This window comes from Dreissena polymorpha, chromosome 15 (assembly GCF_020536995.1).
Source record: "Dreissena polymorpha isolate Duluth1 chromosome 15, UMN_Dpol_1.0, whole genome shotgun sequence".
Lineage (NCBI taxonomy): Eukaryota > Metazoa > Mollusca > Bivalvia > Myida > Dreissenidae > Dreissena > Dreissena polymorpha.
The window spans coordinates 64,288,010-64,432,188 of NC_068369.1; the positions used below are offsets into that span (position 1 = coordinate 64,288,010).

A 144,179-nucleotide genomic window follows, 5' to 3' on the forward strand; every position below is an offset into this window, starting at 1 on the left:
AATTTGTTCAAATTATGCCCCTGGGGTCAAGTTTGACCCTGCTCCGAGGGTCACAAAATTGAACATATGCTTATATAAGGCCTATTTTGTGAAAACTTCAAAAATATTCTTGTCAATAACAATCCGGCCTAGGGCTATCAAATTTGGTATAAAGTGACATCTAATAGTCCTCTGCCAAATTTGTTCAAATTTAATCCCTAGGGTCAAATTTGACCCTGCCCCGGGGGTCACAAAATTGAACATATGCTTATATAATGCCTATTTTGTGATAACTTAAAAAAATCTTGTCCATAACCATTAGGCCTAGGGCTACACAATTTGGTATGTAGTGACATTGTATAGTCCTCTACTTAGTTTGTTCAAATTATGCCCCAGGGGTCAAATTTGACCCTGCCCTGGGGGCCACAAAATCAATTATATGCTTATATAGTGCCTATTTTGTGAAAATTTTAAAACTCTTCTTGTCCTTAACCATAAGGCATAGGGCTACCAAATTTGGTATGTAGTGACATGTTATAGTTCTCCACCAAGTTTGTTCAAATTATGCCCCTTGGGTCAAATTTGACCCTGCCCGGGGTCACAAAACTGAACATACGCTTATATGGGGCCTATTTTGTGAAAACTTTAAAAATCTTGTTGTCCATAACCATTGGGCCTAGGGCTACCAAATTTGGTATGTAGTGACATCTAATAAACCTCTACCAAATTTGTTCAAATAATGCCTCTGGGGTCAACTTTGACCCTGCCCCGGGGGGTCACAAAATTGAATAAACGCTTTGAAAGCGCCTATTTTGTGAAATCTTTAAAAATCTTCTTGTCGAAAACCATTTGGACTATGGCTACCAAATTTGGTATGCAGTAACATCTTATAGTCCTCTACCAAGTTTGTTCAAATTATGTCCTTTGGGTCAAATTTGATCCTGACACGCATGTCACAAAATTGAACATTATATACGCTTATATCTTGCTTATTTTGTGAAACTTTAAAAATATTCTTGTCCTAAACTCTAGGGCTACCACATTTTGTATGTAGTGAGATATAGTAGTCCTCTACAAAGTTTTCTCAAATTATACCCCTGGGGTTAAATTTGACCCAGCTCAGAAGGTCACAAAAGTGTACATGTGCTTAAATAGGGCCTATATTTAAGTATTTGCACATGCAGAGAAATTTGTTTCAGCCTTTTTTCAGCAGTGGAGTGATACAGGGCCATCATGGCCCTCTTGTTTAAATACTCAAAAAATGAAACCGTGTTCATGCTTGCATGAACACAGTTTATAAATGCTGTCAGAATTATAAAATATGCAATTACTATAAATACAAATGCCAGGGAAAAGTGCTTTTTGTACTAAAAAATTCGAATGAATATTACAATAATACATTTTGAATACTTTAGTATGTAATTAACAGTTTTTGTCTGAGAAAATCACTAAATTTTATATATTTATTCAAATTCACATAAATCATATTTCAAAAACACATCATTACTTCAAATCCTTTCACACAATACTGAAAAAAATGCACAGTTTCTGATTGTTATTGATTCTTTATTAATTTATACATGTACCATTTTTTAATCTTGATGCATCCTCAATTGTATAATGCACATCTTAATCTGTTTTAACAATTATAATATAAAGATTAAGGCTGACTCAGTAAAATAATAAACCATGATTTCTGCAGTACCTGCAGACAAAATAGGAATACTGCTGTGATATTATCTATCTATCTAATGGGATATTAATTTGGCTTTAATAGAAAAAAATCAAAGCATACACATGTATAATATGTGTATGTATATATTAGTTAAACTTAAATTGATTGACCATCGATAAAAGATATTATAATATATGTATGTATATATATATATCCTTGTAAAACTAAAAATTAAATATGTATGTTTCTATTACATCATTTAGGACTTTTATTTTCAGACAAAGTAGAGTGAAGCTTAAAACAGTATCCAATTGTAACAGTCAATTTTGGGAAAATCAACCTTATAATTATTTTCTCTGTTGGCCAATGTCATAATTGGTATAAAATGTATATTGAACTGGAAGTTTTCTTTATTTTAAATGATAACATTTTCTTGGTCAGCCATAATTGTCACAATCAAGTGGTCTTTTTACACTGTAGTTTTCTCACTGACTATGGGTTTGTTCTGAGAATGAGCCACACAAAGTATCGTTGGGGAGATGAGTTGTCAATTTTATGTTTATCAGTCTTTCATAATCCAGTATACCTGTAAAAAGGGAATTTGTAACTAATAATCACACAATATACACAATTAAAATTGTATGCATTTAGATTTATTTAGTACTGCACATTAATCATTTTCCAAAAATATGTAGCAACATTACATTATATAATGCTGCAATACTAAAGTAATTTACTAATTAAAGGTCGCTGATGTGTAATGGATGTGGTGTCCACCTAATGATCTGGAGGTCACTGGTTTGATCCCCAGTGTGGGAGCATTCTTAAGAAATCTCCAAGAGACACCCAAGTACTGGTTCTAGGCCCAGGAAACGAACTCAAGAGCATTTCAAATACATGTACGTAGTTAGTACTTTAAATTTAATCGAAATAAAAAAGGGTTAAAACTAACAACTGAAACCCTTATTAATACATTTTATTTTGAATCAAGCAAATGTGCAAATTCATTTAAAGGGATCTTTTCACGCTTTGGTAAATTGACAAAATTGAAAAAAGTTGTTTCAGATTCGCACATTTTCGTTTTAGTTATGATATTTGTGAGGAAACAGTAATACTGAACATTTACCATGGTCTAATATAGCCATTATATGCATCTTTTGACGATTTTAAAACCTAAAAATTATAAAGCGTTGCAACGCGAAACGATTGAATAATTTGGAGAGTTCTGTTTTTGTCGTTAAATTTTGTGAAACTACGAAGATTGCTTATATAAGGTATAAAATACGACTAGCATGTGTACTCGGCGGAATAGCTCAGTAGGCTAAAGCGTTTTTACTTCAGGACTCTGGCAGGACTCCAGGGGTCACTGGTTCGAAACCTGCTCCGGGCAATGTTCTTTTCCTTTTTTTAATTTTATTCTTGATTTTTTACTGGAGCTTTTACGATCCAATGTTTACATTTATCAATATAAAGCATTTAATGAATAAGTTAAAAAATGCCAAAATCTGTGAAAAGGCCCCTTTAAAATAATGAGTAAAATTTAAAAATTCTACTTTAAAGTAATCATGATAATTTAGATCATTTTCAGAATATTTAATGATGATAATGATACAATTATATATTCCCTAAATGATAAAAATAAAACATGTAATGTTAATTTATGAAAAAAAAACGTTTTAATTTTATCAATATCATGGTAATTACAACTAGATACAGGCAATTAGATCAGAAACGTGCATTAATTATATTAACCCATTCATGCCTAGCGTCCTGAAAAAAAGGACATTGCAAACAGCGTAGACCCAGATGAGACGCCGCATAATGCGGCGTCTCATCTGGGTCTGCGCTGTTTGCTTAAAGAAATTTCTGTAAGAAATATTCTAAATATAGAAATAAATATACCAGACACCCCTACTTTTGGAAATAAATTGATCCAATTTAGAAGGATGGGAGAGTCCACTGGGCATAAATGGGTTAATGAACAACCCAGAGATTTGTAGTGATTTATGGTCACTATTTGATTAACGTTCTATACATGACCTGTCATAAAAGGTATTTTTTAGCCAGTACTACAATCGGCAATGATAGTCTGTATTGCATACATATTCCAACGTCTATTATCGATTCGCTTCCTCAAACTGAACAAATATTTAATGTTTACATCGCGAAACGTAATGCATCCAGTTTCACTTTCGGTTTGGTTGGTTTTGTAAACACCGTAATTTCATCTTAAAAATTGGATGATAGGGTGATTAAATAATAATGGAAAAGTAAATCACTTGGATTATAGGTCAAAATGCAACACAAATGAACGTTAATAGTGCTCTTAATATCAAAGTTTCGGTAAAAAGGTTGGCGCTAGTTCAACGCGCACGTATACAGCCTCATAACAATAGACTGACAACCTTTTGGGTAGTAAAGTAGTAATACAAGGCAATATGGCGACCGTTAGCCACGAGGCCTATCTTACGGAGGAATCCGAGATAGCCGATGTATCACGATTGAATATGTACGTCACTATCGGCTCGGGGCGCTAATTTGTCTTTGCTGCATTTTATGAAATTCAGCTTTAATGTATAATTTTTATACGCCCGTATAAAATACGGGACGTATTATGTGAAACCCCTTGGCGGGCGGGCGGGCGGGCGGCGGGCGGAAGGCATCACTTTGTCCGGACTCTAATTCAAATTGTATTCATCCGATCTTCACCAAACTTGGTCAGCAGTTGCATCTAGTTGATATCTAGGCCAAGTTCGAATATGGGTCATGCCGGGTCAAAAACTAGGTCATATTGTCAATAAGTGCATTTTCAAAGGGGCCACTTTGTCCGGACTCTATTTCAAATTGTATTCATCCGATCTTCACCAAACTTGGTCAGCAGTTGCATCTAGTTGATATATAGGCCAAGTTCGAATATGGGTCATGCCGGGTCAAAAACTAGGTCATAGGGTCAATTAGTGCATTTTCAACGGCGCCACTTTGTCCGGACTCTAATTCAAATTGTATTCATCCGATCTTCACCAAACTTGGTCAGTAGTTGCATCTAGTTGATATCTAGGTCAAGTCCGAATATGGGTCATGCTGGGTCAAAAACTAGGTCAAAGGGTCAATTAGTGCATTTTACTTTGTCCGGACTCTAATTCAAAACAAAAACAAATACATCAATCATCAGTGTATCATCTCCAATGGCACACGAATCGGGCGTATATTGCTCCGTCATGCGGCGCTCTTGTTCTTGCCTATTTTGTGTTATTGTGACATATTTTATCAATACATTACAATTAAACACATAAAAAATATCGTATATACCCGCTTTAAGTCTACGGATCGTCCCGGATTTTGATCTGGTGGATCCTGGACTGCCGTGCCCATCCGTGCTTATATGGGACCGGGGCCTGTGGGGACACGGACTACATCAATATACCAATAAGCAATATAATTTTTGTATGGAAAAGCACGTTTGCATTTTATACATTTTGTAACTCAATTTTCCACTCTATCAAACATTTTACCGGAACCAACGAACTATTCCCAAACCCCCATGAAAGCTAAACAAACAATAAGATGTGTATTGGCTTGTTTCAAAACGGGACAACCTTAGGGGAAATACTGTACAAATTCCTTTTAACGGTGAAATGGGGCTTTTATATATTTATCTTAATAAAAATATTTCAATTGTGAAAGGCATACTGTAACCTTCATATATGTATAACTTAGACTTTATATAAAGTGTTATCAGGTCTTTTAAAAGAGATAATCTGCATATATTTGGACAAAACCACCATTTCCCAGTTAAGAGAGAAGGCATTCGTTAACCAGTACTTTTATCTTAAATTAAGTGTCAACAATAGACATGAAAAATTCATGACCAATTATCAATTGGAGTTCAACTGTGATTAAGTGATAATGCATGAACATTTTACAAAGAAAAGTATAAACGTTGATTCCTAAACTTTACACCAGCTTTCAAACAATATGTGATTCCAGTTCCAAACCACATACTGCATGAGTTCAGTGAGAAGATGATATCATGTATGCCAGTTGTACACACAATAATTAGTATTTGCCTTTTTTGTGGTTGTGTACACGCTCTTAGCAGTAATATTTGTAAACAAGTATACAGCCTTAATTAATAAATGTTGTCATGAATAAAAATACGGAATTTTACACAATATCGTCAATCATTTTATAGTTGTAAGCGTGGTTAAATGACATTTATAAAGTGCTTGAAATTACATTATAAATAAATAAAATATATGAGTATCGCCAGTGATTATTTGCTATTTAGTGCTATTTTATTAATAGATCCTTAAAAAAAAATACAATCCGAGGCATTATGTTATGTAGATATTTCTAATATTGTACATGTATATATGTGTCTGGAGTACTTTGATGAATTCAAAAGGAGGCTTATTTAATGATCCATAAACACTCAAAATCAACGAATTCCTCGTAAAATAATGTTAACCAATATACAAATCAGAGTTCCTTATAGGAATAGCGAAAATGTCAACGCCAGATGTGATCTGGTAACATTAATTCAACGAGATACAAGAGGTTTTATTTTTGTGTGGGACACTATACTCCATTTGAATTTCCCGCGACGATATCCGAACTTTGACTAGCGAGCGCGAGATTGGCTTCGGGACCGTCGGAAACATGACGTAATTCGCATGAATACGGTTATCACGGTTATCAGTATGCAATTTATGTGCATATCTCAAGCGAGGACGTCCAGCTCTTAGCGATTCAGCAAGAAAGGAAATTAAGAAAAGAGCGTGTGCAAATGTTTATTTGGCGAAATACATAACTGAATGAAACTGTGTCAAGAAAAGGACGGGGGGGGGGGGGGGGGTCGGATCCCATGATTTTTAAGTTGCCCGTTATATATAACAACAGCGCGCGGACCTAATGAAAAGCAAATGCAAGTGCGCTACGGCTCCAAATTATATGAATTAATGTCAACCGATTGAATCAGATTAGGAGATGCTTATAGATGCAGAACGTATTTAAACGTTTGTGCACCAATGTTTCTTGTATCAGGGCCTTCCTTTTGTAATAAACATTGATATGACATGTTTTTGTTGGAAGTTTTTATATAGCATAATAGTATTGGGCAGTGGATCTTTAAAGGATGATCTTTTTCCGGGGGAGGGCTGCATGTTGTGCGGGGCGTTTATCGAAATAAGGCTGACGAAATACTATTTCCACGGTGTCTGCATTCATGAACGCTTTTCTTCCTCAAAAGCATATTCATTTCTTAAATAATATCAGGAAAGCAAAATTATATATAGATAAAAGCCAATAAAAATGCTTCGAATAATGGCAGTTTTAATATGGGACCATGTGGGTATTAGAATTAGTGTAATCTAACCTGCTGAGGCATGGGACGACAACCCTGCTTCACAACAATAATAAACAAGTGTAAACAACATGGCGACTTACATTTAGCCAAGCAGGATAACGAGTTCAAATATTTTCAGTGGTAAACAATTGTGCCATGTTATTAGAAATCTGCTAAAACATGCATATTAATAAGTCACTATTCTGTGATAATCGTATTTAATTCGCCTAACAGGGTTATTTATGGCTTGCTAATTAGCCAATTAGCAATGGCTTTGCTTAGATGTCTATTAGAATTGCGAAATGTTAGAGCATTTAAAATATGCAAAATGTTATAACAGCTAAAAAAAATTATGCAGATGAGTTAATCTACACAATTAGCATGACTAGTCCGGGTTTCGTTATCCCCCCAAGAAAGAGGCCCTTTCACCTGAGAGACTTTCTTTAAAATGATTTTCTCCAAATTTTAATGTTTTCTTAGGGAAATGTATTCCCCTTTTTAAGTTCTGTTGATCATTTCTTCCCCAAAATAGAAGACCAGGTCCTGTCCCCAAATCAAGAAATAAAGCGGTGCTGGTTGAATTGTGGTCGCCAATATAAATATACTTTCTATATTTCTATAAGATTGTCTCTTGAGCCCTAGCATGCCTATGGCAAAATATTGGAACCAATATTTGAATGTTGTCCTTCAATACACACATTGTTGCTCTCAAGATTTGACTGCTACGATTAAGCCCCAATGATGCAAGTTTAACGTTACGTATTTCTAATCAAAGCTGCATGCCTCTCAGGGCCCTCAATCTATCAAGTCTGCCGCCAAATTTCGGCGGCAGTCCCCCGCCTGAAAAGTATTAAAAAAATCCCCCGAAACTGATTTTTTTCCCCTCGGAAAATGAAAAAACAAAAATCACTGATTTATTGTTGAAAATTGACTCCAATATATCACGTTCTGTTATATCGCGTTTTCCAATATATTGCGAATCGGCTATGGCTCCCAAAAATCTGACGAGCATAATCCCCAAATAACATTTTTTAATCTGAGAATTTGTTGAGATAAAATCAGTTTCAATCTAGTATTTTATCCTATTTTTCACCCACTTTAATTTTCTGTTTAATCCGACATTCATAATCCAGTTTTGACCAGATTGTTTGCTTTCATTGTACATCACTTTAACACCTGTGTACTGCGATAAACAATAACCCCACTTGCCAAACGTCATTAAGGGTGTTACCATTCTCTCTTGAATTTGCTTTGAACTGCCGAAACACACCACACATGAAGGTGTATACAATTATAACTGTAAATGTCACGAGTCAATACTGACCTATCTCAACAATCCTTGCGCCTACGATACAGTGTTAACAACTTGCTTTTAATTTAGAGGTAAAGATCCCTGAGTTTGTCCAGATGCACTACTATTAAAGCCATGCTTTCATTTTTCATTTTGTACATGGGTCTAATTTGTGGATGCTTTCTTTAACAATAAAATTCGGCAATTGTTTTTGGATTGCAAATTTAATTATACATTGTACCAATTTTTGAAAATACTTACATGGAATAATGTTTTGTGTTAAACCAATGAATAACATATGGATATAACACATACTTCAATAAGGTAGGTAAATAGCGTGTTTTGAGATTGCCAAACTATGCTATTAATGCATACAAAAACATGCATGAATAACCTGACAATTTTTATCCCCGGCCCTATATATATCGGTCGCCGCGATCTTTGGACCCCTTCAACCACGATATATTGGAGTTGCAGTGTGAAGACAAGTTTAAGACAAATTATGCATGCAACTGAACACAGCACTAGCTTGTTTTAGGAACAAAAAGGACAAAAAGACCCCTTCCCCCAAAGTAGTGTGAGGGTGCTGCCTTCACAGATACTTCATGTTCCATAAACATTTTAAACATAATACTTCCCTTTTTGATGCATCAACAACTTAAACCAACACATAAATGCATGTTTGGTCCGATCACAATATACTCTCAATTGAATCCTTTTATATATTCTTGACATTGATTCATTTCAGTTGGTCAGTTTGAAAATATTATTTGTGTTAATAAACTCATTCTTCCTTCGGCTGGTTGAGGCATTTACCAGTTGAGGAAAACAGGACAAAATAATGAGTTCTCAAGTAACATTAGTGTATTTACAATGATAGACACTTCTGATGTGACACTTGCATATTTCATAATGTCTTGAAAATTTATCATCAGATTCCGTACAAAATTTGGTATATGAACACATTTATAATATCTTAATATTGTCTGAAACATTTCATTTAAATTGATTCACGATTTGATAAGATATCATTGAACAAGCAATAGAACTAAAAAATAAAAAGTTACATAGTGACACAATAATAAAATATTCATTTTCAGTAAAAACTATTTAATAGTTAAGCTCAATCAAACATGTTTTAAATAAATATCCATTCTGGATGATTGTGGTTGCATAGTATCACTTATGTCTACTCATTGCTCTGATGACAAATTGACACATTAATCTCTGACTTGGAGAACCCATAACTTATGAATTATATCAGCTGAATGAAGATGGAATGTTCATCCATTCCCAATACATGGCCATTGGAGTTCCAGTAGGATACACAGAGTTGATGGTCGGATCTTAACACACATTTTCAATTGAACACATAAATGTTTTATAATATTTTGATGGTGTAATTTTTCTGGTGGAGCAAATGTTAGTTATGTGTGTCTACTGTGATGTGATATTTGTGCAATTAATGTGTTGCAAGTGTGTTACAAGATTGTGGTCACCTATATTGCTGCTATAGCGAATGTCTGCAATTGTCTTATTGCATCCACACACTTTAATATTAAAAAAAAAAAAAATTGTCCTAAAAATAGAAATATGCAAAATAAAATAAATGTGTTTGCATACATCCATTTGCCTGTGCGCCGCGTGGAAACCACACCGTCAAGTGGTCCAGCAGCTTCAGATGGTCTTGGATGAATGATTTTAATGCAACTATATAGAACCTGTTATGAAAAAAAAAAAGGAAAATTGATACACACAGTAATTATATTTTCCAGATGAATATCAAACACACCAGCGCAATGTTATACTTTTACTGTTGTATATCAAACACACCAGCGCAATGTTTTACTTTTACTGTTGTATTTTTCATTTCAGTATATCATCGGTCCCTCAAACATAAATAATGGCAGCATTCAATTATAAAGACCTCTGCTTGCAAACATCCTGGGTAGAGAAGATTACAGATTTTACAATTGACAAGGGCTGGGTTGCAGGGGCTTTCTTTTTGGGCCTGTTCATTGGTGGTCTTATCACATTCTTCATTGTACCACCTTGTATTCGAGATTGGGAGAAAAAGAAGGTAAGATTCATTGCTCACTGCCTTTACCTTAGCTGTTTTGAGGTGTAATAGTGTTTTATTTTTGCAATATCGGAGGCACAGAATAATATTACTCAAATTTCCAGCGCTGTCTTAGAACAGACAAGTTTCAAAAGGAATTTTCAAAACTGCTCTTATCAATTTTGGATTCGTGAATATTTTAACACTTATTTAGAGAAGATGTAACCAATATGAACAATTTATAGAAAACCTTGAATTGAATAATGTAAGGTTCTTAACTGTTATCATCAACCACATTGTCCCACAATCCCAATCCAAGTGAACCTTGTGAAAGATTATCAATGTTATTACATGTAATGCCTGGATACCAGTAGTTGGAGCATGAATGAAAATGGCTATGAGTAGGAAAATGTAATGTGAACAGTACTCATTTTCACATACACATTTCTTTTCAGAATGCTGACCTATTTAAGGTATCAGTATATGTACACATGCCATTAGACAGCATATCCTAGCTAATAACTATTATTCTACTAAACAATGAAATGTGAGGCTATATTAAGTTTTGCTTTATCAGCTCCTTTCATCCTTGCCGTTGAGTCGATCATTAAATTCCTAATCATTGCTGCGCTATTTTGACCATTTCTTTCTCCTTTGATGATATTTTTTTTCAGTCTGTCAAAACAAGACTCTGTATTGCATATTTATTTAAAAAAAATTTAGGTATTAAATGTTCCATAAAAAAGCAACAAGACATTCCATTGTTTATAAACATTATTGAGTTTAGTGTATAAGTACCCGGTAAGTGTTTGCTGGACACACATGATAATTAACAAAGTGCTATTTGAATGTACTGAGGAGCTTGAAATCTTGGTGGTCGTAAGTCGATAATTGAATTGCCACAAAACCATAGTTCTAGAAGCACTTCACTAATGACCCAATAATAGCCACATAATATATATGTAGATCAATATTGTTGTATAATCTCCCTTGTTGTAAGTCTTCTACCTTTGAAGTGTTTAGCTTTGTTTCCCCATTTTAGGTTTATAAGTGTGTGCATTTGTTGGTGGAAGTTGACTGCAAAAGCAATTTTCCCACAGCTTTCTCTGTCTGTAATTTTCTTATTGTCCCCTACCGGTTTCACTGGAGGGGACTTATGGTTTGCGCTCTGTCTGTCTGTCAGTCTGTCTGTCTGTCAGTCACACTCTTCTGGATCCTGCGAGAAGTTAAAAAGTATTTAATATTTTTTCATGAAACTTGAAACATGGATAGATGGCAATATGGACATTATGCACCTCATTTCATTTCGTTTCTACGTCAAAAATTCTGGTTGCTATGGCAACAAATAGACTAGAAATGCTGCTGAAAATGGTGGTTTTCTTGATCATGCGATAACTTAAAAAGTTCTTCATATTTTTTCATGAAACTTCAAACATGGATAAATGGCAATATGGACATTATGCACATCATTTGTTCCTACGTCAAAAATTCTGGTTGCTATGGCAACAAATAAAAAAAAAATCTGACAATGGTGGAATTTCTGACAATGGTGGAACCGGTAGGGGACATATATTGCTTGGCAATAGTCTTGTTTAACATGTTGGCATTTTATCATTGCAGTGTTTCACTTATCAAAATTATACAAATTGTATGCTTAAACATGCATATAGGCTTTCTGAAGCAAAATATGAGTGTGATAAAAACAATTTTTGAGAAAGGTTTGCATTTCTTAAAAGCTATTTTCATCATTAGACACAAAATATTTTTGAAAGACAGTTTGTACTTTGATAATATTTGGATAGTCTGTAACGCTTTCACCCATTTTAATTTTTATAAATATAACTAAAATGTTCTGTGTCTTGTTGTTTTTCAAATTTAAAGTTAATTTAAGTTCTTTATAGATTATGTTTAATAGCCATTTATTAACACAACATGCGAGGGGTTTATTTAAAATGCTTGATGATAATGATAAACTATGTGTGTATTTCAGAGGCAAGATGAAGAAGAACTGATTGCAAATGAAGAAGCTGCTACTAAAGCTGACCTGGTAAGTGAGACAAGCACATGATATAAGATATTGAATTCAAAAATGGTTCTTTTACATATGCGGCGTGCGTAATTCAAGACGACTCTGCGCTTATGCGCAGTCTGTTTAGGATCTGCACTGTCTGCTATAATGTCGCGCAGGCTTTTGGGATCTCATTAGCGGGCAAGGTACCTCTTGACCAGACTGGGCTGACATAAACTTGATTAAATCAATTGAATAAACCTAGATAACTTGACTTGTTTATATAATGTATCATTGAATTGCACAGAAAAAGGAAGAAGTAAAGGAAGCCAAAGCTGATGGGAAGCCATCAGATGGGAAGCCATCTAAATTGTCAGCCGCTGCTGCATTCTTCCAACGCAAGAAGAAATCTGGGAAAGATACGGGAACAACACCAGCTAAAAGTTGGGTGGAACCTGAGGGTGACTCAAAAAATGTGTCTACCAGTACTGCATCTGTGGGAATGGTGACTGTGCTTACAATGACAAACAGGTAGGTCTAACGTTACTGCATCTGTGGGCATGGTGACAGTGCTTACAATGACAAACAGGTAGGTCTAACGATACTGCATCTTTGGACATGTAGACAGTTCTTACAATGACAAACAGGTAGGTCTACTGGTACTGCATCTGTGGGCATGGTGACAGTGCTTACACTGACAAACAGGTAGGTCTAACGATACTGCATCTTTGGACATGGTGACAGTTCTTACAATGACAAACAGGTAGGTCTACTGGTACTGCATCTGTGGGCATGGTGACAGTGCTTACAATGACAAACAGGTAGGTCTACCAGTACTGCATCTGTGGGCCTGGTGACAGTGCTTACAATGACAAACAGGTAGGTCTACCAGTACTGCATCTGTGGGCATGGTGACAGTGCTTACAATGACAAACAGGTAGGTCTACTGGTACTGCATCTGTGGGCATGGTGACAGTGCTTACAATGACAAACAGGTAGGTCTACCAGTACTGCATCTGTGGGCATGGTGACAGTGCTTACAATGACAAACATGTAGGTCTACCAGTACTACATCTGTGGGCATGGTGACAGTGCTTACAATGACAAACAGGTAGGTTTACTGGTACTGCATCTGTGGGCCTGGTGACAGTGCTTCCAATGATAAACAGGTAGGTCTACCAGTTCTACATCTGTGGGCATGGTGACAGTGCTTACAATGACAAACAGGTAGGTCTACTGGTACTGCATCTAAGGGCATGGTGACAGTGCTTACAATGACAAACAGGTAGGTCTTCTGGTACTGCATCTGAGGGCATGGTGACAGTGCTTCCAATGATAAACAGGTAGGTCTACCAGTTCTACATCTGAGGGCATGGTGACAGTGCTTACAATGACAAACAGGTAGGTCTACTGGTACTGAATCTGTGGGCATGGTGACAGTGCCCACAATGGCAAACAGGTAGGTCTACTGGTACTGCATCTGTGGGCATGGTGACAGTGCTTACAATGACAAACAGGTAGGTCTACTGGTACTGAATCAGAGGGCATGGTGACAGTTCTTACAATGACAAACAGTTAGGTCTACTGGTACTGCATCTGTGGGCATGGTGACAGTGCTTACAATGACAAACAGGTAGGTCTACTGGTACTGCATCTGTGGGCATGGTGACAGTTCTTACAATGACAAACAGGTAGGTCTACTGGTACTGAATCTGTGGGAATGGTGACAGTGCTTACAATGACAAACAGGTAGGTCTACTGGTACTGCATCTGTGGGCATGGTGACTGTGCTTACAATGACAAACAGTTAGGTCTACTGGTACTGAATCTGAGGGCATGGTGACAGTTCTTACAATGACAAACAGTTAGGTCTACTGGAACTGCATCTGTGGGCATGGTGACAGTGCTTACAATGACAAACAGGTAGGTCTACTGGTACTGCATCTGTGGGCCTGGTGACAGTGCTTACAATGACAAACAGGTAGGTTTACTGGTACTGCATCTGTGGGCATGGTGACAGTGCTTCCAATGACAAACAGTTAGGTCTACTGGTACTGAATCTGAGGGCATGGTGACAGTTCTTACAATGACAAACAGTTAGGTCTACTGGTACTGCATCTGTGGGCATGGTGACAGTGCTTACAATGACAAACAGTTAGGTCTACTGGCTTGCATCTGTGGGCATGGTGACAGTTCTTACAATGACAAACAGGTAGGTCTACTGGTACTGCATCTGTGGGCATGGTGACAGTGCTTACAATGACAAACAGGTAGGTCTGCTGGTACTGCATCTGAGGGCATGGGGAGTGCTTACAATGACAAACAGGTAGGTCTACTGGTACTGCATCTGTGGGCATGGTGACAGTGCTTACAATGACAAACAGTTAGGTCTACTGGTACTGCATCTGTGGGCATGGTGACAGTGCTTACAATGACAAACAGGTAGGTCTACCAGTACTGCATCTGTGGGCCTGGTGACAGTTCTTACAATGACAAACAGGTAGGTCTACTGGTAATGAATCTAAGGGCATGGTGACAGTGCTTACAATGACAAACAGGTAGGTCTACCAGTACTGCATCTGTGGGCATGGTGACAGTGCTTACAATGACAAACAGGTAGGTCTACCGGTACTACATCTGTGGGCATGGTGACAGTGCTTACAATGACAAACAGGTAGGTTTACTGGTACTGCATCTGTGGGCATGGTGACAGTACTTCCAATGATAAACAGGTAGGTCTACCAGTACTACATCTGTTGGCATGGTGACAGTGCTTACAATGACAAACAGGTAGGTCAACTGGTACTGCATCTGTTGGCATGATGACAGTGCTTACAATGACAAACAGGTAGGTCAACTGGTACTGCATCTGAGGGCATGATGACAGTGCTTACAATGACAAACAGGTAGGTCAACTGGTACTGCATCTGAGGGCATGGTGACAGTGCTTACATTGAAAAACAGGTAGGTCTACTGGTACTGCATCTGTGGGCATGGTGACAGTGCTTACAATGACAAACAGGTAGGTCTACCAGTACTACATCTGTGGGCATGGTGACAGTGCTTACAATGACAAACAGGTAGGCATGCGGTGTTGCTTAATTTGGAAAATCACTCACATGTTTGTATATATATTTTAACTTCTTTGCCATTAAGTTGGAAACCAATATTTTTTGTGCATCTATGATGTTGAACCAATATTTAATATCTGTTCAGATTGATGTTATACGCTTAAATATAACTTCATACATTTTGCAACTGAACATTTCACCACTTTTTTACACGGTATCTGGAAAGATGATGGCTGCTGTAAATGCACACAAAATTCTGTTTCAATTTGTCCTATTTTTTAGTTGCTCTTGGAATTCTTAAGCTTCTTTAATTAAATATTATTTTTAAACTAACAAATTGATGTGGAAAATCACTACTCTTTCTTTAAATCATAAATGCAGTTAGTTATAGCGTGAATCTTCTATATGTGTGATTGCAAGTATTTCTGCATGTATCTTCTTGCATGGGTGGTACATTATGTATGTTGTTTCATGTTCAAAGTGGTCAGGCGGATACTGAAATGGTGAAGCAAGATTTGTCTGATATCCAAAAGATGGACACAGATCAGAAGAAAGTGAAGGACGATGTAAGTGGGCTTTGAAGGTTCATGTTTTAAATAAATTGAATGTATAGATTTTGTTATGTATGCTGCTGGATGGTTGAAACATAAGAACATTAATACAATGTTTTTGTTAGTTTTCCAATTTTTTATTGCATGAGTGAGTGTGTTTGGGACGAAGCATTAAGTGGGGAAAAGAGGGAGGGGTGAGTGAGGGTGTTTGGGACGAAGCATTAAGCGGGGAAAAGAGGGAGGGGTGAGTGAGGGTGTTTGGGACGAAGCATTAAGCGGGGAAAAGAGGGAGGGGTGAGTGAGGGTGTTTGGGAAGAAGCATTAAGCTGGGGAATGAGGGAGGGGTGAGTGAGGGTGCGAGACAAAATGTGCAAATTTAGCCTTGCGCAAAGTGACTATTACTGGTATTCAAATGGTTACTTTCTGTACAAAATGAATATAACACATTTCCTGAAAAAAGCTATAGTTTGTCAATTTTATTATCATCTTCACGGAAGCAAAAGCTAAATGTGTCAAAATGACAACATTTCATGCATTATCCCTGCCGTTCTTTATTGAACTTCCCAGACAGCTATTTGAAAGGTAAATCCTGTTATGATATACTTTGTAATAACAGCAATTGGTATCCAGTAGTGCAGGAAGTAAGTTTGTCTTTTAGTCTAATGATATAAGAAATGATGTGAGTTAGATCAATTGGCACACAACTACTAGAGTGAAAATATATCCCAAATTTATAATTGTCATTGACAACGTTGATCTACCAGTGTTCTTCTCTTTATAACTGTAAATGCATGAACAATATTGACAAACCTGTTTTTTTAAACCAAAAACCCATAAATATTCAGCAAAACTATCATTTATCTACATCAATGCAAAGTAATATGCTCCCCCCCTCACCCCAAACTATATGAAAATGAGTGTTTATATCATGTATGACATCATTTTTATCAAGTCCAATATGCACAAACCAGTGATGTTTAAGCTTCTACCCTAGAGTCATTTCATTATTTTACTCAAGCATAAAATGTAAAAAGGTTGTTGATCAAATATTTATTTCACTTGTGATCATAGACATAATGCATATTTTTTCAATAACCACTCGTAAAAATAAAATTTTAGCATACACCGAATAAAACAAATATCCCACATTTATTATGTTTTAATGTTTTAACGGTTGCCTTGGCGTAGTGGATATGGTGTTATAGGATATGGCATAGAGACCATTGGGTCACTGGTTCGATCTTTAGATCCCCCCAATAGACACCAAGTATTGGTTTTATCCAGAAAACTTACTCAAGAGCGTTTCAATAAGCCTTAAGCTTTGTAAGCAATTGAGCTACAATAAATAGTTTAAAAGTAATGGTTATTTAATGCCCTTGCTGCATCAGATGAAGATGAAGATGTTGAAGATGAGCTTGCGCAAGATGAAGGGCAAAGGTCAGATAGGGGACCCCTACCTTGCAGACTTCGCACAGAAGATCATTGACCAGCGTCATGGCAACGAGGAGATGATCACCTTGGAGACCAAGGAACAAGAGCAGGTGACATTCTACTGATTGGATTTAGTTAGGCCAAAATGACCCACAGTTTTGTATATCTCATGAAGTTGTCTCTAAATTTTGGGACTTTGTCCCCAAATATTCTTCAGCATTTAATATAAAGAGAAATATTACATTACTACATGGTAGTGGTGTTTGTATGAATTTTATTGCATGAGTTGTTTGTGTGACTTTGTATTTTACTAGACCATCAGGAAACCACAACAAAATTAACCCATCATACAATATGGCACATAATCGGGGAGCATCCATGAGAATATCAGATATGCCTCAGTAAACATGCAACTAGTATGAACATATGCACGTGTAACGCAACTATCAGTACCTAGTAGCCAGTTACAAAATCCAACAACAGTTTGCTATTGTATAAGGTTGTTCGTCTATAGATTTAACATAACTTGATTAGATTGTGTAAAATTGTGTGCTTAAATTTATCATTGAAACTTAATAAACTCAGAGCTTGAGTGACACATTTCAGCTCTTAAATTATTTTATCTAATGTGAAATTTTGAACCTCATTCTCGGAAAAACAATTCTTAATGAATGTGCATAAACTTTCATCCGAGATTACTGATAGCCTATGTGGACGACACTTTCTGCTTAAACTAGATTTTCTGTACAAAGAGATTTTCTTTGAACAAAAACCACAATAAATGCGGAAAGAAATGTCTCAGATAAGCCTGTGTTGACTGCATAGGCTAATCTGGACAGAGACTTTACGCACATGCATTAAGCCCCTGTTTCTCAGAATGATGTTCATTTATGTCCAGTTTGTGGATATGCCATGTCAAGGTCAGCTGGTTCATTCTCACAGGAGCTGAACCTGAAGCACAAGAAGAACCCAGCACATCTACAGCAGGAGCTTGACCTGCTCAACATACGCATGAACGCTAAGCGGGTACGGTCTTGTTTGCTTTTCTTGTTAACACTTTCTCAAGAGACTTTCTGTAAACAAAAAATAACATAAAAGCGGACAGTGTTGTCCCTGATTAGCCTGTGCAGACTGCACAGGCTAATCTGGGAGGGCACTTTACGCACATTCATTAAACCCCCATTTTAAGAGCATGACCCATATTTATTGTATGAACATTGTTAATTTACGTCAACAGAATCAGCTTGACAAGGATGAAGATGGATGGATCAGATCAGAACTAATACGCACCTCCGGGCTCTCAGAATCTGAGGTAAATAAAGATGAGTATCGCTTTGGGATCAGTGGTTCGCTGCATGTGCATAAAGTGTTGTCCCAGATTAGCCTGTGCAGTCTGCACAGGCTAATCAAGAACGATACTTTACCTTTATGGCATTTCAAGTTAAAAGCTTTCTGCTTAGCTAAAATTGAGTTTAATCTGAAACTGTCATCCTTATTAGCCTGTGCAGACTGCACAGGCTAATCTGGGATAACACTTAATGCACATGCATCAAAGCTCGCTGTGCCATAATGAGGCTCATATGGGAGCTGATTTGGGCTCTGATTAAAAGAGTCAGTATACATTGTAGTTTAAGTGCATTTCGGTAATGCACGTCTCTGTGCATTTTATGTATAATTTTTTTTTCTTAAAAAGGTTTGTTAGTGGTGATTATTGTGTTGGTGATTATTTTGATATTTTGTAATAATTGTGTAAACAAATAATTGCAAGAAAAAATCCAGCTTGGCAAAAACCAGACGGGTTTGTGGGTGGTCAGTCTAGTTTGCAGGCATTACAATATTGTTAACAATTTGTGTAATAGTTTTGTATTCCTGTCTTATTGTATAAATTTCTTGATTCATCTTCATGAAAATTGACATAAATGTACCTTGGAGGGTCCTCTAACAAATACATGGACATGGTTTTGCCTCTCTGCCCAAGATGACCCTTATAGTTAAACAAGATATGTGTTCGTCAGAAACAAAATTGCCCCCTACTGCGCCACTTTGAAATAAAATTTATATAGTACAGGAAAGAAATGATAATTACATCATTTAAAAAAAAACTTTGACAAATCAATCATGATTTGAGTTATAAATAATCAAAATAAAAAATCTGTACAGTAACTGTGAAAAGAACTTAAATTCTTGGTAAGGAAATATATAATCTGAGATTTATAATTATATAAATTACTTCCCTTGAAAATAATTATCTCTAACAAATCTCTATTTTTAGTAGCAAATAATTAAAAGCCACTACTGTGACTGTAGATCCACCACTCAAAATTTGCAGCTCCATGAGATACACATACATGCCAAATATCAAGTTGCGATGTTTAATATTGAATAATTATCTCCCTTTAAAGCTTATTACTTCCTTTGGATTTGTATTTTTGACCTTAGACCTTGAAGGATGACCTTGACCTTTTACCAGGATGTGTTTGTCAGAAACACAATGCCGCCTACTGCGCCTCTTTGATTTATTTAACAAAAATATATAATTTGGCAGGTCAGATAATTACGTCCATTTAAAGCCTATTACTTCCCTTGGATTTGTTTTTTTGACCCTGTGACCTAGTTTTTGACCCGGCATGACCCATATTCGAACTTGACCTAGATATTGTCTAGATACAACGTCTGACCAAGTTTCATAAAGATGGGATGAAAACTATTTGAATAAGAGAGCGGACACAAAAAGTGTGACAGACAGACTGACAGACAAACTTACAGACAGACAGACAGTGCGAAAACTATATACCCCCTTTTCTTCGAAAGGGGGCATAAAAATAGAAATATGTATCAAGCCATTTTCTTTAATGAAAATTGTTTCACACAAATTTTTATTAGATGAAAATGTTCTGCTACATTTCACAAAAAACTAGCTTAAGCTAAAAAGTAAAGTGTTGTCTCGCAAAAAAACAACATTAAAATATTTTCTTATACGCTTCTTTTCAAAAAATTGATCTTGACTATTAAATAAGCATAATTTAAATTGTCAGTTTCACATTTACAAGTTATTGTTCATGCAATTAAAAATTAATGAATATTGTCATTCATCTTACTTTTTTGTTATCTATAGATTATAACATGTCAAGTGAAGAAAACTTCATTAGATACATAATTCAAAAAAATGCTTATATGCCGAATCGAATCATACCTGATATATGATGTCATATATCTGGTTTGTTTTCTTCAGACCGAATATTTATATAGACTTTCAAAACTTGACTTAACTTATACAGTGCAGAATTCTGCTACTGTCCTAAATCCATCACACCATTCGCATAAGCATTTTAAAAACATCCATAATTTTTATGTTGACAGTGATATATAAAGATAATTTTGTTAGTCTTTACCGCCACTGTACATAAATACTTGGGGATGTGGGGAATCTAATATCATATTGGTCATGGCTAATTTTGACGTACTGCACTGTGGCCATAATAAAATCGAATGTCATTTGCCATGCACCTTTATTGTCATTTAAAATTTGTTATGCCCCCCTTCGAAGAAGAGGGGGTATATTGCTTTGCTCATGTCGGTCTGTCGGTCGGTCTGTCTGTCGGTCGGTCGGTCCGTCTACCAGGTGGTTGTCAGACGATAACTCAAGAACGCTTGGACCTAGGATCATGAAACTTCATAGGTACATTGATCATGACTCGCAGATGACCCCTATTGATTTTGAGGTCACTAGGTCAAAGGTCAAGGTCACGGTGACCAGAAATAGTAAAATGGTTTTTGAATGATAACTCAAGAACGCATAGGCCTAGGATCATGAAACTTCATGGGTAGATTGACCATGACTCGCAGATGACCCCTATTGATTTTGAGGTCACTAGGTCAAAGGTCAAAGTCACGGTGACCCGAAATAGTAAAATGGTTTTCGGATGATAACTCAAGAACGCATATGCCTAGGATCATGAAACTTCATAGGTAGATTGATCATGACTTGCAGATTACCCCTATTGATTTTAAGGTCACAAGGTCAAAGGTCAAGGTCACGGTGACCCGAAATAGTAAAATGATTTTCGGATGATAACTCAAGAACGCTTTTGCCTAGGATCATGACACTTCATAGGTACATTGATCGTGACCTGCAGATGACCCCTATTGATTTTCAGGTCACTAGGTCAAAGGTCAAGGTCACAGTGACAAAAATCGTATTCACACAATGGCTGCCACTACAACGGACAGCCCATATGGGGGGCATGCATGTTTTACAAACAGCCCTTGTTATTATTACATTTTAATAAGGAAAACTTTAAATTAAGCTTTATAAAGTCAACTAACGCAAATCAGGGATGTCACTTTCCGCTTTATTTAAATTTTTGGTTTAAAGGAGATTTCTTGGAAATGACAATCCAGTCTAGGGGGTAAGTGTTGTCACTATGATTAGCCTGTGCGTAATGCTAATCTTGGACAACACTTTACTCACATCCATTAAGCACCATTTTTCTTGAACTTGGCTCTGATGAATTATCAGGTGGATGAACTGCTGGAGAAATTGAAGGCAGACATGGCGGAGCTGGAGAGACGTCAGGGACTAGAGCAGCTGAGGCAGGCTCGGGTAAGATTGAATAATCGTATCTGTTGATACATGTAATGCGGCTCTGGTAAGATTAAATAATTGTATTTGTTGATACATGTTATGAGGCTGTGGTAAGATTAAATAATTGTATTTGTTGATACATGTAATGAGGCTCTGGTCAGATTGAATAATCGTATTTGTTGATACATGTAATGAGGCTCTGGTCAGATTGAATAATCGTATCTGTTGATACATGTAATGAGGCTCTGGTAAGATTAATTAATCGTATCTGTTGATACATGTAATGAGGCTCGGGTAAGATTGAATATTCCTATTTGTTGATACATGTAATGAGGCTCTGGTCAGATTGAATTATTGTATTTGTTGATACATGTAATGAGGCTTGGGTAAGATTGAATAATCGTATTTGTTGATACATGTAATGAGGCTTGGGTAAGATTGAATATTCGTATCTGTTGATACACGTAATGAGGCTTGGGTAAGATTGAATTATCGTATCTGTTGATACATGTAATGAGGCTTGGGTAAGATTGAATATTCGTATTTGTTGATACATGTAATGAGGCTCGGGTAAGATTGAATATTCGTATTTGTTGATACATGTAATGAGGCTCTGGTCAGATTGAATAATTGTATCTGTTGATACATTTAATGAGGCTCTGGTCAGATTGAATAATTGTATCTGTTGATACATGTAATGAGGCTCTGGTAAGATTGAATAATCGTATTTGTTGATACATGTAATGAGGCTTGGGTAAGATTGAATATTTGTATTTGTTGATACATGTAATGAGGCTCGGGTAAGATTGAATATTCGTATTTGTTGATACATGTAATGAGGCTCGGGTAAGATTGAATATTCGTATTTGTTGATACATGTAATTAGCCTTGGGTAAGATTGAATAATCGTATCTGTTGATACATGTAATGAGGCTCTGGTCAGATTGAATAATTGTATCTGTTGATACATTTAATGAGGCTCGGGTAAGATTGAATAATCGTATCTGTTGATACATGTAATGAGGCTCTGGTCAGATTGAATAATTGTATCTGTTGATACATGTAATGAGGCTCGGGTAAGATTGAATAATCGTATCTGTTGATACATGTAATGAGGCTTGGGTAAGATTGAATAATCGTATTTGTTGATACATGTAATGAGGCTTGGGTAAGATTGAATAATCATATCTGTTGATACATGTAATGAGGCTCTGGTAAGATTGAATAATCGTATCTGTTGATACATGTAATGAGGCTTGGGTAAGATTGAATAATCGTATTTGTTGATACATGTAATGAGGCTTGGGTAAGATTGAATAATCGTATTTGTTGATACATGTAATGAGGCTTGGGTAAGATTGAATATTCCTATTTGTTGATACATGTAATGAGGCTTGGGTCAGATTGAATAATCGTATTTGTTGATACATGTAATGAGGCTTGGGTAAGATTGAATAATCGTATTTGTTGATACATGTAATGAGGCTCTGGTAAGATTGAATAATCGTATCTGTTGATACATGTAATGAGGCTTGGGTAAGATTGAATAATCGTATCTGTTGATACATGTAATGAGGCTTGGGTAAGATTGAATAATTGTATTTGATGATACATGTAATGAGGCTCTGGTAAGATTGAATAATCGTATCTGTTGATACATGTAATGAGGCTTGGGTAAGATTGAATAATCGTATCTGTTGATACATGTAATGAGGCTTGGGTAAGATTGAATAATCGTATTTGTTGATACATGTAATGAGGCTTGGGTAAGATTGAATAATCATATCTGTTGATACATGTAATGAGGCTCTGGTAAGATTGAATAATCGTATCTGTTGATACATGTAATGAGGCTTGGGTAAGATTGAATAATCGTATTTGTTGATACATGTAATGAGGCTTGGGTAAGATTGAATAATCGTATTTGTTGATACATGTAATGAGGCTCTGGTAAGATTGAATAATCGTATCTGTTGATACATGTAATGAGGCTTGGGTAAGATTGAATTATCGTATTTGTTGATACATGTAATGAGGCTTGGGTAAGATTGAATAATCGTATCTGTTCATACATGTAATGAGGCTCTGGTAAGATTGAATATTCCTATCTGTTGATACATGTAATGAGACTCGGTAAGATTGAATAATCGTATCTGTTGATACATGTAATGAGGCTCTGGTAAGATTGAATAATCGTATCTGTTGATACATGTAATGAGGCTCTGGTAAGATTGAATATTCCTATCTGTTGATACATGTAATGAGGCTCGGTAAGATTGAATAATCGTATCTGTTGATACATGTAATGAGGCTCTGGTAAGATTGAATAATCGTATCTGTTGATACATGTAATGAGGCTTGGGTAAGATTGAATAATCATATCTGTTGATACATGTAATGAGGCTCGGGTAAGATTGAATATTCCTATTTGTTGATACATGTAATGAGGCTCGGGTAAGATTGAATAATCGTATTTGATGATACATGTAATGAGGCTTGGGTAAGATTGAATAATTGTATTTGATGATACATGTAATGAGGCTTGGGTAAGATTGAATAATTGTATCTGTTGATACATGCAATGAGGCTCGGGTAAGATTGAATAATTGTATTTGATGATACATGTAATGAGGCTTGGGTAAGATTGAATAATTGTATTTGATGATACATGTAATGAGGCTCTGGTAAGATTGAATAATTGTATTTGTTGATTCATGTAATGAGGCTCGGGTAAGATTGAATAATTGTATTTGATGATACATGTAATGAGGCTTGGGTAAGATTGAATAATTGTATCTGTTGATACATGTAATGAGGCTCGGGTAAGATTGAATAATTGTATTTGATGATACATGTAATGAGGCTTGGGTAAGATTGAATAATTGTATTTGATGATACATGTAATGAGGCTCTGGTAAGATTGAATAATTGTATTTGTTGATTCATGTAATGAGGCTCGGGTAAGATTGAATAATTGTATTTGATGATACATGTAATGAGGCTTGGGTAAGATTGAATAATTGTATTTGATGATACATGTAATGAGGCTCGGGTAAGATTGAATATTCGTATTTGTTGATACATGTAATGAGGCTTGGGTAAGATTGAATATTCGTATTTGTTGATACATGTAATGAGGCTCGGGTAAGATTGAATAATCGTATTTGTTGATACATGTAATGAGGCTTGGGTAAGATTGAATAATCGTATCTGTTGATACATGTAATGAGGCTCTGGTAAGATTGAATAATTGTATTTGTTGATACATGTAATGAGGCTCGGGTAAGATTGAATAATCGTATTTGTTGATACATGTATTGAGGCTCTGGTAAGAATTAATAATTGTATTTGTTGATACATGTAATGAGGCTCGGGTAAGATTGAATATTCGTATTTGTTGATACATGTAATGAGGCTCTGGTAAGATTGAATAATCGTATTTGTTGATACATGTAATGAGGCTCTGGTAAGATTGAAAAATTTTATTTGTTGATACATGTAATGAGGCTTGGGTAAGATTGAATATTCGTATCTGTTGATACATGTAATGAGGCTCGATTAAGATTGAATATTTGTATTTGTTGATACATGTAATGAGGCTCTGGTAAGATTGAATAATTGTATTTGATGATACATGTAATGAGGCTTGGGTAAGATTGAATAATTGTATTTGTTGATACATGTAATGAGGCTCGATTAAGATTGAATATTTGTATTTGTTGATACATGTAATGAGGCTCGATTAAGATTGAATAATTGTATCTGTTGATACATGTAATGAGGCTCGATTAAGATTGAATATTTGTATTTGTTGATACATGTAATGAGGCTCTGGTAAGATTGAATAATTGTATTTGATGATACATGTAATGAGGCTTGGGTAAGATTGAATAATCGTATCTGTTGATACATGTAATGAGGCTTGGGTAAGATTGAATAATCGTATCTGTTGATACATGTAATGAGGCTTGGGTAAGATTGAATAATCGTATCTGTTGATACATTTAATGAGGCTCGCGTAAGATTGAATAATCGTATTTGTTGATACACATAATGAGGCTTGGGTAAGATTGAATAATCGTATCTGTTGATACATTTAATGAGGCTCGCGTAAGATTGAATATTCGTATTTGTTGATACATTTAATGAGGCTCGGGTAATATTGAATAATCGTATCTGTTGATACATGTAATGAGGCTTGGGTAAGATTGAATAATCGTATCTGTTGATACATGTAATGAGGCTTGGGTAAGATTGAATAATCGTATCTGTTGATACATGTAATGAGGCTCGGGTAAGATTGAATAATTGTATTTGATGATACATGTAATGAGGCTCTGGTAAGATTAAATCATCGTATCTGTTGATACATGTAATGAGGCTTGGGTAAGATTGAATAATTGTATCTGTTGATACATGTAATGAGGCTTGGGTAAGATTGAATAATCATATCTGTTGATACATGTAATGAGGCTTGGTAAAGATTGAATAATCATATCTGTTGATACATGTAATGAGGCTCGGGTAAGATTGAATAATTGTATCTGTTGATACATGTAATGAGCCTTGGGTCAGATTGAATAATTGTATTTGATGATACATGTAATGAGGCTTGGGTAAGATTGAATAATTGTATCTGTTGATACATGTAATGAGGCTTGGGTAAGATTGAATAATTGTATTTGATGATACATGTAATGAGGCTTGGGTAAGATTGAATAATTGTATCTGTTGATACATGTAATGAGGCTTGGGTAAGATTGAATAATCGTATCTGTTGATACATGTAATTAGGCTTGGGTAAGATTGAATAATCGTATCTGTTGATACATGTAATGAGGCTTGGGTAAGATTGAATAATCATATCTGTTGATACATGTAATGAGGCTTGGGTAAGATTGAATAATCGTATTTGTTGATACATGTAATGAGGCTTGGGTAAGATTGAATAATTGTATTTGATGATACATGTAATGAGGCTTGGGTAAGATTGAATAATTGTATCTGTTGATACATGTAATGAGGCTTGGGTAAGATTGAATATTCGTATCTGTTGATACATGTAATGAGCCTTGGGTAAGATTGAATAATCGTATTTGTTGATACATGTAATGAGCCTTGGGTCAGATTGAATAATTGTATTTGATGATACATGTAATGAGGCTCGGGTAAGATTAAATAATTGTATTTGTTGATACATGTAATGAGGCTCTGGTAAGATTGAATAATTGTATTTGTTAACCAGGTTTTTAACCAGGTTTTCCGAAGGAAAAAACTGGTTATTAGATTGGCGAATGCGGGCGGGCTGGCTTGCTGGCTGGCTGGCTGGCTGGCGGGCTGGCTGGCGGGCTGGCGGGCGGGCGGAACAAGCTTGTCCGGGCCATAACTATGTCGTTCATTGTCATATTTTAAAATCATTTGGCACATTTGTTCACCATCATTGGACGGTGTGTCGCGCGAAATAATTACGTCGATATCTCCAAGGTCAAGGTCACACTTTGAGTTCAAAGGTCAAAATTGGCAACAAATGAGCTTGTCTGGGCCATATTATAGTGTTTTATCCAGGCCGTTTTAGCGTGGCGCGGCGCCACGCCGCTTTTTTGAAGCGCCTCGCTGCCCCTTTCAAAGCATATCAGCGCCACGCTGCCCTTTTCAAAGGCCGCCGCCCTGTTTTCCGCCGTGCGCGACCTTATTGATAACATCTTAATTGCCTCTTAACCAAGCTTCTAAGCCAACTATTATCAGCGAAGATTCGCGCGGTTGTGAATACGTCATGCGTGAATAACCATGTGTCAATATCAATCGATAATTTCAGTGGCTTTGTAACACTAATCGGTCCGGATACAATCGTGCACAGTTACTTAGGAGACTTGATGAAAACCTCGATGTTATTCACGTGGAAATTGTGCATTTCATGCATAATTCAGTTATATCAAAACATTAATTTTTACGCGTAATTAAATTTAAAAAAAACACCAGTTGTATCTGTAAAATATTGATTTGATTTCAATTTAATGCAAAACAGTTTTAAGTTAATAAAAATTAATTTACAGGGCTTGCACTAAGCGGCGTACGGCCGTATATTACGCCCGATAATTGTTTCCATACGCCGATTACAAAACCCCATGACGTCCACTGTACTTCCTGAAAATTGGTCATACGCCGAAAATAGCAACCCGTGACATATTAAAGCTGTCGATTAAAATAACGCTCCGCCTCCTATCCAATACAATTGGCGCAGGCTCATATTAAAGCTGTCGATTAAAATAACGCTCCGCCTCCTATCCAATACAATTGGCGCAGGCTCACAGTAGATGTGTGTTGATGAATTGTAGCAGACGACAATCTTAACACGTTTGCTGTTCACGGTTAGGCAGAACGCGCTTAATTGGAGCACGTGCTTGTTTATTGTCATGATGTTTTGATTACAATAACGTGTGAATGTCGGCAAAGAAGTTGATACCCCGTCTTGGACCCTGTTTGGCCAAAAGTTGTTAATTGTTGTAACAGTAGTAGGCCTGCACCATTGGTTCAATTAAGAACATTATGACCCGTTTGTAACTTGTCAAAATATGTTAATGGGCAAAAACAGATATGAATTTTACAAAAATATTGAACTTGTACCACTTATCATTCGTGTTTAGAATGTCGCAACGTACGCTTTCCGATTTTGGCATTCCACTTTCGTCGAAACGTAAATTAGAAATTGATGCAAATTGCTTTGTAAGCAAAACAAGTTTATATCGGAGACCAATTAACGTGTATTGAATTAATTGACAATGAACAAAAGACAGTACGGCGCCGTTCCTAGTTACACTTTTAGCGAAATAAAATGTACACAATACAACACGTGGTCATGAAAACAATGTCATTACGCTGAACTTTCTGACTATTCAACAAAGTGTTAGTGTTTGTGAATCTCCATTTAAATTGCATATAAAGGACTTGTTTGTGCAATGTGTGTAACGTTTTAAATATAAATGATTGTTTAAGAGGGTAACTCATTTAACAGTATTCTAAGACTTCTTTGAAAAGCTATAGTTTGTATAAGATATATATCCTATGGTGTTTAATCTTGTTTTTTGTTACTACATGAAAATATAATACACATAATAAAATATACATTCTGGATTTTGTTGGTTTAATTATTCAACAATAAATCTCAAAACTATACATACAATGTTTGTGTGTAACAAAGCTTGTTATTAAGTCACTATACAGATATATTTGTGCCCTTTTTATGGATGTCGCGCGCTAAAGTGCCCTTTTTTGAAATTTTGCACCACGCCCTTTTTCCTTCCTGTATAAAACACTAGGTAAGAGTGAATATTTGTATATGTTGATACATGTAATGAGGCTCGTTTAAGATTGAATATTCGTATTTGTTGATTCATGTAATGAGGCTCGTTTAAGATTGAATATTCGTATTTGTTGATTCATGTAATGAGGCTCGGGTAAGATTGAATAATCATATTTTTTTATACATGTAATGAAGCTTGGGTGAGATTGAATATTTGTATCTGTTGATACATGTAATGAGGCTCGATAATGATTGAATAATCATATTTGTTGATACATGTAATGAGGCTTGGGTAAGATTGAATATTTGTATATGTTGATACATGTAATGAGGCTTGGGTAAGATTGAATCATCGTATTTGTTGATGCAAGTAATTAGGCTCGGGTAAGATTGAATATTCGTATTTGTTGATTCATGTAATGAGGCTTGGGTAAGATTGAATATTTGTATATGTTGATACATGTAATGAGGCTTGGGTAAGATTGAATCATCGTATTTGTTGATGCAAGTAATGAGCCTTGGGTCAGATTGAATAATTGTATCTGTTGATACATGTAATGAGGCTCGGGTAAGATTGAATATTCATATATGTTGATACATGTAATGAGGCTTGGGTAAGATTGAATCATCGTATTTGTTGATGCAAGTAATGAGCCTTGGGTCAGATTGAATCATCGTATCTGTTGATACATGTAATGAGGCTCGGGTAAGATTGAATCATCGTATTTGTTGATACATGTAATGAGGCTCAGGTAAAATTAAATCATCGTATTTGTTGATTCATGTTATGAGGCTCGGGTAAGAATGAATAATTGTATTTGTTGATACATGTAATGATCCTTTTCTTACTTAATTAATGCACAGCTATGATGGAAAGAAAATTAAATTTTGTATTCTGTAATTTGTTTTACAAAAACATAAATTAATAATGCAACTTTGTTTCTAGAGGAATGGTTTTACAGATATGCACAAGACAAATTTATCAGTAATTATTACATGTACATTATTTAATTGAGAAGATTGAAATAAAATACAATAAAACCATGTTTTTTTCTGAAAATTTTATATCCAAAATATGTATTTGGACCATCCAAGTTATATAAAAAATATTTAAGTTTTAAAATGATCGAAATGTACCAAAATATGGAGCCTATGCAGGATTGTAATAAAATTTAAAATTGGTTTGATACACTTCTACAGCATCAGTTTTATTACAAAAAATTAAAACCAAATAATTAACGAAAACCTCAAAATAAAAATGTAATTTTGCAGCACTTAGCAGAGAGGCTTGAAAAGCGTCGTCAGCTGCTGGAATTCCACCGTCTCCAGGAGCAACAAGGCGCCCAGGAAACCATTGACGACGTGCAGGCTTTTGAGGAACCCCTCAGCAAGCTGGTCGAGGAGGGAAAGCTGATTGACAGGCAGAAACAGGAGATCCTGGAGGAGCACGATCAGAACTTGAAGAATCTCCTGAAGTCACAACAACTAGGTGAATACATGATTTGATTGTTGTAATCCTAAGGTCGAGGTGGTGTAGTGGATGAGGTGTCCGCCTAGCAGGATTTTGTGGGTTTGATTCCTACTTTAGGAGCATTCTCATTATCTCCACCATAGACACCAAGTACTGGTTCTTCCCAGGAAACGGACTCGACACTGTCCATATCTGCCAGTAATAGGCGCAAGGAGGAGTTTGGGAGTATTGGAAGATAGATAGATAATATGTGTCTTGTTCTGACAAAACTGGGCATAATGCATGTGCGTAAAAAGCCGTCCCAGATTAGCCTGTGCAGTCCGCACAGGCTAATCAGGGACGACACTTTTCTCTTAAACTTGATTTTCGGTAAGAAGGGACTTCCTTCAAACTAAAAATACCATAAAAGCGGAAAGTGAGTTCCCTGATTAGCCTGTGTGGACTGCGCAGACTAATCTGGGCGACACTTTAAGCACATGAATTAAGCCCAGTTTTCTCAGAACAAGACACATGTTTGAGTGTCACTCTGGGAAAACTGGGCTAAATGCATGTGCCCAAAGTGTTGTCCCGGAGTAGTTTGAACAGGCTAATCAGAAACGAAACTTTCTGCTTTATTTTATTTTTTTATTAAAAGGAAGTTATTTATTAACAAAAATCTAGTGTAGGCAGAAAATGTCGTCCCTGTTTAGCCTGTGTAGACATTATTAAATTATTGACCTATTCATTCAGACTTTATTACTGATCATTAAACTACCATAAAGTACTAACGTAAAAACAATTAGATCTAATTCATAAATAAATATTCAGTTATATTTTTTATCACATGCTTTTAAATGAGCAAATTAAATAAATATTAACACAAACATAATGATAAATCCTGAATGTTGTTTACATTTCATGACATCATTTGACGTTGCAACGTCATTTCAGCAAAATAACATAATGCGATTGGTCAATAAAAGAAAACTAAGCCAATGAAAACGCTTAAAAAGTATATTACACTTGTGTAAGATAAAAATATATGTAATGGTTATATTACATGGGAAACAGGGTATGGCATGTGATAAATAAATATTCAGTTAAACACCATCACACACATGTATATTATTCTGGGTTACTGCTGACAAAGGTGTGATATACTTTCAACTTTTTCAAAAGTGTGAAAAACTTTTTTTGAAGAATGTAACTGAATTCCTTAATTACAATTAGCTAAGACCCAACTAGGCATTGACACACATGTACAAGATTGGTTTAAGTAGTTTGGTGCCAAACGCAAAGCTGAAGTCCCATCAAAGCAGGCTCTGGGATTGTCACACCTCCTGTCATGGGCTTCAACAAGTGTGTATTTATAATGGTTACTGTGCATGGGTGGTCTACATGCTTTATTGCAATATGGGAACAGCAAGTTCATGCAGAATGGGTAAATATCCAATATATTTAGTAAAGAATATGGAAAACAGATACACACACACGATGTGATAATACAGTTTAAACTGCTGAACGTAGACGTCATCAGCCAAGCTCCACCTGTCATAGGTTGTTTCGCCCCATAATGCTCGGTACAACCTCAAGGTGGCGGGGCAGGTAGTGATGGCCAATCACTACCTCGTCTACGATGGCTGCCAATTTGGTTCGCTGCGTCTTAACCAGAGCCAACTTGATGCTCGTTCAGCTGCCTTGCCCAGGGCGTGGATTGTAGTCTTCCTGACTCTTCCTTCAGCGTCCAGTGCTCCAAACATCTTCCACACCGACTGTGATAGAAATCCTCTGCATCCAACTTCCACTGGAAAGATCCATGTCTTCCAGCCTCTATCTCTGCATACATCTGCCAGATCCTGGTATTTGGCTTTCTTCAGCTCATAGGCCTCCTCGATCCTCTCCTCCCATGGCACAGTTAGCTCTACAAGGATCACCCGCTTCGCCGCCTTTGACCATAGCACTATGTCGGGTCTGAGAGTTGTATGGGCTACTTCCTCGGGAAAAACTAGTTTCTTCCTTAGGTCTGCATGCATCTCCCAGTCTTTTGCTTCTTGCAGAATACAAGATCTGGAACTGATTGTGGCGGTGGGCTTTGCTGTACCCTCCTTGACGAAGCTGATGAATTGGGGTCCTAATTTCTTCCGGGGTCTATCCTTCTTCCGCTCTCTTTCTAGGGCGTCGGCCAACATTCTCAGTACTTGGTCATGGCGCCACCTGTAGCGCCCTTGTGCAAGGGCTGTTGGACACGATGACAGAATGTGCAGCAACGTTCCTATACTCCCACACAAAGAACAAGTGGGGTCTTCTGTCAGCTTCCATCGCTGAAGATTTGCGGGGGTTGGAAGCATGTTGTATACTGCCCGCAGGAGGAAACTTAGCTGAAGTGGTTCATATGTCCACAGTTCTTGCCACGTGAGCTTCCTCTCTGGTGTACTCCACTTCGTCCAATCCCCTTGCGGTCCAAGCTGGACCGACCTGGCTGACCTAGCTTGCTCTTCTGCGTTTCTGATTTCTCTCTGCACCAGGTCTCTCCTTTGTCTTTTCCCTGCTTTTTCCCACCTTTGAGTCTGTTTGGTGCCAAGTCCTTCTCTTCCCACGTTGATAGATCCAACAACATCCTTGTGCTTTAGACTGCTCTCAGCAGAGTCTACAGCCTTGCTCACTGACCACTTTCTCCCTGTCCTAACCTGAATTCCTGCATTGCTGACTTTCCCATCTTCAGAGTCTCTGAGGGTTAGCATAAGACGTGCTTTTGCTACTTTAAACTCCTCTACTAGAGAGCTGATTGGCATCTGGAGCTTTGTTGATCGGCCATACAGTCCAATGTTGGTGAAGGATGGCGGTAGGCCTAACCACTTTCTCAGGTGCTTGCTGATCTTCTGCTCTAGCTTCTTGACGGTGCTGATAGGGACATCATTGACCATGAGTGGCCACATCACTCTTGGCAGGAGACCGTGTTGAAAGACCCATGCTTTGAACTTCCCTGGGAGTTCCGACTTGTCTATTCTCTGCAAACCCTCAGCTACCTGCTGTTTGAGCATGTCCTGGCAATGCGTGTCTCTCAGTGAGGAATCAAACCATTTCCCTAGGCATTTAATGGGTTTGTCCTCTAGGGAGGGAATCTCTTCTCCCTGGATACACAGTTTGAACTGGCTTGTCACCTTTCCCTTCCTCACCACTAAGCTTCTCGACTTCCCCGGCTTGAACCTCATTCTTGCCCACGTTGCTGTTTCATCAAGGGCCGCCAGAATCCATCTAGCCTGTACGTGGGTTTCAGTGGTGACAGTCATGTCATCCATAAATCCCCTGTTGGATGGTAGACGAATTCCTGTGTTTGTTTTGGGCCCTCTTGACTCTCTCTCCGCTGCCTTGATGATCATATTCATGCCCATCACGAACAGTATCACCGAGATAGTACATCCCGTAACAATCCCCTTCTCCAGTTGTAACCAATTTGTAGTGAACGTGTTGCTAGAGAATCTCAAGTTGATAATGTTGAAGTAGTTCATAATGAGATTTCTTGCACTGTCTGGAATGTGGTAGTGTCGAAGAGCTGTCTCAATAAGCTTGTGTGGAATTGAGCCGTATGCGTTGGCAAGGTCTAGCCATACCACTGTGAGGTTTTTGTGGTCGATTTTAGCTTCATGGAGTAGCTGAGTGAGTGCGCTGGTGTGCTCAACACACCCTGAGAATCCTGGGATCCCACCTTTCTGCACAGAGATATCCACATACTCATTCTCCAACATGTATGTCGTCAATCGCTTAGCTAGGATTGAAAAGAAAATCTTCCCTTCCACACTCAACAACGAGATGGTGCGAAACTGGTTGATGGTCTTGGAGTTCTTCTCCTTCGGTGCCAGACATCCTTCTGCACTTTGCCAACATGACGGAACAGTACCTTTTCGCCAAACAGTTCGCAGGAGTGACCACAGTCTTTGGAGAAGTTTTGGACATTTCTTGTAAACCTTGTATGGTATGCCACTTGGGCCTGGTGCAGAGCAAGAGCGAGCTTTCTTGACCACTTCGTTGATCTCCTTCCAAGTGGGTTCTTTCACACAAATAATATTAAAGAACAACAATATTAAAAAAGTTAAAAAAAATCCTATATGCGTGTCATAGGATACTCGAAATATAATTTCATTTTGTTCCATAATAAAAAATATGGTTGCTATGGCAACAAATATATATATAAAAAAAAATATTGAATTTCTTACAATGGTGGAGCCGGTAGGGGACTTAATATATTTCTTGACAATAGTCTTGTTTAAATGAAAATTTGCATAAAATAATGTGGAACTTGGCCAGACCCAGACAGGATCAAAAGAAGATAAGTTGGCGGTGAGAACGAGTTATTAAAAATTAAAGTATTGTCAAACCCTTTAGAAGTGGTATGGTCTAGTGGTGACCTTAGATTATTCAAACATCACACCTTTTATTTGCAAATTATCCCATCTTCAGATGCCATGAGGCTCCAGAGGGATCTTGCAGAGAAACTGAAGCAGCGGCGTGAGGCCCGCATGAGGAAACTGGACGAGAAGCAGGAGAAGGAGCAAGCAGTCTTCCTGTCAAAGGCAGAGAAATCAACCAGCACCACTGAGTTTGTGAATGTGAGTGATTGTAGTTCATAGTGTGGACGTAGGGTGATGAAATTGGATTGTTATAAATAGTTTTAGTTCAAAGAAGCCTTTGATGTTAAAATACAGAACTCTAAAGAATATCTATAATGTAATATTTCTGTGCAATGATTTTATAAGATTTGTTTGCAGCTGAAAAGTATGATTTACAATCACACTGCTTTAGAAACATAAGGTATTGTGGCATCTATTTGAACATGGCAGTTAGTACTAAATTAAGTACCTTTTGTAGGCTAAAGAATATCCTCTATAGCATTTTTTGTTATAACATACACTAGAATGTCTTTATTTGTCATATTGATTCCTATGAGTTTTCTAGAAATGAAACATCCTTTGAGAAAAATGGATTTACCGGTAATGCATGTGCGTTAAGTGTTGTCCCAGATTAACCAGTCCAAACAGACTAATCAGGGACAACACTTACTGCCTAATCTAAACCTCAAAAAAATTCCCTCAAAGAGGAAAGTGTTGTCCCTGATTAGCCTGTGCAGACTGCACAGTCTTATCTGGGATTACACTTCATTGCACAGATTGGGCTCAGAAACTTGTGATTATCCATTTGGTCAACTCATGTGTTTCCATGGCTTACTCACATGTTACCATGGATACTGTTGCCCAGGGTTACCAGAATCTGCTGGAGCAGCAACAGCTGGAGGTGGAGGCTGCAGAGACGGAAGTGGATCAGACAGAGTTAGAAGAGCTGGAGAAACTTGCACAGGTTTGTGCTATTATATTATAATATGCAAATATGCCAATCACATACGGGAGATCAGGTTAAAAATTGTTCACACTCAAGGCGAAACTTCTCATTGATTACATTCAATGACCATCATATGAAGACAAGGTGTTGCATGCAAAACCATGTCGCTCATTTTAAGGTTAATGTCAGATTGTTAAGATTATTTGAATATTGCTAATATTCATTAAGTGAAAGAACATGTTTGTGTCTAGTATCATCATATGAAGGTTACAGTTCACATGCAACAACAATGTTGCTTGCTTCAAGGTCAAGGTCAAAATGGACACTTGGCACGTTCATGTTCATGTTGAGCCATTAACTTTGTTATGCATGATGGCATTTCAAAAAATAAATTGGCTCAAATGGCCATCATATTTAAACAATATTTCATGTGCAACAACCATATAACTTGCTTCAAGATCAAGGCCACATGGGACATTCAAAGTTGTTGCATATTACTTATATGTATATATCACAGTACATGTTTGTTTGTGGGTCATTATTTTGTTGTGAATGCTGGGATTTTGAAATAAATTGGCACAAATGACCCTCATATATGGTGTCACGTGAAATAACCATGTCAGTCTCTTCAAGGTCAAGGTCACAGTGGACACTTGAAGTTTATGCCTTGGCCTTATTGGTGATAATAGATGTGATTGTGACTGTAAGGTCTCTTTCTTTATTGTGTATCAGCATTTTTGTCATCATTTCAAGGCCACAAGTTGTAGGAACAAAAATATGATGCTTGCTTTAAGGTCAATGTCACGTATGTGAAAAAGGCTTCATGTATAGCAATAGTTACAAAGAACTGGTACATATATGCCTTGTTAACTGTTCATATTATGTGTGGCAAATAGCACTTGTTTCTGTGTCTGGTGAAATATAGCGGGAACATCTGTGTTCTTCTGACACATTTCTAGTTAAATATTGTTTGATGCTACGTTGGTTTGGTTCATGATGCAAAACTCCATTTGTATGGGTAACCTTGTAGTTAAACACCCACCCACATATTTAAGCAGATTGATTGAGATGATGTTATGTTAATTTTATAAAAGTATTAAAACTTGTTTTGCATGCTATGTATTGTTAGCATTTTTCCCACAGTTGTGTTTATTTAATCTACATAAAAAGATTTTTAAGTGCAGCTTCTAAACTCTTTTCTGCTGAGATGCAGAGTTTAAATGCCTATATTCAACCAGCATAAAACCATAACAGCCTTGGAGTAACTTGCTGTCTGTTGATGTTATATGCTGTTTGCTGCTCATCAGTACCTTATGTTTGGAAATTAAGCCTTTGAAAGTTGAATCTTGTAAAAAAGATATGAAATTAAAGTTGATTTTCCAAGGGACTGCAAACATGTCAGAGTTTGTATCCGAGTGGTGAAGTGTTTGAAGTACATATTTGCAACTGTAGAAAAGGTTTTGTATAATATTTTGGTACCCAATTACAAAACAACCCACAAGCCCTAAACAAGGAATCCAATTACTTTACTACCCAAAAGCATTAAAAAAGAACCCAAGTACAATACAACCCATTAGCGTTAAACAAACAATCCAATTATACAACACAAAAGAATTAAACAAAGAACACACCCATTTCAGGACCTGGATGCCAAAAGGGCCAATCAGATCAAGGAGTTGGCGGACAAGATGGTTCAGTCTGTGACGCGGATAGGACAGCTGGGGGAGGGCGACGCCAAGCGTATCATCAAGCTGCACAACATGCGCATGGACGCGCTCAATAACAGACGCAAGGAGGAGCAGCAGTTGATGAGGGCCAGGTTGCAGGAACGCTGGCAGCAGAGACTCAAGGTTAACTTACACTGAATCATGCTGGGACACTACACTTAATCAGGGCTTATTTTTATGCTGATGCATTAGTTATTGAACAATTTGCAGTTTATTTTGTTTGGGAAAATGGATTCAAAATATAAAGGTATTTATTGAAAGCTGAAAGGCCCTTTTTGAATATGTATATGTTAACAATGCGGAGTAATTGGCGATTCATGATATAATTGATTCCCAGTGCAGCCATAATTTATTTGTTAAAGTGATTGAGTAAGAAGTTGCCATTTCAAGCAAATGAACCGCACTAATTAGCATAAGGAGTTTTTAGTTGTATTGAATGCATATGCTTTTGTGTATAAATAAAAAGGAGACACAAAATGTATAAAATCAAAAACAATATAATAAGCAGAAAATTATCATAATATCTCCTTTTAAAAACAGAAAATTGAGTTGGATGAAGTTGCGAGTCAGAACGAGCGAGAGGCTATCATTGAGCAACAGGACAACACAGTGAAACGTGTCCTCAACAGTAACCTTGACCTTACTGAAGAGTGAGTATTCCACATTCAGGCAATCAAGTGGGGCTTTAAGCTCTTAGCTTACATGGTGTATTTTTAGTTCCAATACACATTGTAAGAAAAAAATTATTGCCTGCATTTTCTTGTTCCCATATATTAATTGTTTACTGGGTAATGTGTGGTATCTGAAAGTAACTTTTGGATTGGACCAAATTATATGCTAAGATGACCCATAACTGATACAATATTATAGAATTTTAAATTTTTACTATCATCCAGAGGCATTTTGCAAAGGCACATGAAGAATGTTCTTACCGTTTCCAGACATGGCACAAATATTGTAAAACATGCACAACCTACTTTATTTTCACTATTTTGGACTATTTTCTGTGCCAATTTCTTTTCAGTGCCAAAGAAAAAATTCTGAAAGAACATGAAAGGAACATGGTGGCCCTTAATAATCAGCTCTCCCGTAGCAAACTGAGGCAGAAGATGAGGTAGGCTAAAATACTAACAAGTGTCTTGAAATTGCCCTTTATTAAACCCATTTATGCCTAGTTAACTCTCCCATCCTTCAAAATTGGATCAATTTATTTCCAAAATTAGGGATGTCTAGTATATTTATTTCTATATTTTGAATATTTCTTAGTGAAATTCCTTTAAGCTATCAGCGCAGACCCTGATGAGACGCCGCATCAAGTGGCGTCTCATCTGGGTCTAGGCTGTTTGCCAAGGCCTTTTTTCTAGACGCTAGGCATAAATGGGCTAATAAAAGTATACATAGCAAGTTAATGTAGCTAAATAAATAACTACATATAATAGAGGATATTTGTGATTTTTGTTTATGATCAAATTAAATTTAAACATTGGTAATGGAAAAAAAAAAATCACGAGTGGTGCAGCCATTAGTGTAAGTATATACATTTTATATAACCCCGAGTGATATAAATATTAAATAACTCACTGACAACAACAAATTGTATTGTTATTTTATGCTTAAGTACATTACATAAATAAAAATATGCCAAAAAAGCTTTATTATTGTACGGATGGTGAGAAAAAAGTGTCAATATATGTGCTTCTTTGTAGCAAGATAATTGTGTTGCTATTTTTCATGGATTTATTGTAAAAATAGATTTTGCCTTGTCTTGGAAGATTTGCCTTCAATATATCGATTTTGAATAATTATACTTGAGCTTAATGCATGTGCAGTTTGCACAGGCTAATCTGGGACGACGCTTTCCTCTTAATATAGATTTTTGCAAAAGAGAGACTTCCTTTAAAAACAGAAGTTCCTTCAAAGCGGACAGTGTTGTCCCGGACTGCACAGGCTAATCTGGGACGCACAGGCTAATCTGGGACGACGCTTTCCTCTTAATATGGATTTTTGCAAAAGAGAGACTTCCTTTAAAAACAAAAGTTCCTTCAAAGCAGACAGTGTTGTCCCAGACTGCACAGGCCAATCTGGGCAATACTTTACTCACATGTTTGAAGCCCAATTTTTCCAAAACAAGGCTTTTAAAAAAATTAAAAGGCATGTTTTGTCATAGCATTATTCTAAATCAATGCATTAAAGGCACCACTCTTTCAACAACATAGCCCCATCTATTTTTGTCCAATCAATCCATGAAAAATATCAAGAAAAGATTTTGACTAAATCTTTTCCATTCAGTCTGGAACAGAAGCTGAGCCAGCGCCGGGCCAGACTGGTTGAGATCCAGGCCAAACAGGAGGCTCTGAAGGCAGAGAAGAAAGGCCTGTCAGACAAGGAGATGCAGAAACTCCAGGAACAACTGGTATTGATGGCTGTGGTAGATGTGTTACCATGGTAACTAGATGTGTTACCATGGTAACTGGGAAAATAGCAAGTCAATTGCTCGTAGGAAAATACTGATTGTAGGGAAAACAAAGACAGTGGCGCATGGACAAACCCTCATGGTAGCAAATTCAAAGTCATTATTTCACAGATACATACTCATGGTAGGGAAACAAAAGTCAGAAAGCAGGGACTTTCTAGTCAATTACTATAGGAAAATGCTCATGGTAGCGATTACAAAAGTGTTGGTTCATACTTAAAGGAAGGAATATAGACATTTATTTTGGCTCTAAACATTTTTCTGAGGAGAAGGTACTGTATTTTATCCTTTTCCCACTCTGAAGCGAACTGTAAATGTCTACATGCAATAAGCGTAATAACAGAACAGCCTGCAAGTAATTTGTCGTTGTAAGTAGGTTTCATGCTGTTTGCTGCTCATAAGTATCTTAGGGTTGAAAATGAAGCCTTTAAAGATTGAATCTATTAGCAAAGGCTTTAAATAAAATTTGATTTTCTGAGGCACTACAAATGCTTCAAAGAACGTATCTGAGTTGTAAAGGGTTATACCAGTTTGTTTGTATTCAGGATCAGGAAGTGCTGCTCTTTGAGAAGGAAAGGAAAGAGGCTGAAAACAACTTAAGGAAACAGCTGGCTGCGGAAACTGAGGCAGCTCTGTCCCAGCAAGAGAAGGGACTAGCGGCTCTCATTGGACGATTAGAGGTAGCATATGAGTCGTGTTCAGAGAAAACTGGGCACAATGCATGTGCGTAAAGTGTTGTCCCAGATTAGCCTGTGCAGTATGCACAAGCTAATCAGGGATGACACTTTCCGTCTAAATTGGATTTTTGCTAAGAAGAGACTTCATTTAAACGAAAAATGTCATAAAAGCGGAAAGTGTTGTCCCTGATTAGCCTGTGCGGACTGCACAGGCAAATCTGGGACGACACTTTACACACATGCATTATACCCAATTTTCTCAGAATGCGACTCATATTGTGTTATTTGTTAAATAGGATACTCAGGGAATATAACAAGACTGCTTCTGTTGTATAGGAATGTGACCTGGTGACTTGTTATGTTGATTTTCATCATAAGAAGATATAAAATAAATGAAGTATTTAAAGGTTGTGTTGTTCTGATAGTGTGCATCGTGTAAGTAGATTACGGTCTCATGGATGATAATTTCACACAATCAACAAGTGCATTATAACCCATCTGAACATCACAACCATCTAGTATTTCAGTTATTACATACGTTCTTACCTTTCACAAACAACAAAACAAGTCACCAACGCAACAAATGATGTAAACATTTCAAAAATAAAAATTGAATTAAATATGGAGCTTAAAGAATATTTTCATGTTATTATGATTTCACAATGATGTGCACATTAATGACGTTTTTTTTAAAGTCCAGCTGTCGAATATTGTGAGATATGAAATTTCTTTCCTGTATTTTGTTGTGGACATACCCCATTATTTATTCAGATGATCTATAGGAATTTGAGAAAATGAGATACAACAATACTGGTGCGATGCCAATACAAAAGCAAGAAAGTTGAGGACCATTTTTTTTATATAATAATTTGTAAAATAAAAACAGACTATGGAATATCAAACGTGCACAATTAATGAAATAAAACTACAGTCTACTCTTGTTATCTCGAAGTCGGCGGGAATAAGAAAAAATATAGGGCTAACGAGAGCTCGAGATATCCGATTCGGCGTTTTCAAAGAAATAACAGATACAAATTAATATCATAGAATACACTTCTTTTTCGCGAGTAGAGCTAATCTTAATCAAGGTAATTAATGCGAAAATTACAGACAATTGTATGTTTTTAATAATAAAATATATAATTTGTAATAAAATAAGTACATACCAAATGAATGACACCGATGATTCCTTTATTTGTGTTAGTTTATGAGGAAAGCGAGCCCTTTTATCGCGTCAGAACATAGCATATTTGACATGACCGCCATTTTGGAATTTTTCGGCACGTGCATGTAGGGTGCGATGTATTAATCCTTTGTTCCAAAAAATGATTTTGGTATCATAATAAAGATGAAAGATTGAATTTTATGTTAATATTTGCACACTTTTTCAATTAGTCTTTCGGCCTTCGGCAAGCTGTGTATTAATTGCCGTTAAAGTGACAGGCCTTACTCAAGTGTTAATGACTAACGACATTAGACACTCGTAATAATTGATGCAATTTACGGATAAATTATCCACCACACAGTATCGGGAGCAGCTGCACGAAGCGGGACTGTGAAGTATCAAATAATTGTTTGTCACTTTTGACGACACAGGGACAGTGATGCGCACTTCGAGATAAACCACAGTATATACATGTAAAATCGGGACTCTGGGAAAAAAAATTATATTGAGATATCAAATTATAACAAAAGAAGAGATATGCGATGTTTATTAATATAGATAAAGAAGGAAAAAAGTTGGGACATTGAGTTTAACTCGACATATGAAGAATATCGAGATATGTAATCTCGAGATAACAAGAGTAGACTGTAATCAGTTCATGCTATTGAAGTTTGTTGTGCCTAGAACATGGATCCATTTAGTTTCCTTTAACAGTCCTTACAAATTATATAGAACTTTGTCTATTGGGATACATGAAAATTCTTTAAGACTATAAATAGGAAGATAACTCACATGTTTAAGATGAGCAGTGCAATTGGAAAACGGGGCTGAATTCATGTGCATGAAGTGTTGTAGCAGATTAGCCTGTGAAGTCCGCACAGTTTCATAAGGGATGAGACTTTCCAATTTAATGGTAGTTTTTGTTTAAAGGAAGTCTTTTCTCAGCAAAAATCAAGTGCAGACGGAAAGTGTTATCTGTGCTGAGCCTTTGCAGACTGCACAGGCTGATAATGAGTGACTCTTAACGCACATTTATTAATTTCTCTTTTCCCAGAGCTAGACTCAAATTCAAATGTTTTGTCTACAGGTGGGACAGGCTAGGAGAATGGCAGTTTTACAGAAGCAGGATCAGACTCTAAAAGACTTACAGGTACATATGTAACTGTTGTGCTGTTGTCGTCTTGGCCTCATCATATCAAAGAACTTACTACAAACTTGAGTTATGACTTAATTTCAGCTCACAAATTTGAATTATAAACTGAATTTTTACATGTAGCTCACAAATTTGAGTTAAGACTGAATTTTTTAGCTCACGAATGTGAGTTATGACTGGATTTTCAGCCCACAAATTTGAGTATGGAAAGAATTTTCAGTAAAGAATATAACTGAAATTTACTTATCAAGGAGGTTGATGCTTAGCAATTATACTTCTTAAAAATATGCAGTCTTACTTAAATTTCGTAAACAAATTTTTATTAGAAAGTACTTTATGGTGAAATTGTTATGCCCTAGTGATTTAGGAAACGTGTTATTTGAGGTATTTAACGTTACTTCTCAGACTTCAAAGTACTGGTACTTATACATATTCTGTGTTTGAACAATTGTTAGCTTAATTGAAACATTAAGGTCAGTGTAAAGAAGCTTTTTTTTATAATTATTTATTTGATGGTAATTGGATTGAATACCAGTATGTTAATACATATTGCTTCTCCTGGTTAACTTTTTGCAACATTATTTACCTTTTATCACATTTAATTATCGATATGAGCTTGTCATATTTTTTAACTTAATTGCAATAAGAAAAGAGTAAGGATAAAACAACCTTGTTAACATTTTTACACATATAAAAAATCAGGGCCTGAAGTTTAATAACAATATCAGAATGTGTGGGTTCATGTACCCCATGAGAATATTTATGGATCAAACAATGTTGCCATGTTTGTTGTTAAACTGTATTGGAATTTTCAGCCTGAAACTTTGAAGGTAATTCAATGCATTTTGAGCTAGTCACAGACAGACTTGAGGTGTTGTGTGTGCATGTTTGCTTTCTTTGTTGATGGCATGAATTTACATGGACTATCTGAGAAAGAAAGAATGGCATTATAAATTAACATTGAAATATACATGATATTTTCTGATTAATACATTTTTTATCATTCTCTGCAAGGTAAAGTTGTTGACAATTGGTCTACTGTGAACTCAGTAAAGCGCATCAGGGCTATCATTTACCTCTTGTTTGTTCTGGTTCCTGTACTCTTTTCCTGGTCATGTATTTATACTTCTTGTTGAAGATCAGGATTAATAATAAAATTCTAAAATGCTATGATTGTAATTTTAAAGACGAGCAGTTGAATGATTTTAACACAAAATTGTATTACAATTTATTTTATATTATTTATGCCACATTTAGATTGGCTATTTATTTAACAGATACTTGTAATAAATGATTGTTTTTGATAAGAAATTCTACTTTTGACTTATTTAGTATGTTAGGTGAGAATACTAAGAGGCTTTATAAATGTGGGTTTTGGCGAATGTTTACCGATTCTTTTGATTCCTTTTACCTGTGGAACTGGAAGGAACTGTGGCTTACTTTTGGTCCGTCTGTCTTGTCATTCATTTAGTCAGTCCATATGTCCGTCCAACAAATCTGAATTCTTAAATAACTCAAACATTTATCAAGCTAGGTTCATGAAATTTTATATGAGAACACAATGCTGGACTATGAATGCTGCATGTGCATGTTATATAATTTTTCTCCTCAGATAATAATTTGCGGCTGCTATGGTTACACAAATAATTACAAACTAAAATCTGGACTTGATGAAAATATGAAAACTATGTTGATAAAAATTATAACATGTATGTTGTTTTTTTTCAGACAAAAATTTGGTTGCATAATTCATTGAAGACTAAAGGCTGCGTCCTACCATAACTAAAAAGTACTTAGCTAGGTTAACTCTTTCAGTGCTGGAACCAAATTTTGAAGGCCTTTGCTAACAGAACATGGCGTCTTATCAGGATCCAAATTGTTTGCTATTCTGATAGTATTCTTTGAAAAAAAAACGAAGAAAATGCTAATTTTAGAAATTCAGCAGACACCATTTTAGCAGAAGACAAATTTCCCAGCATGCAAAGGGTTAATTTAACTAATGGAGATCCTGGTCTTACTTGGACAACATTAATCGTTAGGGGACATCTTTTTTCAGTGACAAAGGTCTTGGTTATTATGGTTCATTCTTATGATTCACTTACAACTATTTGTGGATGATATATTGATAAAACATTGAAATGTGTGCCAGCTTAGGTTTGCAGTGTTGAAACTCTCAGATGAAATATAACAATTTAACCACTTCCAATGCTTCAATTTAGATTGTGGACATATTTAATGTTAAAACTATGCTGTAATATAGTGGTAGAAATAATTGAACCATACCTAATATGGTAATAGTTTCTTGACCTTGTGAAAAGATAATGTTATCACTGCAAGCTTATATTTCAGGAAAATCTTCAGAACAGCATTGACAGTGGCCGACTGTCGGCCAACAAAGCAGACCAAATCATTCAGCAACACTATAACCAGGTAAGCAGCAAGCAAATCATTCAGCAACACTATATCCAGGTAAGCAGCAAGTGTGCGCATGTGTAAAAGTTATAGCAATGCTATAACCTAGCCCAAGAGTAGCATACTATGATCTCAATATCATATGATTAAAATCCAATACTAAATGCATGAATAGATCACAAAGTCAATAGCTACATGTATGTGTTCATAACGTGATCAATGAAATCATTTTAAAAGTTTAAATGGTTAACAAATATTGCAAGTTTCAAATGGTCAATGAAATAAATTATGATCAAAGGACTATTGTGATACAGTATGATCACATGACTATTGTGATACCATGTGATCACATGACTATTGTGATACCATGTGATCACATGACTATTGTGATACCATGTGATCACATGACTATTGTGATACCATGTGATCACATGACTATTGTGATACCATGTGATCACATGACTATTGTGATACCATGTGATCACATGACTATTGTGATACCATGTGATCACATGACTATTGTGATACCATATGATCACATGACTATTGTGATACCATGTGATCACATGACTATTGTGATACCATGTGATCACATGACTATTGTGATACCATATGATCACATGACTATTGTGATACCATGTGATCACATGACTATTGTGATACCATGTGATCACATGACTATTGTGATACCACGTGATCACATGACTATTGTGATACCATGTGATCACATGACTATTGTGATACCATATGATCACATGACTATTGTGATACCATATGATCACATGACTATTGTGATACCATATGATCACATGACTATTGTGATATCATATGATCACATGACTATTGTGATATCATATGATCACATGACTATTGTGATACCATATGATCACATGACTATTGTGATACCATATGATCACATGACTATTGTGATACCATATGATCACATGACTATTGTGATACCATATGATCACATGACTATTGTGATACCATATGATCACATGACTATTGTGATATCATATGATCACATGACTATTGTGATACCCTATGATCACATGACTATTGTGATACCACGTGATCACATGACTATTGTGATACCCTATGATCACATGACTATTGTGATACCACGTGATCACATGACTATTGTGATACCATTATGATCACATGACTATTGTGATACCATATGATCACATGACTATTGTGATACCATTATGATCACATGACTATTGTGATACCATATGATCACATGACTATTGTGATACCATATGATCACATGACTATTGTGATACCCTATGATCACATGACTTTTGTGATATCATATGATCACATGACTATTGTGATACCACGTGATCACATGACTATTGTGATACCATATGATCACATGACTATTGTGATACCATATGATCACATGACTATTGTGATACCCTATGATCACATGACTATTGTGATACCCTATGATCACATGACTTTTGTGATATCATATGATCACATGACTATTGTGATACCACGTGATCACATGACTATTGTGATACCATATGATCACATGACTATTGTGATACCATATGATCACATGACTATTGTGATACCATATGATCACATGACTATTGTGATACCATGTGATCGCATGACTATTGTGATACCATGTGATCACATGACTATTGTGATATCATATGATCACATGACTATTGTGATACCATGTGATCACATGACTATTGTGATATCATATGATTACATGACTATTGTGATACCATGTGATCACATGACTATTGTGATACCATATGATCCCATGACTATTGTGATACCATATGATCACATGACTATTGTGATATCATATGATCACATGACTATTGTGATACCATGTGATCACATGACTATTGTGATATCATATGATCACATGACTATTGTTTTACCACGTGATCACATGACTATTGTGATATTATATGATCACATGACTATTGTGATACCATGTGATCACATGACTATTGTGATATCATATGATCACATGACTATTATGATACCATATGATCACATGACTATTGTGATACCATATGATCGCATGACTATTGTGAAACCATATGATCACATGACTATTGTGATACCATATGATCACATAACTATTGTGATACCATGTGATCCCATGACTATTGTGATACCATATGATCACATTACTATTATGATACCATATGATCACATAACTATTGTGATACCATATAATCACATGACTATTATGATACCATATGATCGTATGACTATTGTGAAACCATATGATCACATGACTATTGTGATACCATATGATCACATAACTATTGTGATACCATGTGATCACATGACTATTGTGATACCATGTGATCACATGACTATTGTGATACCATGTGATCACATGACTTTTGTGATACCATATCATCACATGATGATTGTGATACCATATGATCACATGACTATTGTGATACCATCTGCAGGTGGAGCATGTCAATGAAAGGTTACAGCGCAACAGAGAGCAACAAGAGGCCGTCATACAGGAGAAGATTCAGGCAAAACGATTCATGAAGGAGAGGTGGGTTATCACACAACATGACTAGGGTATCTTGTGGTCCTGCAGAGCTATATACCCGATATTTAATTCAGTAGTTTGCCTTGAGAAAGATTTTGTGCCGCAAGCATCTATTAATGAGGGAGTCATGTTGTAATTCGCCTGTCCCTCTGTCCGTCCATCTTGTCTGTCTGTTGGTTTGTAAGTCTGTCTGTCCATCTTTCCGTTCGTCTGTTCGTAAGTCTGTCAGTCTGTCCATCTGAGGTTTACCCAAAAGGAGACTTTCATACCTCATAAATAGAGCTCTTTACAAAATTTTGAACATTCATGACACCTACATCACTTGACTGATTCAGAAGATTCTAATGCTTGGTTTACACAGAAAGACTTGTGTCATCTAATATAAATTATGCTTCCTTCAAAGATTTGATAGTTGCATGGATTATGTCTATTCCTGCAAGTAACTGGCAGTCTGTTTAGGTTTTATGCTGTTTTCTGCTCATCAGTATCTAAAGGTTAGAAATTAAGCCTTTAAAACTTGAATCTAGTAAGAAAGGTATTTAATTAAATGTAATTTTCTTAAGGACTACAAATGTGTCAATACATATCTAAGTGGGAAAGGGTTACAAGTATTTTTCCTTCCTTCATTCTTTAGCTGACTCACATCATCTTACCTTATTTTGACATTTTGACCTTTTCATCATCCTACTTTTTATCCTGCGCCAAAGGCGGGGGGATATGAAATTGGCGTTTTCCGTCCGTCTGTCAGTACCTCCTTCCGTCTGTATGTCCGGCTGTCAGTCCGTCTGTCTGTCACAAAATTGATTTTTGGTCGGGGATATCAATTCAACTAATTTGCTTGTTTTCTTAGACTTATGCAAATTGATCAATTAATCAATGCTTACAATAAATGCAGTATCTTGTTTGGTCAAATTCATTGGCCTGGACAAAATGAAGCAGTATGAATAAAATTTACTTTGGGAACTATGCTTTGTAAATCTTCTGTTAATTATTCAAAGTTAAAACTTGAAAAAGAAGTATGATAACATGTGACCTACACAATGTCTTGTGATAATTTTAATACACAGAAAAGCATCAGCATATGCTATATTCAAGTATGATGAGGTTATTTGTATTACTGACAAAATTTATCATATAATTGAAATAATGTATATTTTGCAACTTAATGGTTTACAATAGCCGATGTAACATGGTTTAAGAAGGGATAATAAAGGCCTTTTAATGTGGTGGAGGCCATAAATAAGGATCAATTAACTCTTTCAGTGCTGGAACCGAATTTTGAAGGCCTTTGCAAACAGTTTGGATCCAGATGAGACGCCACAGAACGTGGCGTCTCATCAGGATCCAAACTGTTTGCTATTCTTATAGTATTCTTTGAAAAAAATCAAAGAAAATGCTAAATTTAGAAATTCAGTAGACGACATTTTGCAGACGACAAATTTCCCAGCATGCAAAGAGTTAACTATCTGTGTGTTCCAGGGAACTTCAAGATCAGCTGCGAAGAGAAAAAGAGGAACTGATGATGACACGTAAGAAAGCAGGAACTGGGTAGGTTACAAGTTACTAACATTCAGCATAGATGATGAGTCAAGAAATATTGAAAAAACTGGTGATTAATGTTACAGTGGCAAGTTTCTCAGTGGGATATGACTACTCCCCATTGGTGCAAAAAGGTACCATGTGCCTTCTATTTTCAATATGTCACGTGGTACCTTTTTGCACAAAGGGGACAACTAGTATTTGTATTATGATTAAGATATTTGAATGTAAATCACATGCATTTATGAAACTTGTCTGCTGTAATAGGTGCCATGTATTAATTAATTTATTTAAGGAAAAAAAACATGTATAAATTATGTTTTTGTATGTTGAACACCGTTCTAATAAGTAGTTTATATTCTCTCACAGATATAATGTGGCGTAAGTTTCCATGTACTTAGCATAGTTGTTGATAGTTGCTACTTTAGAAGACATGTGGCACCATTTTTTCCCTAAATAACATATTATTTTTTTATTCATTGTTTAGAAAAGCATTCTTTTAACACTTTAGCTTTTGCAAATAGCAACTATTTGTGTGTGTTGTTGTTGTTGTTGTTTACATACACAAGGCATATTATACTCGCTAAATTAAAATAGGCTGTATTTGTGTAGATGCTTGTTTTGATTTTTTCTGTTTAAATTGAGTCCTCAGCATCTTGCATAAATATTTAATGTTTTATTGGAACATTGGCAAAATGCCTTTGACCATTTACATACAAGTTAAAAAATTATAGTCAAAGTGCATCAGTGCAATACAAAAAACATACATAATTATATACATAAATTACTATGTAAAGTGTTCAAACGACAAGTGACATGCAAAATTTGCCATTTTCCTCATGCAGCCAGCATTGCCCCAGACAAGTCTGCGCATCCGCTCAGTCTGGTCAGGAAGTACCCTGTTCCCTAATGAGACCACACCATCGTGCGAGACTATTAAGCGGACAGTGTAGCTCCTTATGAGACTGCATGAATTGGCAGGATTGTCTGGAGCTACGCTGGCCACATAAGAGATCAGACCACATAAAGCGACTCAAATATAACATGGCTTGAATTTAATCTACTTAATGTAAGACTTATACTAGTCTTAGATCATATATTTTATTGGATGATGTTTCTTTTAAGTTTGTTTATCATCAATATAACTTGTTTCGTCTAATGCATACATATTTTGATCTTTTTTGTATACATACAAGTTTTTGTTGTAAATGTGAATGTTCATAATAAACATTACATGTAATAAATGAATGAACATTTTCTATGTAATGCAGACATATATTTATTTATACCGTTCATTCATATTTCATCAAATAAGAACAACACATGTCACTTAATCTGTTGATTTGAAAGCAATATCAGTCTTAAGTTTCTTAGGAAAGCTCAGTGCTTTTTCCTGTATGATCGACTTAGCCCTTACAATACAGAACCAGTCCCATACAATTAAGTTTGTTTATCTTTTCAAATTTAATCTTATTGTTAGACCAACTTTTGTTGGGTTAAGAGTTGTTTTCCCAATGAGACATGTAAACAGACTATTCACAATATATCCCTGATCTTACACTTTCCTACCCCACATTTCCCTGACAGCATATTGTGTAGGTTTAGGCAACATCTCATACTCTTTGATCAGTTTTTTTCTTTCTTCTAGAGACAATTCCAAGCCCCTTCGCTTAGAAGGAGGTTCGGACATTTTTCGTCTTAGTTATCTTAATTGCCAATTTGAAAATCTAAATGAATATCTAAATGCAACTGCATCAACAACACTACAAATCACCATTTTATACTCTAAATTAGCAATTGTATTAAACAATTCAGTATTTAATAGCATTAAGCTTATTATAATTGAGTAGGCTTCCTACTGTACATCAAAAATAAAACACATTGAAGAACCCTATGTTTGTTATCAGTATTATCACTTCAATTGATCGATATGTACATGACAGGCCAAGTCTCTTTAATTGTTTTGCGATGTGTACAGTTTGCAAAATCTTCGACCACCTTTATTAATTTAACGCATCTTTAATCTGCTATTCACAAGTTGTTGACTCTAGGTTTGAGGTGCAATAAACCGGTCCTGACCGATTAGAGAGGTACAATTACGTATGGAATGACAGAATTTTGATCCAAAGAATGACTGGTATTTGGAATTTAGGGGATTCTGGTCTTTAGGAGATATTTTACGCATGGTTTTATATGGGAACAAAATGGAACCAGAAAGTTTGTCCAGTTTAGGGAGGGTTCTAGTATAGAGTGGATCCGCTTTAGAGTGTTTCCACTGTATTATATATTTATTATGTGTGATATTAATTTTGTTTTACATTTATTCAGTGTGCTATGAACTCTATGTGATATTTGCATATGGAACAACCTTAAAAGACTATACTGCAAATAATTATTATTGGTAATTCACTCCCACATCTTGCATTTGTTTTGCAGTCCAGATAAATACAGATGCTATCTGCACAATGGATGAGTTTATAGACATATTATAAAAGGGCTGGTTACTATTACTTCATAATAATGGACTAGATCATGGGATAAACAGGACTCACCCCCTGAAAATTACCCCCCTTTGCAATTGAACGTGGTGATGTGTATTAAACACAGCAGCAAATGACAATTCCTATGTATTTTTATTCCCCTGAAGGAGGGCATATAGTGATCGCACTTTCCGTCCATCTGTCCATCACACTTTGCGTTTGGGTTTTGAAAATGCTCATAACTTCTATGTTGCTTCAGATGTAACATTCATATTTGGTATGAATGTGTATATGGACCAGGCCTTTCCATACCCACACAAAATTTGACTTCTTTGACCTTGACCTTGAACTTAGGGTCCGTGTTTAGATTTTTAAAAATGGGTTTAGGTTTTGAAAAATGCTCATAACTTCTATCAAAGCGTTTACTAGGGGCATGTCATCCTATGAAGACAGCTCTTTTTAATGCGAAATCTGATATCGAATACAACATTGTATTCCCAGGATGGCCAGTCAGATCCTGTGATATTCATTCCTTGTCATATTCCCAGGATGGCCAGTCAGATCCTGTGATATTCATTCCTTGTCATATTCCCAGGATGGCCAGTCAGATCCTGTGATATTCATTCCTTGTCATATTCCCAGGATGGCCAGTCAGATCCTGAATGCAGCCCTGATGGAGCAGCGTCACAAGAAGGCGATGGAGGACTTGGAGAAAGAGATGCAGGTGGAGCTTGAGAGGTGCAGGGATGAACTGAACAACCAACTGCAGGTGAGTGGAGAGGTGCTGGAATGAACTGAACAACCAACTGCAGGTGAGTGGAGAGGTGTATGGATGAACTGAACAACCAACTGCAGGTGAGTGGAGAGGTGCAGGGATGAACTGAACAACCAACTGCAGGTGAGTGGAGACGTGCAGGGATGAACTGAACAACCAAATGCATGTGAATGGAGAGGTGGCAGGATGAACTGAACAACCAACTGCAGGTGAGTGAAGATGTGCAGGGATGAACTGAACAACCAACTGCAGGTGAATGGAGAGGTGCCTGGGTAAACTGAACAACCAACTGCAGGTGAGTGGAGATGTGCAGAGATGAAGTGAACAACCAACTGCAGGTGAGTGGAGATGTGCAGGGATGAACTGAACAACCAACTGCAAGTGAGTGGAGATGTGCTGGGATGAACCGAACAACCAACTGCAGGTGAGTGGAGATGTGCAGAGATGAAGTGAACAACCAACTGCAGGTGATTGGAGATGTGTAGGGATGAAGTGAACAACCAACTGCAGGTGAGTGGAGAGATGCAAGGATGAAGTGAACAACCAACTGCAGGTGAGTGGAGAGATACAGGGATGAACTGAACAACCAACTGCAGGTGTGTGGAGAGATGCAGGGTTGAACTGAACAACCAACTGCAGATGAGTGGAGAGTTGCCGTGATAAACTGAACAACCAACTTCAGGTGAGTGGAGAGATGCAGGTATGAACTGAACAACCAACTGCAGGTGAGTGGAGAGTTGCCATGATAAACTGAACAACCAACTGCAGGTGAGTGGAGAGATGCAGGGATGAACTGAACAACCAACTGCAGGTGAGTGGTGAGTTGCCTTGATAAACTGAACAACCAATTGCAGGTGAATGTAGAGGTACCAGGCTGAACTGAACAACCAACTGCAGGTGAGTGAAGAGATGCTGAAATGAACTGAACAACCAACTGCAGGTGAGTGGAGGTCAGGATGAACTGAACAACCAACTGCAGGTGAGTGGAGAGTAGACAGAATTAACTTAAAACCAAGGCAAGTGGAGAGATGCTGTGATGAACTAGACAACCAGCTGCAGGTGAGGGGAGAGGTGTCAGGACGAACTGAACAACGGCGATTTTCATTGTGGCAACTTGAAATGTGTTTGTTGAAATTTCAAACATTTATAGCTTATTTTCATTTGAATATGAAAATTATTGAACATTTCTGCCAACACTCAGGCACTAGCTTGGCCCAGTAAATAAATGGGTGTGGTATATTGAAAACATGACCGCTAGAGAGCTGGGCAGTTTTCCGTAAATGGGTATAGTGAAACCTTGTTGTCCCCTACCGGGGGGGACTTATAGTTTTTGCTCTGTGCATCTGTGAGTCTGTCTGTCTGTCACACTTTTCTGGATCCTGCGATAACTTTAAAAGTTCTTCATATTTTTCATGAAACTTAAAACATGGATAGATGGCAATATGGACATTATGCACGTCATTTCATTTTGTTCCTACGTCAAAAATTCTGGTTGCTATGGAAACAAATAGAGTAGAAATACTGCTGAAAATGGTTGTTTTTTGGATCCTGCGATAACTTTAAAAGTTCTTCATATTTTTTCATGAAACTTGAAACATGGATAGATGGCAATATGGACATTATGCACGTCATTTCATTTTGTTCCTACGTGAAAAATTCTGGTTGCTATGGAAACAAATATATAAAAAAACAAGGTGGAATTTATGACAATGGTGGAGCCGGTAGGGGACATATATTGCTTGGCAATAGTCTTGTTAACAATCTAATAGTGACATTTCTAATGACATCAAGGCGGATTTCAAAAGGGTTCTGGTCAGTTGAAAAACATTACCACCAGGGAGCAGGGCAGTTTTCCTTACGGTTATATTGAAACCTTGTAAATGCTTTATTTGCCACATTAATTGGTGAATCTTCATGAAACATGGTTGGAACTTAATTGTGTCCAAATAAAATCTCGGCTGAGTTTGAAACTGGGTCATTTGAGCTTAAAAAAAAATAGATCACTAGGTCAAATATAAAAAAGGTATGTTAACACTAGATTTCACTTTTTGTGTCCAGTCTTCATGAACCTCAGTCCAAACATTTGTTTAACTTATTTCTAAGACAGGTTTGTTAATACAAATGTGCCTAGAAGTCAAATATTGATGTTTCATGGAGTACTTTCATAATTTTGAACTCCACCTTCTCAGAATAGATTTGAGTCCTGTTCTGACAAAACTGGGCTTTATGCATGTGGGTAAGGTGTCGTCCCAGATTAGCCTGTGCAGTCCGCACAGGCTAATCAGGGAGGACACTTTCCGCTTTTATGGTATTTTTAGTTTGAAGGAAGTCTCTCCTTACCGAAAATCAAGTTTAGGCGGAAAGTGTGGTCCCTGCAGTCCGCACAGGCTAATCAGGGAGGACACTTTCCGCACATGCATTAAGCCAAGTTTTCTCAGAACAAAGCTCATTTTTTTCTTCATGTCTCAGGTGAAGACCTTTGGGATTATGACCCTGGTATTTACCGCTACTACAGTAACATTTATTTGGAGAGTTTAACAAAACATAATATGTCAAAAGACAGAATTCTGTCCTTTGTTTAGTCTACAGCTTGGATAAATCATATTGTGAAATAGTTGCCCCACATATGCATTGCTAAAATACACCTAGGGAACACGTTGTTTATAGTGCAACCAACATGCATTGTTCCATTTCAGTCGTCCTTGGAGAAAGAGCTTGAAAGTCACAAGGGTCAGTTCTTGAATGAGTTGGCGGCGGCCACAAAGACATCTGCCCAAGAATTACGCCAGGCCAATACTCCGTCTGCTATGGGTTAGAACTATTTACTTTACTTCAAACCTATTTATTATGCCTCGATTGTATCGCAAACCTACGGCTTATTGGAAAGTTCTCACGTCCATTATTTGGGTAGAGCTAGTACTTATTGTCTTTAGAGAGATCTAAGGAAAGCTGGCACAATTTGGGATCAAATCCATGATCTCCCGAATGCTAGGATGACACTATGTCCACTAAGCCACAGTGGCCTTTTAGGCGCTACTTAAACTCCAGATTTTGTGTAGCCTGACTTACATGTATAATTGTTATAGACAGTCATTGAGGTGGAATTTTTATTTCATCGTCCATATATTTAAAAATGTGAAAAAAAGATTTGTGTTAAAGAGAAAATAGCAAAATGAAATAAAACGTGACTTCAAAACATGTGACTTGGATAGGCTTTCTTATTAATTTTAATAAATGCCTTACATTAATTAGAATACTGCCATTGCCAGAAACTACTGGTCATCAGTTTTACTCATGGCTTTGTTAGAGACATACGAAGCCCCTTACTTGACCTCATATGTTTTTCATATTCAGATTTTTCATAAGACAATTATGGTTTTTATTAGGTTTTTATCTAATTGCACAACAGTTTTACCCGTAGCACTATAATGATCAAAAATTTCCTGTGGTATATAGGACGCCCCGGTTCAGCCACCAGACTGGGTCAGCTCGAGAAATCCCGGTCCACCCTGGGCACAATGGAGGAAGACTCAGATGGTAGGGCAACTTGTTCATAGAGCTTGGGCCAAGATGTGAGTCTTGTTCTGAGAAAACTGTGCATAATGCATGTGCGAAAAGTTTGTCCCAGGCTAATCAGGGACAACACTTTCCGCCTAAACTGGATTTTCGGTAAGGAGGGACTTCCTTAAAACTAAAAATACAATAAAAGCGGAGAGTGTCTTCCCTGATTAGCCTGTGCGGACTGCACAGGCTAATCTGGGATTACACTGAACGCGCATGAATTAAGCTCAATTTTCTCAGAACAAGACACATATATACATAGCATCATAAGTTAATTTATAGCTGGGCTGTTTTCAGAGAAAACCAGAGGTATTGTTATAGCCAGCTCATCGTCCACTGTCCGCCGTGCTTAAACCTTAACATTGACTCTAAAATTTAAGTGCTTTAACCTACAACATTGAAACTTCAAATGTAGCTGCACCTTGATGAGTTCTACACGCCACACCCATTTTTGGGTCACTAGGTCAAAGGTCAAGGTCACTGTGACCTCTAATATTCTTCTGACAAGCTTTCATTTATTACAAACTGCACCCGCAGCGGAGCGTTGGCACAGGCTATGCGGTGCTCTTGTTACTGTTACTAGTACCTGTAACTTAAAAATGTCATTTAAAGTATCCTCCACACGGAAAAGGTTTTGCACTTATTTGTGTCTTGTTCTGTGAAAGCTGGTCATAATGCATGTGCGTAAAGTGTTGTCCCAGATTAGCCTGTGCAGTCCGCACAGGCTAATCAGGGATGACACTTTCCGCTTAAATGGTATTTTCCGTTTAAAGGAAGTCACTTTTTACCGAAAATCTAGTTTAAGCGGAAAGTGTCGTCCCTGATAGCCTGTGCGGACTGCACAGGCTAATCTGGGATGACACTCTACGCACATGCATTATGCCCAGTTTTCACAGAACAAGACACATTTGAACTTACCATCGATATGCTTCTTTAAAAAGCAAAACAATGGAAAATAAACTATTTCTGTATAAACACTTTGTTTTAGCTCACCTGAGCAAAAATTTGGGAATGGTAAGCTATATTGATCACTTTTCGTCCGTCTTGCATTGTGCGTCACATTTATTGCCCAATCTTCATGAATATTGGTCAGAAGATTTGGCCATATGATATCTAGGACGAATTTAAAAATGTTCCAGTTGGTTAAAAAACATGGCAGCCAGGGGGCAGGGCATTTTTTATGCTTCCCCAAAAAATTTTGGAGGGAGCATATAGTCGCCGCTTCCTCTGTCCGTGTGTCCGTGCACAATTTTTGTCCGGGCTATTTCTCAGCAATTTATGACCGGAATTCAATGAAACTTTATGGGAAGCTTCACTACCAAGAGGTGATGTGCATATTATCAGCCGGATCTAATCAGATGATTTTTCACGCAGTTATGGCCCTTTAAATTTTTCCACTAACTATACATATAGTGCAATTCTTGTCCGGGCTATTTCTCAGCAACTAATGACCGGAATTCAATGAAACTTTATGGGAAGCTTCACTACCAAGAGGAGATGTGCATATTATCAGCGGCTTCTGGTCGGATGATTTTTCACAGAGTTATGGCCCTTCGAAATTTTCTATCAAAAAATTATTGTACCCCCAACTTCTGTGCCCTCAAGATGTTTCCTTTTATCTGAATATATAGTGCAATATTGTGACAAAAAAACCTTTGGGGAGCATCACCCATCTCCGACGGTTCCTTGTCTTTTTATGGCTATAGAAAAACCTTGTTAACAGTCTAGAAGTCACATTTATTGTCCAATCGTCATGAAACTTGGTCAGAACATGAATGATATCTTGGATGAGTTTTAAAATGGTTCCCGTCTGTTGCTGAACTTGGCCACTAGGGGGTAGGGCATTTTTCCTTATATGGCTATAGTGAAACCTTGTTAACACACTAAAAGTCAGATTTATAGTCCAATCTTCTTGAAACTAGGTCAGAACATTTTATGTAATTATATCTCGGATGAGTTTGATGATGGTTCCGGTCTGTTGCTTAACAGGGCTGCTAGAGTGTGTGGCATTTTTTCTTATATGGCTATAGTACAACCTTGTTACCTCTCTAGCAGTCACATTTATAGTCCAATCTTGATGGAACTTGGTCAGGACAGTTTTTCTAATGATAGCTCAACTGAGTGCAAACATGGTTATGGTGCGTTGAAAAATATGGCCACCAGGTGGCTGGGCATTTTTTTCTTATATGGCAAAAGCAAAACCTTGTTAACCCTGTAGAAGTCACACTTTTAGTCCAATGTTTGTGAAACCTTGTCAGAATTTATTTTCTAATAATATCTGGGCTGAGTTTGAAAATAGTTTTAATCTGTCTGTTGAAAACCATGGCCGCAATGGAGCTGGGCATTTTTCATTAAATGGCTAAGTAAAACCTTTTTAAGTCTCAAGTTGATATTTTGCCAAGTTTGAAAAAGGTTTCAGAAACATCTCAAAAATTGCTGAGAGCAGCTTAGTTCTTCGAAGTCTCAGTTGAGCGACCATGGGGCTCAGGTCTTCTTGTTTTACTGCATGTTGTGACCTAGCTGCTATTTCTCGACATCTTATATTGGTTTGCATTTTGTTTTAGAAGATGCCTAGAACAGTAAGTTTATGTTTGAAATTGCATTTGAGCACCCATATCCCTGTTGATGTATGATAACTGTGTGGATTTATATTCAAAATGTTATAGCATTGCAGAACGCATGATGAAGTGGAGTTTTCAGCTTTATACGGCATTTTGGGGGCTTTGGTTTTCTGTGTTGCAATAATAATAATCCCCCGCTATAGGCGGAGGGATATTGTTTTGGCGTTGTCCGTCCTTCCGTCCGTCCATCCTTCTCTCCGTCCTTCCATCTGTCCGTTCGGCACTTTTGTGTCCGGACCCATATCATAGAAGTACTTTGGCGGATTTCATCGAAACTTGGTATGAGTATATATATGGATAAGAGGATGATGCACGCCAAATGCCATTGTACACTGTCTGTTAATAACGGAGTTATGGCCCTTTGTATCTTGAAAAAATGCTTGTTTGTGTGTCAGGAGCCATATCTTGAAAGTGCTTTGGCTGATTTCATTGAAACTTGGTATGAGTATATATATGGATAAGAGGATGATGCAGGCCAAATGGCGTTGTACACCATCTGTTAATAACGGAGTTATGGCCCTTTGTATCTTGAAAAAATGCTTTTTTGAGTGTCAAATATAACACTATTGTGTCCAGAAGCATATTGGCAGGGGATATAAATTCAACGAATTTGCTTGTTTTCTGGCATTCTGCTGTTTGCATTTTCTTCAAGACATATTGTACCATCAAATACAGTCAAACATAAGTAACCAGTATTTCCCAATATAATAAAAAATGATTTCAAACTTATGGTTTTACTTTTAACATAAAAATATGATTATTCTTCAATTTCATCAGTTATGCTGATTGTGCTTTAACAGTTTTTGCACAATAACTAGGTGGTGTTAGATTTAACAGCAGTACTTGACCCTTTATTAAATATTTTCTAAGTTTATGTTGCCTGGTCTGTTTGCACGTTGCCCCATCAGCAGTGTTTGAAATACAAACTTTTCTGAACTGCAAGACCCTATGCAAGCAAGTAAGAAATTGTGACGTCTGTGCCAGAAAGTGTAAGAATGTAAACTTGTGAAATTAATCAAATCGATTGTCCTTTAATAAAAAAATATATATTCAGAATGTTTTGGCTTAATAAAGTGATGAAGTGCATTTAGTCTAAGTAGAATTAGAATTAGACATGTTCAGATTACATTGGTAACCGGGATTACTTGTATCAAATCATAAAAAAATATCGCACCAGTGGTATATATAAATAGATTTTAAAACTTTCTGTTTCTATTTTCTCTGGAAGGGGAGTTTGCATGGGCATGACATGAATTTTAATCATAATTGTTGCAGTCCTGTTTGATGTCTGTCCTACTTTCCTTCTTTCCGTCTTTCTGTCCGTTACACTTTTCATTCCAGCACAATATCTCAGACAAAAATTATCAGAATTTTATGAAACTTCATGTACAGCATTCCTAAAGGATGTTTGTTTTTCATTGTTAATAAGTCGTTCTGTCCAATTGTTTAGTACGTTAAATTGCCCTTTTAGAATTAATATGTCATTTTCTAAATGATTTTTTATTTAAGTGCAAGATCTCAAACAACTATGATTTGAATTTGATGGAATTTTGTATGCACTACATTATTCTTTAACCCATTGATGCCTAGCGTCTAGAAAAAAGGCTTAAAGATATTTCTGTTACAAATATTCTTAATATAGAAATAAATATACTAGACATCCCTAATTTTGGAAATAAATTGATCAAATTAAGAAGGATGGGAGAGTCCACTAGGCATAAATGGGTTAAGAGCAGACACGTACATTTTGTCAGGTCCTTCTTCTCCATTGATGTTCATGGAGCTATTGCCCTTTAAAGGAGCCTTTTCACATTTTGGGAAATTGACAGCATTTTAAAAAATTGTTTCAGATTCACACATTTTTATACGCCCGTCTATGACGGGACGTATTATGGTATACCCCGCGTCCGTCTGTCCGTCCGTCCGTCTGTTAATGTCGTACGCTACGTCAAATATCCTTTGACAGATTTTCTTCAAATTTTAACACAATCTTAATATTGATAAACCCTGATCCCCTTTCGTTTTTGACGGAATTCTGAATTGTCGTTCCAGAGTTATGGGACTTTGTTCGTCAAAATTTCGTGATTTCATTGAATGTCCTACTGTACCTCAAATATCCTTTGATGGATTTTTTTCAAATTTCAACACAATCTTAATATTGATAAACCCTGATCCCCTTTCGTTTTTGACGGAATTCTGAATTGTCGTTCCAGAGTTATGGGACTTTGTTCGTCAAAATTTCGTGATTTCATTGAATGTCCTACTGTACCTCAAATATCCTTCGATGGATTTTTTTTTTTTTTTTTTTAGTATCCCTGAAAAATTGAACAAGGTGAGCTTTTTTCTATTCCGATTGTACACTACCACTTACCCATCTACATTTCTCTTTTATTATTGGTCAAAATATCTATAACAGGTTTACTTCAACTCCATATCCTCTAAAGAAATGCATACATATAAAAGATATGGTATGAATGTCAAGGAGACGGCGCTCCATGCTCATGTACTTATAAAATAAACCATGTATTCAAATACAAATAAACTGAAGTAAAAAAATGATTCAAAGGGTTATTTATTACCTTACTACTTCATTGGCGAACGACGGGCGTATCATGCGCTCATGGCGCAGCTGTTTATTGTTGTAGTTATGATATTTGTGAGAAAACAGCAATACATGTGCTGAACATTTACATGCTCCCAAATATCCATTATATGGTTAAATAATAATGCCTTTGTACGTTTGAAGATGATGGATATGATCCTAAATTGTATTAAACTTTATATTCATTATCCTTACTACGTGGACATGCACATATTTTCAGGTCATTCTCGTCAAGGGATTTTTTAGGGAACTATTGCCCCTTGAATTGTCATTAGTTTCCTTACAAGATCTCAAACTTGAATGATCCCATTTTTCATGGATGTATTGCCATTGCATTACAAATAAATATTTTTAATGTTGTTTTATGTTTTTGAGGGAAGTTCAAGGAACTAATTATGAAAATTTTAGGCCAATTAATATTTGGCATTCTTAAAAGCTTGAAGTCTGCTTAATGTCAGGTAATTTTGCAGAAGTACTTTTTGAGGGTTGTAAAAAATCCAAATGTTAAAACTTACTAGTATATGCAGATTAGTCTTGCCATGCAAGTATTGTCAAATCGCTCCACTTTAATGTCATTGTTTATGGTCTGTTGATCTTTCAGAGAGATTGGCACAATTTGTTGTTCCCATGCTTTATTTTAACTTATACATTTACAAAGCACATCATTGGAAAGCATTCGTCAATGTTACTAATATTTTTGTTGTTAAAAATTATTTTTTTCCCAAAATTGGGTAGGGGTTGCACGTTTGTATTGCTCCCCCACACCTTTGGAAGAAGGGATATGTTGGTTTGTTATTGTCTAAAGGTTCAGTTGGTCGGTGGACCTTTTGTTTTTTAGGGATATCCTCAGAAGGCTTGATGCTTCCAAAATGCAAATTGGTTTGGTGGCAACTTAAGAGGACAGGAAAATGCCCTATTGGTTTTAAGGTCAAAAGGTGATGGTCATAGGGGCTTGTTGCAGTGAATTTGTTTCTAATTGATATTTTAAGAATGCTTTGACCAATGGTTAAAAGGAGATTCTTGTTGATTTTAGGTCACAAGGTCAATGGTATAGGTCACAGTGTCTTGCAGCAGGAAGTATTTTTTAGGCTGGAAAAGAAGACTTTATTTTGAGGTCACAAGGTCAAAGTTGAAGGTCACTTTTGTTTGTATCAAGAGAACGATCAGAATCTTGAGAACACTTCTAACTACAATCATGAAAATTGATGCAATTGCTTCTTGGATGGAAAATAAGCCGCCTATTAAGATTGAGTTCATAAGGTTAAGGGCAAAGGGGCTTGTATCCTGAAATTGATTTCCTAAAAAAATCCTGAGAATCATTAGGAGCATGTCAATTAGTATGCTGTCAAGTCTTGATTAAGAATAATTTTCAAATCATGATCGAGATTTAAGGTCACAGCCGCAACTTTGCTGAAAATCAGGGGGAGGCATAAATGTTTTACAAACAAGCCGTGTCATTACCTTTTTGTGCATGACACAGGATGCACAGGGATTTAGGGGTTTTCCCATTGAATGCCTCAAATGAAAGGTCCAGGTCTCTTTTATTGCAACTGTCTGAAATTCATTGGAGTGGTTTGCAGTGTTTATTCATCATAATTGTATTGAAAACTGCGATGTTATATTTCATGTTATTTAATTTGACCCCACAAGGATAATAATACATATTTGTGTGTAATGTTTTTTGGTATGTTTTGAGTTTACTTAATAAAAGAAACAATACTGTTGCTCTCTAAATTATAGTGATGAACATTTTCATAGTATAATACTTCTACATTCTGTCGTTTCTCTTTTTTACAGATGATAATTACCCGAAACCATCATACCCTCGACCAAAATCTTCCGTTGGATCAAAAGCTGAAAGCAGATTGGCGAACTTGGACACATCAAAACAAAAGAAGAAAAATACATTTGGTCCTCAGCCACCTCGTCAAGCTTTTGGAACATCAACTGGGGAACAGGTCCATGGAATGTGGGATTTTGACGATGAAATGCTCTAGGTCAATGAAATGCTCTAGGTCACAATTACTACGCTTAAGGTCACTTTTGGAGCATTTTTATGTTCCCCACCACTATAGTGGGGGACATATTGTTTTTGCCCTGTCTGTTGGTTTGTTGGTTTGTTTGTTTGCGTCAAACTTTAACATTTGCAATAACTTTTGCAATATTGAAGATAGCAACTTGATATTTGGCATGCATGTGTATCTCATGGAGCTGCACATTTTGAGTGGTGAAAGGTCAAGGTCAATGTCATCCTTCAAGGTCAAAGGTCAAATATATAGCTTCAAAGCGGCACTGAAGGGGACTAGTGTTTCTGACAAACACATTTCTTGTTTTTCCATATTTTTCTAGAAGAACCCATATAGATGCCTGTATTGTGTTTTCGAAAGAACATTAACACAAATTTGTGACTTGCTGTTATGTCCAATGTTGTATCATGTCTTCTTAATCAGGCTTCATGTTCAAACCTCATATGATCTTATGTTTGATTTGTGCAAACAGTGAAATGTTCTGCAGTAAAAATGAAGTCTGTAAAAAGACTGTTTGGTCACTGATTTTTTTTTAGTTATTCCTATTGTTTACAATGCTGCAAAAATATCCTGAATGTAATCCAATGTTTTATATTTGCATTTTTACTTTATGTATTTCACCTATGAACCCCTTTGTTTTTGTTCACATGACATACATGTATACATTATCATTTTATGATAAATGATTTTTTTTTTACAAAATCTGTGATATTCAATGTTTTGAAGAGTTTAAATTGTCACATACTTTTGTATGTACATGATGTCTTAACTTTTGTATTTATTGTTTTAGTAAGTTATAAAATATGTTGTTTTTAAATTTCTTTCCTTACTAGGGAGAATTTTTCTTTTCTTCATGTTATTTCAAGATTATTAATTTCCTTGTAAAGTTAAGAAAAACACACAAACTTTATAAGTACATTTACAAGCTTTAAATGTGGTTTTGCGGTTGTTTTCTTGTTCGAATTTAAATATTTTAATTGCCCTACAAATATTTTGTTCACATAAAAATAAGTGTGAGTTGCAAATGTGTTAAGTTGTTCAATGTGTTATGTAAGATATAACATAAAAATTTATTTTTTGACGATTATTTTATTTATGTTTAAACATTTTTCTAACCTTTTTTTAGTTGTAACTGAATTGTCAGTAGTGTGAAACAGATAAAAATGGCCAATATTTTACTTTCTTAATTAACCCTTACAGTGCGGGAACCGAGTTGTGAAGGCCTTTGCAAACAGTTTGGATCCAGATGAGACGCCACAGAACGTTTGCCAAACTGTTTGCTATTCTGATAGTATTCTTTGAAAAAAAATCGTAGAAAATGCTAATTTTAGAAATTCAGCAGACGACATTTTAGCAGACGACAAATTTCCCAGCATGCAAAGGGTTAAAATCATGATCTCATAGACCAATACAAAACATGTTTTATTATAAATTTGTTGTCATAATAATGTAATCATGGTGCAGGATCAACAGGGTTTTCAGGGGTTTACACACGGGCTGGAAAGAATGAACTCACCGTTAAGAACTTTATTTTTGCAAATATTTCAAGTTACTGTAATACATTTGCAAAATATCTTTAGTGAATAAGACAGTTTTTCTTGCACTTTGTGACGATATCTTAAGATTTAAGAATTAATCCTAGAAACGTCTGAAATCGGTGGCAAAATTTCACGTTGCTTGCTGCATAACCTTTGAAATGAATTCTGTATATTTTTAATTTAAGAACACAAGCTTATTTAATAAATTAATTCGGATGTATTTCACATTGCCATAAGCAACATAAAACTGTTTTTTATGCACTAGTTGAAATTCTTAAGAAAAATTGTTTTGAAAAGTTATTTGAAATAAAGCACCTCTTACCGTGGTGTTTACATCCATCAAAGTTAAAAGGGGGAACCCCACAAAGTCACGTGATCCTGCACCCGGGTATTCAATGTTAGTCCAGTGCTCAAACAAAGTGTTCTGCTTTGGTACTTTTTAGCTATTTGCAATTATTTTATATAAAAACCATTAAAAAAACCATGACTGTGTGACATAAGCTAATCAATACAAGGCCTCCTTTCATGTGCAGGTCTGTCAACATACCCATTTTTATCTGAATCTCGTGTTATTGTAATAGTTGTTACTGACATGTTAGTAAATTGATTATCAGCATGGTGTTCTCTACAAATGTTACACAAATTGAAAATCTGCTTGTATTTTAATTAACCCTTTCCCACTCAGAAGCAAAGTGAAAATGGCTATGTGCAAACAGCATAAAACCAGAACAGCCTTCGAGTAATTGGCAGTCTGTTCAGGTTTTATGCTGTTTGGTGCTTTCAGTATCTAAGGGTTGGAAATGAAGCATTTAAAACCTGAATCTAGTAAGAAAGGTCTTTAATTAAATTTAACTTCTAAATGGACTACAAGTGCGTCAAAGCATGTATCTAAGTTGCTAAGGGTTAAACACCACCTGCTATGGTGTAGAGGGTGTTATAGTTTAATTACCACGGACATCTGTCTGTAAACATGAACTTGTCTCACATTTAGCACTCTAATCTTTTCAGCGTGCAAACTTGCATGCCTCGTACCTTGATAAATGAAGTTGTGGATATAGCATAGAGCATGAAGTTCTAGTGACTTATACATTACGCATCACTTGTTTTATGTAGCATGTACACATATACGTTAGTATTATTTATTTATCTTTACTAAATTTGTTTCCTAGTTTCTGCTTTCTACCATATGTTACGCTATTTTAATGACGAGATAAATGCTGATAATTACATGTAGTATATTTAAATTATTTATTACTTGTTATAAATGTAATACGTCTTTTTACTTCCGTCTTGCTCACTGCAATAAAAGAAAATAAACTATGGAGATTACTGTCATCAATATTTGTTGTAAAGAACTATGCACAAGTGAACACTACACATTGTATTGTGATAAATCCATTAAAAACAGAGAACTCCTTGCCTAATTGTTTATAAAATCATTCTTATATTGCATGGGCAAAACTTATCAATGAATGAGACAAATAAGCTTTGTTCAGTCCGAGATAAGAAATACTCCTTACTGAGATCCAGCTGACAAGAATTTTAACTTTGACCTTTAAACTAAATTGAATAATTAGGAGAGTTCTATTGTTTTCATTTTATTTTGTGACACTACCAGGATTGCTTAGAAAGTTTAATGAAGTATAAAATACATAACTCATTATATGAGCACGGATTTCCCAACGGTCTAAGTGGTCTTTTACTCCAGGGATCAGTGGTTCAAGCCTAGTTGAGTTACTTTTTTTCTTTCTTTAATTTTATTCTTTTTTTTTAACTGGAGCTTTTTAGATCCATTGCTTACATTTATCAGTATTAAGCATTAAATGACATGCTTCCAATATCACGTCAGAATCTATGAAAAGGTCCCATTAAATTAAATAATAAAATGTGAGTTGACTCACGAGGTACACTCGTCTTGACTGGAACGATTGGAAACCTGTCATACCTATTAAAATTGAATGATAATGTTCCCTGTATACAATTGGCAGGACAAACGATTGGTGAATGGTTGATTGATTTAACCAAGCCACACTCAGCTGTACTGAAGAGATAGATGTGCAACATGTCTTTAAAGCCAATTACATGTACCTGCATCATACAAATTAAGTTTCGTTCAGGGAAAGGAAGATTGCACAGACTTATCTGGAACAATACTTTAATATGCACATGCATTTAGCTCTATTTTCTCAGAAAATGATCAATAAGTGGGACCAACATGTGGTGGTGGGGTTGGTATTCCCTTAAACCGTATTCCAATTTAATTTTAATGTCAGTTGAAGCTAATCTTGAGTTCTCATAAGACAAGATAGTGTATAACCTGTTCATGGTACTTCTGCAATTAAAACAAAGCGTTAAAAAAATATACAATAGCAACATGGTAAAAAAGCTTACATCAAATTTGTGATTTATTCAAAATTCGGAAATGTTTACCTTGTTATCACACAATGCATACTAACACCAACTTCAGAGCTATTGATGTTTATTCATATAAATTTTATCACCTTTACTTTTCCAAATAAAAAACAATTTAACAATGGTGTATATAGAAAACATTGTGTATTTAAGGTAGTGCACCTCTAATGGGCACATATCCAAATATAATCTAATTAATTATTTTCTTAATCAGCATCATTTCACTGAACTACATGCAAATTTGTAGGTAGGCTTTCCGTGCTTTTAAAAAAAATATACCGTTTTTTTCAAAACCACCCCCACGCTCAGCTTTTGTACAGTTTTTACCCCTGGGGTATATAAAAGTTCCATAATTCATTCAAATTTCTAAATATGGGCATGCTGTTGGTGTGTATAGATGCAGTAAAGGTGTTTAAAATTTAAACAAGATTAAATAAGTATTCTTTTACAGACATTTAATTTTTACAAATTTTTATCTATGGAAGAGCGCCATGAAATGTAAGTGATTTCAGCCAAGTAAAAATTGGGTCGGTTAAAAACAAAGTGTCATAAAATTCAAAATAGTACCATTTAAGTTATATTTTAAACATAGTTTTTATAGAAACACTAAATACAGCAAAAATACCAAGAAATAGACAAATTTACAGTTTACTTTTTGAAATAAAAATTCAACATGCATCATCCGTATTTTCAGCAGTAAATCACCCAATTTAGCCATAACATTGTTTTAATTTAAAAAATTGAAGGATGTGCATACAAATTTCAACATATTAAACAACTAAACATAGCATATATGCTGCATTGAATCAAATTACGTTAGAAAAGAAATAAAACGTGTCGCAAAAACTATGCGATGTCGGTAGGATTCGAACCTGCGCGGGAAGATCCCAAAAGATTTATAGTCCATCGCCTTAACCACTAGGCCACGACAACTTCACATTTGCGCAAGCTTAAATTAGATATGCATACGTAAACAGGTAAAAAGGCTCGCCAATCTTTGAAGAAATCGCGAAATCGTATTTTTTCAGACGATATTTGGATCAAAGTCAATATTTATTGTGAAAATAATGTATTCTAAAGGAATTACGTAAACATATAACAAAATTCGAACTTTGAAAAAAATAAAATGCATCTCTCGGAAATAATCGATCTTTGAAGATCGACAATGATCGTAAAATAAATCGCGGGAAATCATTAGAGGTGCACTACCTTAATACTCATAAGTGATAAATGTTCCACTTGTTCATTTTCTGGCAAGACACCAGTCTTGACCTACTTAAACACAAAACCTTGCATGAAACACAAAATTAAACATTTTTGTCCAAAGACATTTACCGTTACTGCACAATCACTTTGTAAAAACCAAGGCCACATTTTCATGTGGCTCCACACTTGGCATGTGGGATTACATTTTAGTTACAAATCAGTTTTCAGAATATATCCCTATTTTATCACTAGGCAACAAATCAATGAAATTCAGTGTTAAGAACACATCCCTAGCTTTGTTACTAGGTTACAACTTCTTGAAAATTAGTTTTGTTTTTAGAACACAGGGCGATGGCATCGTCATGCTATAGCCCCTTGGAGATCAGAATGAAGAACACATCACCGTGTCATTGTTGCTAAGCTATTACTCCTGGAAAATCAGTTTTGAGAACACAGCCCCATGGCACGGTTGCTAGGCTACAATTCGGTGACAGAGTTGAGGCACTTGTCCCTGAAGTAGCGATGTCTCTGGGCTAGGGGGTCCTTCTTTCCACCCATGAACTTGGTGAGTGACTGTGTGTTCTTCTTGTTCTCTTCCTCTTCATCATCTTCCCTACAACATCAAACCAAGCCACTGAGCCATGAATGCAAACTATCGTTTGAGCCTTATTCTGACAAAACTGGGCTTAATGCATGTGCATATAGCATTATCTCCTTTAAAGGAAGTCCCTTCTAAACAAAAAACCAGTTTAAGCCATAAGTGACATCACTGATTAGCCTGTGCGGACTGTGCGGACTGCACACGCAAATCTGGGATGACACTTTAAGCATTTAGCCAAGTGTTCCCAGAGTTAGGGTCATTTAATCTTTAGTTATTAAAATCTAAATTATTGTGCAATCCCAAAATAAGCCTGCATGAAAGCTTACTACACACATAAAGCGCTTAACCTCCATCCAAACTAAGATTACTGAACAGGATTTTTTTTCTATTTTAAGTGACAGTGACCGTGATCAAACTGGCCCCAAATGCAACACTAAGCTAGATCTTCAAGTAAGCAACCAGCACTATGAACTATGCCTATATTAAAATTCAACTTGACCAGAAACACATTTTCATTTTAGTATCCGAGACCTTAACCTGTAACAAAATGGCTTCAAATGGAATTACATGCAAGATATAAATGTATGTACATGTTCAAAGACATAAAATTTCATCTTAATTATCTCCCAAACTCAAATTACTGAGCATTAACCATTTTCCTATTTTATAGTAACATTAAAACTGGCCCTTGAGGACTACCAAGTTAAGTCAGCTACCTTAATATAAAATGTGAGTGGAATACCTCAATCAAAACTCGTTATTGTGGGAAAACCTTGTTTTTTGCTCACCTGTCACAAAGTGACATGGTGAGCTTATGTGATCGTGTGATGTCCGGCGTCCTTTGTGCGTGTGTGCGTGTGTCCGTGAACAATTTGTTTGTGTAGACAGTAGAGGTCACAGTTTTCATCCAATCTTTATGAAATTTGGTCACAATGGTTATCTTGATGAAATCTGGGTTGGGATTGTATTTGGATCATCTGGCAGGGTTCGCACAGACCTTGAAAAGTGCTTGAAAATCAAGGTTTATCTTGAAAAGTGCTTAAAAACGATCTGGAGTGCTTAAAAGTGCTTATTTTCAACCATAGCCTTGAAAAGTGCTTAGAAAGCGCTTGAATTTGGCTGGAAAAGTGCTTGAAATGAAATAACAACAATTAAAAATGTTAAAAACAGATTCATTATTTCCAAGCTTTCAGATAATTTCATGTCATATCGATCCAATGATATTGATCGCTCCTATCTGACCCACGCCAATTTTTCGAGCGCTTTTTATCAGAACAAAGAAATTCATTTATTTCATGTAGAAGTTGTAACCTAAAATAGCTGTACACGATGCGTGCAAACCGTGTCAGATGATACGCATGTTGCAATACAACTGTCCTGATTGGGCGCTTAATTCATCAAATCTTTACATAGAATCATATGAGGAAATTCATTTGATACTTTCGAAAATTGCAAACGTTTGTGTTTATGACTCTAATCGTCTATATTACCTACCCATAATTTGGTTTTAAAAATGGAAATCGGGCATATATGGGATTATTGATTAATGGATAAAGATGGGAGAAGTTGCATGTATGCGATTGAGACAGTTGAAACGTACATGTATGTATCGGGAAATCTGGAGACTCGGGATAATACCCTTCATTACGATTACTACAATCAGTTACGAGTTCTCCTTCGCTTCAAACTGTTAATTGAATAATCAAACACTCAATTAAAACTCCTCCAGATGTGTTATTCTACAGCTAGGTGCGAACACTGTTTTCTTTTATACGCAGCGTTTTATAAGTAAAAAAAACACTGTCATGGGCATGGGTGTAAAATACATTATTCATTATCACTTTTAAATGAAAGGGATCAATACAATACGTTTATGTTGAATTATTTTAAGCGAACACGATGAACACGGCGGTATATATTATGGGTCTGCGGTGATTCACAGTGTTCGCCTTATGGCAAACGGCCCCGCGACATTTGATCTGAACACTCATCGCAGGGTTCATATTGGTAAGCGAACACAGTGAGATGAACACCGCAGCGAGTGGCGTTTGTTTAAGTACACGGTGCCTGTACTAAGGGTAAAAATACATATTTTCATGTCTTTTCCATGAGTCCGAGGTCGTAGTTTTTTTCAAGATTTATGACAGTTCCGATCTGTTTATACTAGCAGGTACTGGATCGGTACGGGTTTTATAATGTAAGGGAGGTAACTACTACTCATCTGTCGCCAATTGGTCTACTTTTTTTGTATGCATTATGCCATTACGTAGCTGAAATATGCCAGCGAATAAGTGCATTTTTCAGTAAGGGTTGCTTTTGAAGTACCCTTGGGTTATTGACAACGCCAATTCTAAGTATGCAGAACAGATATAGAGATGTCTAGTATGGGGGAATCCGCGTTGTAAAGCCACCAGAAGAGTGAACATTTACAATACATATTCAATACAAATAACGGGTTTTGTTTTGGTATGTGTAATGCCTTTGGTCAATTACGGTACTATATCATAATGAAATATCTTACTTTTGATTAAAACTGTTGTTACGGTATCAGGGTAGTGCAGACTGTTGTAAGTCAAAAAGAATGTTAAGCAAGAAGGGACCAATTTAGCGAAAAATGTTGTCAGTATTGGACACTAAAATAATATACATTTTTCAGCATGTCGGACTAAAAAAGTGCTTGAATTTGGATTTTTTACCCTTGAAAAGTGCTTAAAAAGTGCTTGAATTTCATTCAAGAAAATCTGTATGAACCCTGTCTGGGGTCAAAAACTAGGTCACTAGGTCAAGTAATATAAAAAAAACTTGTGTAGACAATAGAGGTCACAGCTTTCATCCAATCTTTATGAAATTTTGTCAGAATGTTTATCTTTATAAAATCTGGGTTGGGATTGTATTTGGGTCATCTGGGGTCAAAAAATAGGTCACAAGGTCAAATAATAGAAAAACCTTGTGCAGACAATAGGTCACAGTTTTCATTCAATCTTTATGAAATTTGGTCAGAATGTTTTCCCTTTATTCATTACAAAACAGATGATCAAATTTCATTCAGATTGGTTGTGTGGATATTCGTACCGAGTTTCAACAGTCTGCTGTCAAAATGCCTCTATTTATTGCATTTATGTTGCAAAATACGTAAAACCTAATGCAAATAAGCACAACCGAAGTATTTTATTGTGTTTCTAAGTATATATTTAATGTCAAATGACCTATAGTTGTTATGTTTAATGCGTATGAAATACTTGATTTAATTTGTTTATTTCGAACTCAGTACGTTCGTACCATTGACTGGCATTGTGTTTTTGTTCTCATTAATTTTTTTTTAGTTTAATTTGTTGACTCTTGAACATTTTTTCTTTATTTTAATAAATATTTATAAAAAAACAAACATTGTTAATCGTTATTTTAAATAATGAATAATGCCTTGTTACAGTTTAATTTAATTGTTGTTGTTTTTTTAATACATTCAGAATGGGTACTGACTACAGTGTTTTGTATGTTCAAAGTATTTGTAACTGATAATTGGTGGTTAAGGAATTTAGACAAATAATGGTTTACATTGAAGGATTTATTTTTAACAAATCCTAGAATTTTATATTTATAATACATTAAACCACATGAGTTTGAAATTCTATCCATAAAGCCAATCTAATGGTAAAATAATAAAAAATATACCCCTATATAGTATAGTCTATACATTATATAGGGGTATATTTTTTTTATTTAGCCATAAGATAAGCTTTATGGATAGAATTTTAAACTCCTGTGATTAAACATTGAAAACAAAAACTATATTTATTTTAGCACAATTTCGTTGTTCTTTTCAGGATCAGCTGAGGATATTATACAATGGCCGAGTTCCCCGGACCATTCTGTGAACAGCAGAACATAACCAATTGTGATCTGCAGAATGAGAAAATTAGCAAATTTAAACATGATTTTGCACTATCAAATGGACCTGGACTACATTGAATGTTTAGTTTTTTATATTAGTGACATGTTATGTTGTTTTGTTGTATTTTGTGATGTCTTTATTTGAGAAAAAAAGTCGAAAATAAAAATATATTTTTTGTGATATTAATGTGTGATTATCTTCATTATAGTTCATACTATGCAAAAACTAAGTAAAGAAATGAAAAAAGCATGAAAAAATACATACAATTGCCAAAATTGAACTCTCTATCTTCTTTAGAACAAAAGTTATGTCAATTTCTCTGTAATTACATAAGGCGAAGGTGCTGTGATTTAACGCATTTACCATGTAGTAATAAGTACCAATATTTTCCAACAAATCAACAAAATTTCCATGACAAAAATTGTCTTAACTTCTCTTCCGGTGGGGATATTTTAACAAATTAAACTGTTTTGGAAAGCTTTTTGAAAAATCTATCTAGCTAAATTAATAAAACTAATGTACCAGTACGGGAAGTTTTAAAATTTAACAGGAGTTGCTTGTAACATATGGAGCTGCACATTTTAAGTGGTGAAAGGTCAAGTCAAATATATGGCTTCAAAGCGGCGCAATAGGGAGCATTGTGTTTTTGACAAACACATCTCTTTTTAATCTTGAAAAACAAATCTAGAGGTCACAGTTTTCATCACATCTTAATGAAATTTTGTCAGAATGTATTAATTAATGAAATCTGGCTTGGGATTGTATATGGGTCTGATAGAATTTAAGTTGTATAGCAAGGTTAGTCAGGTGAGCGATTCAGGGCCATCTTTGCCCTCTTGTTCTATTATTAGAAACATTTGCCATGACCTTACTTGTGACCAACGCAAACCCAAGCAAACTTTCTATGCATGCTTGCTATGTCAAATCAATAATGGTCAAAACAAACTGAATTGATTGACCAAAAACATCATGGGTCCCAAATGCAATTCAAAACTAGGTATTTTATGTAATCTACCTATGCACAAAATAATTTCAGTGCAATACCTCCACCCAAAAGAAAGTTATGGAGCAGAAACCATTTTCTAGTTTCATTTTGAAGGGCAAACTGCACATTGTTATGCATAGCAGTTTTCAAATACAGTTCATGTGGTATTTTGGTTCATGGGTTAACCCAGCCACATAACTTGTTTCGGTACTTCAATACAATAACATACGATTCAGCTCAAGATATATGCAAACAAAACAAACCATCTGAAGGTGACACCCTGTTTCTCAATGATTTTGGATGCTGTCGACCAGCTGAACCTCACAAACTGTGGAAATCCAAACACCTTGTCTAAACTCTCAGCCATGAACTTCTTGGTGTTGGGATCTGAAATGTTGAAAGTGTTTGCATAGAACAGTTACAGATTTTATTTGAGTTGTCTCATGATTTAATTAGTATCTGTAAATAAAAGCCTTTGGTTGCATAATCCAATTAATTTTATTATGACTCTTGAAAAACAAATAGAGAAATAGGGCAAATAATTTGTAGTTTTTGCAACTAGTATAACGTAAACTGTATTTCATTCATTTTTATGTAAATAAGGATCTGTAATTTGACCTGTCCAGGAAGATCTGAAATGTAAGCTGCTATTAGAAGCCCATTTATGACTTATGTATTAGCATCTGAAACGAGATCATTTATTAGGATCATGCATGAGGATCAATATTGTATGTTAGGATTGGTTATTGTTTTTAAGAGCCCATTTATAACTTATGAATGACGATCAATGTTGTACATAAGGATCAGAAATGCAAATTTGAGATCTCACAATCGTTGCTTGATACTTATTAACTACAAATTTAAAGGTCTAAACATGCAAATAATATGCTTTAAATTAAGATTATCAAACAATAACTTCAGTAGCCGCATTCATAATGATCAACCAAAAATTCAAGCATAATGTAATTTAATGTAGAACAGTAAATAAACAAGCAAATTCGTTGAATTGATATCCCCCGCCAATATGTTTCTGGACACAAAAATAATTATATTTGACACTCAAAAAAGCATTTTTCAAGATACAAAGGGCCATAACTCCGTTATTAACAGATCGTGTACAATGCCATTTTGCATGCCTCATCCTCTTATCCATGTATATACTCATACCAAGTTTCAATGAAATCCGCTGAAGAACTTCCAAGATATGGCTCCGGACACACAAAAAAAGATTTTTTCAAGATACAAAGGGACATAACTCTGTTATTTACAGATGGTTTACAATGCCATTTGGCGTGCATCATCCTCTTATCCATATTTATACTCATACCTACTTTCCTTGAAATCCGCCAAAGCACTTCCAAGATATGGCTCCGGACGGACGGACGGAAAGACGGACGGAAAGACAGACGGACTGAAAGACAACACCAAAACAATATCCCTCCGCCTATGGCGGGGGATAACAAGGGGTGTTTGTAAAACATGCATGCCCCCCCAAATGGGCTGTCAGTTGTAGTGGCAGCCATTGTGTGAATACGTTAGAAACAATTTTACTGCTCCAGGTCACTGCCACCTTAACCTTTGACCTAGTGACCTGAAAATCAATAGAGGTCATCTGCCAGTCATGATCAATGTACCTATGAAGTTTCATGATCCTAGGCCTAGGCGTTGTTGAGTTATCCTCCAGAAACCATTTTACTGTTTTGAGTCACTGTGACCTTGACCTCTGACCTACTGACCTGAAAATCAATAGGAGCCATCTGCCAGTCATGATCAATGTTCCTATGAAGTTTCATGATCCTAGGCTTAATTGTTCTTGAGTTATCATCCGGAAACCATTTTACTGTTTCAAATCACTGTGACCTTGACCTTTGACCTAGTGACCTGAAAATCAATAGGGGTCATCTGCCAGTCATGATCAATGTACCTATGAAGTTTCATCATCCTAGGCGTAAGCGTTCTTGAGTTATCATCCGGAAACCATTTGGTGGACAGACTGACGGACGGACTGACATGTGCAAAACAATATAAACCCTCTTTTTCGAAGGGGGGCATAATAAGTCATGCTCTGAGAGAACAGGTTAAAATGCATGTATGTTAAGTGTCGTCCCAGTTTAGCCAGTGCAGTTGGTACAGAATAATCAGAGACACTTTCAGCCAAAACCAGATTTTTGTCATGAAGAGTCTTCCTTAAAACAAAAAATGTAATAAAAGCAGAAAGCATCAACCCTGATTAGCCTGTGCAGACTGCACATGCATTAAACACCCTTTTCACAGAGCTAGGCTCAAATGAACTCTACCTCCAGGGTAGCCCGAGCCATAGTTGTTCCCTTCAAACTGCAGTCCTTCTATAAATGTCCAGTTCTTTACTGCTTTGTCTCTTGCAACCTGGGAACAACAGTCTGTTTGATGACTACAAACCTCAGTATCATTACTGTATATCAGTTAGAGCACTATAATGCTTAAGTTCTTCCAAGGTCTAAGTTCTTGTATAATTACCTAAGAACAAGAAAATGTAACATGCCTACAATTATAAAACTATTGAATCCTGATAATGCCATCCATAATCTTGACCTTCTTTCATCAAGGGTGACACACGACACACGAAGCGATACAGGATATTTTGCGCTCTGCACAAGGCAACACATGCAATTTGCGCGATACACGATGCGACACGTGAGAATGTACCACGAAATATCGCCCTTGTGTTGGTAGCCCAAAAGGCGATATATCCTGGTTAATAACGCGTATTTCATTGCTTCGTGTATCGCGCAAAATATTGTGTGTCGCTTCGTTTATTGCACAAAATATTGTGTGTCGCTTTGAGTATCGAGCAAAATATCATGTATCGCTTCGTGTGTTGCCTGAAATTAGCCTGCGATACACGAGATTCGGATAATATCGGCGATATATGAATAATAAAATATAGCGTATGGCTTTGTGTGTCTCGCAAAAATATCGTGTGTCGCTTCCTGTTGCGTGGGTCGCCCTTTTGTGCAATACTCAAAGCGACACACGATATTTTGCGTGATACACGAGGCGACACGCGATATTTACCACGATATATCGCCTTTGGCTACCTACACAAGGGCTATATTTCATGGTACATTTGTCGATTCATGTATCACGCAAAATATTGAATGTCGCTTCGTGCGTCGCGCAAAATATAGTGTATTGCTTTGTGTGTCGCCCTTGATGAAAGAAGAGTGAGATTATAGATGGCACTGTCTGGGTTCCGTATGAAACTGACATTCTGAGCAACTGTTTTTTGTTACTAGTAATTTATCCAACACTAGTGCAATTATTTAAGATACACATTGAGCTGTGTTAATTTTTAAGAATCTCAAGAGCTTTAGACATCAGTAAATACTGCAAGCCATCAGATATCTTATTACTACTAAAATGAAAAGTTGATGATAAAAAATGTTCTACGAGAGTCATTATGGATCAAATACATCATATGCAATACCAGGGTATTTTAATTCAGCAAAAGTTGTTGATTGCACAGTTTAGCAAAAGCATACTCTATTATCATCACTAATATGTGTTGATCTACAGCATATAGAACTGCTTCAAACCAGTGAAACACTAGCCACTCCATGATCTAGTAACAGCTTCAGGCCTAGTGCTGATTTCAACCACTCTACCGTTGCATATTAACCATCTGCTCCCCCAATATGAATAGTTTTTTTCCACTGAACCAGACAGTACCTTTGTGAATAAACTAGGTAGTTTGACAATCTAATTTATTTTAGACACCGTACAGTTACTTTGCACGTAAACTGGCTGCTCCCAAAATACATGTATAAATAATTTTACGACTGTACCACACTGTACCTTGCAAATATGCAAGCTGCTCCCATAACCTGAATAATATTGACCACTCTACTAGACAGCATTTGTGCCCATATTCAAGATGCTCCCAAATTTTGATAAGTTTGAATCACAAAATCAGACAGTTGCTTTGCACATACAATAGCTGCTCCCAAGATCTAATTCATTTCAACCTTTGTACCAGGCAGTACCTTTGCACATACCGGTATACAAGCTGCTCCCAAGATCTAATTCATCTCAACCTTTGAACCAGGCAGTAGTACCTTTGCACATATACTAGCTGCTCCCAAGATCTAATTCATTTCAACCTTTGTACCAGGCAGTACCTTTGCACATGTATACTAGCTGCTCCCAAGATCTATTTCATTTCAACCTTTGTACCAGGCAGTACCTTTGCACATGTATACTAGCTGCTCCCAAGATCTATTTCATTTCAACCTTTGTACCAGACAGTACCTTTGCACATATACTAGCTGCTCCCAAGATCTCATTCATTTAAACCTTTGTACCAGGCTGTACCTATGCACATATACTAGCTGCTCCCAAGATCTTATTCATTTTAACCTTTGTACCAGGCAGTACCTATGCACATATACTAGCTGCTCCCAAGATCATTTCAACCTTTGAACCAGACAGTACCTTTGCACATACCGGTATACTACAGGGCTCATGCTGGGCTCAAATTTTAGGAAGAAGTGACTTCTCCCTGGACGCTGATTTAGGGAGAAGTGAGGAGACTCTAGGGCGAGACTCGGACACAAGGGTTTGCATGTAGGGCGTTACAACACACATATATGTGTACATTATTGAAGTACCGTAGGTTTCCACGTATAGCGCGCACCCGTGTATAGCGCGCAGGCTGTTTTTTAAATGCAAAAATGGAGAAAAAAATATTTAAAGACAATAAAACCACCTAATCGGACTGAAAATGGCCGCCATTTTACTATTGCACAATATCCAATAATCAGGGGCATTGGAAAGCTTAATTAAGCATTCAAAATAGGAAGCGTCATTATGATTAGAAGCATGGGTTGCATAGCACTATACTTTTTTTTACAATTTTGTAATTTTCTAGCAAAAGATTAACAGTCCACGTGCATTTCGTGAAAACGTGAGAAAATAAGAATAGTGTACATTGTGTGATTTTTCCTCGGGGAAAGCATGGGCATTACCGGTAAATTTGAATGTGGCATGGGAGACGGGGATACAGTTGTTGAGGTACACCACTGTTCAACATTCAATATTTATACACACAAAATGCATTTGCATATATCTTCACGTTCTCAAGTGTCAATTAGTGTCTCAAATGTCAATTAGCGTCTTAACAAGTCGTGGCACATATTACTCAATAACATCTGCCAATTACAAAGTGAATAAACTGCTGCGCCATGAGCGCATGATACGCCCGTCGTTCGCCAATGAAGTAGTAAGGTAATAAATAACCCTTTGAATCATTTTTTTACTTCAGTTTATTTAATGAAATCACGAAATTTTGACGAACAAAGTCGCATAACTCTGGAACGACAATTCAGAATTCCGTCAAAAATGAAAGGGGATCAGGGTTTATGAATATTAAGATTGTGTTAAAATTTGAAAAAAATCCATCGAAGGATATTTGAGCTACGGTAGGACATTCAATGAAATCACGAAATTTTGACGAACAAAGTCCCATAACTCTGGAACGACAATTCAGAATTCCGTCAAAAACGAAAGGGGATCAGGGTTTATCAATATTAAGATTGTGTTGAAATTTGAAAAAAATCCATCGAAGGATATTTGAGCTACAGTAGGACATTCAATGAAATCACGAAATTTTGACGAACAAAGTCCCATAACTCTGGAACGACAATTCAGAATTCCGTCAAAAACGAAAGGGGATCAGGGTTTATCAATATTAAGATTGTGTTAAAATTTGAAGAAAATCTGTCAAAGGATATTTGACGTAGCGTACGACATTAACAGACGGACGGACGGACGGACGGACGGACAGACGGACGGACAGACGGACGGACAGACGGACGGACAGACGGACGGACAGACGGACGCGGGGTATACCATAATACGTCCCGTCATAGACGGGCGTATAAAAATGACCCCCTTTCACACCTACCGTACATGTAAAAAAGACCTCGTTCGCACCTACCCTTGCCTGCTCTCCGGAATGTCGACAACAATCCCCATCGGAATTCATCAATTAAGAAGTGTAAACACAAACAAAGAAATGTCCGCAAGTTTATTCAAACATATTTATTTTTTACCAAAACTTCTTCTACCGCATTCATATCTACCAGTTGTTTCGACAATGGCCCCTCAGTCTGTACGATTATAGGGTGGTAGTTTTCTGGAAAAAAACATGGCGGCTATTTTGATTATTTACGATTACACAACATATTTTTTACCAATCTAGCAGCCAGGATGGCGTTGTATCAATGTATAGCGCGCACCAGCTTTTTAATTTGAATTTTGGAGGTAAAACACTGCGCGCTATACGTGGAAACCTACGGTATACTGTAGTACACATAATTATATTTCTTTTGTGTATTTTAATTTTTCCAGCAGTTCTAATTAACCAAGTAATAATAGACACGACAGATAAATAACTAAAATTTAACTAGCTCTATATTCAATCCATTTTGATGTAAATATCATATTATACAGACTTTAAAGTATTTCAAAGATAATATGTTAATGAAGCAGTAGATAACATAAGCTTAATAAAACTGTCAGACCAGATAAATATTTATGTTTGAAATATGACATTTAACATATGCTTTCTTAATAATTATTTGTTATTTTTTATAGTCTTTTCAATTGAAATTTCATGTGAATACAATTCGAAATATGATAAACCACACCGTCCGCATCATCTGTATTCTTCATTCTATTTCTTCTTTAAAGAACTTCGTAATTAAATTATAATCGACGAAAAATAATGTATCCGAAAACGACAGTCCAAAAAACTGTACGCGTTACGCACATGAAACAAATTGTGCACATCGTTTGACAGCAAAAAATCGGAAACCAAGCAAGTACGTAACAAACATACAATTTAATCGACATATTGCTTTACAATAGCATAGTCTGTGGGTAAAAAACAACTTAATTATCACCTTTTAATTTCAAACGATAATCGGCAGAAAGGTGTAACATCATCGACATAGATCTAATTATTTAATTATCATCCTTTTGTTAATTCAGATCGATAGTCGGTAGAAATGTAAAGTGATCAACTTAGAAATAATTTTTTTTATTGTTAGGCTCCGTTTTATTTGGTTATCTTTAAATACGACTTTTGCCATCGGCCGCTATAGCGTTGGCAGACAACAATATCAACTGTGTATTTCCAAGTAAACAGTGTCTGCGCATGAATGACACAATATTATGTGTGAGCGAACTCAATGTTGATTGTCCAGATACCATGTGACTTGAATGCTGACTTGACCAATATCGATCGCCGATTAGATAAGTTTGGAGGTTGGGAGAATCGGGGCGGGGTTTACCTCAAATTACCTATCGCTCAATTGCGACACGTGTGTATTGGAAAATGGAGTCAGACGTTGACATCGAGAAAACCGGACATAAACAAATTCCGATAAGAGGGAGACTGGAAGTCGCCTTTTATCTACAATTTCTTAAATTTTAGGCGACGTTTGGCGTAAGAAAGAGACAAGTCCCTCACGTCACCCCCTAGCGCGAGCCCTGTACTAGCTGCTCCCAAGATCTAATTCATTTTAATCTTTGTACCAGACAGTACCTTTGCACATATACTAGCTGCTCCCAAGATCTAATTCATTTTAACCTTTGTACCAGGCAGTACCTTTGCACATATACAAGCTGCTCCCAAGATCTAATTCATTTCAACCTTTGAACCAGGCAGTAGTACCTTTGCACATATACTAGCTGCTCCCAAGATCATTTCAACCTTTGTACCAGACAGTACCTTTGCACATATACTAGCTGCTCCTAAGATCTAATTCATTTCAACCTTTGTACCAGGCAGTACCTTTGCACATATACTAGCTGCTCCCAAGATCTTATTCCATTCAACCTTTGTACCAGACAGTACCTTTGCACATATACTAGCTGCTCCCAAGATCTAATTCATTTTAACCTTTGTACCAGGCAGTACCTTTGCACATATACTAGCTGCTCCCACAATCTGATAATCAGCGTCTGCCTTCTTTGCCACGGTGATGTCTATGCCTGGAAACAGACCCTTCAACTTCTCTTGGTACTTCCCTGGATCTCCAACCGTATCTACGTAGATCTGCAATCAAATCACCATGGAGTAAAATTCATTATTATTGATATTAACCGCTCACATTTGTAAATAACATCCGCAATCCAAAAATTTTATTAAAATTTCTTCACTGGGCAGATAAATCAAATGTCTTTTTCTACCAGACTTTTCCATTATGCAGACAAGAGAAATATGGAGCACTAATTTTTTCATCAGTGCTTCATGACATGTAAATTACCACTTCACTTTCAACATATAAAACCCTTAAGAGTTTTTAGATATTGTACAAATGAAACCTAAAAACCAAAAGGACTATATATAAATAAATATTAATAATCTTTTATATGTCAACCTTTGATAACATGTGACATTCTGTTATAATTTGAATTTGACAAACTACATGTACTTTACTTTCAGATTGTTTTCTACATGCTATCAATGACTGATTAATGTACTAGCATTCACGCGAGTAAAGTTGACATCATACGTGACTCACTTCACTGACTTGTACACCAGCAGCAAGCACCTTCTCAATGAGTCCGATTGCGCAATCATGAGACAGGGCATTTAGATTGTATTTAGACCTGAAATAGTATCACAATCTTTAAATATTCTGGTTGTTATTTACGTCAAAAGCTGAAAAATATCACCAATATTTGATCATATTAAACAGATCTAAACTAAGCCTTACCATTTTTTGTATACTAAGCTACACAATATGTAAACTTCTTTGAACAATGAATTATAAAATTCTGAAACAACATCCATGGTATTTCTAAGAATGACATTAACAGGGTGCAGGATCATGTGATTTTGCGGGGATCCCAATTAAACGTTTAAGGACGTTAACACAATTATAAGTGGTGCTTTTTTTCAAATAACTTTAAAAAAAGTTTTTGTTCAGAATTTCAATTATGCATAAGACAGATTTTCATGTTGCTTATGGCAATGTGAAATACAATGTACAACGGAATTACTTTATTTAATAAGCATGTGTTCTTGTTAAAAATTCGATTAATACTACAAGGCTATGCTTCACACAACGTGAAATTTTGTCACCAATTTCAGACGTATTCAAGGATTCATTCATCTACATGAAGATATAGGCACAAACTGCAAGAAAAACTGTCTAATTCACTAAATATTTATGCAAACGCTTTTCAATAACTTGAGATACTTGCACAATAAAGTTCTTAATGGTGTGTTTACATTCTGTCCAGCCCCTGCGTTAACCCCTGAAAACCACATTGATATTGCACCCTGATTAATACATCAGAAAAAAATAACTTAAGTGTCAATGCCAGCAATTTCCTGACCTCCTCAGCATGCTGTTGGAGATGTATGTAGGGGAGAGAAGCTCCACCATCCAGCCAATTATCTCCCTTGCACCAGAAAGCTGCTCAAATATGGAATCTCTCTGCTCTTCAGTTAAAGTTTTTGAATCTGTTAGAAGATTTAAATAGACCGATTTAAGTTCTGTAGCGTCATTTGCCATAAGCTTTTATAAATACAATAGTTGTTGACATTCACTCAAACAGAACACTTACTGTGATTAATTTACACTTTAAAATTACAATATTTTATATCATAATCATATGCATCCAATAACAGAACTGTCCAGTGAGTTTTTTAAATTATCAATAAATTAAAATGTCTGTGGACAAACCATAACACCTAGTGTCATATTCATTGCATGTACTTGTGTTAAAAGGGAGGTGATTACTACTCCTGAAGAGAATCATTATTTAGTATTTACTGCCTAATAAAATTATCTCTGATCAGTTAATTAAACAAGGCTTTATTATGGTTTATTTTACAGCTGTTAACTTATTCCGTCATATTCCCATTTCCCAATTACAGAAATGTTTATGCGTAGTATTTGCTGTTTTACGTGTTTTATCAATATTAATTTAAACATTGTAAAACACACAATAATAGTGTTTTCCAATTAAACGTAAATTGATGCTTACATTCCAAATTTCAGGGCTATGGGTCATGTTTTCAAAATGGTGAAAGAAGTCCTTGAATATAAATCTAAATCAAACAACAAAAATCTATATTTGATTGAAATGGCTCTCTTATATCAAATCTTATTACATCTTCCAAGCAGAATGTACATTGTTGAAAAATCAACAATTAATGTAACTTTTTTCTTAATACTCACCAGCAAATCCAAGCGCTTTGAGTTCCTCTTTCTTTGAGACTGGACTGTAACATGTCCCATAAACCATAGGCCCTGAATATAATTAATATTATTATAAAATTAATAAAGAATGATTGACTATTTCATACACTTGACTAAATGAGCTTTTCCAAAAAAAACACAAAAAAACAAGAGATGTGTTTGTCAGAAACACAATGCCCCCTAATGCAACACTTTGAATTTTTGTGTTGCTGACCTTTGACCTTGAAGGATGACCTTGACTTTTCACCACTCAAAATGTGCAGCTCCATAAGATACACATGCATGACAAATATCAAGTTGCTATCATCAATATTGCAAAAGGTATGACCAAGGTTAAAGTTTTGTTACACATACAATGACAGAGAGACAGACAGGCCAAAAACAATTATATACCCCCGATCATTCGATCAGGGGGCATAAACATGTGTACTTGTAATTATGATCCATTGTTTAATTTGTTTAAATGATAGTAGGATTGCTTCATTTTGACAAAATAGAACAATAACATAAAGTGTAACACTTCTCAATTGAAACTAGTATGCTCAGGAAACTGAGAAGCCAAATGGCTATTAAGCATGGTAAAATATTGTCTTGATTAAATTTTCGACCATTAGTGATTATTACCTTGCTTAAAATAACTTGATCTAAAGAATTGATGTCATTTGGCAATGTGTTAAGAGTGTCATTAACTTTTGCAATAATTAAATTACGACTAAAATGCGTATATGACTCATATCTGCGGATATGACTGAAAAGTGCGGATATGAATAGATAACGTTTTTTTAAATGCGTTTTCCTTTATTTTTTTTATATGCAAATCGTTCTATGAACAACAAGAGCTGTCACCATAGGATGACTTATGCCCCCAATAAACGCTTGGTTGAAGTTATGAGCTTTTTTCGAATCCTAAATGCAGATTTCGAACCTAAACGTGGACCCTAAGTTCAAGGTCAAGGTCACAGGGGTCAAAATGTGAGTGCGTATGGAAAGGCCTTGTCCATATACACATGCATGCCAAATATGAAATTGCTTTCTGAAGCAACATAGAAGTTATGAGCATTTTTCGAAATCTAAACGCAAAGTGTGACGGACAGACGGACGGACAGTCCGATCACCATATGCCCTCCTTCGGGGGCATAAAAATGTCTTAGAATATCAAAATAAATCAGAAAGCCACATAAACTAGAGAGCGGACACAATGCTAAATCCTTGAAATGCACTTAGTGACCCTGTGACCTAGTTTTTGACCCTGCATGACCCATATTTGAACTTGACCTAGATATTGTCTTGATACAACTTCTGACCAAGTTCAGTAAAGATCAGATGAAAACTACTTCAATTAGAGAGCGGACACCATGCTAAATCCTTGAAATGCACTAAGTGACCCAGTGACCTAGTTTTTGACCCGGCATGACCCATATTCGAACTTGATCTAGATATTGTCTAGATACAACTTCTGACAAAGTTTGGTAAAGATCGGATGAAAACTATTTGAATTAGAGAGCAGACATGAAAAGTGTGACAGACTGATGAACAGACTTACAGACAGACAGTGCGATAACTATATACCCCCTTTTCTTCGAAAGGGGGCATAAAAATACACTATGCATACATGCCATAATTTTTCAGACCAATTCCGGGACATTGAGTTAAATTGTCCGGGACTTTTGCCGATTTTCCGGGACATGTATAAAATGTAGCGATATTTATAGACATATGCATTTTTGGTACGTTTTTTTTTTGTTTCGCATCGTTAATTGCAAAAGTTCGAAAGCCTATCCGAAATACACTTGATCTGTTAACGTCAAATTTAACATTACTACTTCCGTTACTAGATACAAGCCACGTGTTTTCAGTGTAAGCGTTCTAAACATAGATGGTGACGTCACTGCGTTATTGTTATTAAGACCGGTGTGTAACGCGTAGTTGTTGATACGCCTTTATTCATTTATAACATTTATATAATAAAAAATACAACAATACAGTACCGTTAGATCGTCAACTCAAATCAATTCACAATACATACTGCTTTTTATTTTTTTACTCAGCGATGTTGGACTTTAGATGTGTGAACAACTATCCTTTGCCCTTACGCAGCGGGAAATACTGACGTAGTAGATTAAAGTCAATTAACAACCACATTAAACAATGCCGCCTTTTCGGTTTGACCGCGAACGTGAGACAATCGATATGATAACAGGACCCCTGTTAATTGATCGATTTTGACACGTAGCGTAGTCTGCCTATTCGGGTAGGCATTGTCATGGAGACGCTGCAGATATACACAGATTCGAGGTGCAGTTAAGCCTTAGATAAGGTACATGTATATATGGATTTTGTAAATTCCGGGACATTTAACAGATTTCCGGGACAGCGGGACAAGTTCTTCATTTCCGGGACTGTCCCGGACAATCCGGGACGTATGGCATGTATGCACTATGTGCATGTGTAATGTTAAAGTCAAATTAATTTTAAAGTGTTTTTCATTGGCATTTTAATTACAGTAACTCCCAATTCATATCAGTGAATATGAACGACCGGTCACCAATTCCGTTTAGCAAAATCCATACCAAAATTGAATCTGTTAAGCCGATATCTCTACCATTATTATATAAATTCATATGGTCTATATCTTCCGACAAGTACAGACTTTATTTCGCAGGATTTGAATAGTGAATGTCTTCATATCCGCAATTTTCAGTCATATCCGCGGATATTAGTCATATACGCATTTTAGATGGAACAATGTGAATGTGACATTGATCTTTAATTTGCAGAGGATGATCAATTAAAACCCAATTGTGCAGAATCTTAAATTCTTCCGTAAGTAAAAAATGATTGGGTCGATCGAAGAACTATTTACCCGAGAAACACACATGCATTTTCAATACTTTCGGTAAAAATGCTTAAAACTAAGATTAGTTTCTTAATGAAACATCCGAAAAAGCGGGATAGTCGGAGAATACATCTACTACCTAAAACTGGCCCTCTTCCTGCCTCGTCAATTCCAAGCCAACATGGCTCTGTTTTGCACATATCAGGGACTTCAGATTGTAATATACAATTCTTTGTGTTGTCACTTTCAAACTTTTCTTGATCCATTTTATTTATTATTTATTCGCAAGTTTCGCGGAATATTTGGTTCAGCCTACACCGAATAGTAATTGTTACATTCCACTAGCTTCAGTTTCTTCGCTTTTCGAATGTCTGGTTCCCAAACGTTTAATATACCATAGTGTAGTATACAATTAATAGATGATAACTTATCTGCTTTATAAAACGGTATGCATAATTATAAGACCCGTTTGCGTGAGTCAGACTCGGATTCTGTTACTATGTTTTGAATGTAAACAAGCTCACATTTATGCATTCTGCCTAAGTAACGTTCAAGATAGAAGTGTGTACCCACGATTGGCATGTCATTCTGTTTGAGGTGACACGCGATTTACTGCGACTCCAGTGTGAGGCCCCTATGCACTATAAAGGCAATCGGAAATTTCTGGAACACATCGGTATTTTCTCGGCACCAACGGGAAACCTTTTACGAAGCTTCTTATTGTTGAAAATGCTATCCACGACGAACAAAATATGCATGATATGAAATCTGAAAGGTCCATGAGGATGTGCAAAGACCTATAGATAACATTCTATAGGTCTTTGGGATGTGCAAAAGAAGAGTTCTTTCGCAAATATACATTTTTTCCTCCTCCATAAACTCGCTAGTTAATTCTGGTCATGTAACTAAAATTATATACATACTATGTTCTGGGCAGTATTACATTATCCGTCTATATTAAAATTGTTGTTTTATATGTCTGCATTTGTACGTGTTTGTGTTAATTTGCGTTAATTTGACTTCTACTTCATTACCTTGTACCCTAGTCAGCTATGCAATTACCGTCTGCTACCAACGTTTCAACGATGAACAATTAACATCACTTTTTTGTCCGTGTTTTAAATGTTTATTAAGAAAAAATAAAGCAAAAAATAAGTTGTGTAAATATTGAGAACGACAAAAACACCGTTTTTTATACTAAAAACCTTGATTTTACCATTAAAATGCTATTTAAATAATAAAATAAAAACAAATTTATAGGCAAAAGCGGATATGCACTTAAAAAACAACAACTGTGCCATGTTCTGCTTTTTACACATTTCGCTAATGAATATCTCAGGGATATGCACTTAAAAACAACAATTGTGCCATGTTCTGCTCTTTACACATTTCGCTAATGAATATCTCATGTACTAGTTAATTTAAAAATCATAAAATTAACAAAATTCATTTCCGGATTGAGATTTTTGTTTAAGATTGAAAGCGATTTTAAATAAAATATATCAATAAAAAACCACTTAAGTCTTACACTTAACCAGGTACTTTTTAATAATTGTTTTTTTGCCTCTACCGTAAATATTTCCGGAACAATTTTAGTTAAAATCACAAATGCCATTTCAGCTATAGATTTTTTCCATTACTTTTAAAAATGATACTTTAATAAGACATATTAATAACGAACTAGTAAACGTTTAGAAAAACGAAGATATGTACTATTCAATCAAACCAATCTGCCTCGGTCTTTGATCTTACATATTTTCTTAATGAGTATCCTTGGAAGAATATTAGTTTTAATTACGAAATGATAATGTTTTAAACAAAGGCAGATATCTGATTTTCAATACAAGAGTGTACCTCGGCAATAATTCCTGCAAAGTTTCAATTATTAATTTTTCCGGAACTATTTACGCTAAAAATCAAAACGGACTTCAGACTTTAGATGCTAATATAACTTATAACTATAGTGTATGAAGCAAAAGCATAACTAAAAGGAGAACTGTAGTGAAATAAGGTCACTTCCAACAGCCTTGCTGTTGGGCTAGCTCTTTAGCGACGTGGTTTAAGTGTCTGACTACCACTCTGGATGTCGTGGGTTCAATCCCCGGCCTGAGCTCAGTATTTTAGTTTAAACCTATTTATTTTAGCTCGATTGCGTCGAAAGCCTTAGGCTTATATAAACGCTCTCGAGTCCGTTTCCTGGGCCTAGAACCAGTACTTTGTGTCTTTGGGGGAGATCTAAAGAACGCTCCCACGGTGGGGATCGAACCCGTGACCTCACAAGGCGGACACCATATCCATTACACCACGGCGACCTTGATTTCGCTCAGTATTTTCACATTAGAACTTAAAAACAGCTATTTCGGCCTAAAATATTACTTGTTGTCAATGAATATTTTTGCAAAGACACATATGTTAGAAATCTAGGGTGTATTAATTTCATTTAACTTTTATGTTTGAACGAAGTGAAATATAATTAATCAATGTTTCCAATCTTAGCTTATTGAAATATCTTTGAACGCTGTAATCTATCAGATTCCTCAGTGCCGTAATGGCAGCGGGTCACTTGATATCCAATATGGCGGCGGTCAATTTATCGGTTCTGGGATTTTGTATTCATTGACACCATCCGAATCTGACATAGCCTCTGCTAGAAAGTTGGCAGCAGTACAAAAATCGATAGCTTAAAAAAGTGCTGACAGTAATTTTTGTTCGACTCTTCCTTGCGTTGTGTGCGTGTATTTCGAATTTAATGAGGTTCTTCTGCGCATGAGGCAGCATTACGTGTGGATCCGAAAAGTGTCCCAGCAGTTACACGATGATAGGGCGAACACCACAACTTTTCCGCTCACCGTCGAAATTTTATACTTCTGACAAGAGCACCGTATCGTTCTGTCAAAAACATGGCCGCAACCTTTTTGGCGAGTACAGAAATGAAAGAAAAAAACGAGATAGAAGGTAGGTTGATAATAAAAAGATATTCCATCGAACGAAGTATACACTTAACATATAATTGTCGTTTACCGCATCAAAATTGAGTCGCTATTAACTTCAAAACTTTGAAAACAATTTGAGCATGTCTTGAAAGAAGTGACTTTCATGACGCGAAAAATCGTATTTTTTTGCAGATTTTAAACATTTTAAATGAAAGATTATTTTGTTGAACGGTATTTTATGGTAGAAGAATCAATTTACAACACATTATGACATGCTTTATTGAATATAACTGTGATTTTTACATTTACACGTGTTAGCAAGTATGCACCGCTCAACACTGACATTATAGAAATATGCCCACCGCTCAACAATGTCTGTAAAGGCACCGCATCTTTATGATTTTTTGGCACCGCTTTATTCTGATATTTTTTCTTTCAGATGGAAGAGACGTTCCAATGTATGTTTAAACAAACCAAAAAACAAGAAAAGGAGACTTTTTCCTCCCGGTGCTGAATATGATACCAGCGCATCTCCAGGCGACCGTCAACCGGCATGTACCAGCTCGACGTATGTCACAAACCACCAACTGATCAGTGCCGCCCAGCCGTCCATGACAATATTGCTAATGCTCCACACAAACGGAAAACAAAGAAAGCAAGATCATCAAGAAAGAAATTATTTGAAAATAGCAGTTTAGAAAACATGACTGAAAAAGTGACACATCTATTACCAGGTTTCCTTCAAAAATTACACTCGGCAAATTTATGCTATGACTTTTGTAACTTTATCAATTTGGTATGTCACAAGTTTCCGCTGACAAATATTGCTCTGGTATTGTTTCTGGATGCTGTCAGGTGGTACGGTCTACCGATAACATCAATGATGACATACAAAGAAGACACCATGAAATTCTGGAGAGTTGTGTAAAGATTATTTCACGGAAAAGTGTTAAGATTCATGTTTGGGGTCATAATTGTTAACAATTATAAAGCACAATATTTATTAAAACAATGTCAAATAATTGCTTCATACTGAATCACGATGGTAAACAAGTGTACAAACGGTTTCAAAGCAATATTACAATGTACTTTGAACATATTTGGGTTTCAAATTATTTATTTTAATACTTGACGGAAATAACTATATATGATTTGAACCCTTTACATCTCGTAAAAACGGACCGCGCTGTAATGTCTTATCTATGGAGACGTGCACTCACACGCTTCTATAGACAGTCTCAAAAAAGTTTTTTATAATTGTAACCCCTTTTTTTTTATTTAAGTAGTCGAGAGCATTTTTGGTATATACCTTTGGTTTAGGCCACAAACACCAAAGTCTTATTCGAGTAAATGTAACCAATGCAACATCACAATGCACACTTATAGATAACTAAATTTATGATTTCTTTCGGATAGTTTTACACCAACATTTGCCTATACCTTTCTATAATCGTAGCTTGACATCTTTTCATTTACGGATTATGAATCTGAAATCAATAAATAATAATTATCAATTATGATTGTATTATACCACAACAATAAAGATAAATTAAAACACGAGACTTAAACATGTGCCCTCCACGTAATGGAAAGCAAGACAATCGATCCCGGCGAACCTTTTTTTGGTGCAAGCATGTAATCATTTTCATGATAAAATTTGGGACATGTAACTTTGATAAATGGAAGATTATCGTAAATAAATTAAGCTCACGATGGCTTGTTATAGCTTATCATTTAAAACCACGTGCAGAAGTTAGCGGTGCCACGAATTTCAGTTACACGGAATATATATGCGGTGCTTATAATCAGTGTTGCGCGGTGCATCGATTTTTATGTAAGTGATGCATGTTTTCACCAAAATTAGGCCTTTATCAGATATTGAAACAAAAAGCTTCGTATGGCATGTTCTTTAACCAGGTTTTCCGAAGGAAAAAACTGGTTATTAGATTGGCGAATGCGGGCGGGCTGGCTGGCGGGCTGGCTGGCTGGCTGGCTGGCGGGCTGGCGGAATAAGCTTGTCCGGGCCATAACTATGTCGTTCATTGTCAGATTTTAAAATCATTTGGCACATTTGTTCACCATCATTGGACGGTGTGTCGCGCGAAATAATTACGTCGATATCTCCAAGGTCAAGGTCACACTTTGAGTTCAAAGGTCAAAAATGGCCATAAATGAGCTTGTCCGAGCCATAACTATGTCGTTCATCGTCAGATTTTAAAATCATTTGGCACATTTGTTCACCATCATTGGACGGTGTGTCGCGCGAAATAATTACGTCGATATCTCCAAGGTCAAGGTCACACTTTGAGTTCAAAGGTCAAAAATGGCCATAAATGAGCTTGTCCTGGCCATAACTATGTCATTCATTGTGAGATTTTAAAATCATTTGGCACATTTGTTCACCATCATGGGACGGTGTGTCCCACGAAAGAATCACGTCAATATCTCCAATGTCAAGGTCGCCACGACTAAAAATAGATTTAAAAAAAAAAAAACTTACAAAGGGGGTTAATTTTTTTTGGTCATTTCAAAAGTTCAGTTTGAGTTTTCTCCCTTTATCAGATTTTTTTTTCACAATGAAAACCTGGTTTTGTGACAATTTTGTCCCTTGTTTTATATATACAATGATTTAAGTCTGTCACATCAGGTCTGACACATCGAAAATCATCGGATTATTACATTTTTCTCACAAGTACGAATGGTGTCGAGCGCGACACGACTTTTTCTAAACACTAGTTTAAAGTCATGCTAAATATAAAACGACTGGTTAACTTTTAAATAGTCGACATATTGTTTCAGATATTCGGTGGAGTGCTTCGCAATTGGAAATCATTTTTCAGTGTCTTAAAATAAAACATTTTGTCACCCACTTACCGGATTTGTCTTTGTCCGCAATGTTACTTTTCGTCAAAAGGATACGGTGCACTTGTCAGAAGTATAAAATTTCGACGGTGAGCGGAAAAGTTGTGGTATTCCCCCTATCATCGTGAGTTATACCTAATTGACTAAATATACTCACGAAAGTTCGGAACGAATTTTAAATTATTGCAGCAATTTCCAGCCTTATCCAGTTGAAAGGGACATATTTTCTATTTGGCTGAAGTCCTTTGTTGAGGGGGGGGGGGGGGGGGGGGTAGCCGGAGGAAATCGCCCCTCTCCGGAATGGTAACCGCCAACCAAACTCACGTGCTTCCGGGAACGGGGATCTAACCCTCATCGCCTCGATGAGAATCGCGTGTACAAACCACTGCGCAAACCGGATAGCCTCTTCTTCGTGTTACCAGTACTTTATATTAATTACATGTATTTTAATACCCTACATGTACATTTAGACACTTATTAGCACAACCTTCAATCATTTATCATAAGGATTCTTTGCATTTTATTCTACTGTTCATTATGTGTTCGCGAAGGAACTATTGAGCCGCAGTTGTATGAGAGACGGGTTTCCAGACCAAATGAGATTCTTTTGTAACGCAAAAAGCAATACATGGCGATGATTCAACGTACATAGTTTTATAATGCTATTTTTTAACTTTAAGGTCATATAAATTCTTATCATATTCGAGCCAACAATATAAATCCAACCACTGAACATTAAATGATATTGCTCAGAGTTTTAATGCCAGCCGATTATTCAGGAATTAAAATTTTCGTAAGTAAATGACAAGCATAATAAGGATTTAAGAATGAAACAGACAAATAGCTTGGTGTTTATTTAAAATAAAGCAATTGGAACATAGAATAAATGAGAGTTTTGACACCTTTCCTTTGAAATATGACATTTATTGGACAAGCATTTAAAGGCTACATTTTTTATTCATATGCCAGGGTTGCAGGCAATACAAATATAGAAAATGCGAACGATTGTTTGAGGTAATATGAACAATTGTTTTCATTAGTTACTCATTTTGTAAGATACATGTGGATATGTATTAATTTTGTATTTGATAATCTAGAACGATTTGTTGCGAGACATCATCTCGCGGCTCACGAAGCTGCTGCTTCTCTTCCTGGTCTGCCTCGATCGTATCGTCTGGGCCGGGCACGAGCGCTTCCGCCGGTGGTTCCGCGTCACACGCCTGCACGTGACGTTTCGCATGCCACTTCAACACGAATTTCTGTTGGCAACGCGAGCATTCGTACTTGGGCACGCCATTCATTTTCTTGTCATCATCGTCCTCTAAATGAGCCTTCTGGATATGTCTTTTCAAGTGGTAGCCCGTTCCACGAATGGTAATGGCGCAGTAAGGGCAGATATTTTGCTGAACCTTCGCCTTGCATCTCTTCGGATGCGCGCCGCCGGGAACCATTTCACCGCAGTCGTTGCACTGAGCTAATGGCAAGTGCTTGCTTCTTAAATGGTCTTTAAGTTCCCATTTGTGGTAGTGACGTTTGCCACAGTGCGGACACATAAACTTTGCGCCATTCGGATCGTGCGTCGCTAAATGACGCTTAAATGTGTCCTTCGATGCAAGTTCTTTGTTACAGATTGGGCAAGTCGTGGAGCATTTCGTTTCATGTTGTTCTAACGCTTCTGCGTCTTTAAATATCTTTTTACATTTCTCACATCGATTCACCCCGTGTTCGAAAAGATAAACCTTGCAGTTTTTCTGGTGATCTCTCATATCGGCGACTACTTTACCGCAATACTGGCATGGGGCCTTGGGAGGTTTGTGCACGTGCTTCCGATGAAGAATGAGCTCTTTTTCCACGGGAAAGCTCTCCGTGCAGTGAATGCACTGGTACCTAAACCCCCGGGGATTATGCTCCGCATGGCGATGGTCCTTAAGCTTTAGGGAGCTGGTGAAAACGAGGCCGCACTCCCGGCAAGTTGTGATCCCTTCTAGAATGGCGTCCTCCCGCGTGCGGATCAGCTTTCTGCCCCGCTTCCCGTACCGTACCACAGGTTTCACCTGGAACACACAGGTATGGAAGCAATCAAGGTATGTTGGTGTATCATAGAAAAAATCTGAAATAAAAACACGGCAAGTATACAGGTTTTTGCTTTCCCATGCAACGCATGGAAATAAATGCAACACATGCTATCAACACAAAAGTGTGCTTACCGTAATCGAGAACACATTGAATAAAGAGCACTGAGTGCATTTGAGTTGCTGAATTCATCATCAAAGCAACGAAAGCATTTATATTGGTGTTTGCCGTGGAAACACACAGATATCAAGGTACCGTTTAAATGTTGGTTCTACAGACATGTATGCACAGGGATTCAAAGAACTGCAATTATAAGTAACTATTCGAGCCTTAGAAAGAAATCCCTGACACATTCGATGTATCACAGCCTTGCTTCAGACGTAGAGGTATATTGAGACAATGCCACACAAATAATTTAAGATAGAACCTGTGCCATGTGTTACCAGTCTTTATTTCGAAAATATGTGCGTGTTGTCACAATAAAAATAAGTTCCAGAAATTCCTGATAATTTCGCTGATATGAGATTTGTTTTGGGAAAACTGGGCTTAATGTATGTGCGTAACGTCCTCTAAAATAAGCCGATGCAATCTGCATTTTCCCATAACTGGATTTGTGTCACAAAACAACAACAACAGAATCTCTAAACGGGGAAAGCTTCATTCCTGGTAAGCCTTATTTTGGACAAAATTTACACACATGCCTCAGAATCTATAAAAGCGGAAAGCTTCATACCTGGTAAGGCTTTTTTTGGACGAAATTTACACGCATGCATTAAGCCCCATTTTTCCAGAACGAGGTTCATATAAATGTGTTAGTCCGATCTTTGACATAATGTTGTTTCTTATTATGTGATGAATAAGAAAAAACACGTACAAGCTTGAAATAAATCTACCGTTCTCGTAAGAGTGCACGATTTGGTGTTTTGTTTGATGTTCATTCTTCTTTACTTGTTACGTTGTTATCTGGTAGCATATTAAGGATACAGTTTTAAACATTTCATCCGGACCAATTTTGTCAGTAGTAAACCGAAACCGCGGCCTCTAGAGTGGCTTTGTGTTTTATATTTACCATCAATGACTTACGTATACTGATGACAAAAGCTCACATTCAACACTACGTGCATTTTGTACTTAGTAAAGAGTTTTCACTCAAATTATCATAATTTACTTCCATTAAACTGATAGTCTTGGAAAATGCATAATATTATTTTTGAGTTGGGGGCTTTAATTGAATGAACTGCATTTTAATAATAATCAACAAGTGCTTCTTCATTAATTGTACATAGAGAGTTAAAAAAATAGTTATACTGTAGTGTAAACTTAGCAACACATTTCGCAAAAACAGTTCATGTTCCTGGTAAAAACATTATACAACTGAAGTGATAACTGTTCAATAGTCGCTATGGTTAGTAAACAGTGTCAAGAAACAGTATTTGGTGTAACAGACTGAAGTGTTTTTATTTCCACAATACAAATATGGCATGGCTAGTTCTAGTGCTGCTTTATATTTTGACGCAGTTTTTTTGTGTGTCTACCATACCAGACCAACTCACTAAACTGTCACTCCAGTACTGACTCCAGCACATATGATTTGAAATAAAGGTTATTTTATGCTTACCGGTGGTTTATATTGAAATATCAGTGAAATAAAACTGATAATTCACTGTTTCAAACAGTGAAAATTATCGATAATTTTTACTGTTTTACTGTGAAATGACGTAATTAAAAAAAAGAAATTAGGTCATTATTTCAGCGAAATTCTCTAGTTAAACTATCTTACAATGTAAATAAATGGTGAAACAAGAGCTGTCACCATAGGACGACTTATGCCCCCTATAAACGCTTGGTAGAAGTTATGAGCTTTTTTTCGAAACCTAAACACATATTTCGAAACCTAAACGCGGACCCTAAGTGCAATGTCAATGTCACAGGGGTCAAATTTTGTGTGCGTATGGAAAGGCCTTGTCAATATACACATGCATGCCGAATATGAAATTTCTATCTGAAGCGACTTAGAAGTTATGAGCATTTTTTCGAATTCAAATGCAAAGTGTGACGGACAGGCGGACAGTCTGATCACTATATGCCCTCCTTCGGGGAAATAAAAATGTCTTAGATTACCAAAATAAATCAGAAAGCCACATAAACTATAGAGCGGACACCATGCTAAATCCTTGAAATGCACTAAGGGACCCTGTGACCTAGTTTTTGACCCGGCATTACCCATATTCGAACTTGACCTAGATATTGTCTTGATACAACTTCTGCTCAAATTTGGTTAAGATCAGAGGAAAACTACTTCAATTAGAGAGCGGACACCATGCTAAATCCTTGAAATGCACTAAGTGACCCCGTTACCTAGTTTTTGACCCGGCATGACCCATATTCGAACTTGACCTAGATATTGTCTTGATACAACTTCTGACCAAGTTTGGTAAAGATCAGATGAAAACTACTTCAATTAGAGAGCGGACACCATGCTTAATCCTTGAAATGCACTAAGTGACCCCATGACTTGGTTTTTGACCCAGCATGACCCATATTCGAACTTGACCTAGATATTGTCTTGACACAACTTCTGACCAAGTTTGGTAAAGATCAGATGAAAACTACTTCAATTAGAGCGCAGACACCATGTTAAATCCTTGAAATGCACTAAGTGACCCCGTGACCTAGTTTTTGACCCGGCATGACCCATATTCGAACTTGACCTTGATATTGTCTAGATACAACTTCTGACCAAGTTTGGTAAAGATTGGATGAAAACTATTTGAATTAGAGAGCAGACACGAAAAGTGTGACAGACTGACAGACAGACTGACGGACAGTGCGAAAACTATATACCCCCTTTTCTTCGAAAGGGGGGATAAAAAGCATAAAGTAAACAGAAAATTTGTTGAATTCGATGGAATATTTTCTATGATCACTAGTGAATTAAAATCGATATTCCACCGAATCCAACAAATATCCTCTATTAACATAATAACCTGCATGGAGTTAAAGGATATCACAATCCTGTTAAGTTGCCACGTACACTGTCTGAATTATAGTTTTCACATGTGACAACTGAGCTTGAATAAAACCTTCTTTAGCAGGATACTTCACAACCAATATCTTTACTATTAGAAATCACAATAGACACAGTCATGTTCTTTTATTTATTGTCAACAACATGGAATTCTTTCACACGAACATTCATTATAATTGAAGCAACAGAAACTAATAATTCAAACTTTTAGTTATATGAAACCAAAGCATTAACATAATTATTTTTTATAGTTTTATCAATAAGTTTATCAAAATGAGGATCATTTCAAGCTTACATTTTTTAAAACAATTAGATCGACAATTATTGGCCATAAACGAACCTATAACCAACAGCTGCTAAAATACATATGGCATTCAATAAATGATTAAAATATTCCAGTCAAATTTTATAACGGTAAATCACAAATAAAAACTAAATGTGTCACAGGCACTGATGCCCCCACTACAAATTTGGACCAACACAAATCCAACAAGATTTGCCAAGCAATGATGTCCCCTACCTGTGAAAATCCACAATTTTCAGCAATATTTCTAGTCTATTTGTTGACATAGCAACCAGAATTCTTGTACGTAGGAACAAAATGAAATGTCGTGCATAATCTCCATGTTGCCATCTGTCCATGTTTGAAGTTTCATGAAAAAATGAAGAACTTCTAAAGTTATTGCAGGATCCACCATTTTCAGCAATATTCTAGTCTATTTGTTGCCATAGTGAAACTCCACAATTTTCAGCAACATCTCTAGTCTTTTTGTTGCCATAGCAACCAGAAATTTTGACATAAGAACAAAATGAAAGGACGTGCATAATCTCCATATTGCCATCTGTCAGTGTTTTCAAGTATCATGAGAAATATGAAGAACTTTTAAAGTTATCGCAGGATCCTGAAAAGTGTGGCAAACAAACAGACAGAGCGCAACCCATAAGTCCCCTCCGGTTTCACTGGTAGGGGACAAAAACAGAAAAAAGTCAAATAAACAATTAATTTCTTTACAAAAACTTAAATCATATAGTCTAAAATTATGCAGTGCAATAATTCTGCAATAATTTAATGCAGCTTATTTTTTTGCTTTGCTGTGGTCACCACCTTCACATTAAAGTTCAATGAGAAAGTATAATATAATTGATCAAAATTTGCAAAGCAGTTCTCGGTAAACAGGAGTTTATATTATGTTTTAAGTATATACAGAGATAATATATATATATGTTAAAAAACAATGGCAAAGGGGCAGTATACTGCCAACAATGGTGACAAACAAGTTGCAGCCAGAATCATTACTTTACCTCTACATGACGGGGAAGGTTTGTGTTTAATCAAATAGGCAGTTCATCAGAGGTTTTATGCACACATGTAATATAAAAATGTCACAAAATTTGTCGCGATGTAAATTCCTTCCTAATGATCATCTGCACATAAAAGTCATTCACCTATGAAAGGTTGGGCACAATCTGTCAAGACCTTACAGAGTACATGTAGTTGCAAACACAGAAAGAGGACTGGAATAATATTCTTTAGTGGAAAAAAAACACAGAAAAGAAGCCATAATTCTGACAAAACAGGTTGCAGAAGTTTCTTTAAGATCATTTACAAATTAAAGGCGATCGGCTGTGAACATTTGAGGGAAATCCAGTCAGTATTTAAAGAGGAGTTTAAAACAAAAGTTTTAGGACATGAATATGTATGGATTAACAAGTCACATGCTTTAAACTTCCCACTTTGTGACGGAATAATGATTATAGCATCAAGCACACAATCCTGCGGTAATCAAAATAACAATAACTTTGTATTTGTTTCACCCAAATTAGGGTATGTGACCAATGTACAAATGTACCTTTGAGTAAAGGACACGGGGCCAAAACTGTGTTATCTACACATGGTGAACATTCGAATCAAGTTAATGACGATATCTAGACCAGCTGTATTTTGACCAAACTTAATATTTGACCAATGAAATTTTACCTTTGAAAACTGAGCTAGGGACACAGGTGATCTTACATGCCCTTTTTATCATGAGAACATGTATGCAAGTTATTTTAATTGAATAATGAATGATAATTATTTACATGCTGGAAAAGGGCAGTTTAACTTTTTATGTCCAAATTTGAAATTTGACCACTAAGATTAAAACAATGTTGACATATGAACATTTGCGACAAGTTAGTTGGAAATTGCATTATGAATATTGAAATTAGCGGAAGCAGATATTAACACATACACATAGTTAATTACATTTAACAACTGTGACAGTTTCATCAATTATACTGCAAGTAGGCTCAACAAAATTGACCTTTTGCCTGTTTTCTGTCGTAAGCTCTTACTTAATCTTGCACTAATATATCTAGGCCAGTATATACTAACCAATTTTTAGACTTAAGACTTTGACTTAAGAATAACAAGCAAATTCATTGAATTGACATCCCCAGCCAATATACTTCTGGACACAAAAGTTTTCTGGACGGATGGACAATCCCAACATGCATCATCCTCTTATCCATATATATACTCATACCAAGTTTCAATGAAATCTGTCAAAGCACTTCCAAAATATGGCTCTGGACACAAAAAAGCATTTTTACAAGATACAAAGGGCCATAACTCTGTTATTAATAGATGGTGTACAATGCCATTTGGGGTGCATCATCCTCTTATCCATATATATACTCATACCAAGTTTCAATGAAATCCGCCAAAGCACTTCCAAGATATGTCTACGGACAGTGTTGGATGGACAGACGGAAGTACGGACAGACCACGCCAAAACAATGTCCCTCTACCTATGGCGGGGGGGGGGGGGGGGGGGGGGGGGGGAAGAGATAAAAATAGTCTTAGAGGCTGGCTTAAAATGGTGCTTATATCAGTAACATAGTTTTTTAAACAAATAATCATACAATTAAAGGTGCTAACTGCCTCACTTGACTTGACTTCAAGTAGTTTCAGTATATTCAAGTTTTAAGAATCAGGCTTTTTCCGCCCTATGCAAATCTGTTTGTTTTTTTCCCAATTGAAAAAAAAATTCCTAATTCAAAAAAAAATAAAATTTTTTTTACCGTAAAATATATAAGTTAACCTGATCCGGTGTAGAAAATAGAAAGTGTTGCATAATTAAATTATCTGTTGCCTTGAATTTGTTTAAAAAACTGTAAAATATGTTAATGATTATTTAAGACTTTCCTAAATTTACTCACAATCCGGCGCTTCGCACAATTTTTTTCACCTCAAAAAAGGCCAGGCCTTTTTCCAAAAAAACCTGCACTTATCTCACATGTTCATAATACTTTGTAAAATTTTAATAATAAGTTATCAAAATAGTCGTTATTTACTAGTTAACGGCTTCTTTGAAATATAAGAAACACTATTTACATGCGATAATTTTTCCCAATTGAGCCAATTTTGCGAATAATTTTTTTCCCAAAATGGGGGTTTTCACGACGCGAAATTCCCATAATTCCAGTGTGGTGTATTCCCAAAATGGAGCAGAAAAAGCCTGAGAATATTCTGTATTTTTAGACTGAAGTCTAAAAACTAGTACGTAAATACTGGCACTGGTCATTCCTTTCTAAAAGTTCCAAGCCATAGCGGTACATATGAACATACATGATACAAGATAAAATGTAATATTATGCTGCATTTTTCTGTGGCTTCAGTTCACTCATGAGCACAATCTTTTAAACATGTAACTTACAGAACATAAACCAGATCTATCACTAGAGGGTCTGGTGAGGGAAAGAGGAGCAACTCTGCTGCCTGCTGTAAACATTGATTGACAGACCTTCTTCTTCCATCACCAAAAAATATATAGTATGTAAATATGCAGAATTAAATACTTAAAGTTATACACGCAGTGGAGATACTTATACTTGAACCTTACCAAATATAATGAACCTTATAACACGTTAAAACACTTTCATTCTAAATACAGGTATCATAGTATTTGAAAGCAAACAAAAATAACTTAAGATCCTCATTTTAGTCAAAATGACGCCAATTTTTCAGAATCCAAAGCCCCATTTCCAAATGGTGAAAAACACACTGGATATACAAGATAAAGTTTAATATTAAAGTCATCTGAACATCTACTATTCTTAAATGTATGCACAAATATTGTTCATCTCAAAATCCAGCAAAAATATTATATATTACTTCTATTATTTACATGTCATTTTGCCTGTTGCCTATTTTTATTTACATACAACACAAAACGCTTAATAGTGTTATTCTACACAGGAATTATTAACTCTGCTAGAAGTAGACTCTCTAAACCAATTTGTTCTCTATGGGTGTTTAGCAAATTTATTTCAGTATAACATGTATGTCAATGCTTAATCAAATCTTGAATTTTAATAGATTGTTTGACTATTATTTTACATCAATGCTACAGAATCATCCAATGTGTCAACAAGCTCTTCATTTCATCCACATCAAATTCTTCAAACTGATTTTTTCTTCGGATGGTTCATTATATCTAATTATCATTGTGCTCTCATCTCCATCCATGTGTAAAATGTCATTTGTTGCACCAGTATTCAGCTCTAAACTTCCATCATCCTTTAAAAGATGTTCTTGCTCACTCATCATGTCATCAGTTTTAAATGTTAAGTCATTGTTGTTCTGGCTGTTTTCTTCTTTAACAACAGTTTCTTTACTTGTTGGGGCATCATTATGGTATTTCATATTCTGTGTATCTATGTCTTCAGGCCAAATAATGACTGGATCCTTGCATTCATTCTTGATGTTCTGAACAACAGATCCTGTGTTTGCATTGCCATAAATGACAATTTCAATTTGCTTTGTTTCACCTTTTTTTGAACTGTCTCTTTGACCACCTTTTATAATATCAGAGAGTTCAGCATGTTCTACAGTATCATCCATCATTTCCTCTACTTCATCCATCTCATCCATGCTTTCTCCAAGCTCAGTCTTTGCATCACAAGATGCAACGTGGGCATTTGCATCTTTCTTGTAATAAAACTGCATTTTACATTCGGAACATTCATAATGCGCTTCATTTTTTCCTGGTCGCTTCACTCCTTCATGTATGCTTTCAACATGACGCTGCAAATGATACCTGGAGCCCTTGATTACCAGGCCACATTCTGGACATGCGTGGCTGAGCTTTTTCCGCTGTTCTTTTCTGACTTTACAGGATTTTGGATGATACCCACCTGGAACCATTGTATGACAGTCAGGGCATTCAGCTTCTGGCAAATGTGTATGCAGGTGGTCCTCTAATTCCCAGCGGACATAGTATTTCTTGTCACATTGTTTACATTCAAACTTTGCACCGTCTGGGTCATGAACGGCTAAATGTCGTTTAAGTGTTTCTGTGGTAGAAAACACCTTGTCACAAACAAGACATTTTGTACTGCAATTCTTTATATGTGTTTTCAGCGCATTTGGTGATTTGAAAACTCTATTACACTTCTGACAATGATTGACCTCATTCGATTGAAGATAATTTTTACACTTCCTCTTGTGACTGTAAATAAATGCTACCTCTTTGTGGCACCACTTGCATGTCTCCCTCTTGAGATGGACACCGTTATGTTTTCTAAGTTCATTTTTAGATTTAAAAGACTCACTACAAGCTGTACATTTGAAGGAGTTGGCTTCAGTGAAATCATCATTATGAACATCACTGATGTGTTCATTAAGTTTTCTTATACTGGGAAATGTTTGTCCACATGTCTCACATTCAATGTTGGCTCTCTGAACTTTTTGACTGCCGTTTTCATGATTCTGTTTCTTTCTTCTAGGCATTGTTCTGAAGAGAAAAAAAAGGGTAAAACATGATACTACACTCCGACTTGTAAAAGTATTGTGCTACTATGCGTTTAAATGAGAAAATTATACAAATTATTCAATATATATATAGTACTGTTCATCTGTATATCTGCAAATGCAACCATCAAAACACTTCTTGCAATAATATGATATATTAAAACCTTTTCACCAAAGTAAAATTCTGTTGCAAGCCAATACACATTATTTTCTATTGAATTGTTTGTTGTTCAATGAACCATGCAGCCATTTTGAAAAAAAATCAAAATTATAACTCTTGTGGTTAATAAGATCGTTCAATAAGGTTGCTTTTAATCTAAAAGCAAATTTACTCAAATGAAACAAAAATTGCCCAACTGCAAAATTACTCAATGCATAAAACAAAACAAAAACTGTAGTCTTCTTATATATATTTTTTAAGGTCAGAAAATTGCAAACACATACTGTCTTAGTACATTAAAATATGTATACATGGTAAATTTATAAAAGACAATACATAAAAATATCTTTGCTGTTGAGAGCTTAGCTTGACAATCAAACAAAAATGATTGCATCAGGACTAGACATATAACAAATACAAAGACTATAAACAAACCTACTGCACTTGCCTTAGTCTTAAAAATGAGATGTATAACAGGAATTTAGAGCTGAATTCCATCTATTATAACCAGTACAAGAAGCAGCTTAATAATTGCAAATGGCCATGCCCATTTAACTAGAGCCAGAGTCTTTACTGTGCGAGCAAATATTTTACCGTACTTCTCGTTTTCTAAGGCAGTGTAACATACACAGGTATTATATTAATTGCAATGTTTGTAAGAACAGACCATTAAAATTGCAAGTCAATGACATCGATTAAAATTGTGAACATGGTGAACGGAAATTATTTCGTAAATGAAGAGCGTTAAATTAGCAAATAAATGAAAAATTTAAATATCGTTTTAATAATATTACAATGTTCATTAACATATTGTTACCGAATCGAAAAAAAAATCAAGATAAAGGTATTTTAATTATTGTTTTCAACGTTTTAACAAAAGACTCTTACCTTTAAGATTTTGACAATTGCATGGAAAATTTGTTACGAGGGGAAATCACTCTGAAAATATCGCGGTTACTTTCTAGTAAGTTTTCGTATGCGTAAAACTTCCGTTGCGTCGAACAAGGAAGAGCCATGGAAAACCGCATTTATTACCCAAAACATACGTAGTAATAATTCAACAAGCGCATGAACTGAAGTGACTTGATTAAGTGTTAATACAAACTCGGCATTAATTATGAGCATACACAAACACATACGATAAGGCCTAATTGCTTTGTAGTGAAATAAGGTCACTTCCAACAGCTTTGTTGTTAGGCTAGCTCTTTAGCGACGTGGTTTAAGTGTCTGATTACCACTCTGGAGGTCGTGGGTTCAATCCCCGGCCTGATCTCAATAGAAGCACATTAATGACGACGAGGCAAAAAAAGAACTGTGAATGCGGGAATGGGTCTGAGCTGTTAATGGTTTCTGGGAAGGCCATGCGGATGCAAGACATGCTGTAGCGGGCGTGTCTGGGCCTTGAAACATTAAAAGGGGGAGGAGTGTAGTGAAATAAGGTCACTTCCAACAGCCTTGCTGTTGGGCTAGCGACGTGTTTAAAGTGTCTGACTACCACTCTGGAGGTAGTGGGTTCAATCCCCGGCCTGAACTCAGTAGAATCACATTAGCTTGTTTCTACTAACTCGGCCTACAATTTTTTTTAATGCCTACCTAGTCAATATTAATTGCTGCCATTGTCTTTTTTTGATTTTTGCTTTGGCTGACTCTCGTTCAGATTTATTCTGAACGCGAATTATTTCAGCTAAATGCACACCCTTAATTTTTTGTATTCCTGGTAACACTTTTGGTGATGCTGGTTACAATCGATCTTGTTTGCAAAATAATCCTTCAAGCAAAGAAAGATATGTTGAAAAGCGTCTTGGACGATGTATGACACTGAAAAAAACTTATTTAATTGAGAATAACTGGTGTGCAGCAAAATAGTAAGATGGTGCAGAAGTCGAAATTCATCTTGAAACCAGTTCTGGAAGGTTCCTTCTATGCGCATATGTGCGTAAAACCAGTCTGTACACTAATTTTATGATGCTCACACTACCCTATCCGTCCGTGTGTGCATGTATTTAGAAATTCATGAGCTCCTTCTGCCCCTGAGGCTGCGTTATGTATGAACCCAGAGTGTGACCCAGCACTCCTACATAATTAACTTTCTAGACTGGCGAAAGTTGGGACAAATTTGAAATATCTTTGCAATTTCCAGCATATTAGTTGCTCTGAAAGATGTTCATTATGGGTTGTTCTTTTAGCTGAGTACCAGCAGGAAACCCCACATATCCGGATCCAGTGTGGTGACCAACAACAAAACTCACACTCCGGGAACAATAATGAACCTGGTCGCATAGGTGAAAAGTGCACATACAAACACTGCAAAAACTACATATCTGACACGTCTCTAAGGCAAGTACCACAAAAGCAATGTGTCTCTACTATGTCCATCTGGTCATATAAATAGTGTTCCATGATGTGTCAGGTAACTGTCTATGCCTTCCTATTACACCAAGAAAGTGAATAAAATTAATCATGCCAGTTAAACACTGTGCCACGACATTAAAAAAGGCCCAATGCAGGAAATAGAATGTACGCAATTAACTGGTGTGGGGTGAGAAAAATATTAACTGGTGTTCAAAATGGCACCCCTACTTTTGAAATGTTGGTACATTTACCATCCTAATCAACATTATCCTTACGTGCAGGATCACGCTGGGTATGCGGATACTTTGATAACAGATGGCTCTTCGATGCAAGATTCCAACAAAAGCCACGCGAGAGAGGTAAGTTCATCAGTTTTTTTTAAAGTTATATCATAAAGATTAGTTTTTTAGACAAGGCGCATGGTCGAGTTTATAAATGGTGTAACCTTTTCTATTGCAAAAAAGAACATCACGGAAGAATGGTAAATTTTTCCCCCCAAAAATAGAAAATTCGGTCGGAAAACAGCATAAACTGGATGAACAGTAAATATTTCAACACAATAAAACTACTTAGAAATATTGCAAGAAATTGTTTGATATTCCAGCATGTAGAGTAATCACTGTGCTTCAAATACTGAAATTTTGATAGTATTCAATGAAATATAAACGAAAATAGAGCATGGTTTAATAGGTGGTATTCATGAAGTTGCGGATACTTTGATTCCCTATATTGGGCACTTTGGATAACAGAGACTTAAAACAAATTGGGCACTCTGATAACCGAGTTTTATCTTCTACCTGAAATGCATTTATGTATATTATGGCTATTCTTACCAAACATTTTGAAGTATGAATCAATTTGCATTGTCAAGCCTGACACATTAGGAATCCATGCATAACATAGCCTAATTACATACACATGTAAAATATAACCAATGGCATTGTTCGTTTTCAAAAATCTTATTACTATTAATTAATATAATTAATATTATACGTGCAAATTTTGAATAAGATTCAAATGCTTATTTCTGAAGTTATATATTTAAAGTGACGACCGAAAATAACTGTCTAAATAATAAACTTGTTTTTAAGTGGTAAATTGAGATTAAGAGAATTGAAAATACAACGGATCATGTGGATCAACACGACTGTGTTCAATTGAATTTAAAGCAGGACTCTATATGAGTGGAGCAAGGGGTCTTAAAGCGACCAATACACCTCATAAAATCCTTTGTCATTGGTGCTCATTAGAATCGCATCATGAAGACGATACTAATGCATAGCCACACAATTTAAAAGAGATTGGAAAACTCCCTTTATATTGAGCTTAACACTTTCCTTTCCCTTGTCTTATCATATTCCAAAGGGATAAGAACATGTTTCGGTAATTCGTTTTTAATTTACGTAAGTACATACATTTTTATTTATTGCCTGCTTACTATAGCAGTATTCGACAGCGAATTCTGCATTTCTGATTCACTAAATAGAGTGTGTTATATCTGGTAAAAAGTGTCGAGTTATCTGGAATCGAACTTCCATTGTCTTAGAGATGATCAGTGAAAGAAGTGTCCATGAAAATTTGGCATCTGACACTTAAAACATTTGAATTTCCTCAAATCGGTTTTCAACTAAATTTTAACATGTTGTAACATTAATCAACATATTGATCTTTTATTTCGATTAGTTGGCACGTTCTTGATTTATTTCCAAGTATTTTTATTTTGTTTGAATACGTACTGATCATCGAATTCAAGACGATTATCGACTAAATTTTATCTCTTTTTTTATAATCCACTGTTTTTTTCACGACTTTCTTGCTCGGCAATACAAAGTACTATACCATTTATCCACCAAACAATGTTACGTATCTGAAAAGCAAATGAACAGAACATAAATGCAAAAAAGCTGAAGAACTCAATTGCGCGCGTGGCTTTTGTTTTTATCTGGTATCGAAGTGCCATCTGTTATCAAAGTATCTGCATACCTGGCGTGAGGATGATCTACTGATATCCATCTAACCTCGGTACAAATCCTGTTGATGCATAATCAACATTAAAAAAGTTATTAAAGACTATATGCAAGTGCCTAATGGTATACAATTGTCACGGTTCATTGTATGACTATGAGAATTTTTAGGTCATATATAAGGTTTTCTCAGCAGTTTTCATGAAAAGGTGGACTCATGAACCATCATAGTTTTCCTTGCATAAAGACCAGGATGCTTCCAACAGGCAATAGCAATATATGCATATGTAACAAGGACACTTCAAGATTGATTGGTTCACTCTATAAAACATTCTCTAACTATATGACCCCACCCTTATTGTTTGGTTGGGTTACTTAATCAGCTCATTTATATTTGGCTGCAATAGCTTGGTACACACTTCAAATGAATTCGATAGGGTGTTTCATCGTACCCTTAACTGAAAATAACAAGGTGTCACAGACATTGTACATGTATTACTTTTCATGGGTCAATTGTTTGCAAAAGGGTACTGTTGGAAATTTGGATTGCATTTTTCAGAAAAACAAGCAAATTTGTTGAATTGATATTCCCTGCCAATTCATGTTGATATCTTATATAGTTTCTGAGATAAAACCCTTAATTTTGTGACCGATGGACGTACAACGCCAATTCTATATTCCTCCGCCTTTAGCTGGGGATAAAAATTAAAACAAACTATGGCAATATTTTATTTAAAACAAAGGACTTCTTAAATATAACAAAATCTTTAGCCCTTGATTATATGCCCTGTACCACATGGAGATAATTATTATTTAAAAGTTTTACACAAATGGCAAGCATAAGAGGTTTTGTGCACAGAGGCTTTAATATGTAGTTTTAACCCTTTGCATGCTGGGAAATTTGTCTTCTGCTAAAATGTCATCTGCTGAATTTCTAAAATTAGCATTTTCTTCGATTTTTTTCAAAGAATACTATCAGAATAGCAAACAGTTTGGATCCTGATGAGACGCCACGTTCTGTGGCGTCTCATCTGGATCCAAACTGTTTGCAAAGGCCTTCAAAATTCGGTTCCCGCACTGAAAGGGTTAAACAAAGAGCAATCACTCCTTTGAAAAATAACTCAATCATGATACCTTGACACTATGCGCTTTAGCACTTGCAGGTGTAAAAGTTTGGTAAAATTTGCACATATAATGCAGGAGTTGTGCATAGAAACTTTTAGATGTAATTTTAAAACTCCTTAAAAACAAGACTATTATTTAACCTTGACAATATGAGGTGTAGCACTTGCAGATAATTCTGCTGTAAAAGTTTTGAGAAAATCTTGTGTTAAATGTAGAATTTGCGTACAGAAAGACGGAAGCACACATGCACATCATTTTTATATGCGAACCCCTTTTGAAAAGGGATAATAATGAATCTGTTACTTAAGCTTTCAACCATATTGAGTGCTGAATAGAATATCTACTTTACATTTGCAGTGGCATGCTCATCAATGTTGTATGTATTATCATCACAAATGCCCCATGGAAATGGACAAACTGACATCTGCTGCCTAAATTAATCCAACTACGCATCCAGCAAACTCTTGACACTTGCATATCTATCTGACTAGCATAACAGATCTGTTGTCCTTAGGTAAAAAACATGGCCTCTTGTTTGCTCCTAATTTGAATTTTGATGCACTAAAACAAATTATTTATTCACATCTATTGGTATCTTTCAGAGCCACATTTTATGGACAAAATGATAATGTATTAAAACTCAGTTTAACTGTGGCACAACTGTATATTGTCTATATGTTTGTTATAATATGTATATGATGTGTAATAATTATTTGAGTAGGTTATAAATCTAAATAAATTGCTGAAGATTATGTTCGTTCAAAACAGATTTTTCAGGACAACCAAGTAGCAATATTACAGCACATTATGACATATTGTACACAATTCTTCAAAACCTGAAAGATACCATAATACGAACAATACAGATATCCCTTAACTAGCGGTTGCATCGGGTTTTTTCTGTTTACATATATGTCATGTTATAAAAAACAAGTACAAATGTAACCCTCCAAGGCAGGTATATATTGACCAAATGTTTAGGAAAAAAGTGGACCTAAACACAAAACTTAACCAAATTTTCAATTTTCTAAGTATAAAAAGGGCACATAATTCTGTCAAAATGCCAGTCAGAGTTACATAACTTTGCCTGCACAGTCCCCTTACAATAGTTAGTAAGTGTTGCAAGTACGAAAGCAATGGCTTTGATACTTTAGGAAAAAAGTGGACCTAAACACAAAACTTAACCAAATTTTCAATTTTCTAAGTATAAAAAGGGCACATAATTCTGTCAAAATGCCAGTCAGAGTTACATAACTTTGCCTGCACAGTCCCCTTAAGATAGTTAGTAAGTGTTGCAAGTATGAAAGCAATAGCTTTGATACTTAAGGAATAAAATGGACCTAAACACACAACTTTACCAAAATTTTCAATTTTCTAAGTATAAAAACACATAATTCTGTCAAAATGCAAGCCAGAATGATCTTACGTTGCCTGCCCAGTCCCCTCATGATAGTAAGTAAGTGTACCAAGTTTGAATGCAATAGCATTGATACTTTATGAGAAATGTGTACCTAAACGCAAAACTTAACCGGACACCGACGCCAAGGTGATGACAATAGCCCATTTTTTTTTTCAAAAAATAGATGAGCTAAAAATCATCTGACCAGAACCCGCGGATAATATGCACATCTCCACTTGGTAGTGAAGCTTCCCATAAAGTTTCATTGAATTCCGGTCATTAGTTGCTGAGAAAAAGCCTGGACAACAATTGCACTATATGTACAATTAATGGAAAATTTCAAAGGGCCATAACTCTGTGAAAAATCATCCGACCATAACCTGCTGTTAATATGCACATCTTCTCTTGGTAGTGAAGCTTTCCATAAATTTTCATTGAATTCTGGTTAGTTGCTGAGAATATCCTGGAGAAAAATTGTGCACGGACGGACAGACGCACGGACAGACGAAGCGGCGACTATATGCTCCCCCAAAACAAATTTTTGGGGAGCATAAAAATCACACTGTTATATACTAATATAACACAAGAAATCACATTAACTCTCATCAATGAATTTATTAATGAAACAAATTAAACATACATAATATGAAGTCCATAATTATTGCCAATAGCATTCAAAACAAACTAGTATACAGTCAATACAAGAGGACCAAAGTCCTTAAGGTGCACACCTCAGGTGACCTGAGACTCGAAAAAACATCACTGTTGTGAGCTGGTTTTAACTCACTTAAGTCATATAACAAAATACTTTCACTCCATCGCCAGCTGTTTTTTAACAAAATGAAACCCTTTCCAATCTTGGCCAAGTTATAATTTAATAGATTAATTGTTCTGAGTAAGTTTTATGATGATTGGACAAAAAATGTTCACAAGCATTTACTATCGGCATATCAGGAAAACTGCTCAACCCTGAGTCAGTCATGTTTTTCAACGAACCAGAATCATTTTAAAACTCGTCAAAGATATAAATAGAACAAATGTTGTGTGGCAGTTTCATGATGATTTTGCATAAAAAAACATCTAGAGTGTTCAAAAGCTTTTTCCTCCATTTCACCAAATTACCTAGTTTTTGATTCCACATCATACAGTTTCTAAATCCACCAAGATATTATTGGGACAATGTTCTGACCAAGTTTCAAGCAATAAATGTGGAACTACAGACACCGAGCAATAAACAAAAGGTGATCACAAACACTTACGTTAAGCACAATGTGCTCTGGTGAACGAAATTTAAGGACAAAGGTGAAGTGTAATGCTTTTGAATACACTTATGTACATGTTGTATTACAAACATTTCCCAAAAATCGAGCTCACTTCGGGATAAAGCAATGTAAGGTTTTACAAATTATAGCTTTTGTTGCTTACTAAACTCCATGATGAAAAATTCCTGTTATATTTTAATTACAAAAACCATTTTCAGATTTGAGTATTTATGTATGACAGACACTTTGGTACGGTAACTGCTTTTAAATATCTGCTTTTGTTTTGTATGTGTAACTCTTCCAAAATTATTAAGTAAAACCTATAATCAATTTTGAAATATAATGTGCTATTTATGGTGAAGTATAACACTGTATAACATATAATTAATCAATTTTCAAATAAGAAGACAAAATACCTGATAAGCAAAAGAAGGCCTATAAACAACAAGGGCTGTTTGTAAAACATGCATGCCCCCCATATGGGCTGTCAGTTGTAGTGGCAGCCATTGTGTGAATACGGTTTTTGTCACTGTGACCTTGACCTTTGACCTAGTGACCTGAAAATCAATAGGGGTCATCTGCCAGTGAAGATCAATGTATCTTTGAAGTTTCATGATCCTAGGCCTAATTATTCTTGAGTTATCATCAGGAAACCATTTTACTGTTTTGAGTCACTGTGACCTTGACCTTTGACCTAGTGACCTGAAAATTAATAGGGGTCATCTGCCAGTCATGATCAATGTACCTATGAAGTTTCATGATCCTAGGCATAAGCATTCTTGAGTTATAATCCGGAAACCATTTTACTATTTCGAGTCACTGTGACCTTGACCTTTGACAAAGTAACCTGAAAATCAATAGGAGTCATCTGCCAGTCATTATCAATCTACCTATGAAGTTTCATGATCCTAGGCGTAAGCATTCTTGAGTTATCATCCGGAAACCATTTTACTGTTTCAAGTCACTGTGACCTTGACCTTTGATCTAGTGACCTGAAAATCTGTAGGGGTCATATGCCAGTCATGATCAATGTTCCTATGAAGTTTTATGCTCCTAGGCGTAAGCATTCTTGAGTTATCATCCGCAAACCATTTTACTGTTTCGAGTCACTGTGACGTTGACCTTTGAACTGAAAATCAATAGGGGTCATCTGCCAGTCATGATCAATGTACCTATGAAGTTTCATGATCCTAGGCGTAAGCATTCTTGAGTTATCATCCGGAAACCATTTCACTGTTTCGAGTCACTGTGACCTTGACCTTTGACCTAGTGACCTGAAAATCAATAGAGGTCATCTGCCAGTCATGATAAATGTACCTATGAAGTTTCATGATCCTAGGCGTAAGGATTCTCGAGTTATCATCTGGAAACCATTTTACTATTTTGAGTCACTGTGACCTGTAAATTTGACCTAGTGACCTGAAAATCAATAGGGGTCCATCTGCCAGTCATGATCGATGTACCTATGAAGTTTCATGATCCTAGGCGTAAGGATTCTCGAGTTATCATCTGGAAACCATTTTCTATTTTGAGTCACTGTGACCTTTAACTTTGACCTAGTGACCTGAAAATCAATAGGGGTCATCTGCCAGTCATGATCAATCTACCTATGAAGTTTCATGATCCTAGGCGTAAGCATTCTTGAGTTATCATCCGGAAACCATTTTACTATTTCGAGTCATTGTGACCTTTGACCTAGTGACCTGAAAATCATTAGGAGTCATCTGCCAGTCACGATCAATCTACCTATGAAGTTTCATGATCCTAGGCCTAAGCATTTTTGAGTTATCATCCGGAAACCATTTTACTATTTCGAGTCACTGTGACCTTGACCTTTGACAAGTGACCTGAAAATCAATAAGGGTCATCTGCCAGTCATAATCAATGTACATATGAAGTTTCATGATCCAAGGCCTAAGCGTTCTTGAGTTATCATTCGGAAACCATCTGGTGAACGGACGGACGGACCGACATGAGCAAAACAATATACCCCCTCTTCTTCGAAGGGGGGCATAAATATTAGGTAGGCTTACAAGTAGTTCTTCTTGAATGCTCTGAGCTTTTATGGATATATACCTACAGCTCCAGTGACCTGGAGGGTCAATTATCAATAGCTGGGAGGTGTATTATTGTACAAGTTGCTGTCATTAACAACACTGAGTTACATGTATAAACCAATTTATAATCAGTGAGAGGTAAACCAAAATCAAAATAATGAAACCCAAGGCTCAGAGGGATTATACAGTAAACCAAACTATTTGTATGCACTCTTAACACTACACAATACATTTGGGCTGTGCTCTGTGAAAGAGGGGTTTAATGCATGTGCGTGAAGTGTCCTAGATGCGGACTACTCAGGCTAATCAGGGATGACACTTTCCGCTTTAATGATATTTTTCGTTTCAAGAAAGTTTCTTCTTAGCAAAAATCCAGTTTAGGCGGAAAGTGTCGTCCCTGATTAGCCTGTGTGGATTGCACAAGTTAATCGGTGAAAAAACTTTACGCACATACATTAAATCGCTTTTTCACAGAGCACTGCCCATTTTATAGTATTGACAAAGATAAATAGTGTCACATATTTCTATTCTTATATAACAGTTTATTTTCTGCTTCTTACAGTTACATGTACTGGTTACACTGCAATAGATTGATCCCGGAAAAGCACGAGTTTAGAAAACCCCACTAATCACCCCGGTACAAACAACGCTGGTCCATTAAATCAACCAATGACAGCTTGCTTTAAATAATAACGGTTGATGCGGTGTGTGATTTTGAAAGAATTATAAATGGGTCATGTTTATTTGTACCAGTAGATTAGTGGGATTTTCCAAAAAGTTGCTTTTTCCGGGATACATAAATTGACTGAACTGTATCATTACTAAGACTCCAAACTAGTACAAATATTTAACCCTTCTAACTCTATTGGTATCCAATGCTTCATCTTCAAGCCTTGATAGTTAACATTTAAAATCAAATGCTTAAGGTCAATGTTTTGAAATGTGCAATTGCACATCAACTCTTCAAAAGTCTTGAGATGAATGCCATAACTTCTTATATTCTGGGCACAGTTGAGGATTTATATGCACTTTCTGGCATATCATAAACAGAATTCAGAAGTCAAAGTACACTTTCACCATATTATAGGTTATGCTAACCTGTTGTTACAGTAATTATAGTAAAAACACTTCAAGCATGCGAAGTCATAATTGTTAGCAATGTTCACCAACTTTCAACAAAAGCATGCATGATTCCTCCTGCGCTTAATATCATTCTTAAATCTTCAGCAAGCTCTACATACCGTACATTTGCATGGTGTCGGACCTCTTCAACAGTTTAAAAAAACAAACAACCTTACAACTTTCAAGGGATTTCAACTGAAAAACGTATTCATCAGTGTCCCATTATACACTTGACCTATTCACCAATGTTCCTAGTCAGCTATCTTCCAGTCTTCTGCTTCACCTATTCACCAGTGATCTACGCACACCTGCATGTTGTCAGCTTAATGGGAGGTTGCACCTATTCACCAGTGTTCCACTTACACCTGCATGTTTTCGGCTGACAGGGAGGTTTCACCAGTGTTCTACGTACACCTGCATGTTGTCGGCTGACAAGGAGGTTGCTGGGACGATGGTCTGCTGGCCGTCCTGCTCAGTGACAATGTAGCACACCTGCCCCAGCCCCGTCTCCGCGGCAACAGCCTCCGCCTCCACTTCTTGTACCTGTGGCGTGTGTGCACACTCCTCCACATGCTTGTTGTGGTCCGCCTTAGTGTAGTGTATGGTCGAGCAGTTGCTGCACTGGTAGATCACCTTGGGAATGAGGCGCTGGGGAGATTTACCATCGTCTGCAGCGTTGGCAGGGCAGCTTTTTTCGTGTACCAGTAGCTCTAGCTTTGTTCTAAAAGTGTCCTCGCAGCCCTCGCATGGAATCACAGTGTTGTCTTTGTGATACATTTCTATATGACGTTCGAGTGCCTTGCGATTGCCCTTAAAGAAATACCCGCATTCGTTGCATTTTCTGAGACCTCTCGTTTCTTCACCGTATTGACTGGCAAACTCCTTCTCGGCAGCCGCGCCATGCTTCCTGTTGATGTGACGCAGTATGTGAGACAAGGATCCGTTAATGGTGACCGCACAATACGGACATTTGTACTTGGGATTCTTGCTGGCTTTCACCGGGCACTGCCTGGGGTTGTGGTAGCCACCTGGGACCAGCTCTCCACAGCTCTTACACTGGGCCTCGGGCTCATGGGTCCTCTTATGTTTAGTAAGGTCAAGCTGAACACGGAATTTCTTGTGGCAAACATCACATTCTAGTTCCTTCTTTTTGGCCGAATGGCGTTCTACGTGATCCTTCAGAGTGGCGCTGGCTGTGAACTTCATGCCGCAGATGTGACATTGGTAGTCGGGAATGTAACAGGATTCTATGTGCGCGTTGTAGTCCTCCTCGTTATTGAAGTTCATCTGACATCCTCGACATTTCAGAATAGATTTGGATTTGAGAAACTTTGAACACCTTTCATAGTGGTCTGCAAGATCATGACAGAATTTCCCACAGTACGTGCATTTTGAATCCTTCAAATTATGAGTTTTCATATGTTCCATGAGGTCTCTTCTCTCAAAAAACCGCTTGCCACACTCGATGCACTGGAATCGTTTTGCATTGGGGAAGTGACGCATTCTGTGTCGACGAAGGCCTGATGCAGAAGTGCACTCCCTATCACACATGTCGCATGAATACTGCTTCCCAGCCTTTACAGACCCTGACTTCCTGATCCTTCTTCCACGACCCTACAATTGAAAAATACCTGGCTTGTTATCATGGCTATTATTGGTCAGGGCGTTTAATATGGAAATAAACTATTTATGTTTATGCTTCAATGATTATAAAGAATAAATAAAATAAACATGTTTCATATTTATAGACTATAGACACTGTATTGGGAGAGCTTGCTCATGTGAAGAAAACACAATGATCCTGATAGAAGAAACAAACAAACTACTGGTGTTATAGTATATCTCGGTTTTGAAAACAACACTCCCTTTGATGATGTGAAGCAATGCTTCTGATGTGGAGAAAGGGTAATGATGTGAAGAAGGCATACAAATTGCTGATGTTAACCCATTACCACTTAGATACATATTTTCACGCATTTGTAATCCCTTAGAAAGTTATATTTAATTTAAGACCTTTCTTACTAGATTCAAGATTTTAAGGCTTCATCTCCAAACCTAAGATAGTGATGAGCAGCAAACAGCATAAAACATGAACAGACTGCGAGTTACTCACAGGCTGTTCTGGTTTTAGGCTGTTTGCACATAGCAATTTTCACTTAGCTTCTAAGTGGAAAAGGTTTAAAGTGATATTTGTGAGGAAAAAACAAAAACAGAAAAGACTGGTGATATAAAGATAAAGTGAGGATTTGAGCATACATGTGTAATTCACATACTGCTGATGTGAAGAGATGGAAGTGACATGAACAGATGGTAGTGACTTGAAGAGATGGAAGTGACATGAAGAGATGGTAGTGACTTGAAGAGATGGAAGTGACATGAAGAGATGGTAGTGACTTGAAGAGATGGAAGTGACATGAAGAGATGGTAGTGACTTGAAGAGATGGAAGTGACATGAAGAGATGGTAGTGACTTGAAGAGATGGAAGTGACATGAAGAGATGGTAGTGACTTGAAGAGATGGAAGTGACATGAACAGATGGTAGTGACTTGAAGAGATGGAAGTGACATGAACAGATGGTAGTGACTTGAAGAGATGGAAGTGACACGAAGAGATGGTAGTGACTTGAAGAGATAGAAGTGACACGAAGAGATGGTAGTGACTTGAAGAGATGGAAGTGACATGAAGAGATGGTAGTGACTTGAAGAGATGGAAGTGACATGAACAGATGGTAGTGACTTGAAGAGATGGAAGTGACATGAAGAGATGGTAGTGACTTGAAGAGATGGAAGTGACATGAAGAGATGGTAGTGACTTGAAGAGATGGAAGTGACATGAACAGATGGTAGTGACTTGAAGAGATGGAAGTGACATGAACAGATGGTAGTGACTTGAAGAGATGGAAGTGACATGAACAGATGGTAGTGACTTGAAGAGATGGAACTGACATGAAGAGATGGTAGTGACTTGAAGAGATGGAAGTGACATGAACAGATGGTAGTGACTTGAAGAGATGGAAGTGACATGAAGAGATGGTAGTGACTTGCATAGACAAAACTTACTGCTAAAGTAACATTACAAAGACTGCTGATGTAAGTGTTTTAATACTGAGGGAACAAACAGATCGCTCATATGACAGTGACCATTTATACTTCTGATGTAAAAGAATGTTGGAGGCTTAAACAGAAATCACCATTCACCAACTGCCAAGAACAAACAGGCTGCTGATGCCTAGAGAACATGCATTATGCAGATGTAAAGTGATGATTTTGGGGTAAAAGGGAACACCAACTTCTGATGTAAAGAGATGGTGCTGATTATGGTTAGAAAAAAAACTGACAACCAAAGTTTTACACTCACAGCCATGGTATTACAACAGCAGGCAATGCATTATAAATACAGCCTATGTATAGCAAGGAACATAATATGGTTTAAGTGTTTATCATGTGAATTTGTTCACATGTAAAAAATGTGAGAGAAGTCAAATCACTACACCAAATCAGTCAGCAATAAAATAGGGTAAAAGATTGTTTAGATATAGTAAGGAATCAAAATTGCCGCAGACTGACCATTTAACCCTTTGCATGTTGGGAAATTTGTCGTCTGCTAAAATGTTGTCTGCTTAATTTCTAAAATTAGCATTTTCTTCATTTTTTTTTCAAAGAATACTATCAGAATAGCAAACAGTTTGGATCCTGATGAGACGCCACGTTCTGTGGCGTCTCATCTGGATCCAAACTGTTTGCACAGGCCTTCAAAATTCGGTTCCTGCACTGAAAGAGTTAACAAAACAAATGATAAAACAGGTGCAAAGAAACTAATCTCCACTTTCCCTTTCTTGGCAGGTAGAAGCAATTAATTATTGCAACATGTGTTTGTTTGTTTGTTTTGGTACATAAAAAAACAAGTCACACCAAAACTTTCATAGTTTATGAACAGGACTCCTAATGGTTTTGTTCTATCTGTTAGTTTGCAGCTTAGCTGATTAACCTATTGCAATTATGTATCTAGTACCAGTCTAAGTCAATGTCCATGAAACTAACCAAGACAATAGTCACATAACACAGTACGAGTGCTAATTCACAGATTTTTGCATGTTTCGAGCATGCCTTTAATTTAGCCTTTCTCTGTGAAAAGTGGGCATAATGCATGTGCGTTAAGTGTCGTCACAGATTAGCCTGTGCAGTCCGCACAGGCTAATCAGGGACGACACTTTACGCTTTTATATTTTTCGTTAAAAAAATTCTCTTCTTGGCAAAAATCTAAATTAGGTGGAAAGAGTTCTCCCTGATAAGCCTGTGCTGACTGCACAGGCTTAACTGGAACGACACTTTACGCACATGCATTTAACCCCCTTTTCAAAGAGCAGGGCCAGTGTTTTTTTCACTTATAGGGGAATGGTGAAGGGGCCCGACCAAAGGGGAAAAATGCGTCGTTTTTAAGGAAAAGGGGAAAATTAAAAATTCACTCTTTTATATGTAATGATATTTATTATATGAATACACATGTTTGTATGAATATAATATTCAAAGCAGAATGCCTCTGTCCTTTTTCTGAAATATAATATCAATGATTTTTTCAACATTAGTTTCAGACAGTTCAGCCTTCATGCACAGTCTCAGTTTTCTTAGCCATTTTGTGTCTAATTGAGTTTTTTAAATCGATTAAATGGCAAATTTGAGCATTTTTTATCAATTAAATGGACCAAATTGGAATGTTTTTATCAACAAACATTGACACAATATAGATACATCAGGCCTTTTTCTGGCCATTTTGGCAGCAAAATGCAATTCATGTGAAAAGTCCACTGATTTGGGAAAATCTAATCTAATTTAATATAACACTTTATAATAATAAAAAATCATATAAATTATAGTTATATACTTTGTTAGTTATTTATGAAAATAAGTTTGAGTAATTATCATGATTATGAAACAGTTCTTTCTAAAAAAAAAAATATATATATTTTTTTTAACATCTGGAGGGGATTTTTTTTTTACAAAATGGGGGGAAAATATATATTTTTTTTTTAGGGGAATGAGGCTGAATATCGGTCCCGAAATTGCCATAAAAAAACCCACTGACGGCTAAATTATTTTATATTGAGGTTTTAGAAATAAAGAATAACAACATAACACTAGTTCCTTAATATGCAAATAATTATTACCGTAATTACTCTATGTTTTCGGACACTTAAAAATAATTTTTTTTTTCGTGTCCGAAAACTTAGAAACGAAAAATATTTGCAAAATACAGGTGTCCGAAAACTTAGAGTCGAAAATTGAAGTATCCGGAAATAGCGTCAATTGTATCAACGACTACCGGTAATAGCACGCGCTTGTAAAATACCATGCCTTAAGTATAAATTACAGTTATATATGTTTGCACTGCATTTTAAATAATGTGAAATGCTTAATTTATTTGACAGAAAGTTACTACAAGGTTGTACTTTTACCAACGAGTTCAAAGATGAGCATATGATGTACCGACACTCGCTAGTATGAACCTGTAATTAATGCAATAAAAAAGCAAATTAAGAATTCTGTGTTTGTTCATTTCTGATAGTTGTTGTTACACCTTCCATTGTTCGTAAAACTTGTAATAAGGTGCATCACACTTTAAAGCGTTTAGTGTTTGTCATAGTTATTTTACTGAGAAGGGGTAGTACCATTGCGGTAGATAATTGAACTTTTAATTAGCACTAACCCTGGTAATTGTCATAACGCTAATGCTATCGGGCCAAACCATTGTCTAATACCGGTTTACAAGATTATTTACCCAATAACGCAAATGTAATGGTCCGTTGCACCTGCCATGATTTATGATGTTAATCTGGTTGTAAAACCCCATGATCGAAGTGTCATTAGATATCGAAAACAGGACCGAAATTTGGTAAAATATCGCTGAAAAATATACTGTCCGAAAACTTAGAGACATTAATTATGGACATAAACTCGTGTGTCCGAAAACTAAGAGTTACGAAAAATAATTATTTTTGCTAAAAAAAGGGGTGTCCGAAAACTTAGAGTGTCCGAAAACATAGAGTAATTACGGTATTCCAGAAAAAAACAACAGTTGAACAACCTGGTAATTATATGAAGCTTTTTCATTCACAAGATAACATTTACACAATATAATTAAAATTTAATCAAGGATTTACATCATTTTGATTATGATCACTTTCATGCTGAAATAAGGCTTCAAATAAAACTGCTGGCAATTTTTTACGCATGTAATGACCAAGTTGTATTAATGGTCAATGCCTATGTTGTTTATTGTAAAACTAACAGGTTTACTAATACTGGTGTCATCAATGTAAGCTCATTTATTTATAATTGGTGAGTAAATATAAAGAATCAATCTTTGGTGAACATAATACACAGTGCTTGACCTTTTATTCATGTATTCATATGTTATTCACTCCTACTTTTTTTATTAAGAATAAAATTACATTTGATCTTCATTTAAATAAACAGAAATATAATATCATAAATAGATGAAAAGAACAACACTTGGAAGTCTGAATCACTGATTTTCTTTACTCAATTGTTGTAAGCATGTAGCATGCTTAACCCTTTCTGTGCTGGAACCGAATTTTGAAGGCCTTTGCAAACAGTTTGGATCCAGATGAGATGCCACAGAACGTGGCGTCTCATCAGGATCCAAACTGTTTGCTATTCTGATAGTATACGTTGAAAAAAGTAGAAGAAATTGCTAATTTTAGAAATTTTAGCACACAACAAATTTCCCAGCATGCAAAGGGTTAACAGTAATGGCAAAGGCAAACACAATCCCTACAGACACTCTGGCTGTACAATGCTTGAGGTAGTGTAACTTTCAGGTGGGAGACATGGTCACTGCCTGTGACATTTTGTCCTTGGTTGAATTTGACGGAGGGTAGATACCGTTTTTTGTGTAAGTAGATATGAGTCTGTCTGGAGTGAATATTTTATTGTATGCCTTGCTGGTTATTTCTGCAACATTGTTTAGGCTCACTTGTGCTCCTGGGTGCTTTCCTTTGTAGGCCTCACACTCATTATAGCATGTACTTTTTAACGAAAGCAAAGCATCCTACGTTCTGTGGCTTTGTGATGTGCGACATATGCGGGGGCAGAACAAAAAATGTCATGTTATTCTCATTGCCCCATTCATCTAGGGTAAGATTGATGTGATCTTTATGTCCATCAAACAGGATCAGCACAATTTCAGGACCGTTAAATTGCACATGCTGCTTAAAGTGGTGCTCCAGGTAATATAGATAGACCTCCGAGTTTGACCAGCCAGATTCAGTCACCGTTCCAGATGACCCTGGACATGCACCATCAAGTAGGCAGTCACTCCAATGCTCACAAGGAAAAACATAGAAAGGTGGAAGTGCTGACCCTGCAGCACTGCCTCCAGCTATGATGGTGACTTTTTTAGGCCTGGCGGAATTAAAGAACTGAGAGACTTCTCTTCCACACTCTGAAACTCCTCAGGATCCCGTTCCATCATCAATCCAGTCTCATCTATGATCCAAATATTTTTAGGCTTATCCATGATATTATTGTCCTCAAGGACTTTCATCAGCTCTGCCGAATATGCAGCAATCACTTCAGTTGATGAGCATGTGGCTTGCACCACTGGAAGTTTCTGGGGCTTGGCCAAAGTGAGTCCTGGGTTGCGCCTTTGGAATCCCTTTGACCATGAAAGGGCAAACTCTGGGTCAGACGTTGATTTCTTAGCAAGTCTTACAGCAAAGTCAGTGGCCAGTCTAAGGAACTCCTTGTTTGAATATTCATATCCAATCTTGCTCATATGGTCGATGTGCCTTACTAGTTGAGTCTCCTCCCCCTTATCCAGTACTGGTCCTAAGCCACAGTACAGATACGTCGGCCCCACTGGTTGATTGCCCAATATTCTGTCTCTAAGGGTACTCTCTGGTAGCCCGTACATCCTTGCAGCCTTGTAGACTGACATCCCTCTCTCTCTCTCTCACACATCTTTGTAAGCCTTTTCCAGTAGACTACCATCGTATTGCCTTCTACGACATTTGGTCTTGATTATGGAAACTCACTGAAAAAAAAGAAAAACTAACTCACATTTACAATTAAGTAAAACAGAGAGACATTAATCTGAGTTTGACAGACACACATGCCCCAGATTGGGGCTGGATAGTCGATTTCTAAGAAAATATCATGGTAAAAGCTTGTCAATATGGATAGATAGAAAATGGTTTTTAGCATCAATAGTTAAAGCATCATTTATACATGACGTACACCCCTCATAAATGGAAAGATCAAAAGCATCTGACAGGATAAACAGACAGGACAATAAAAGATGCCTCCCATATACAGATGTTTGGAAATAAAAATATTTAAATTCAGTTGATGAGTAAGTTCAAGACAGTGAATAGTGGAATAGAAGCATGCCCAGATATGGAAATACCTTGACAATATAATATTATGTCATGTGAACAGTTTCATAAAGTTGTAATGTATGTTTAATTTGAAAGAGTGAACTATTAATGTAACTTTAAGAGTGATACAAGGTTTAAATATAGCCATATTATGAAAAATGCCACGCCCCCTGGCGGCTATATTTTTGAATCCACTGAAACCATTTTCACACTCTTCAAAGATATCATTGGGAAAAAATTTCTGACCAAGTTTCATGATGATCTGACAAAAAAATGAGGCCTCTAGAGTGTTAACAAGGTTTTACTATTATAATAGCCATAAATAGCCATATTAGGAAAAATGCCCCGCCCACTGGCGGCCATGTTTTTGAAGCCTCTGAAACCATGTTACACTCATCCAAGATATCATTAGGAAAAATATTCTGACCAAGTTTCATGATGATCAGACAATAAATGTGGCCTCTGCTGTTAACAAGGTTTTACTATAGTCATACAGGGAAAAATGTCCCGCACCCCTGCGGCCATGTTTTCAACAGACCAAAAACATTTTCGAATTCATTCAAGATATCATTAGATATAACAAATGTTCTGACCAAGTTTCATGATGATAAGACTGTAAATGTTACTTTAAGAGTGTTAACAAGTTTTCACTATAGCCATTTTAGGAAAAATACCCCGCCCCCTGGCGACCATGTTTTCAACCAACCGGAACCCTTTTTGAACTCGTCCAAGAAATCATTGGGAAAAATCTTTTGCCCAATTTTTATGACGATCTGACAATAAATGTGGCCTCTAGAGTGTTAACAAGGTTTTACTAAAGACATATATAGCTGTATAAGGTAAGGAAAAAATCTCCGCCCCCCCCTGGCAGGCATGTTTTTCAAGCAACTGGATCCATTTTCGAACTCGTCCATGATATCATTGGGACAAACCTTCTGACCAAGTTTCATGATGATCTGACAATAATTGTGGCCTCTATAGAGTGTTAACAGGGTTTTACCTACGCCATATAAGGAAAAATGCCTTGCCTCCTGGCAGCCATGTTGTTCAACCAACAAAACCATTTTCGAACTCGTCCAAGATATCATAGGGACAAATCTTTTGACCAAGTTTCAAGAAGATCAGACAATAAATGTGGCGTCTAGAGAGTCAACAAGGCAAAAGTTGACAACGCACGACAGACAAACAGCATTCACGAAACCTCACCATGAGCAAATTTTACTCAGGTGAGCTAAAAACAATAAGAGCATTCTTTCAGTTGGCTTGACTTTATGTACTTTTTTTAATCTGTGGTATTTTATTTCACCATGTATCTCTAGTTTGAGCCAATAAACTTAAGCTATTATTGCTATCAAGTACTGAAGTATTTTAATGATACGAAAAAAGATCACTTGAGCCGATGCAAAAATGTTAACCTAATATGTATGAACACAAGTAAAATAGCTTGAAAAAGTCATTGAAAAGTATAGCTTAGAAATTGATCCCAGCCGGATCTGAACTTGCAACCCTTTGATTAAAAGTCACATTAACATAAACACTGCATTTCAATCCTATTTATAAGTCATTGAATTCGATATGTAAGGTTTACAGCTATTCTATGGCATGCAGAGACCATATTTACAGAAATACTTGAAATTATTTACTAGTATATTATCCCATTCAAAAACATTACAAATGCTAAATATTTTATACAGTTCACCTCGTGATTATTTATTAACAAAACAGTCTTTACCTTGTATTTATAAACTTAAGTGTTATTTATGTCTCGTGATTGATACAGGTTTATTAATAAATCTTGGACGAAAAGTTGGAAAATGGTTAAAATGTCAAGCTGTAAACAGGTCCCTTACGTAATTACAACTATAACTCATTTTTGTTAACTTACGAAATATTTAAATTTATTTTAAGGTGAAAATGTTACTTACCAATAGATAGGCCATTGTTGGATATTTTTGCGAAAAAGACCATGGGAACATATTTGTTAAAAGACCATCTAATAGGTCACATCTCTGATATTTAGCATGTTTCAGAGTAGTCAGCATTTTCCATCTGTTTGAACACGGTAATCTAAAAATCTAAATAAAAAATCCAAGAATCCAAATTTTTTCTTCATGTTGGTTCCATTTTTAACATTCAATACTTCTTCGCTTTAAGTAATTTAATAGAAACATGTTTAATTTGTTTTCTTTTTCTTTCTTGATGTTTTTCCTGAAAATTATCATAAAATTCTCAATTGGGTTGAGAAAGCTCATTGTGCCCGATTTGAAAGTACCAGCATTAATCTTTCATGTGTAAAGATGAAAGTCGATATAATTTCCCACGTAGATTGGATAGGTTGTATTCTGTAAATGTCGTTATTTTGCTAAATGTATACCTCTTTCAGTGCTGGAACCGAATTTTGAAGGCTTTTGCAAACAGTTTGGATCCAGATGAGACGCCACAGAACGTGGCGACTCATCAGGATCCAAACTGTTAGCTATTCTGATAGTATTCTTTAAAAAAATTCAAAGAAAATGCTAATTTTAGAAATTCAGCAGACAACATTTAAGCACACGACAAATTTCCCAGCATGCAAAGGGATACAGTTCTACTGCTGAGTGCTCTTTTTATTTGAATACGTTGAAAAGTGTCTAGAGACAGTAAATAATTTCCGATTCTTTTGTTTTTGTCCATTTGTTCAAGCAGAATGATTAGTGGCATATTTTTGGGATGGGAAAAAGTTCGGACATTCTGATCTTGCAAAACTAATAAAGAAATCGAAGGATTTTTAAAATTCAAATATGATTTAAAAGGAGTGCGAGGGACTCCCCAGACACAAAAACAAGGAGTCCGAGTCTCATTTTAAGCGGTCTGGGACTCCCATTAGTGTCCAATGCTGGTGTGAATAATGTAAATTACGCATCTGTAAAACTAGTCCCTTTTTAGACTTATTTACTAGATACATCTATCTTGGCTCAGTTCAAACAGTCGGTTATTCCTAATTGTTAATTAAAAGTACATCTTTCATATATTATCAACTGGATCCAACAACAAGTAAGTGGACCACAATATGAAGCGATTCTTTCATTTTTTGGATTGATATTTCCATTGTAGACTTTTTATAACACTATACATTGGTTATAAACAACAATTATCCAGCTTGTTATTTATTTTAATAATTGCACAAAAGTTTTATAACATTCCCAACAAAATTGTTTAGGTTTAAAATAAAAACATTCAAACTCAGCAAGGAACAAACTTTGATAGGCATAGACACTTTTATCATATCTCCTACAATTACTTTTGTCAACCCTTTACCATTTAGATACATATTTACGCATTTGTAGTCCCTTAGAAAGTTCAATATAATTTAAGACTTTCTTACTGAATTCAGGTTTTAAAGGCTTCATTTCCAACCCTAAGATACTGATGAGCAGGCTAGCAAACAGCATAAAACCTGAACAGACTGCAAGTTACTTGCAGGCTGATCTGGTTTTATGCTGTTTGCACATAGCCATTTGCACTTAGCTTCTAAGCGGGAGAGGGTTAAAGGATTCCCATTCATTGAAAATCACAAACAATACAAAGTGATCTTTCTTAAATCCCTTACAAAAGGGAACATAGAATTAAGGATATCATACATTAACTCCTTAACACCCTAGTGTGACCTTGACCTTTGAAAAAGATGATGGAATAAATTTGAAGAGCAAGTTGAATGTACCGGTAATTGACACTTATGTTGTAGATGCCTTGACAATGAACTGATTTGAAAATGTAAATCCACATCTTTTTGTAAAAGCTTTTATAAGAAAACATGACGTGTGAGATAATAACATGTGTCACATATACTTGAAATCATCCGAGCGAAAAAGTTTTTTTCCTAAAATCATAAATGTAAATGTAGCATTTCCTATGACAAACACAAATGGTTAACACAGAATCCTTTTTTTAAAAATAACATATTATGATTTAAGTGACACGGTTTACCAAATTTAGGGTTCTAAAAGGACTTGTTCACAGATTGTCCAAGTGACAATTTTGTGTACTTAATCCCCCCCCCCAAAAAAAAACAAAGATAAACAAATGAAGTAGACTTTACAGAAAATACATTTTGGCTTATAGGTTATCCTCCTTCAAAATTGATAAAATAATTTTGAGTGTTTCTGTTGTTATTGTTAAATTTTGTGACAACACATGGATCCCTTATTTAAAGTGTAGAATCCATGAGAATATTATATCAAGTAACAATTCTGATGGCAGAGTGGTTAAATTTATAGCCATTTACTTAGAAACAAGAGCTGTCACCATAGGATGACTTATGCCCCCTATAAACGCTTGATAGAAGTTATGAGCTTTTTTCAAAACCTAAACCAAGATTTCGAAACCTTAACTCGGACCCTAAGTTCAACGTCAAGGTCACAGGGGTCAAAATGTTTGTGTGTATGGAAAGGCCTTGTCCATATACACATGCATACCAAATATGAAGGTTACATCTCAAGGGACATAGAAGTTATGAGCATTTTTCGAAACCTAAACGCAAAGTGTGACGGAAAGACGGACAGACGGACGGGCAGTCCGATCACTATATGCCCTCCTACCAAGGGCATAAAAAGTTTTTTTAAGACTCAGAGGGGCAAACTTTATCTCCTGTTTAAAAAAACAACAATGCTATTTATGTTAATAACATGAGCTTCATAGTTCAGATGTATAATTCTATAAATTGAGGGCATTTTATAACACAATTCAAAAATGCCAAAGTCTGTGAACCAGTCCCTTAAAGTTGATTAAAATGTTAATTTTATTATAAGATACCAGTATTGGTAATAATCTTCAATGAATTACAGATGACACTAGAGCTTTGTCACAGACATGAAGAATACCCCCACATGCCGCATGGACACAGAATATTTTTCATGTTGTCTTCACAAAAAACAGCGGACACCATGCTCAATGTTTAAAACGCACTAAGTGACCTAATGACCTAGTTTTTTAACCGGCATGACCCATATTCAAACTTGACCTAGACATCATCTAGATACAACTTCTGACCAAGTTTGGTGAAGTTCGGATGAAAACTACTTGAATTTGAGAGCGGACACCATGCTCAAAGTTTAAAACTCACTAAGTGACCCCGTGACCTAGTTTTTGACCTGCCATGACCCATGTTTGAACTTGGCCTAGACATCATCTAGATTCAACTTCTGACCAAGTTTGGTGAAGATCGGATGAAAACAACTTGAATTAGAGAGCGGACACTTAATACGGACCGACTGACAGACAAGCTCACTCCTATATACCCCCCTAAACTTCGTTTGTGGGGGTATAACAAACTGATAAAATGCAAACTTCAATTTATATTAATAATATCATATTCATATAAAGCATTTTGTGTAGTTCTCTGTTTTGTATACTACATGTACTTAGTAATAGTATGACACTCAAAACTTACACAACCATGTCAATTGTGTCATATTGGCATCTGTATATTGTATACAAACAACTTTGAAACAAGGGCTGTTTGTAAAACATGCACGCCCCCCATATGGGCTGTCAGTTGTAGTGGCAGCTATTGTGTGAATACGTTTTTTGGCACTGTGACCTTGACCTTTGACCTAGTGACCTGAAAATCAATAGGGGTCATCTGCGATTCATGATCAATGTACCTATTAAGTTTCATGATCCTAGGCGTAAGCTTTCTTGTGTTATCATCCGGAAACCATTTTACTGTGTCAAGTCACCGTGACCTTTGACCCAGTGACCTGAAAGTCAATAGGGGTCATCTGCGCGTCATGATCAATGTACCTATTAAGTTTCATGATCCTAGGCATAAGCGTTCTTAAGTTATCATCCGGAAACCATTTTTCTAAGTTGAGTCACCGTGACCTTGACCTTTGACCTAGTGTCCTGAAAATCAATAGGGGTCATCTGCGACTGATGATCAATGTACCTATTAAGTTTCGTGATCCTAGGCATAAGCGTTCTTGAGTTATCATCCTGAAACCATTTTACTATTTCGGGTCACCATGACCTTGACCTTTGACCTAGTGACCTGAAAATCAATAGGGGTCATCTGCGAGTCATGATCAATGAAGTTTCATGATCCTAGGGATAAGCGTTCTTGAGTTATCATCCGGAAACCATTTTACAATTTTGGGTCACAGTGACCTTTGACCTAGTGACCTGAAAATCAATAGGGGTCATCTGCGAGTCATGATCAATGTACCTATCAAGTTTCATGATCCTAGGCATAAGCGTTCTTGAGTTATCATCCGGAAACCATTTTACTATTTCGGGTCACCGTGACCTTAACCTTTGACCTAGTGACCTCAAAATCAATAGGGGTCATCTGCAAGTCATGATCAATGTACCTATGAAGTTTCATGATCCTAGTCCTAAGCGTTCTTGAGTTATCATCCGGAAACCATTTTACTATTTTGGGTCACAGTGACCTTGACCTTTGACCTAGTGACCTGAAAATCAATAGGGGTCATCTGCGAGTCATGATCAATGTACCTATCAAGTTTCATGATCCTAGGCATAAGCGTTCTTGAGTTATCATCCGGAAACCATTTTACTATTTCTGGTCACCGTGACCTTGACCTTTGACCTAGTGACCTCAAAATCAATAGTTTTTTTTTCTGAAAGTAATGATCAATGTACCTATGAAGTTTCATGATCCTAGGCCTAAGCATTCTTGAGTTATCATCCGGAAACCATCTTGTGGACGGACATACGGACGGACCGACATGAGCAAAACAATATACGACCTCTTCTTTGAAGGGGGGCATAAAAATAACAACATTCAAATCTTATTCTATGCAAAATATTTGCAGAAAGAACCTTGTTATAAAATTAGTGCATCAAACTTTTTATCTCCCTACAAAGTGTCAGCGTTTTCTGTCTCTTCATTTTCTGCCATAGCTAGCACTTGGCTGACATCGTGTGCTGACATAAAATTCGTAGAATCTGTAGAGGTCCCATTTGGTGTGTAACCACTGGTTGGTGTGTAACCACTGGTTAGAGGTACCACTGGAGCAATGTCCAGCATCCTGAGGACATGACCAGCATTCACCCCACCTTTAATGTCACCTTCAAAACCGTCCAATGACAAAGGTTTAGATGTGTTGAATGCCGGGTCTGATTGAGAATACACTATTGAATTTGAGACCATTAGTGGGGAAAAAGCCGCACTTGTTATAGCTTGAGGTGCACTGGCTGCTGTTTTTATACACATGGTTGTATTTAAAGTCCTTGTGAAGGGCTGCGTTGGGAAAAGTTTTACAACTGAAGACGCTGAGGACGATGGACTGATGACATACACAGATGAACTAGGTGGATGCACTGCGTAGGATATGTGTGGCTCTTTTTGCAATGAATAAAACGCACTCATGCCTGTAGACTTTTGAGAAAAGTTGAATTTTGGTATAGAAAAAACTGTAAGAGGTTGAGTATTGATAATGTCAATCTGACTCTTAACTGTATCGTTGCTGGGTGGAATGTTTTTAGGTTTAGGACTTTCAACATAATTTATGGTACATTGCAGGGGATTTATAATGGAAGCCACAGGCTGGCATAAATCAGATTTTGTTGGTGTTGCATTGATTTCTAACGTCTTAGCTTCAATTTTATGTGTCTCCTCTGGCACAACACATTTTTCTGAAGACTTCAATGTTTCTACATCTTCAAACTGAGATTTGTCTGTATCTTTATGTTTGCGTCCTATAACATCAGACAGAGTGTTATGGGCAGACCTCACATGCCTAGATAAACCACTTTTGTACTTAAACCCGGACCCACACCAACATCGGAACATGTGGTCAGAGTGCACGGCTTTCACGTGCATGTCTAGGTAGCTGTTACAGCGAAACTTAGTCAAGCAGAACTCACACTCCACCTCTGTTGCAGTTTTACACACCTTCTCATGCGTGTTCCTGGAATATTCACTATGAAACTTTTTCTCACATGTTGAACATTGAAAAGGCTTTTGACCTGCATGTTTGTTCATGTGGTATTTTAACAATGATTTTCTTAGGAATATTTTTCCGCAGTTTTCTACTGGGCACTTGAGCACTGTCACTGATTCTGGCTGCAATCCATGATGAGTCATGTGCTGCCTCAGGTCAGAATTACGTTTGAACTGATGACCACAAACGTCGCACACTTTGGGGACGGAATGCTTCAACGCAAAATGGGCATTCTTTTCCTCTTCACTTTTGAAGAACACATGACAAATACTGCATCTAATCTGGTTGGGCATATGCAGTCGCACATGCCGGCGAATGTTGCTCCTGCGTTTCACAGTCAATTCACAGTAGTTGCAGGAGAATTCAGTGCATTCTGTAAGTGTATCGAATGATTTCGTATACATTTCATCAAGTTTCAGCCTTTCAGTTCCATCCATTTTCATTTGAGCAGGGTCAATTTCCTTGGGGATAGCAGCTTCCTGTATGCTTGAGTTTTCATTAGAGCTGGACTCCCTCTGAAACAAGAACAAATATTGTCATGCACTGCAAATCTAACAAAATCTCATTAAAACAACTGTAAATATGCAGGGCTTTCAACACTTTTGCTTTTTTAATCTGAATTCTTATGATTAAACAATGAATACATTAAGTTTTAGGAAAAAAGAAATTCATAAAAGATTATTTGATATAATTATTATATAATTTATAAAAATGAAAATTTAATACATGTCTTACAAATTGTACCAGTTATCCCCCTAACAATTTTCTTCTACAGAATGATGAGATATTTAAATGAATGAATGAAAGCCCTGCATTTTCTTGTTAAATATTGGATGTCATTACCTTTGTGTCAGATGGACCTTCCTATTTTCCATAGATTCCTTTTGATCCTGAAAGAATTCTGTTACCAAACTGTGTTTGTGCCCATACACTAGTAACACCAGAACTCTCATTGTCTTTGGCAAAATGTTTAACCTTCATTGTAAACTGTTTACATATTTTTAAATATTTTTTTAATCATATTTTTGATGTTTTGCTTAATGAAAACATTTTTTTGCAGAAGTGCTTGACAAGATTGGTTTAAGAGTTTGTATGGAAAATGAGGTTGAGAAATTACTTATGTTTAGGAATTTTTTACAAACATTATTGGTAATGCCTTGAAGTTATTGTTTGAAGTTTACTACATGTAGCATGTGCAGGGTAATAAACAATCATTTTGGCCACTGTTCCTTCAATACTTCTTGTGTTATCTGAGGGGTCCACCTCAAATTTTAGGGGTCATTGGCTAATTGGTCCACAATAAATAGCAACCCCTACATGAGTGAAATTTAAGTACTATATTTGGCTAGTTAACTTCAATGCTGTTAATCATATAATAGTAGTAAGGTTCTTTAGCCAGGAACATTTGAGAAGACTCGGACACAAAATTATTTTTTAATAGGCTTTTTTTTCTGTTTTAGCAAAATCCGAAACAAAACACATAAGTTAAACACAAACCAACAGATATCACAACCATAATACATACTACAACTGACTTAAGAGAATAGCGTGCTGTTCATAAGTGTAACTTATTTTAAGCAATATTATTTCTTTTCTTAATTTGAAATTAGAGTAATGTGGATGGAAATGCAAGACTTTGATATGCAGGTTAATTGAAGAAATAAATCCATGAACAAATATGCTTGTATTTTGAACATCAAGGCTTAATAAATCACATGATTTCAAAAACCAGAAAAGTAAAATACTTCTTTCAAATTTTCTAGATTTGCATATTTAAACATTAAGATAAAAGCTGCTTGTTCAACTGAATTGAAAGGTTTTTTTACAAAAGCATGATTTAAGTTTTTAATTTTAAATAAATTATAAAACCTTATCAAACTGTGAACGAGCAGCTTTAATACAAGTAAGAAGTTTAGAAAGACTTAAACCTTACCATTCTTTGGGCAGGCTTCCAAATATAAAGGTGCGTCTTCAATTCCACTCTTTGCAGAACTGTTTAAAAGTCTGGTACTGAAGATCTTTATATTTGTGTCAATTAATCATTCACGATTTAAAAGTGCTCGTTCACAACTTTGAAGTAATTACATGTATCTATCACCAGGATTTTGTTAAGGTGCAAGGGTAAACACCCGCATTTATCTATTGGTTCTGAACCGTTCAAATGTTTCATTTGTATGTGTCCTGTATAAATTTCTACATTACTACACAGCAAAAACATTACATATACAATGAAATATTGGCACAAAGGAAAACCCTGATTTGGTACTCAAGGCTCTGGAGGACTGCTTCCCTAGAAGGCTCTGTGATTAGGCCTGATGTAACACAATTATTAAGAAGCATTTCTTGAGAACCAGTGTAATTATTTTAGGCTTATTTTACATACAAGTTATATAATTTGTTTGAAGTAGGCATAATTCTTCAGCTGCAAAAGCTTACTGCCAACAACAAGGGCAGAAACCTCATTCTCATATGCTGTGTTTGATAACAGAAGGGCCATGACTTCTTTTAAACCATTTATGCCTAGTGAACTCACCTGTTTTTCTAAATTGGATCAATTTTTTTCCAAAATTAGGGATGTCTAGTATATTTATTTCTATATTTACAATATTTCTTCAAGAAATTGATTTAAGCAAACAGCGCAGACCCTGATGAGACGCCGCATCATGCGGCGTCTCATCTGGGTCTATGCTATTTGCCAAGGCCTTTTTTCTAGACGCTAGGCATAAATGGGTTAAGCGCTCACCTGAGTTAACAGACACCTTTTGTTAAAAACTGGAGCAGTTGATCTGGTTTTAGACCCGACTCGACACAGATTCAAACATTGCCTAAATATTGTAAAGTTATTATTCTGACTAAGCTTTTCAATATTGAGTCATAAAGGGGACCTTGCGAGTGGTATCAAGTTGTTGCTTTCTAAGATTTTACCTGGTGACCTAGTTTTTGGAAGCGCACCTGAGCACACCTGACCCACATTCATACATAGCCTAGATATCAACAAGATAAACATTCTGTTTTAGTCTTGAGTAATAAATGTGGCCACTAGAGTTGTACACAGAAATCTGGGTACACAGTACGACCAAAGTTAGAACCTGGCTTGGATATTGTCAAAACAAACATCCTGACAAAAATTCATCAAAATTTAGTCATAAAATGTGGCCTTTACAGTGGTACATGTATCAATATTTTTCTAAGATTTCACCAACTGACCTAGTTTTTTAATTCAAGTGACCCACGTTGGAGCTTGACCTTGAAATTGTCCAGATATATAAATACTTTAATGAAGTTTCATAAAGTTTCTCTAAAAACAAGAAAAATGTGTTTGTCAGAAACACCATGTCCCCTTCTGCGCCGCTTTTTTTTATTTTATAACTTTGACCTTGAAGGATGACCTTGACCTTTCACCACTCAAAATGTGCGGCTCCATGAGATACACATGCATGCCAAATATCAAGTTGGTATATTCAATATTGCCAAAGTATTCATAAAATGAGCGATTTTGGCCACATATACTTGACCTCTGACCTTGAAGGATGACCTTGACCTTTCACCACTCAAAATGTGCGGCTCCATGAGACACATGCATGCCAAATATCAAGTTGGTATCTTCAATATTGCCAAAGTATTCATAAAATGAGCGATTTTGGCCACATATATTTGACCTCTGACCTTGAAGGATGACCTTGACCTTTCACCACTCAAAATGTGTGGCTCCATGAGATACACATGCATGCCAAATATCAAGTTGGTATCTTCAATATTGCCAAAGTATTCATAAAATGAGCGATTTTGGCCACATATATTTGACCTCTGACCTTGAAGGATGACCTTGACCTTGCACCACTCAAAATGTGCAGCTCCATGAGATACACATGCATGCCAAATATCAAGTTGCTATCTTGAATATTGCAAAAGTTATTGCAAATGTTAAAGTTTGAGCAAACAGACCAACAGACCAACGTACAGACCAACAGACAGGGCAAAAACAATATGTCCCCCACTATAGTGGGTGGGGGACATAAAAATGTGGCATCTGCGGTGGCAAAAAGTTGACGAAGCAGCACACCCCATTATGACGGACGCAGATAGCAGAGGCTGATCATAACAGCTCACCAAGAGAACTACCAGGAGTGTCATGTGATCAGGTGAGCTAAAAACAGATGCTCCGAGATCTGGAATATTTATCAGCAACAAAGATGTAGTAGACAACTGTGAGATGATTCAGTGAAGTCCAAAGAACCAAGAAAAAGCAACATCCATTAAAATATTTGGTCATAAGGAGCAAATTGTAAATTAAGTTACTTAAGTATTCAGGTACTGGACGAAATACAGACAGATGAACGGGGCATTCACTATTTTATGTATTTAGAACATATGAAACAGTTAGGACTAATTGAAAAATATTCAGAGGTGATCTTAACCAAGCAAGCAACCAATTATCTAAGACACCTACTTTTGCCTGTGATGTGTCCTCAGTCATAGTCTGGCCAGCTGCAACTATGGCTTCCACCATCTCCATCTCAGCATCTTGTACAGACAGGAGATTTTCAGTCTCTGAGACCCCGTAGTCATCATCGTTATCGCCATTATCAATGTCATTGTTGTAATCATTTTCATCATCATCGTCATCTGATGCCTCTGTCTTAACCAATATATTCTGTTCCTGCTCTGGGGAGGGGCTTCTTTCTGTTCCATCTGCAGCCATGTTTCCAAACAATGGGACTGTTATAATATTTGTGGAGGGTACAACTTTAGCCTGTTTTACTACTGGGGCTTTCACAGGACTTTGAGCAGTGGCAGTTGCTGCGGCCTTGCGTTTTCTGGTCATTTCGCGAACAGGTCGCATGCTTATTGATGTTGTTGTGGCTTCTTCTTTCTCTACCAGGCCACCAAGTTTTTCTGTGGTTGCTGACAGATCTACAAACATTGAAAGGTTTTTAATTTAAAATTGCAATTTTTCTTAATGGACTTAAAGCATTACCTATATCTTAGGCCTAAAAAAAAATTATGTTGTGGTTCTGGTAACATTGCCAAAATTTCTAGGTAGGGTAGGTCGATTTTTTATTATTTTTATTTTATTTTTTTATTTTCTCCAGACAAGATGGCTGTTTTTAAAAGTAATTTTATGCTGATGGTTTTCACATTAAACCTCTATGTACACCATAGAAAAGTGTTCCCATTATTGTGTAGTGATTGTCTTTGTATATATATCATTTTAACAACTCTTTTTTTCAGCCAGGTGAGATTCAACCTATGATAAAAACCAATAGAACAACCACCATGGTTCCGGTTTATGCCCAAAAACTTAGTTTAATATGGGTTTATGAACGTAATGGATGCAAATTGATTAAAGAATATATGTTATTAAATCACGTAATTGAAAGTTAAAAAAAATCACTGTTTTACCCCACCAACTCACGATCGCATGAAACTTACCCAGTGCTTTCCACAGGATTTTTTTCAGACATCCAGGGGCCGTAAGTGGGGGGGAGGGGGGGGGGTATGGGCTGCACCCTCCATACGTGATTTTTATTACATTTGTAGAGTGAAATGACAGTATTTGGTGTGTTATGACTCTTCAAGAACAAGAGGGCCATGATGGCCCTGTATCGCTCCACTGTTTTTTTTGTGCAACAAAAGCGTGCAATGCGCATGGGTTGAAAAAATTTGATCCCTGGGGCTTAATGTGAACAAACTTGGTAGAGGACTATAAGATGTCATTACATACCAAATTTGGTAGCCCTATGCCATACGGTTATGGACGAGAAGATTTTTTAAGCTTGCACAAAATAGGACTTATAGAAGCAAATTTTCGATTTTTTTACTCCCCAGAGCGGGGTCAAATTTGACCACCAGGGGCATAATTTGAACAAACTTGGTACAGGACTATTAGATGTCACTACATACCAAATTTGGTAGCCCTAGGCCCAATGGTTATGGACAAGAAGATTTTTAAAGCTTTCACAAAATAGGCCTTATATAAGCAAATGTTCATTTTTTGACCCCCCGGGGCGGGGTCAAATTTGACCCCAGGGGCTTAATTTGAACAAACTTGGTAGAGAACAATAAGATGTCACTACATACCACATTTGGTAGCCCTAGGCCCAATGGTTATGGACAAGAAGATTTTAAAAGTTTTCACAAAATAGGCCTTTTATAAGCAAATGTTCAATTTTTGACCCCCCGGGGCAGGGTCAAATGTGACCCCAGGGGCATAATTTGAACAAACTTGGCAGAGGACTATTAGATGTCACTACATACCAATTTTGGTAGCCCTAGGCCCAATGGATATGGTTAAAAAGATTTATAAAGTTTGCACAAAATAGGCCTTATATTAGCAAATTTTCTATTTTTTAACAACCCCGGGGCAGGGTCAAATTTGACCCCAGAGGCATTATTTGAACAAACATGGTAGAGGACTATAAGATGTCACTACATAACAAATTTGGTAGCCCTAGGACCAATGGTTATGGACAAGAAGATTTTTAAAGTTTGCACAAAATAGGCCTTATATTAGCAAATTTTCAATTTTTTAACCCCCCGGGGCAGGTTCAAATTTGACCCCAGGGGCATAATTTGAACAAACTTGGCAGAAAACTATAAGATGTCACTACATAGCAAATTTGGTAGCCCTAGGCCCAATGGTTATGGACAAGAAGATTTTTAAAGTTTTCACAAAATAGGCCTTATATAGCAAATTTTCAATTTTTTAACCCCCCGGGGCAGGGTCAAATTTGACCCCAGGGGCATAGTTTGAACAAACTTGGTAGAAAACTATAAGATGTCACTACATAGCAAATGTGGTAGCCCTGGGCCCAATGGTTATGGACAAGAAGATTTTTAAAGTTTGCACAAAATAGGCCTTATATAAGCAAATTTTCAATTTTTTAACCCCCCGGGGCAGGGTCAAATTTGACCCAAGGGGCATAATTTGAACAAACTTGGTAGAGGACTATAAGATGTCACTACATACTAAATTTGGTAGCCCTACGCCCAATGGTTATGGACAAGAAGTTTTTTAAAGTTTGCACAAAATAGGCCTTATATAAGCAAATTTTCAATTTTTTGACCCCCCGGGGCAGGGTCAAATTTAACCCCAGGGGCATAATTTGAACAAACTTGGTAGAGGACTATAAGATGTCACTACATAGCAAATTTGGTAGCCCTAGGCCCAATGGTTATGGACAAGAATTTTTTTAAAGTTTGCACAAAATAGGCCTTATATAAGCAAATGTTCAATTTTTTGACCCCCCGGGGCAGGGTTAATTTTGACCCCAGGGGCATAATTTGAACAATCTTGGTAGAGGACTATAAGATGTCACTACATACTAAATTTGGTAGCCCTAGGCCCAATGGTTATGGACAAGAAGACTTTTAAAGTTTGCACAAAATAGGCCTTATATAAGCAAATTTTCAATTTTTTGATCCCCCGGGGGAAGGGTCAAATTTGACCCCAGGGGCATAATTTGAACAAATTTGAAAGAGGTTCACCACATGAACATTCCTGAGAAATTTCATCAGAAATGGACCAGTAGTTTAGGAGAAAATGTTTAAAGAAAAAGTTAACGCACGCACGCACGGACGCACACACGACGGACACAGGACCATGACATAAGCCCCGGCCAGTGGAGCTAAAAATTGTCGGGACATTTGACCAAAAAGCAGGACACCTAAAACGATCTATCATTCCACCTTTACTGTAGTCAGTATAGTACTAACAAAAACTCTTGATACTTTTATTCAAGACATAAAACATCTGATATGAAGAATGAAATCCAAAACATAACAATAACAGTTTTATTAAATAAGACAATAGCAAACAACGAACATAATATTCATCTTTTTAGAATACAAAATCTGGAACATTACGACAACAATACTCATTATATTACTTTCAGTGGCAAACATTAACGCAGGGGAGGCTATCCAGTACACTGAAAGTACGGGTTACAGTAAACTATCTACCGAACAGTTACATCAGCTTGACACGGAATGCGCGGCCGTACACATTTTTATTACAATTACACCCAATTACACTAGACAGGATGGGTATCACTTATTGGACTGTTTGTTACGATTTTGGTGTATTGCACATTCGGATTATCCCGCTATTTTGGAACTAAACATTGAATGTAAAAGACTCATTAATGACGTAGAGTTAATTTTACAAAACAATTGTTTTGTAAACCGTTTCAAACAAAGACAAAAACAAACACATTTTCAACATTTATTTCATTATAATACAACTATCGATAGCAATAAGCGACCACTATCTTGAAGACCACCATTGTGTGAATGCCTGATAAAATCAATAATTAGCTGATAAATCGCTGATAAGGTGTCATAAACAACACTGGTACACACGAGAAGTAGAATCGGAATGTTAATTGGGGGCAATAAAGGGATTAGCGGTGGTAAGTGTTAGCGAAACAGATCTTGAATAGCGAATTCTATTGGGAACCTATAGACCTTACATCGTTTTTTACGAATGTCGGGACAAATCGTCTCATATCGGGACGCCGGGACAAAGGGCCCAAAAGCGGGACTGTCCTGCCGAGATCGAGACGTCTGGCATGTATGATAAAGCACTGTTTATTTGACACTAGAATTAGTTAATGTCGCGTTAGCATTAAAATTCAGAAGCGTGTTTCGGAAAACAAATTGAAAAATGCTCATTTGAGAATCGAACGAAAAAGATGAGTGTGTTAAAAAACAAAGCCAACATACATGTACTGCCATAAAATCACACAAATATGAAAATTACGTCACTCGTTGTCTGCATGATTTTACTGCAGATACAGGTATGACTGCTTACGAGTGTTGTCGCTCTTTCAAAGCGTGTGCTCTCATTGGCCAATTACAACGGTGATCCGCCTTAATCCGGGCTTAAGTTGGGTAAAGAGATACATGACGTAATTGACAGAGAATCATAAATCGGCTCTCACAATTTTCGGCTAAGTTGCTATCGCTTTGATATTTATCGTACCTGAAAACGGTTAAAAAGTTAAGGGTTGGCATGGTCAATAAAAACTGAAGGGTCGGCGCATTTTCCTAGGTACGGTCGGGTGACCGGAACCACAACATTAATTTTTTTAGGCCTTAAGCATTTAACATACAAGATGTTTTTGAGAAACACAATGTCCCCCTATATGATGTTGACCTTGTAGGATGACCTTGACCCTTCACCACTCAAAATGTGCAGCTCCTTGAGATACACACGCATTTCAAATATAAAATTGCTAGCTTCAATATTGCAGAAGTGACATTACATGCGCAATTTTGACCCATATACTTGACCTTGAAGGATGACCTTGACCTTTCACCACTCAAAATGTGCAGCTCCATGAGATACACATGCATGCCAAATATCAAGTTGCTATCTTCAATATTGCAAAAGTATTCATAAAATAAGCGATTTGGGCCACATATATTTGACCTCTGACCTTGAAGGATGACCTTGACCTTTCACCACTCAAAATGTGCAGCTTCATGAGATACACATGCATGCCAAATATCAAGTTGCTATCTTCAATATTGCAAAAGTATTCATAAATTAAGCGATTTGGGCCACATATATTTGACCTCTGACCTTGAAGGAAGACCTTGACCTTCTACCACTCAAAATGTGCAGCTCCATGAGATACACATGCATGCCAAATATCAAGTTGCTATCTTCAATATTGCAAAAGTATTCATAAAATGAGCGATTTTGGCCACCTATATTTGACCTCTGACCTTGAAAGATGACCTTGACCTTTCACCACTCAAAATGTGCTGCTTCATGAGATACACATGCATGCCAAATATGAAGTTGCTATCTTCAATATAGCAAAAGTTATTGCAAAATGTTAAAGTTGGCGCAAACAGACCAACCAACAGACCAACCAACCAACAGACAGGGCAAAAACAATATGTCCCCCACTACTATAGTGTGGGACATAAAAAAGACAACAGTAGAACAACTTAAAACAAGAGGCCCATGAGGGCCTGAATTCATGGGCCTGAATCGCTCTACTGCTATAAACACTGTGCAAGTTTGGAAAGAATAAGATGGAAACTGTGTACTTAATCGCGCAAACAAGGAGAATTTTCTCAAATTCAAGGGGAGATTATTGTGTTCTTATTTCTCCGATACTGCTCATATTCAATAGGGTTCAAGTACTCATTGATATAAAGATACTGAGCAAATTTGGAAATAATTGGATGAAAATTGTGGAATTAGTTGCGTAAACAAGCGGGATTTCAAAATTTTCTCATATTCAAGGGGAAGTCATTCTGTACTTATTTCTTCGATATTGCTCTTTTTAAACAAGGGCTGTTTGTAAAACATGCCCCATATTGGCTGTCAGTTGTAGTGGCAGCATTGTGTGAATACGTTTTTTGTCACTGTGACCTTGACCTTTGACCTAGTGACCTGAAAATCTATAGGGGTCATCTGCCAGTCGTGATCAATGTACCTATAAAGTTTCCTTAGGCCTTATTATTCTTGAGTTATCATCCGAAAAACCATTTTACTGTTTTGAGTCACTGTGACCTTGACCTTTGACCTGAAAATTGATAGGGGTAATATGCCAGTCATGATCAATGTACCTATGAAGTTTCATGATCCTAGGCGTAAGCATTCTTGAGTTATCATCCGGAAACCATTTAACTGTTTCGAGTCACTGTGACCTTAACCTTTGACCTAGTGACCTGAAAATCAATAGGGGTCATCTGCCAGCCATGATCAATGTAACTATGAAGTTTCATGATCCTAGGCCTAAGCATTCTTGAGTTATCATCTGGAAACCATTTTACTATTTCGAGTCACTGTGAACTTGACCTTTGATCCAGTGACCTGAAAATCAATAGGGTTCGAGTCTTCATTAATAAGAAGACACTGAACAAGTTTGAAAAGAATCGGATGAAAACTGTGGACTTTATTGGACAAACAAGAAAAAGTAACCACTTTACTTTTTCTTGTCATTGTGACCTTGACCTTTGACCTAGTGACCTGAAAATCAATAGGGGTCATCAGCCAGTCATGATCAATGTACCTATGAAGTTTCATGATCCTATGCCTAAGCATTCTTGAGTTAACATCTGGAAACCATTTTACTATTTCGAGTCACTGTGACCTTGACCTCTGACCCAGTGACCTGAAAATCAATAGGGTTTGAGTCCTCATTAATATAAAGACACTGAACAAGTTTGAAAAGAATCTGATGAAAACTGTGGACTTTATCGGATAAACAAGAAAAAGTAACCATTTTACTATTTCGAGTCACTGTGACCTTGACCTTTGACCTAGTGACCTGAAAATCAAAAGGGGTCATCAGCCAGTCATGATCAATGTACCTATGAAGTTTCATGATCCTAGGCCTAAGCATTCTTGAGTTAACATCTAGAAACCATTTTACTATTTCGAGTCAGTGACCTTACCTTTGACATAGTGACATGAAAATCAATAGGGTTTTAGTCCTCATTAATATAAAGACACTGAACAAGTTTGAAAAGAATCGGATGAAAACTGTGGACTTTATCGGATAAACAAGAAAAGTCTAACACACGCACACACACACACACACCCACAGACACCATGCCATCCCATAAGCTCTTCTGCCTTTGGCAGTAGAGCAAAAAACTTTTCATTTAAATTGAAAGAGAATCGATTATAATCATCAAACCCACTATGATGACAAATAAATAAATAATTAAATACAAATGTACCATCACATTCATATTTTTTTATCTACATTATTTTCCATCTGTATGACACAGAATTATTGCCGCGTGACACAGTATTAGAACACATTATTAAAGTTTTTACTACAAGCTATTACAAAAATCAAGTTACACCTAGATTGGGACCAACTTTGACCCCTGGAGGAGCACAATTTGTATAAACTTAGCAGAGGACCAGCATATGATTTTTCCCTCCAAATATTAATCCCCTAACCCTTTCCATTACTGAGAAAAATATTTGTATTAAAGGTATTTACTACATAAGTCAATACATGTATACATGTTAATGATTTCACCCCTGGTCTTTGTTTGATTTGACCCCAAGCGCATAATTTGAACAAACTTAGAAGAGAACAATTATACTATTCTACACAGTAAATACCAAACCCTGACCTTTGGGGGATTTCCTTAACCCATTTATG

The 144,179-nt window shown here is 36.4% G+C and overlaps 4 protein-coding genes across 42 annotated transcripts in view; 1 reads left to right on the top strand and 3 right to left on the bottom strand.

Moving 5' to 3' along the window:
* Nucleotides 1-7,063: 7,063 nt before the first annotated feature.
* On the top strand, nucleotides 7,064-66,711 carry LOC127860192 (plectin-like). Of its 30 annotated transcripts, XM_052398086.1 has the most exons (28): nucleotides 7,064-7,139; nucleotides 10,165-10,369; nucleotides 10,804-10,821; nucleotides 12,339-12,395; nucleotides 12,664-12,887; nucleotides 15,909-15,993; nucleotides 17,367-17,519; nucleotides 18,352-18,435; nucleotides 18,647-18,721; nucleotides 21,929-22,012; nucleotides 30,567-30,783; nucleotides 35,203-35,351; nucleotides 35,998-36,096; nucleotides 37,719-37,928; nucleotides 38,346-38,455; nucleotides 38,830-38,919; nucleotides 40,095-40,218; nucleotides 40,824-40,958; nucleotides 43,208-43,270; nucleotides 44,089-44,103; nucleotides 45,623-45,703; nucleotides 48,142-48,236; nucleotides 49,713-49,781; nucleotides 52,895-53,021; nucleotides 55,724-55,838; nucleotides 56,484-56,564; nucleotides 59,153-59,167; nucleotides 63,609-63,749. In XM_052398086.1, exons 2-27 carry the CDS (start codon nucleotides 10,193-10,195, stop codon nucleotides 59,161-59,163), a joined length of 2,748 nt encoding a protein of 915 aa, XP_052254046.1. In that variant the 5' UTR covers nucleotides 7,064-7,139; nucleotides 10,165-10,192; the 3' UTR covers nucleotides 59,164-59,167; nucleotides 63,609-63,749. The 30 variants fall into 30 exon arrangements, with proteins under 30 accessions (XP_052254046.1, XP_052254043.1, XP_052254044.1 ...); XM_052398083.1 differs by lacking the exon at nucleotides 59,153-59,167 and having other exon boundaries at nucleotides 63,609-66,711; XM_052398084.1 differs by lacking the exons at nucleotides 44,089-44,103; nucleotides 59,153-59,167 and having other exon boundaries at nucleotides 63,609-66,711.
* Nucleotides 66,712-67,768: 1,057 nt separating this feature from the next.
* Nucleotides 67,769-87,888, bottom strand: LOC127860557 (ribonuclease H2 subunit A-like). The gene is made up of 8 exons (XM_052398679.1): nucleotides 87,704-87,888; nucleotides 84,708-84,779; nucleotides 83,860-83,986; nucleotides 83,040-83,127; nucleotides 82,433-82,570; nucleotides 76,770-76,857; nucleotides 74,736-74,859; nucleotides 67,769-69,607 (listed from the first exon to the last, which is right to left on the bottom strand). Exons 1-8 carry the CDS (start codon nucleotides 87,828-87,830, stop codon nucleotides 69,472-69,474), a joined length of 900 nt encoding a protein of 299 aa, XP_052254639.1. The 5' UTR covers nucleotides 87,831-87,888; the 3' UTR covers nucleotides 67,769-69,471.
* Nucleotides 87,889-94,296: 6,408 nt separating this feature from the next.
* Nucleotides 94,297-144,179, bottom strand: part of LOC127859351 (zinc finger protein 394-like) — a 67,281-nt gene continuing 17,398 nt past the window's right edge. For 2 of the 10 annotated variants that reach the window (XM_052396698.1, XM_052396697.1), the window contains 2 exons: nucleotides 136,487-136,950; nucleotides 127,224-132,551 (listed from right to left, as the gene is read on the bottom strand). In XM_052396698.1, the coding sequence (XP_052252658.1) occupies nucleotides 130,950-132,551; nucleotides 136,487-136,950 (2,066 nt within the window). In that variant the 3' untranslated portion in view covers nucleotides 127,224-130,949. Of the gene's footprint in view, nucleotides 95,414-111,852; nucleotides 117,313-127,223; nucleotides 132,552-136,486; nucleotides 136,951-144,179 lie in introns of those variants that run through there. The other 8 variants (XR_008039325.1, XR_008039329.1, XR_008039324.1 and 5 more) reach the window with 8 other exon arrangements.
* On the bottom strand, nucleotides 98,578-105,347 carry LOC127859353 (zinc finger protein 39-like). The gene is made up of 2 exons (XM_052396705.1): nucleotides 105,306-105,347; nucleotides 98,578-104,240 (listed from the first exon to the last, which is right to left on the bottom strand). The coding sequence occupies exon 2, from the start codon at nucleotides 104,234-104,236 to the stop codon at nucleotides 102,884-102,886; it is 1,353 nt and encodes a 450-aa protein (XP_052252665.1). The 5' UTR covers nucleotides 104,237-104,240; nucleotides 105,306-105,347; the 3' UTR covers nucleotides 98,578-102,883.

What these genes read in the sequence shown, in the direction of transcription:
- LOC127860557 (XM_052398679.1), bottom strand. Translation starts at nt 87,830, where the DNA reads ATGGATCAAGAAAAGTTTGAAAGTGACAACACAAAGAATTGTATATTA. An exon ending in AGGAAGAGGGCCAGTTTTAG is followed by an intron (nt 84,780 to 87,703) that starts GTAGTAGATGTA and finishes AATTATATTCAG; the next exon opens with GGCCTATGGTTTATGGGACA. An exon ending in CAGCTAGTATATGTGCAAAG is followed by an intron (nt 76,858 to 82,432) that starts GTACTGCCTGGT and finishes TGTTGTTCCCAG; the next exon opens with GTTGCAAGAGACAAAGCAGT.
- LOC127860192 (XM_052398083.1), top strand. Translation starts at nt 10,193, where the DNA reads ATGGCAGCATTCAATTATAAAGACCTCTGCTTGCAAACATCCTGGGTA. An exon ending in CCTGAAGTCACAACAACTAG is followed by an intron (nt 30,784 to 35,202) that starts GTGAATACATGA and finishes TCCCATCTTCAG; the next exon opens with ATGCCATGAGGCTCCAGAGG. An exon ending in TTCAGCAACACTATAACCAG is followed by an intron (nt 45,704 to 48,141) that starts GTAAGCAGCAAG and finishes TACCATCTGCAG; the next exon opens with GTGGAGCATGTCAATGAAAG.
- LOC127859353 (XM_052396705.1), bottom strand. Translation starts at nt 104,236, where the DNA reads ATGCCTAGAAGAAAGAAACAGAATCATGAAAACGGCAGTCAAAAAGTT.